The following is a 121,896-nucleotide window of genomic DNA, read 5'->3' as shown; positions in this document are numbered from 1 at the left end:
AGGTCTAGCAATTCATATGGCTTAGGGAAAGCCAGTCAATCAAGCATTCTCTACTTACTACTGAAGCCAGGAAACTTAGATGAATTAGTATGCCCTTATAAAGAGTGAATATTGCGCTCCTTATGTGAGTATTATCCAAGTTTAAAGCACCTTTCTGTTTCTCTAGCATTCAGAGGTTCTTTTTTTCCCATTGATGTATTAGAGGGAGGCACGATGCTCTACTGTTTGACAAAGTAACAGCTTGTGGGTTAATAAAATCATGCAGCTAGATATAGAGGGCTAGATACAAGAGGTATCAGTTTCCAGAGCAGAAATAAAATTTAAAAATTCAGCTGTAGTGCTCAAAAAAGGCAGCTGTTAAGTTCTAGATCAGAGAGTGAGAGGCAGAGAAGGTAAAAAAAAAATGAATAAATCTGAAATTCATTCTGAAAATGGGTGGGACTTAGTGGAAAACAGAATTAACTATGGTAGGGAATTAGCACTGTATCTCCAAGGTAATACCTATTTAAATCACATTGTCTACAACAGCTGGCTTTTTTAGGTTGTCTCCTCAGCGCTATTACTATAACAATAAGTTTTCCCCTGAAGCCTTTCCTGTCTGAAGAGAGGATTGTAGCAAGCAGATTGCCCACTGATCACATTTAAAGCAAATCTTTATTTAATGGCACTATTTACTTTGCATGAGCATTTAGAGTAAAAATCAATTAAGTTGTAATAAAAGTTCCTTCAATCAATCTTGCATTGTGAGCTAACTTCTTGGTTTACCTGCTAGTGATCAAGTAAATCTACTTCATCACTATGAAAAGAACAGTTACAGAATTATTGACAACTGACTGATATTGCAGAGTAAAATTTATCAGAATTTGCTCTGTTTAGGTAGAAAAAATTAGAATGTAAAACTCTTCACGCAGAAACACTGGAAAGATGTCCCCCTTGAAGACTATATATTAAACTGAAAGCACTGTCCTGTTTATTCAAAGTGACTCACAAATGTTCCCTGTTGCCACAGAACTAGTATATGATGTTACTCAGCAGAGGGGTACTTTGAAAACCTGAAAAGCTGCAATATGAAAGGAAGCTGTCCTGGTCTACATAACACTGCAAAATGAGAGAAAATGGGCAGGCTATTCACAGGTGACATTTCTTATTCCACTACAGGGTGTTTTTTTTAATGGTTGCACATAATATGAAAACTGCCTTAATTTCAAAAATTCATTAACTGTGTAAAAATGGGATTTTTATGCAAATGTACTTCAGTCTTAGGTTTCTTACAGGACAGCTTACTATCTGTATTGTTTTAAACTCCACTGAAAGTTCAGACCATTTTCATATTCTTACATCATACACTTTGCATTTCTGTACACGCTCACTTCCATGTGTGGGACATCGCTGTTCTTGACCATGCTGTATGTGCATGAGCAATTTTTTGAGAACTCAGAAACATGTTCAATTTCAAAAAAAAAGTTGAGTACAACCTCTCATTTGCTTACAAGTGAGTCTGAGTCTTAGTACATCATTTTCTTAATACTTAGCATGCTCCGGGGTGCTTTGATTGTCAGTGCAGGTAGATTCATTAGAGATCTAACCAAGAAAATGGTCTCTGTCTGGAGATATAAAGCCTAGAAGGAGGGGTTTTTCCCTATGTCTTAACACTCGAACAAATTTCACTGGAACAAAAAGCATGTCTGAAAAATAAATAAATACCCACACATGTATCCCAGCTGTGATTGCTAACCCTCAAATTCCTTCTTTCAAACATGAACAGTATAAACATTCTCAAAACAAAATTTCATAGGTAAAACATGAGATTTGTCCCCATCATCTCAGACTTAGATCAGCTATTTTAAGCAATTACTTATTATTGTGCACATGTATATTTATATATATAAAAGAGAGAGGGAATATATATAAAGTGCATAAATTAGAATCTTTCAATTGCGACTGATAAACGTACAAAAATACCATGTTGGGTGTATGTATACACATATGTGTGTGTGAGTAAGTATGTATGTATACGTATATATATTTAAAGAAGGCAGAGATGACCAGAGGTGACTCTCTGACCTAATAATTATCAGCTCAAATACACAATCCTGACGTATCTTTAGCCAATGGAAAGAGGGGCTTCATAGCTTTATACCATCTGTGTTACATGCAAATCCTGCTAGACCTTCACCTACTTTACTTGCAGTCAAGGCTGAAGTTATAGAGATACCACATTTTGCATAAGCAATGGTAACATTTTGTAAATTAATGAATTTATCTGGGCTAGAAACTCAATGCATAAGAGGAAAGCAACCCTGTTTGTTCCACCTGTGACCTTAGGTGAAGCTCTACTCTGAAAAGCAACAGCTCAAGTGCCAAGGAGGCCATCTGGCAGCATGTTTCTACTCAGACATGCAGTACATCAGATCAGGCTGACCAGAGGGTGTCTGGCAAAGCCAATGCTGATTGTTCTTTAAGATGTTTCCCATTACATAGCACCAACAAGATGACTGTAAATGAGGGAAAGAATCATCTTCCTCCCATGTGATGCAACATGTTAGCACTATCTGATATAACTAACAAGCTAATACTAGAAAAGTGGGACTTGTCATGCAGGATCATGTCTGATGCCTGTGTAGTCCCAAATCCTGTTTCAGTTAGAGGTCAGCACCAGATGCATCCAAGGTCAACGATAATACTGTATGCTCTGAAGTAACCTGCCACAAACCTATGTATCCGAGCTGGTGGAGGCACAACACATTAATTACCTGGCAGCATTCTCAGGAGATACACCAGGAAGGCAGCAGCTTTAATTAGACACTAATGTTAGGAGCCAGCAAACTGTTTAAACTGTTTAAACAAGCGTAAAACCCAGGCAGGACCATACTATATTCTATCCAACTGTCTTCTTTCTACAATTTTCAAGGGGAGGCAGACATCGCACAAAAGAAAAGTGTCAATTTTCAAACAGGTTGCAGTTTTGTCACCAGAGGTATTAATAGCCTAGAGGTGGGAAACATATAAGCAATCCAAGCACATGATTGCACCTTCACACAGAAATTCCTGTTTTTCATGTTGCTTCTGAAAACGTTTCCTTTATTGCTACAAGTCTTTCATCTGACACATTTAATAAACAAAAGCACGTTATGTAACTAATGTTCCCCAACAGCTGTTATGCAGAAAGGAGATTTTGTTATTGAATATTCCATCTCTGGAAAAAAAAAAAAAAAAAAAAGTATATACAAAGATATACAGAAAAAGTAGGTAAAGACTACATAGCTTGCTTTATTACGTTTTGCCTTATTAAGTCATAAGGAAAAGCTAAAGTCTTCTCTGGAAAAAGTAACACATTATTCCCTTCCCATTTCTTTGATTCCAACATGCAAGATTCCCAACCAGCTAGGTCCCTTAGATACATACTGTTTGCTAGGACAGGTACAATCACCAAAACCTCATTACATGGTCATGAATTGCCAGCACTTTTTGTAACATTAACTGTGAGTCCAATTCAATTCTCATTTATTCTGAAACTAATCCAGAGATTTCCTCAGAGAGAATCAAGAAGAGCAAGAATATGAAGGAAAATATCTGTATAAGAACTTGTATTCAATTTTCTCTGCCTCCATTTTTTTTTTTTTTAATGACATGGAATCAATTAGTGGGATCCTATCTCCATCCCACACTGTACCTTATGTCTATGTTTTTATTGCCACAAAACATTTAGGTACCTGTCTTGATTAAAAATCCTTATCTTTAAGGCAATACAAAGGGTATTAATATTTATCTATATGCAGCTCAGGGCACACAGTGGCTGCAGAGAGCAGTTTCACAGTTCTTCACAAGGGGATCTAGTCTTAAGCTTGAGCACTGGAGACAAATAATAATAATAATAAGAAGAAGAATATTTTTCCTCTTATTCATGCACAAAATAAATGCACCTGTAAATTAAATTTAATTTAAATTACCATTCCAGGAACAGCCTCAGGCTTAGATCTTGAAAAATATCTACATTAGCAACACTTAGTTTTTGTCAAAGTCAGAGTAGAAGCTGTATTTGCCAAGGCCTATCCTACAAGCTGTCAGACACTCAGATCATCTTAAGTGCTCCAACCCAGCAAGTTACAGCAATCATGTTCAGCCTCTGCTAGGATAAAAGTTTGTCAGACCAGACTGTAGGAGCACTTGCTTTCCAGATCATTTATACTATCGGTGACTGTAAGGTGACTCGCTGTCAGACAGAGAAATACTCAGAATTTAATGCTTGGGTGAGTGAGGTCAACCACCCAAAGCATCTAGACAAGGGTCCAGGTTTGCAAAATTTCTGCCTGTAACAGATGAAACTCAGCTTTCTCCAGAACCAGCACTACTCTTTTATTTGTCTAAATAGGCTTTTTCATTTCAACAGTTAAGTCTAGGAATTTTGACATAATTTCATAATCTCTCTGTGACACAAAGGCCAGAGTAATGAAACTGTAGGACAGCTATACTGCTTGGTTTTTACTATTGTTTTATCGTTTTTTTAAACCAAATTGTATACAACTTTCATCACTGTTAATGGTAATATCACTATTAAACATTAAATATTAGTAAGATTCAAATTCAGATGATACTGATTTGGCAGACACTAACCTCCCAAAAGTACTGTTTTTCATTTTAGCCACTAAAGATTAGGATTTGATTCAAATTTAAATTTAAATGTTCTTGTCTTAACTTGCTACCAAGACAAATATACACTTTCTTGGGGATTTTAGAAGGAAAAAGGAATTATAGTGAGAGAAATCAGACACTGCCTGGACTATGGAGTGTGAAAATAATGAACACAAAATCCAAATCAAGGCCCTCTAAAAGTCTGAAGTTGTTTCAGATCCCTAGATTTTGCTCAGGTTATCACAAACACAGAAGCTGTAAGAAATAAATTGTTCTCAATGACTCACTTTGCTCTGTCCTTAGGGTGCATTCAACACTCATTGTTGTGGCTCAGACTCATCAGTAGACACTCCCCTGCTTTGTGCTCTGTGTAAGAAATCCAGACAATCTTGCCTGAAACAGCTGGACCTCGCTTTTTAAAACAAGTAGTCAGTTCCTTAATATTTTCACTCTATTTAAAGAGTGGTCTGCTTTCATACTGGGCATCTGTATCTTTCCCTGGGCCAAAACACAGATTTCCTTTTGTGTTTTGAAAGATACAGGACTTTTACAGAATCAGTGTGTCTCAGGAGGTCATCTGCATCTTATGATACTTCTTTATTCAAAATATATAGAAAGACCAGAAACTATCTTTTTCTTTTTTTTTTTTTTTTTTTTTTCAAAAGAGCTTGTTTTGTGACAAGGTACAAAAAGGCAAATAAAGCATAGATGAAGGATGTGAGAAGGACAAGTGAGAGTGAAACAGGTGAACGATTCACAGCAACAAATAATCACAGATCACTGCCTGCCTAGGTACCAACTGCCCTGCAAAATGGAAGTTTAGTATCACTGTAGCTTTTATTTATTTATTTATTTATTTTTTCCCTTCCACAGTGAACTTAGATTAGAGAATGGGTTGTTTCTCTCCAGCTTCCACTGTAATTTTCTCTGCTATTTGCTGTCCAGGTTTGCATGTGTTCAACCCATGGCTAACACACCACAAGATGCTGCCTTTGTTGCTGTTAATTTCAAGCTTCTCTGATAGAGATTGATTTGATTTGCTACACAATTAAAAGATTCTTGCTTACGCAGTTGCTCAAAAATATCGATGTCAAGATGCATTGATCCTGATGCATCCTTTCATACACCACACACCCCCATTCAATATCTTCCTTTCCATGCTGTCAAGTACAGTGCTGCTTTGGTTTGGTTAGGAACAGCAGAGGCTAACAGCAGGGTTTATGGCCCTAATCAGGACCCTCTCATAAATAAGGCTGTTTTGTCTACAATCTATGCTAAGAATTTGTATGTAAACTGTTTATAAAAAGCTAATGTGTTTTCAATGTTTGAATCAATTGTTAATAATAATTATTTACTGTTAATGTCTAACCAAGCAGTAAATTGTTCACACCTGTGGCATAAACTCATCAGTACTGTCTTCTGCTGGTGTCCTTATAACCACATTTCTAGATACATCTGAAACTCCCTTCAAATATTAAACTCTTTCAGAAGTACTTGAAAAGGGCATAAATCATAACTGTAAATAATTTCCCTTGCTATTCACGAGCCAAATTCATCTTTCTTTGTTCTATGACTAGCTTGAATGCTCTGCTGAAGGAAAGCATTCCCCATCATGAGCAAACTTGTGTTTCAATTTGAAATGTATCTGCTGACATACTTTTCGGCTCATTTGGGAAGCTGACTACAATTTGACTGATGTTCTTCACTTAAAATCAGTGTGCTGAACACCTTAAAGAAATGATGGGTATTATATTTCCATTTAGCGATTTTAGAAGATTGCATTTCAGTCATTGCTACTCTTGTCTACTGTGGATAATAATTCAGTCTGTGGGGGTCATCTGTGCTGTGAGATACTAACACCATCAATAAGAAAATGAGACTTTGACGCCTCATTAAGCCATCTCAGCCTGAGAACAGCATTTCCAGTGTCTATACATATTTTTTTTTTTTCGCAAGTCAGTTATATTGCTCCCATCCAGAACCTTCTGAACAAACACAGTGTTATAATTTTGTAGTTTTGACACATTTTTGTCATCCCAAACCATCTTTGGCTGCTTTTAATTTCAGTGATCCCCATTTGACTGCACTTGTCTAATTGGGGCTACCAGTTAGTCCAGCAGAAGGAGGGAAGGAAGGAGGGAGGGAGGGAGGGGGGGAAGGAAGGAAGGAAGGGCAAACCAACCAACCAGATGTTATACCAAATATATACCAACCATATGTATAAAGGTATTCTAGGTTAACTCTAATTTGTCCCATGGACAGAATACCCATGAGTGCAATGAGCACATCTTTATGTTTACTTTCACCCAAGTGAAAAAGTTTGTGTACCCTGAGACAGGTCTGTGATGCAAGTCAGTAAGTCAGGCAGAGTGGGAGGTCTGCTCCAGGAGTGCTCTCCTGATCTGATTTAGAACAGTAATGTAGATTCACTGAGGCAAATCTCCCCTAATGCAATTGTGAATAAAAGAAAAAAAATGTATTGTCATATGGCCTAAACTAATTTGAATGCTGTTCTCCAGCAATGAAACAATGAATCCATCAATGTACTTTGTACAACTCACTTTCCTTTTCTTCTGAGTTGTACAAATGGGCACAGCTACAGAATGAGAAAAGGTTCATTTCTTATCACTTACAGAATGTCTCTATATGGTCTATTTTGTTGGTAAAAATGTGGGATTGGGATTGTAGAAGATAATGTCCTTGTGCTGCATGATAAATTCAGTACAGCTTTATTGTAGTATTTCCAATATTTGCAGAAAACATAACTATTGTATTATAATTCTGTGACAATAATACCTCTTCTTCCATGTCTGAGTTAATTTTACTACTACTAACAGAGGAAATAGGGGTTAGTTTTAAAGATAACTGGCATTGCTAGCTTCAAGTCTTGTGTAAAAGTCATATCAACTAATATGAAGAAAAGTTTTTCAGTGATGATAAAGGAATTCTGGTACTCCTAGTGTAGTATTTGTTGCTTTATTTCACAAAACAGGACACTGAGTATTTTTTCGTTTTTAGTCTTTTTTTTTTTTAAATCTAAGATGTTCAAAAACATTTTAAGAGTTCAAAAGTTTTGCTAAGTAAGCAGCAAACTGCATAGCTTAGCCTGAGCTACAAGTTGTTTTGTTTAGAGAAACTACTTCATAAAGAAGAAAAAGAAAAATCTTAAAAAGAAATTGAGAGTTACTAATTCTGCTTTGGTTACTGGTTGCTTCTCAAGGAAATTATTTTTGAAAAACACACCTGTCTTATGGAAAGCTTGTTGGAGAAAATGGAGAATTTCTCATTAATTTCATCCATTTTGTAATCTTGTCTTTGGTGTTACATTTCTTAAACAGGAAGTTTTCCCTTTTTGACCTTTTTTTTTTTTTCGGATAAATTAAAAAAAAAATCCTATTTGGCAGGCAAACTGCTCGTTATCTGACATTATCAATTTATGGGAAAACAGTCGCATACAAATTATGTCAATATTTGATATCTAGTATTATTCTTAATTGAATATTCAGAACAGAAATATATGTGGAACAGGGAGGCACTTCCAAAGGAAATTTTAGTTGTGAGGTATATGTACTGGTTGTTAAGGTAACAGAATAACGAACCAAGAGAAATTTTCATTTAAGTCTAATTCTCATTGAACTCGATGCATTTTGCTTGACTGAAGAGTTCATTATCTAAAAACTATAAAGAACATAGCAAGAGGTTGAACACTGAGAAGCATTAATCCATTGGAGAAAACAGTTTGATGAGTCTGCTGTTACTGAACCACTTCTTCTGCCACAACATAATGACATATTCTTCATGTCCCTCTCTGCAAATTTTGTACATTGAAAAGAGAGAGACAAGGTTGTAACTGACAGAGTATAATAGAGGATAGGAAACGTAAGGACACTGCACAGCATCTCAGAGCTTAGAACCTGGTAAACAAATGTGGAGTCAAGTTCCTAATATTAACTGCAGTTCACACATCTAGAAAGAAGGCCAGAAAGGTTGCAACTAGAGTGAAGGATGATTCGACAACTAAGTCAAAGCATGGAGACAGTAGCTTGGAGGAGGCAGGCAGGCTGTTGACCTACTCTGTAAATGAGACTCGCTAAGTGCCTCATCTAGGCTGCATCAACATAGACAAATGAAAGTCTTCCTTAGCTAGGCCTGTCAGTGTGGAATAGCCTTGTTTGGAGAGGGCCATTTTGTTTGCATGTACATTTATATCTGGAAGCTGTACATTACACGGAGCCTTTTAGCAGGGCTGAATTTTATATCTGTTCAGCTATGCAGACTCCCAGGCTGAGTTTCCTCACTCCAACACGTTCAAGTCTTTCTACGTGTACCTATGCAGGAATGTTGATAAAAACACATTTGATCTTCATCAGTTTCTCAGATGGAAAGAATTGCCTTTGTGGACTTATACCAACAGTTTTATTGCAAGAAATACCTTGTTCTCTCCTTACAATTACAAAAAAAAAAAAAAAATATATATATATATATATATATATATATACACACATATATAAAATACTGCAACTTGCTTAATCTTATTTTATTGTTTCTATCATGACTGCTAAATGCATTGCTCTCTCAAGTAGCCCTGGTCTCTCAAGCAGCTCTGGTTCTCCCAATTTTCTTTTTCTGCCATCAATAGGCTGTCTGTCTGAAATCTGTAATCACAACAGCAGATGAAGAAAGTCTCAAACCCTGCATTACAGGTTAGCCTGACTGCACCATTAGCACTCAGGTCAATGCTGCATACTAGAATATGTAATTTTCTTTGTGTACACTCAAGCCATCACCATCTTCAGTATGCAATTTCATTTCGATATCTAAGCTCTGTAATACCTCCAGATTTACAAGGGTGCACAAGACACAGCTGCTTCACCAGAATAAAGTTATTTCTGGGTAAACGGAAAAAGACATCAAAATATCAAACTGGGGGCCCCTACTCACCTCCCAGCCTTTCCACCAGTTTGCTGGTGGCCCTAGGAAGGAGATCCAGTGCTCAGGCTAATGGATCCATGCATATACTCTGCTACCTCACACCTGATCCAGACAGCAGCAGGACTGAATGCTGAGGCATGCTGCAGGCAGTGCACACAGAGCCTGTCATTCCCCTAAATGTATTATATGCCTTCTACTGTGGGTTATTCAACATCATGATGCACCATCAGTCAGGCGTTCCTGTATTTTTTTTATATAACCTGCAGTGATTCCCTGAATGACTTCACGAAGGCCGTACCCTACTGCTTTAGTAAGTATATTTTGTCGCACAGCAACAGCTACCATCCCAAATACCACTGTCTTTTCTACCCCTCTGTCTCACAAATTTATCAGCTAGGACTGACTGAAACTCAGCAAATGTGGCTGTGGCAAACCAACAGCGAAGCAGAACATGTAGAAATTGAAACGGGGCTCATAGGGAAAATTTTATTTTTGCAAGGGGTGAGCATGGCTCACACTCAGTCGTAAGCAAATGTCTTGGGGCCCCTCCTGCCACATGACAGTAAAATGTGCTGTTCAGTTCAAGCAGTTTGTAAAGCCAGTAATTAGCCATTGTCATTTCATTTTACTATGCCTTGTAAATTTGCCAAGCCTGCACTTCCCAGCAGACCTTGCAACCCATTCCATAAACCCAGAGAGCTTCCCAGGCAGCCAGGCACGGTGTCACCCGCTCTGTTCTGTTACATTTTCTTTGGGTTTTCATCCACAATTCATGTCATTAACAGAGCGTCCTTTTACAAGAAATGAGACTGCCCCTCCAGCAGTTGGAAACACCCCTGATTAACAGCCCTTCTTACTGGCAAGCCTTGTGCTGCACTGCAGCACATAGAGATTTTTTTTTTCTCCTGCTACTTTCAGTTTGCTACTAGCACTACAGACTCTGTTCCGCATGTTACCAGTGTGTTGCATCCAAATTAAAGACCAGATTACTCGAATTCTCCATCAGGTTGACATACTTCAAATCCTGTTATGAGCAGAAAGGGGAACACACACCTTATGTGTAAAACCAATAACTGACCAGAGCTGAGCTGTTCACAGTCCTGGGACCTCTGATATCCTGTGCCGATCCTTTAAATTTTTCACGCTAATCCCATGTCTGTGATCCTTTATGCTGCATTTTATCTGAGGGCCACAGATAATTCATTCTATACATAATATCTACTTGCTATTGCTGTGTGTTAATTACAGATAACAGTCAGTGTTGCATCACACAATTTTACAAAGCTAGCAAACACTAAAATCAGGTTGGCTATAGTTACCTGGTCATTAGGCAACTGTTGCAACCAAACAATCTAAAACAAAACTTCAGGGAAGCCAGAAGAAGTCCAGACATTTCAGAAAGGCTGTTTGGTACAAATAGGGAGAGGAGAAGAAGCACCTACACCACTCCCTGTCCTCTAAATAGAAAAGAGCTGGGGGAGATAAAAATAATCAGCCTCCAAAGGGCTCAGAGCTCTGGTATTCCCCAGGAGTGGAAAGTAACACGCACATGCAGTGGGATCAGCTGGAGAAAGAAGTTCTGCAGATGTTGAAAGAGCAGGATTTCTCTCTCCAGCAAAATTAGATTGGAAGAGCTCAAAATCATGCAGAAATTTTACAGAGCCTTTCTCACCAGTGATATTCACTGCAATACAATATATGAAGTCAAGGTCAGCTCCCTCCCAGGCCAAGAAGCAGCCAGTCAAATTAGTGGCTCCTTTGTTGTTTCTAGGTCTCTGAAGGATCCTGGCACTACGGCCCAACAATGTGACTTCCAGTGAAAAGCCTGGCATTTTCCATAATAGATGCTTCCTGTTCCCTTGAAAAATGGAAATGATGGATCAACCATTTAACTTCTTAAAGGGAAGGTGAAGCCTCGGTCACTCCTAATTCCTCTGGGTATTCATTCCCAAATGGGTTCACCTTGGGCACTAACAGGCCATGTTCCCAAAGCCCTTTTGATACACCTGCACCAGGTTTGAATAATCCAATTGCTCAATGCTTGGAAAACATCTTTTCCTTTTCTTTTTCAATGTCTGAATGTGATGTAGAGGGCTTGAGCAAATCTCAGTGCCTTCCTGCCAAGGATCAGGGAGGCTGCCTGATCTTTTCAGAAGGATTTAAAGCCACTCAGAATATAGATCAGACAGGCTCATATTGCTGTACCTCCTGTAGGAACACTGTGCTCAGTGTCACACTGAGATCTTATATTCCTCAGTTGCTAAAAGAGGTGGTAGCAGGCCTTACCTTTCAGCTACAAATGATAAAACGTATTGGGTTCAATTCATCTCCAATGTAGCTCTAAGCAGAGTTGATAGAAGAGAGAAAAAGGGTTTCATAAGAAGCTTTGAAATTTAAATTTCTTAGCCGATAAAGTGGAGCAATTTTACATTCACTTTTGTTTTATTTTGTGAGGGATTTTTATTTTGAAAGCCTTTTCTCAGTTACTCAATTTGTTTCTCTTCTTTTTGTTTCCCTTTCATCTTTTCACCACTGGTGACTGGTGTGGAAATGAAAAATACATAGTTATTAATTTGTGGGTTTTCTAACATAAGAAAAGGAAAAGCATTTTGATGAAATGGGACATTATTATTATTTCTATTTTTTAAAAATAAATAAACCTTTTCTGTATATTTACTGGCATGCTCCTGGTGATTCAATCTGAAAGTGTAAACAAAACCAAGAAGCCAGGTGTGAAATTAGAAATCATGCTTATTCACTTAGTACAAGGTTTTCCAGCTCTTTCATTTGAAATTAGTAGCGGGTGGCCATTACTACTTGCTCCTATCTCCTTTGACTCTCTCTTAACCTCCCATTTTCCTCTTATTGATGCAGCTAGGAAAGAGACCCTTGAAATCCAAGAGCTCGTGTACTTACTGTGTCATGGCTACTATACATGAGCATACATACATATATTTAGATATAACACTTACTCCCAAAGCTCATTATTTTCTAAATTAAGCTTCTTCAGGCTCCAATCCAAATCTAAACTCCCAGCTGCAGCAACCGTTGCACAGTACATTAGTCACCCCTCCTTTGCTTTTTGGTTCCAAGGAAAAAATTAGTCACTACGACAGATCGACAATTGTTCAAATTGGAGATTACACACAGAGTTTTCTCTTGCCCTCCTTCATTTTTTTCTCTCAGGGCATGTCAGGTCTGCTAGCTAATTTTCTAGGAATAGAGTTAATTGTACAGTCCTGGGAAAAGTCTCATGAATCTATTTTCCATATGATGGTGAAAGCTTCTCTGTAAATAAGAGAGGGCTTGTTCCTAGGTCTTGGAACAGTAACCTTCTCCTTGAAACAGCAGCATGCTTTGAAAAACCTTCAGCATACACAAGCTTCACACATAACTAAGGTTTCTGGAAAAACAAAGGACAGCCTTAAATAGTAGCAATGTACAGAGTGACAGAATGTAAGGTTTAAAATCTGGATACGAAAGACATTTTCAAAATCTTTCATCAAAGGCTACAATAAAGGGTAAGTTTCAGCTGGTTTGTCATGCCTTTTCTGACAAGATAAATCCAGGTTTTTAGGCTTTCCCCATGGCCATAAACCATTTTCTGACTGGAAACTTAAAATTTTATCTCACTGGACACATCCAGAGGTAATTGCCCTATCCTCAAATGCTCAATTTTAAGGAACATAGATCCCCAAGTATTTTTATAAGTAGAGAAAAATGGAGAAAAACATGATAAATTCGGTGAAAGAAACTGAGCAGCTTAAATCAAAATCAGTGTTGGAAACTGGCTCCAGCCAGTCATTGCAAATCATATTAATCTCTTGTGAAGGCATTCAGCATCTTCATCTCTTCTACCAAGCTTATTCATATAAAAACCTGCTTAAAGATCCAGCTACACAAAATACCCCTCTGCCACAGGACTACTCTGATCTGGAGATAGCTCCTTTTACAGATTCCTCTGTAACGTGCAGCTCAGGGATACCCAGCTTACCCCTGAGTCACAGGTGAGTGAAATTATGACACTACTATATCTTGACCTAATGTACTTCACAGGATCACAGAATTGTAGGGGTTAGAAGGGACTTCTGGAGATACTTCAAGTCACAGAGATGCCAGTTGGGAAACACCAGGCAAATCAGTTCTTTCCCTACTGAACTACAATGTGATTATCAAACCAAAGCTCATTTCAAAAAACAGAGACTGCCATGTTTATTCCTGTGCAGTTTGTACTTGCAGTTTTGCTATGAGCAGCAACAAACTTCAGCCATGTATCCAGCCAAAGCTGGATACATCAAGCACAACAGCAAAAATTAGGAGGCAGGATTATGGATAAACTTGGATTTAAATTTATGCAGACTGAAGGGTCAACAGCTGTATTCTCACCTTCCCTTTCAGAGGACTGTTCCACTAGCGCCCCAGGCAGTTTGGCACTGAGTCACATGCATGATGGAGAGCCTTCACATCTAGCTGCACTTCCATCTGCAAGACTGGGGCCTCAGTGCTGGAAAATGGAAACAGGTTGATTCTGTGCATAAAATACAGAGAAGAAAATTGACCCGTAGGTGAATCAAATAAGCAAAATGTAGAAAAATAAAACATAATGATCGGAATGCTTACGGTCTTAGGAAATCACATGCAGATTTTCATGGAGCATTTTTCATTGATTGCATTCATTAAGACTTGCTCTTTGTGTTGCACATGAATTATGCTTAAAAAAAGTAAAGGGCCTTTCACTGTCCCTTTAAGTATCTGAGACTCTCACTCCAGACTGAGGTGCTCAAGAGGGAGGAAAAAATCTATTTTTTCCTTGAAATACATATCTACAAGAGAAGTGATAAAAGAGTGTGCTTGTAGAAAGCCAAGACTGTATATTTGTCATGGAAACAGCAGTTAAAAGAAACAGTGATGGGAGGGATATCAACTATTGCTTCAATCTGATTATTCCAGCATGCAGGCATAGGCAACTGCGGGTTGCTCCTTGCACAGTCTGACAGATCCACCAATTACTTGGTAATTTTGGGTTGTTTCTGGCTGCAACTTTTGAAACACCCTAGGTATCCTTCATTATATTCAGAAAATACAATGAATTAAATGGAAAGGGGGAAACAAAGTTGGGAAGGCCCCTCACTGGACACTGGACACTCTGCTCATGTTTGTGAGGCTGGCAAAAGACGCGATGCACATTTCGTTTGCCAGGTTTCATATGCCTGTTTCTGGCAGTGGCATGCAGTATGTCCTGGCAGTGGCATGAAGTATAAGGAAAGAGAGGGACCTGTGGAGACAAAGCAGCATAGGTCTCATTCCAGTGTTCTACTTGTTGAAACTTCTTGTTTCATCCTTGTCAGGAAAAGCTTGGAATTAAAAGAAACTCTGAGGTCTAAGTCAGCCTAATCAAAGATGCAAATCCAAAATTTAGTAAAGAGTTCCCTTTCTAGGACTGCCACTGTCTCCTTAATTGTCAGCTCTTTGTTCTTTGCCTCTTTCAGTTTCCTTTCTGCTTTATGCCTTGTTCCTCTTCAGTCACCTGTCCCTTAGCTTTTCCCTTCTTTTTGCAACAAAAGGATTATGGAAGCATCCTGATCTCTCTTCTCATCTCCACCAATGTAAAGCAAAAATACAGCCAAACCAAGTGACCATTTTTTGCTAAAGGGAAGAGAAACACATGTTGAATGCAATTTGCAAAACAGAGATAATTCATGTCCTGGAGGAATTAGCACCATTTGATGAGCTGCCATTGTAAGAAAGGGGTTCAGTTACTTCTAGTTTTCAGGTGAATGTCATTCTTCCAAGCACCTGCAGCTCTTATGTTCACGAGGTTCCTCTTGATCTCTCTTTGTGGTGCCATCCTCCACTGTGAGAAAGCAGCCCACTGTAGATCTAAATGGATGGTACCAACAGAGGAATTTCTTACTGCTCTTTTTTATTTTATTTTATTTTTTGTCACAGCCCTGGTTTCCACAGAATATTATTGATCAATATAGTAGGAAATGAACTAGCATGGGAGCTTCTCAGTGCTTGTCTCTAGCAGCACGGTTTGTTTTTCACAGAGTGTTGCTAACGAAGCTTTCTCACTAGCAGATATGCGTGGGAATGTCACACCACCAGACGGATTAAAAGTGCATCCAGGAAATTTCTGTCCTTCAGAAATGATTACTTTTTCCACAGCTTGCCACAGTCTCCTGAATTAAATGCAAGTAAGGCAAAGCCTTGACTCTGGGGGTTAGCCAAGCTTTTCTTAGTGTTGGTTCTGAAATCTATAAAAGTAACTGTTGTTTTCCTTTATCTTTGCTGATTTCTAGGCCCATGCAAATGGTTTGGTCACCGGAATATTGCAGGCATTTCCTAAGCTAAACTGACTTTTATCTGAATCTGGTGGAGGCTGCTAAAAGAGGCCATGATGCTCACCAAAGATCACTGTCTCCATCATACTTGGGAAGTAATACAGAGAAGGAAATGTCAAAGATTAGAGCTCTGCAGCAAGTTATTTCTTTTGTTCTAGGAAATCCTAGTGCTTGTTTGCTTTATTTGCATATTAATATCAATTTTGGGAAGAAAACTCTAGAAGCCAGACCACATCAATTCCCACTTGCTTGATGTCACCTTTGTCTTAAGGATAGGCTGAAGTTAGAGACAGCAAAGCAGAGAGCAATCTCCCTCACCAGCTGCCACAGTTCCCATATAAAGATATTTTCAATACGAAAATATATATATTTATGCCTAAAAATGTGCCTTTCGGGCTAAAAACTTGCTCACAGTAAAAGAAGAAGACTATACTGGAATCAGTTTCAAATCACAGCTCTGACATGATACTATAGGAAAGGTTTGCTCAGATACTATGGGCTATTGTTTAGTTTGATCAAGGATGATGCTAAAGATGGAATATGACTCTTAGCACCTAGATTGTAGCTGAGTCATCAAAACCACTAAGAACTCATGCAGTAACCATGCAAACTGCACATACTGACCTTTAATTTGAAATTCCCTGTGCTGTTATCTCCTTGCACATAAGGTAATGATTTCTCCTTTTACGAATATTCTAAGTAAAGATTCAAAGGAGTTGTTTTTGAGAGGGATATAGTGGTGTTTCACAGTCAAAATAAACCTAAAGGAATCTTATTTATTCATTGAATCCTATTTTAGATTTACAATGTGAACAAACAATGTTGATTTTTCTAGAGAAATGTTCTACACAATGCTTATATCAGTTATATAGGAGCACCTCTCCTACAAAGATAGGCTGAGAGATGAGGGTGTTCAGCTTGGAGAAGAGAAGGCTCTGGGGACATCACATTGTGGCCTTTCAATACATAAAGGGGTCTTATAAAAAAAGATGGATAAGAATCTTTACTCAGGTAGATAATGATAGGACAAGGGAGAATGGTTTTAAACTAAAAGAGGGGAGATTTAGATTAGAGGTTAAAAGGAAATTTTTCACTCCGAGGGTGGCGAGGCACTGGAACATGTTGCCCAGAGAGGTCTTGGATGCCCCATTCCTGGAGGTGTTCAAGACCATGTTAGATAAGGTCCTGAGCAACTTGATCTAGTGGGTGGTGTCCCTGCCTAAGGCAGGGCAGTTGGAACTGGATGATCTTTGAAGTCCCTTCCAGCCCAAGCCATTCTATGATTTGTATGATACTGTATGTAGCCACTTTGAGCATGATGGCATCTCTTATATGGCATGTCCTATCAATTCATGCTAACCAGCCATACACATTGGATACATGCTGTTAACTTTTAAAACAATGAATATGGAAATTCAGAACTGCTCAGAAGCCTAGTGCTTACTTTGGGAGCTGATAGGGAAAATATTATGAGAAGAAAATCAGACTTTGCTTTCTCTTCTTATATAGAGTAGGTTTAGAGCTTATATAAGTTGATGAGAACTTTTTCCACCATGGCAGAGTTACATAAGTTATTTCTTCTTCCTGATTCAATATCTATTTTCATGATCTTAGTGCTGCCCTATCCCGTCTGTATATGAGAAGAAAACAAAGTGGTTGTTTCACTGGACCTGGTACTGAAAGTAATGTGAAATACTATCTCAACACAAATGTAATTTATCTGAGACACAGGAAAGCTAAATTCTCCCAGCAGCAGCCATGCTAGTGGAATAAAATGCTACCAAATGGCAGCTTTCTCAAATAAAAACTCATATTTTTTACCCATTTTGCTTTTGACACTGCATGCTAAGCAGACAAACAGCCCATGGGCTAAGCAGTGTTTTACAGATGCTGTAGCTGCCGGCACAGTTGGAGAAAATGATCTGGCTGTGCAATCCTTGACCTCACGTATTCTTGGCTGGCCAGCCCCTACGGATTCTGGCAGCTTCAGACTACTCTAAGGCTAAGGACAGCCTTACTACTAGTAAACCTCCAAGAGTGAGGATGATAAAAAGCAGTGAGACAAACCACAGCAGTGTAGCAGAGGTGAGCTTATAGAAGCTGTTTAATAATCTGAAGAATGAACACTAGCTCTGCCAAAGTGAATGTGCTGTCTAACTGCAGAACAGAGCAAACCTGATACTCCCTTCACTTTGCTTGGGGAGAGTTTGAAGTCCCCAGAGACGACTAAAATTATTCAATGGCATGAACAAGGATTTGTCTAAAGTCACAGAACTGAATGAGTGCCATAACCAGATGTTAAATACAAAAGTGTTTTTAAAATCCCAGCTTTGATCAGTTTACTCAGGCTTCTGCAAAGTGCTTGCCCCATCGCGAGAGCCACAGCTGAGACCCTGAAGATAAAGGCTCTTCTCTTTCTCCTAGAGAACTAGGAAGTGATAGCTCTTCTGTGAGGAGAAAGGTGCTGCTCTTCTAAAGTAATGTAGACTGTTGATTTGAATGCCCACCAGGAGGTCAGCTACATCTTCAGACCATATCTTCCACCTCCCAGCAGTGTTTTTTACCACCCTGTGTTCTCATAGGAGAAGAAGGAACTCTGCCATCCCTCCTGCTCAGTGTGCCAATATATATTAAATTTAAGATTCACTGAATGGAAGAATATGTGTGCAAGAGTAATGAATGTAGACTCCAGGAGGGGTCACTTAGTAATCCATGAACTCGGAACCTCAGGTTCGGTTTCTGCTCCAATACTAACATTTAAATTTTACAATAAAAATCCATGAGGCTAGCCCAATATTCAGGGATTTCAGTAGCACTTTAATACAACTACTGAAAAAACAGTGGCATCTGTGGATTTACACATAAGGGAGTAAGCAGTGTGTTGAGTAGGAGTTTTCAGGATAATTTTGAACCTACATGTATTTCTACCTAAGTTTTACCAAATGCGTCTAAGCGCTTATCTTTCCCTATCTTCAGTTTGCAGTGAGACAAGCAGCACTTGGATGTAAACTAATGCTGAAATACTATTTATGAGGAACTTGGGATTTAGATCCAGCATGCAGCAATCTGAAAACTGATAGCCAGTGTTTCTTACAGTCCAAGGTTATTCTGCTAAATAAAAACAACTTCAACTAATTTTAACTTGTGATCAACAGCCCAGACATTTATTAATAAAATTATATTAATAATAAATGTTAATTTAAGGGTATTCAAAGAGGGAAAAAGCACTGTTGTAATGAAATTTTCCAGCCACCAAAAGCCAGATTCTTCTACATTGCTTTTCTCTGCATTGGTGGAAATCTGCAGTTGCTGTGTTGACTGCAGAGGCATAATTAACACTTGCAGTGGGGTAATAGAAGGAAGAATACAAGCTTTTTTTTTGTTATTAGGCAAGTTGATTGTATAAATAAACACACTATATACCAGCTGCTACTATTTTTTTAAAGCCAGCTTGCATTTAATTTGCAAATATGGTCAAGAGTAATTTACCTCTCTTTTTATCTTGGGATTTCTAAAAATAGGGGATGACAGATGCTAATTCAGGTAATGGTATTAATTCAAAATCGCAAATGTAGAGCTCAGAAAGAGAAGCACTCACATGAAATAGTTTATGTTAGCCTTTCAATGAGATTGCTCATTAGACTGTGGTCTACATACAAAAGGTTTTACAGGCTTTTATTATGAATGAGAAGAAGAGGGAAATAAAGTCTCTGAAAGGGAGCACAGCTGCATTTCTTCTTTAACATGTTATATCACAAAATGGCAGGGGTTTCACTTGCACAGTAGAATCCTACACATTAAAGATACAATAAAACAAAATGATAACAAATGGAAAATCCAAACTTTTGGCATACCTAAAAGGCCAGACTATCAACTGGAAACTGAAAGCAAGACACTGTTAATCCAAACACCACAAAACATGAGCCGCTATTACAGAAATTTAATTGACTTCAATAAGAACTAGTTGAGTTTTGAATATATCGAGGCACAGAGATCCCACAACTTCTCTGGGTAATCTGATTCAGCATTTGTTTACTTTTCTGGTGTAAAAATAAATAAATAAATAAATATATTTCACTCTTTATATTGAACATCCACCATCTCCATCTGATCATTTATGTAAAGTTCCCAATATCTTGCTAAGGCTGTAATTAATGCTGGTTTAGAATAGCATCTTGTACTACTCAGACTCCATTGTGAAAATAATTTAATGCCTTGTGAGGTATTTAAACAACTTACAAGTAAAAGATGTAGGAAAAAAAATACACCAAAATAACCTTAATTTTAAGATCAACCTTGAAAGTTTTATGAAAGAGGTTACAGGAATTTAGAGTGTGCAATAAAAGGGAAGGAATTCCTTTGTACTCATTGATTCAGGATATTCATTTAAGTCTTGTCTGTATGTGGGATTGAGCTAGCAGAATTAGAAATATGGATTTAGATGTCCATAAATATGAGTCTGTATTTGAACTAGGGGTCTAAACTTTGGTTTATAAGCTTCTAAAATCATTTGAAATGCTCTCAAATATCCTGCCCCTGAAGGACACACATCTCCCACAGATTATACACCATCTCTGCCAGGACCATGTAGATGTCTCTTCCATCCAAGACGATCTTAAAAGACACCAAACACAGAATCACAGAATCACAGACTGGTTGAGATTGGAAGGGACATCTGAAGATCATCTAGTCCAACCCCTCTGCAGAGCAGGATCACCTAGAACACATTGTGCAAGATGACATCCAAGCTTATGCTTGTGTGTAAACAGCAAAACCATGCTCCTAATCAAGACAGTCAATAAGTCAATGAGTCTAAAGAGCTCTTTTGATCATCCTAAAATAGGAGCCTCCATTTAGTCAGATAGTACTATAAGGTCCACCTTCATTAATGACTGGGGTAATGAGACAGGGTGTGCCCTCAGCAAGTCTGCAGATGAAAAAAAACTTGGAAAAGTCCCTGATACACCAGAGGATCCTTCTGCTATGAGATGATAAGGAACGTCCACAAGGGCATGTGAAGTTCCACAAGGGGAACTGCAAAGCCCAGCATCTGGGGAGAATTCACCAGTACTCTGGTGAATGCCAATTTGACCATGAGCCAGCACTGTGTCCTTGATGCAAAGTAAGCTAACAATATCTTGGGCAGTCTTAGGAGAAGAGTTACCAGCAGGTTCAATGAGGTGATGTTTCCCCTCTATTCAGCACTGGTGAGGCCATGCCAGGAGTGCTGGCACCAGTTCTAGGCTTCCCAGTACAAGAGAGCTACGAAGATACTGGTGGGAGCGCAGTGAAGGCCCACAAATTTAATAGAGGGAAAATAATAGAGGGACTCAAACATCTCACCTGTGAGGAAAAGCTGAGAGAGCTGGGACTGATCAGGCAAGAGAAAAGATAGTTCAGGGGGAATCTCATCAATATGTATAAATACCTTTGGGTATTTATAGGGGAGGGTGTCAGGTTGTTTTGAGTGGTGGGAGCAATGCTATAGGACCAGGTTGTGGTATACATGTATATAGCCAATGACCTACGGGTAAGTGATTACATAAAAAAAGCTTGTACTACTACAATGAGTACAGCATGATCCTATTTTTCAACACCTCCCTATGTTTGGCAGCAGTGTGCTTAATTATTCAAAGCAGAAGAGAAGACACAGCAAACTTTGAGCTTTATGTAGCACACCAGTTTTCCAAGTCATTTTTCAATAACAAGGTCACACGTACAAATCATTCAAAGTGCATGTGACAAGTCACTTCTGCTCTCTGCACATGTACACGTGAAAGGAAAATTACCTACCAATTTCAGTTTTTATCTCTCAGGATTACTTCACAGTACATATTTTTCCACATTTCTATTGTGCCATTAATCTTTATCCTGTGCCTTCTGCAAAAACTTCTTTTTTTTCCTTCTACACAGGCTGCCAGGCTCCTGCTCTCTAAGGGGTCAGAGGTTGCAGAGGAATCCACAGAAACAGGAAACCAGGCTTCCTCTGTCAGTTTTGAAACACCAAAACCTGTTTCCTTTCTACAAAAAATAAACCCCAGCAGGACATTCTCTGGGTAGGCTCTTTGCTGTATGAGTAGCAGCTCAGGAGGAGAGAAAAGCCACAGGGTTCTTGCTTGGGAAATAAATGTGAGACATCCTTAGCATTTATAAACTAGCAGAATGAAGGAGGTTATCTTCTTGCTGTTCCTTTTGCACTTCCAGAGTGGCAGCCTTGGATTTAATACTCCAGGAAAGCTTTGGAACACAGAGGAGGGTGATGAAAGCCCAACAACTTATTCAGACATGACCCCATCTCCAACTGCAATGCCTGGCTCTGTGAATGCAGTGACAACTGCAGGGTCACCCTATTCTGAGATACAAGTTGCCAAGGAGAGTGCATCACAGGCACCCACTTCTGCATCTTCAGGCAAGACTCTGGGAATTAAAGCAGCGAAGAAAACTTCCAATTCTACAACCTCCATCCCTGCAAGCCAGTCAAATGGACACAGTGATGGGGACTCTGACAAAGATAAGATGAGAAGCTCATCTAGCAGCAAAATGACTTCTCTACAGAGCAATGCAAGAGAGGCCCCTCTCCAGCAAGAGGTCACTCCAAGCCAGGATAGAGCAGCAGGGAACAGAGCTCTCAAGCAGCCATCCTACAGCATTGATATCACCAACACCCAAAGTGATGCCAAATCTAAAACATCTGGCTCTCAAACTACCAGGGGAAAGTAAGGAAAACTAAACTTTTTCTTTTCTTTTTTTCTTTTTCTTGTCTTCTATGTACTGTTTAGCAATGCTATTCATTAATTTCCAGTGAAATAAATGGCAAGTGTCCTAGTAATTTCAAGTAAAACTGTTTTCTGAGCTTTAGGAAGATCATGAAAAAACAAGCAAGGGACCAAACCTACAGTATTTACTCAGTCAAAACCATTGTGACAGAGTAAAGACTGAAATATTTATTTCCTCATGGTGCTTATCTCAAAACCAGCAGGAAAGTCATTAACACATATGGATAAAAAAGGACTACAATAGATGCCTCCATTTTGTGCATACTAAAATTTTGTTGTTTTCTTTGTTGTGGGTAAAAGAAATTTTAAATGCAAGATTTCGTTCTATTAAAAATGATTCTGTTTCTAAACTTCCTCACTAATCTGAAATTACAAACAATTAAAGATACAACAGTGTATGACAATTGCAGCATTTTATTCTGTGACAAAAACTTATAGCAAATAGTGCTGCAGGTGAATGTGCATTCAGAATTGTATAGCTTAATACATAATAGCTATGCTTAATGGAGTATATCAACTTGTACTGGCTATCTTTATAGCTCTAAACACAATTATTTTCTTTGAGCTTCAATATCTTCAACTCAAATGGGGATGTTAATGCTGACTTGAGTTGTTGCAAGCTTCACGTGATTACTGATATATATTCAGATACTGGTGTAAATGGAAGACACAAAGGACTGGTGATTTTTTGTCACATTTAAGGATAGAGGGCTTTCAGAATATAGATTCCTTCTTTTGATTGTAGTTGACAAATGCTAACATCCAAAATGTGGAAAAACTCTTTCTCTTAAGTTCACAAAAAGGGAATAAAGCACTCTTTAGAAACACTCCTACAATTATGTTGCAATGTGAGACTGTGAGCTAATATTCCTCCAAGACAAAGAAAAGATTCCCATAGATCTGAGTGTCTTTTGGATCATGAATAGATGAAGTGATGCCAGAAAGATGCAAAGCAAAGGAGTTCTTCACCTCAGCGCAGAAGAAATACCCAGTAAGAAGCAATGCTTCCCAGGCTGCTTTCCTAGCATACTCCTTTAGAAGTGAATGTCATCTCTTACTACACCTTATCACAGTTTTTGGCAGTGTCTGAGATAACCTGGCTTATCTGGGCTCTCTTTATTTGTTAGAGCCTATACGCCATCTAAATAAGCCTTAGAATATACTAAGCTAGAGACTTTAACTTTCTCAGCTTCTCTCAAGAATAATATTCCAGTGAAATTAATCTTCAGAATAACTCTGTGAATTGGCAAGTATTGTTTCTACCCTTTACATAAGGTACAAAAGCAGAAAGTGAAAAATCAACCTCTAGTGAAGAAGAACTCACATTTTACTTATCACAATGGGATGTGGTTGCAACTGTGGAGAGGAAAAAAAGAAATTTTGTGTGGGCTACCACCTTATTTCATGAGTGGTTGAGGAGCAACCTGCATAAAGGTCCTATTTTGTTTGAGTGCTTTAAGCAAGTTAGACACAAAGCAAGGTTTACATATGATATTACAGAATTGAGTAACAGTGTGAAACCCCATCATAAAACTGAATGCTAAACCCCCACTCTCTTTTTTAAACTGTTAATGGGGTGGTTTATCCTTCACACATTAAGACGTTTGCCTTACAACTCTAGTCCTACTGCATACAAGTGCTTTTGCAGCCAGATAGGGTGATTTGAGCTTATCTTGCAGTTTTGTCACTGACCTTTGTCACTGTGAATTGAGTCACTTCACTGTTCTTTCTCCCTTTTCCTATGAATTAGACTTGGATAAATAAGAAAGTCTTTTGCCATTCGACTTTTTTCAGTAAAGTCATGAAAAAAAATGTCTGGTGTGCTCAACATTACCAATCACTGCTGTGAAGCATCTGGAAAATTACTGCTGAGAAACTATGCATAAGAAAACAACTATTTATATTTATTATGTGCAGGTGTTATTGACTACACATTACATTAATTTCTAGCTTATTTCCTTTTTTTTTTTTTGCCCTTTTGCATCTTTATTGCAAATAAAGTGAAAGAGATGCACTAAAGCTTCCAATAAACACATGCAGCTACCTTTGAGGTTTACTTCTCTAATTCCTGAGTGCATCTTGAATGAGTCAGTAACAGATTTCACAATTGTAAAGCATACTACCTCTGAGGAAATTTGGAAGCACAATTTGCTTTTTGGTTTTATTTTGAATTGAAGCAACTGTGTAGTGATCGTGCCTATCCCAGCCTGAATTTTGAGGTGACTTTGTAGAAACTGCATGATTCTGTTCTCCTTTATGGCAACCCATTGTGCTAACATATGTGCAGAAATGCTGATGTTAGAAGATTCCATGCAGAAGGGCCAAAACAAAGAAGTCAGAGAGACAAGAGTAAGAAAAATAAAGGAAAGCAATTTAAAATATATATATTTATAATTAAAAATAATAAAGTAATATACTTTATTAGAGAGTCTCCACGGCTGTCAGGTTACCCAAAAGATACAGTATGTGCTCATTGTACAAGATTAATTATCGAAATACCCTCTTTCTGAAGGAAAAAGATTGTGTACTCAATTGGCTTAATTATAAAGAGATTTCCCTCAGTTGTCTCTGCTCTATGTTATCTGAGGATAAGACTATGTACATATATCATGCACATGGTAGAACTAGATTTAAAAATAAAAGTTCTTCTGGTTCATTCTATTTTGGCAAAATTCCCACAAAAATGTCAAAATAGTATGATTTGGAAATATTTTATGGATTTTCAAAGTCTGCGCCTGAAGAATATTTCTGACAACCGACAAACAAATGCAGGCAGGGCAGACTCAGATATGGCAACTAGCATCAGCCCAGAGGCCAAATCACAAAGTGCTGCTGTGGTGAGGCTTCAAGGCAGACATCAAGCCAGGATGGCAAGTCAGTGAGTGCAGATCAGGCCTGGTGATGGTGACCTATTATTTCAGAATTTACAGAGGAAAGAAAAAAAAAAAGTATCTCAGAGGAATCTAAATATGCTAGCTCCTAAAAACTTCCCTACTCCTAATTGTTTACTACTTGGGCACCCTTCTAGGATGAGTAATGCTGGAAAACTAAAGCTGTGCTTCAGCAGCAGAGTTTTTTTCCAGAGTTGAATTAAATTAAATGTGAACACCAATTTAGTGTCAAAGAAGAGAATTGATGATACATTGTTTTCAACTGACTTCATGTGAGATACATCTTTTTCAGCCTGCAGAAAAGACTTAATTGAAGGATTTCGCTGTATGAAACAGACCAAGTAACTATGAGACTCTGGAGCGAGTTTGAGGCTGAGTCTTGGGATGAGCACAGTCTCCTTTCATTCTGAAGCCAATTTTATTAATTATTATTCAAGGCAGCTCCTGAATACTTGAAACATTCATTCAGGCTGTAAATTAACTACGCTACCTCCACACTGTTGGATGGCTCTGTATTACTCATTTCTCTTAGTACGCGTATATTCCACATTTTCCAATTATCATGAATCCACTGAGGGTCTTCACTGACTTCCCCTGCCATTACCATGGGTAGTGGTGAGGTGACAGTATTTTATTACTAAGCACAGAAGATTTAATAAAGTCAGCACCAGGGACAGATTTACTTAACTGTCATATGTGATAGGAGTGCTGAAATATTTCATTCTCAAGACCAGAGCTCTGGATTTCTCCCCAGAAATTGCTTTTACTTTTACTGGCTTGGTAGAATTTCTAGTGTACTGGTGAATTGAAATAAATGGTTAAGTTCAGCACATGTTTCAAATACAGAAGAAGCATAGAAACTGATTTTACTGCCTGGGTAATGTAAGGTCCACAGTCTCTTTTGATCATGTCACTTTTTAATGGAGCAGAGAGAACAATTCTTAAATGGATTCCTTATGATTTTGCATCACTGTGCATTTACAATAAATAAAACTCACATGACTTAAGTTTCTGCCTCACTAGGTGTATTCACTAGGACCTGGAAGAAAGAACCCCTTACACTATTACTTAGGCTGCCCTGGTGGCTAAATGTCAGAATATGTTTGACAGTGCTTTGCCCTCACAATGTTGCACTCCAGCCATGCAGAAGACAATGATACCTTATTCTCCAGCGGCATCTTGAACATATTTCTTAAGTATGGCTATGAGTCCACAATCTAATTTCCCTGCATATGCTGAACACAGCATTACTCCCATTGCACTCCTGGAAAAATAGTAATAGTAGTAGTAGTACTACTACTAATAATAAATGAAATCAGTAATCCAGGACCTGGTATTCAGTACAGGGGAGCAAAATACATAATTATGCACTTCCATAATGATGTATGAGGCATGGCACCAAGAAAATGTAACTCCAAAGAGAATTTTAACACAAGTATTTAGAGATCGTCGATTAACAGGTGGCTGAGGGCACTGGTGTGAAGTAGCCAAGTGCCTTACCACATCGTGCAGATCACATACTACTGCAAGCTGTACAGCAACACTGGTATAGGGCAGCAGGTGCAGAGGGTTCATGCAATTCACAGACATATTCTTTGTATCAGTTTATATCAAATATCCCATGCACTGAGGAAATCTTTCCCACTGCTGATGTCCCATGCACAGAAAGAATTAAAGAGTCTGTTTAAATGTGAAACTCTGCAATGTTCACATTTCAAGTAATTCCAGTACCTGAAAGGAATCATTGAGGGAGACCCAGCTTGTACTGTCTCCCAGAGTGACCCTATAGGATATTTTGTCTTTCAGGGAGAAAAGAAATGGTAAATATATGCTCATGCAATTCTGGAATATAGGTGATAAAACTGTCATTTCTGAAAACTAGACAAAAATTCCAAAGTAACAAAATCCATAGTTTTGGTTTTCTCAGACAGCCTTTCAGCAATGATGGCTTGGCACAATCATGACAGACTTTTCAGTAGCATGGGAAATATAACGCTGGTAAAGAAAAAACACATCTCCACCCACACTGCTTTTGAGACACTCACATGGTACTTAAAAGAGAGGGAAAGTCCCAGCCCCTTAGTCCCTTACCTCTTGGCTTCCTCAGAGTTTGGTTACTTAGTTTTTTTGTGATCAGATTTAGATAAAGCACTACTATGCATATGACTTCTGAAATACTTTAATGAAGTTAATAAAGGTTTCCATTAATTTTCATTAATTTCATTACACTGACTACTGCATCAATGCTCATGCTTATCCTTGCTGTTGCTCTTTGCTTCATCTGCCATGGAAACAGTGAGGATTAAGAAGAGAATGCTTTCCATCCCTATTTATATCTCTCCATCTCACTGAATAGATTAGAATTACTTTAACAAACTGGACAGGGTGTTAGGATTTAGCTCCTGGTAACTGCAAAAGGTATTTTTAAAAAAAAAATATAATTCCATCTAAGGTACACCAGAAACATCTGCTCAAATTTCCACAGAAAATTTGCATTATCACAAACCCAAATATTATTAACATTGTAGAAAACTGACACTCTAATTCCTGGAGTAGATGTGGCAAGGAAAAGAACAGTGGCAAGGTGTCCCTGTATGTTTTACAAAGGCATTCTTTGTGTTGCTAGTTAGAGAATGTAAGTGATTCAGAAGACACTTCTTGTGCCAAATCTCATAACATCTATGCTGTATTATACTCCTAGCAAGTAATACCATAGGTCATGAGGAATAACCTGGGGAAAAAAAAAATATATAATTTGATGGACTTGTGCTTGGATTCTTTTTGTGAAAAAGCTCCACAGAAATCAGTGAGTAGAGACACAGCTCTGCATGAGTAAGTGGCAAATCAGGTACAAAGTGAGACAATTTAGCCATTGAGTGAAGCTAAATAAGAAAAGAAAAGCTGCCCAAATACTCTAAACAGATTAAAAAAGAACAACATTTGTCCTGGGAACTGGGATGGGATCTTCTATTTTAACATTTTCATTTTGTGTCACTTTTCCTTTGCAGTATGTCAGTAATGACTTTACTCTGAGAAATGCTGACAATCTCCTTTTCTGTAGATTAGAAAAGGACTAACAAAATAGCAAAAACCAGTACCACTGAAGGTCATCTGAGAAGCAGTGTCAGTAAATTAGACCAGAATTAGATTAAATTAGACCATGAATTCTGTAGTCTGTGCCAGATAGATGATGGAAAAAAAATCTATATTCCAGAGGGGGGGGGAACAAGAAAAATTAAGACACCTCAAACAAACAAAAATCGGTTTGACTGGATTTTCAAATGTAAATCGGTTTAACTGTATTTTCAAAAGTGTTTTACTGGATGATTCTCAATCCAGATTAAAGGAAGTCTTCTTAAAATTTTAAATTTCATCTTTAGAAAAGTTTGATTATTTTGAGGGGCTTCAAACACAGTGAAATAAGTTCTAAAAGACCTAATGTGGTATGCAGCAAGACATCTTTTTTAATGCTAAAACTGATGGGTAAAATGCTAGCCAAGTGGAAAATGTGAATTAATTTTTGTAGCACAAGACAAAAAACACAACTGGTCACAACAGTAAATAAAAATTTGAGTGAGACAAAGAGGCTATTCACAGTCCAAGGTTTCAGCACAGTACACACAAAAAAAGGAAATGAATGATGACAGTAGAATTTGTATTTTGTAACAGGCAGGACAAAATGTCAAGACCCCAAATCCTACAAAAAACATGGAATAAATGGTACAACTCCCCCAGCTGACACTTCAGTGTCAACAAGTCAACTGTTTCTCAGGGTCAAGAACCATATCCTATAAAATATTTAAAATCACTTACTGTACTGTATTGCCTATCAAAAATGTAATTTTCAGAGGTCATCCAGGTTTGTCATTCCAATCAGGACATAAAACAGATTTCCCAATCTGATTTTTGTCTATGTTTTTTTTTTTTTTTCAGTTTCTAGTGAGTTTTCATTTCAGCTGAGATTAGTAAATTCATATATTTCAAAACTAAGAAAGCTGAGTAGAAAACAGAGAAAAATAACCAATTTTGACTCAGTTTTATAACTTCTGTTTGAAGTAGAGCTTATACTTCAGAAAGTTATCTGATGTTCATTTAAAGATACAGAATTTGCTATAGAATCATAGAATCACAGAATGGCTTGGGTTGGAAGGGATCATCTAATTCCAGCCCCTGCAGTGGGCAGGGACACCTCCCACTAGATCAGATTGCCCAAAGCCTCATCCAACCTGGCCTTGAACACTTGATGGGGCATCCACAGCTTCTCTGGGCAACCTATTCCACTGCCTCACCACCCTCACAGTAAATAATTTCTTCCTAATACATAGTCTATACCTACCCTCTTTCATCTTATAACCATTACTCCTTGTCCTGTCAGTGCACTCTCTGGTGGAGTCTCTTCCCATCTTTCCTGTAAGCGCCTTTTATGGACTGGAAGTCCACTAGAAGGTCTCCCACAGTCTTCTCTAAGCTAAACAACCCCAACTGTCTCAACCTCTTTTCACAGGAGAGGTGCTCCAGCCCTCCAAACATCTTTGTGGCCCTCCTCTGGCCTCGCTCCAGCAGGTCCATGTCTCACTTCTGCCGTGGGCCCTAGGGTTGAATGCAGCAGGTGAGGTCTCACTGAGAAGGGGAGAATCACCTCCTTCAACTTGTTAGCCACACTTCTTTTAATGTAGCCAAAAGGCTATGATTGACTAGTATCGGAAAGGTCAGAGGTCCCCTTTGTCACCTAGTAGAGTTCAAAAGAAGTTGCTGAAGCCAAAATCTGGTCTCCCATGCAATACCAACAAACCAACCAAACCAAAAGAAACATAAAGGGTTCAAGGATGCTTTCTCTCCTCTTAATCTGAGTGTTAACATTTTGTCAATCAACGTTATCTCTCTTCACCAAAACTTGGCAGAATAGTTAAAGAAAGCTGAAAATATATGACGGCAATGTACTTTACACAACCTAAATCCAGGGCCTCTGTTTAACGTTCTTTCATACTTGGAAATGTCCTATCTTAAGAAAAACTAGAAAAAGATTGGCTTCTTCCACACAACGTCAATACGTGTTCTTCCATATGAATACTTGTATGCTACCATATTCAGAAGAACAATCATAACACCTAAACTGTATTTGTGCATAAGCAAAGAGCATAGGTTCACAGAATCATAGATCAGTCAGGTTGGAAAGGACCTTGGGAGGTCTCTAGTCCAACCTCCTGCTCACACCTGGGTGAGTTATGAGATCAGACCAGGTTACTCAAAGCCCGATCTAGTCAGATCTCGTGTTTCAAGGCTCACCTGTTCAAGGCTGGTGACTGTACAACAATGCATGGTTGTCCTTGTGGGGAGCAAGCTTCTTATATTCAGTCTGACCATCTCTTGTTTGAATTTGTGCAGGCTTCCTCTCATTCTCCTGCCACACATTGCTCTAGGTCCAAACTCTCAATAAGGTCCCTGTAGGTCCTTGGGGTGGAGCTGGGGCAGAGCTGCTGTTGGGTGCCCCTGAAGACCTTCCTTCCTCCAACTGAACATGCCACAGTTCCTCAGCTTTTCCTTCTAAGGCACTGACTATAGCTGCTCATAGCATCTTTCTACATTCCCCTTGCCTAGGTATAAAGGAAGGCACTAAATGAAAACAGGTGTAGAATTGGGATTTGTATTTCATTAACTGTTCTATGAAATACCCATCAGCTGCATATAATCTGAATGAGGCATGGCCACCAAGCCATGCTCTGGCTTTAACAGTGTCTCCAGCTCTGTGTCCTGCTGTCTTCCTTCAGCAACACAATAATCTCATTTTCATGATTCAATGATGTTCAGCTGTGCTGGTTCAATAGCATTTCTATTAAAAGTCAGGTAATCTAATTTACTTATGGATAAAAATAACTCATTTTCAGATATCATATGAAAGGTACAGAACGAAAACTCTACCCCTCATGTCCCAACTACCACTGGTGTTCCTTCTGTGTGGCTTTAGGACTATTCACAAGGATTGTCTGAAAGTATGATCTGTGCTTAGAAGCAAAGGGAAGAAATTGTGTATAGCTACACTTGATCTCTAGCCAGCAGTGTGTTGTTGTTCAATTACCCAAGGAACAGCTGAAACCAGCAGTGTGCTATGGAAGGGGTCACTGAAGTCTCATAACTTCCACTCTCCCTTTCACTTTCAGGAAATTATCATTTTTCGATGATAGCATAAATTGTACTTCCCCTTTTACCAACACCAAGCCTGCTGCTGCGGAAATATTTCCACTGACTGCAAATGTATTAAGAGCAATCCTTGTACAGACTGGATAACTCTACCAGCAAGCCAGCGTATCCTCATCACCTAATTTCTCAAAACCAGAGAATTTATTTTCACCTAAAAAGTGAATGAAGAGCACATCCTCAAGGACAAAAAGAGAGAAAGGGACAGAAGTCAGAGCACTCTCATTCTTCAGGATTTGGAAGCGAACATAAATTTATTTCCTTCTTTGGCCACTATTCCTGTCAGCAGACCCTCTGCCCTCCCTCAGCAGCCTCGGGAGCTCGCAGAGAGGCGTTAACGGCCGCTACTTTCCCGCCTCTGCGGGCAACGGCCGCCACCTGCCGGCGCCTCACGGCAGCGCCGCCCGCCTCGCCTCGCCTCACGCAGCGCCTCCTGGCGGCAGCGGGCCGCTCGGGCAGGGCTGCCGGGCTGCTGTCGAAGCGGAGTAGAGGCTTTGCTAATTAAAAAATTAAAAAATTGAGAGGGTTTTAAGAGCGCTGGCAATGCGCCAGCGGAGAACTAATGAGTTTAGGGGCTCTTGTTTGCAGTCAGGCGTGACTGCCAGTCCCCTGATTCAGCGCCCAGAAATACGTGTGAGAGGACATGGAGATACAGTTGCTTCAGACCAGCTGGGGTGTTTTTCTTCATATACCCTCCAGTCAAGCTTTGGAAATCTGCGTAGTAAATTAAGAAACTGTGCACCAAAGGGCAGACCTCCCCAGGCTCCACGGTTTTATGACACAGACAAGGAAGTTGCTCTTTGCTGAGAATCGAGTCCCATTAAAGTTGCAAAATGTCCAGTAATTCAGGCTGTATAGCTTCGTAACTGGAGTCTGATGTAAATCACCAAGGATGAGTCAGCTAAACACAAGGAAACACTCCAGTAATTTGTCCCCCCACCCTCTTTTTTTTTTTTTTTTTTCTCCAGCTGACAGAAGGACATATACTAATACAAACTCATGTAGCCTGGGCATGGGGCTTCTTGCCATGGAGCAAACACAGTGTGGGCAGCCCTTCCGTACGACTGCTCTGAAAAATCTTCTATTTCACAGTTATCTCCAACCTATTTTCTGACCAATTGTGGAAAGGAAGGAATGCCTCACAGGAATGTTTTCTCTGTTGAAAAAAGAAATAGGAGTGGTGTAAGCAAAAGAGAAGAGAACTTATGCAGTAGGGTATTAATACAAGGTCCAAATGAGCCTTACAGAACATGCAAGATCCCAAAAGTCAAAGAGAGGCTTATAGGCACCATCTACGTTCCATTTGCACTGTCAATTGTAGGTATTTTACTCCAGCTATGTGTGCAGACTCCACAGGTTGTAAGCTACACAGACCTTGAATTTGCAATGGCCATAAAATCCCCAAGATTCAGGCCAGCTGGAGTTGTCGAGCTTGCATAATTATTGCTTGCACAAGAAAAAAATGTTGCTCTTCATATTATGCCCAACTTCTCAGATAGAGTCAAACAGCACTTGATGTATATTTGGTATAGCAATATTTGTATTTGAGCTGGAAGTACTACTGCAAATATCACAAGTGAAGAGGCTATTTCAAAAGTCTGAGGACTGAAAGGTATTCTTTGACACCTTGCTATGAGCGAGCTTTGCTGGTCAGCACATGACAGAAAAGGATAAAATCTGTCACATTGTCTTTATGCCAGTCAAGACTTGCACTACACTCTCCAGGCTGGATTTCTGTTGTACACCGTGAAAATGTTGTTTTGGTTTTAAGTACAGTTTTCCTGATTGAAATCAGACCCAATGCAAAACAAACAAGAGACTCCTGCAGCTTTCAATAAAATCTACATGTTAGAAGCTTGTGTTGCTGATCTGAAACATATTATTCCATGGAGTAAAGAAGATTTTCAGGTTTAAGTTCCTGTTATGCAAAAGAGTTGTTTTCCATTCTGCCTTTGCATTAACACAGCTTGTCATAGTTCTTCCGCCATGCTTCACCTTCTATTTTCAAATCTACATTTTTTCAGACAATTTGATTTCAAAATTATATTTACATTCTTAACATCTCTTAATGAGCTTATTTCATTGGTAGCATAAACCTAATTATAAGTCACACCAGGGGCTCTGTGGATATTTCCTCCAATTTAGCCTGATCAAAGATTGCTGGGTCATGTGAGAACAGCTACAGCCATTGTACTCACAGAGCTTAAGAATAAGTTAAATATTTTAAACAGAAACGATCTGTTCAAGTTGAGTTAAATTTTTGATGGAAATCAGAGACTGAGTTTAGGCTATTTTTAAAAACAAACAGCAATCCTTAACTGTTAAGTTTGGAAAGTATTGTACTGATCTTTCCTTGAGGGCATCTCCAAATGGGCATGTTCCAGTAGCTGTTAGAAGTTGGCTGCTTTCAATAGTAATGATAATTGTTGGATTTACATTATGAATTTTAAAAAGTAGATTTTTATTTTTTTTTAACTGACCTCTCTGTATTCCAGGACTTTCATATATTTTGCAGCTGCTTTTTGTGCCTGTTTTCATTGTTTTATTTTTTCATTAATCAGATTTACTTTGATGTGAAATGGAATCCAGTTACTAAAACCTGTACCTCCACATACACTGCATAAAAGACCAACACTGACAACATTGCTGTATTTCCTCTTACTAGTCCAGGTCTTGTGAGCTGTCAGGTCTGCATGTGAGGGTAGAATGCAGGAGAGGGAGCCAGGAGCTCAAGTCCTAACCATAGCACTGGCAGGTTGAGATGATCCACTTCTGCCCAGATTTTAAAACCTGACTCCTAGTTTTGGGTCTTGATTTGCAAATGTGGTAAGACACCTTTCTGCTGTTTACTCTTAGTCCCTCACTTTCTAGACAGATAACTTGCTACAGTAAAAGAGGTGTGGTACTGAACTGAGGTGTATCAGATGTCTGCTGATCAGACTTTATATGCTATCAGTTAACTGATGAAAGTTATTCAGAAACTGAGATGTTTATATTTTGTATATTAAGTTTAAACCATAAGCAAATCGTAAGCAAATCGCCATCTTTAGTCAGGGGTCCCCCCCCTTGCCCCAAAAAAGAACACTGCCAGTCTGGACCAGCATCACTTTATTCATCTATTAAGAATTGTTTACTGTGACATTCATGTGTTGATAGATTTCTGTGTTGTTTGCTTGTTTGTTTTTTAATTTAAATCTCAGTGCTGCAATTCAGAGAAAATTATGTTTTTTAATATCAGGTATGAATATGCAGAACCCTTACTACGGCTATGAAATAGAAGAGGCTTCATACCTGTACAGAATTACTGAACATCCTGAGTGAACTAGAAAGATCATCATATCCAACCCATTTGTGGTCAAAACAGAACCACCCAAAAATCAAACCATATGTCTGAGAGTGTTCTCCACATGCTTCTTGAAGTCTGACAGAGCAATTACTGATATTACCTGAAATTACTTTTAAAGGAAAGTGGCCTTACACTTTTCAGCTCCCATAATTCTGTACTGCAGTTAGCAGTTTGGTTGTTTCATATGTAGCTTCCCTCTAGGAAAGGGTGTGGAAAAAAAGGCACAGGCAAAGGCAGTGCTATGGCACAATATAGTTGTGCGTGTCTTTGACCTCAAAGTGCACTCAAAAACACAGTCTAATTGTACTGACAATATTTCCAGGGAAAGGGAGGAAGAGTTGAAATATCTATCTGCAAAATGGAACCTATAGGTGATTAGGAACCTTGTTAAACAATCCTTTGACTACTGGAGAGACAGATTCTATGGTCAGAAATATAGGTGTATTATAAGATCTGTTATTACTGCAGTCCAGAAAGGCTTCTTTGCCTTGGTGTTCTGCAAACATTTACAAATAAAAAATCCGTTATACCATATAAATAGATGTAGAGGTTTAAAAATGATTGCTTTCTTTGCTAATGAGTAGCTGAAGCACAAAAACTAAGTAATTTGCCTAAGATTACACTGTCAGTCTGAGAGAAAACAAATTTTATTTTCATAACTTAATCCTATCCCTAAATTATGAGTTTGACTTCCCCTCTAAGTATCATATCATATTGTGTGAAATGTTATTTGTACTTTAATTATATTTACATTTTCTTTCTTACAGAAACTGGTGTGCTTATGTCCATACCAGACTATTACCTACAGTGGTAGTGGACAACCTGGAAACCTTCTCATCAGGCAGAGCGAAGCCTTGCACTTGGCTTATTGGATCCTGTGCTCAGAGGTGTGTAGACAACAGAACAAAGAGTACTTGAGGTTAAGAGTGACACATATGCCTAATGAATACAACCACAACTTCAGAAATTTAAAAACAGAACACAACAACAACAACAAAGAAACACCCACACATTCACAAAACACACACAAAATAAATAAATAAAAAAATAAAGCAAACCAAACCAAACGAAACAACAACAACAACAACAACAAAACAATGAGCAAACAAAAAAAAAAAAAAAACAACCAACCAAGCAGAACAAAAACCACCAACCACAGGAGGGAGCAGAGAGTGTGTTTCGAGTTCTCATCATGACGTGTTGCTAGTAAAGCAAGTAAGCATAGCAAGTAAACAACATAGTGAAAAAGCTCATGACTGGAAGTATCCTTGAGCTCTGCCATATGGGCTTGGTACACCCTCACTCTGGCATCCTCTGATCTGTTCAAAGCCTTCAAGTAAGCCCAGTGCCTTCTCCTCTCTTCTGAAGTACTACAAGAGAAGGTACAAGGCTTTAAAGCATGTGTGGGAAAGAAAGTCTTTTCTGTGCTTATGCACAGAAAAACTCTTTTCCAGGCTTGTGCATTGTTGGAGCAAAAGGCTTTCTCTGAAAGGCATAAATATTTTTGTTACTATCTTTGCTGGGTGCTTATTTGTGGCACAGCTTTGTTGCTCAGGCAGTGAACCTAGAAAAGTAATTGGCCTGAATGCAATGTGTAAATAACAACTGCTAAACATATTCAGATTGTTCTTTGTGATTCGAGTGCCTCATTGGATTCTCACGCATTAGATTTCAATAGTAAATGAAGTTTGATTTTAGTGCGTGAGACTGGAAAATGGCATCCTGAAATAGCACCAGCAAAACAGAGGCTGTAATACATTTCTTCCCTTGAAAAACTTCAGAAGCTTCTTACAAACCAGCTTGTTCTGAAAATTGCCCTCTAGGTGGTAGGACTGAACATGCTTAAAGCTTTGAGGTGAAACCTGGAACAGAAGTGTCCTTAGGATTTGTGAACTCTGAAATATAATGAATTGCATCACAAAACTGTGAGATGAGCCCTGTGGTTGCAATGTTGCCAGCTTTTTTTTTTTTCTAATTCAATCTGGAAGATTCACAATATCTCTGATTCTTATTATTATTTTGTTTTTAAGGAAAATGAGTTCATGGGGCTGTTCCTGTAAATAAGTCTCTGCTATACACACTTCTTGGTCTTTTCTACATGGAAGTTATTTTTGTAGTATCTATTTCTGATTAACTTCTTTTAGGGACATTTGTTTTTAAGGTTGCTTTCAGGAATCAGTTATACTAATGCAGAACAAAGCAGTTGTACCATAAAATAAGAGCATCCATATGGTTAAAGAACTGAGAAGAAATCCCTTGATTTCAGTTCACCTTAATCTTTATTGAGTTCTTGTAGCTGAAAAGCCTTTTCTCAGAGGCAAAGCTGTTTGGGGACATATGCAAAGCTCCCAAAAGTTGATACAAATTTTAATATACAATACTGAATTCCTTGTGAAAGGCCAACAAGATTACCTACTATATAAAACAAGATGGCATGTTTTTTTAATTCAGTGGGAAGGCATTTTTTGGTCTGGCAGTCTTCAAATATGCCACCTTTCTGGCATGATTTAGACAGGGATTGTATGTCCAAGAGTTCTGTAGACATTATATTTTTGTATTTTCTGAGATTTGAAGTATTCTTCATGGTAGTGTTTAGCAACTACCAGAACCATTTGATACACTTTTTATTCAAACTTTATATTTAAAAAAGACAAGTGGAGTTGGTGTAGTTTGTTTCTTTCTGTTGCAGCATGCTTATTCTACACTAACTTCTCTGAACTTCAGAAAGCTAAAAGTGATGGTGTAGCCAGGACATACAGAATGTGATGGAACACAGAAACAAAATTGCCGCTGACTCTGCAGTTACCTACAGTAAAAACAGAGGCATCACAACTACATAGCTATACCCTCCTTTCAGCAAGTTACAGAGTGAAAATTTTCATATTTTATCAGAATAATGTGTCTGTAAACCTACAAAAAATAATCAGAATGGAAGGTTTCTGGTATGTACTTAATATGAACTGGCATGGCATAGATTCATCATAAGTGCTTTTTGTCACTGATTTCAAAGTAAACAGGATTTCACAATTTTATTTTTGACTCAATCTGTCCAGTATAGTATGTATTAATTATAATAACATAACAGTTATTAAGATTTGACTTCTGAATAAGATATTCAGGGAAGAAATCTGACAGCCCTAAGTAGACATGATCTGAAGGATGCAATTCTAACACTGATTGCTATTGAAACACCAAATCCTAGTTAGGCTTCACTTTCAGTTTCAATGGGTTAATGAAACAATACATAAGAAAACATATTGTTGATGTACAGGTATCCTACAACTCCTGCTTGGTCACCTAAAACAGATTTTAAAAGTTTTTTGTTTTGCAGGTCCCAGACAACAACGCACGTGGCCTACAGAACTAAGCATAAAATAGTAACATCACTGGAGTGGAAGTGCTGTCCTGGGTACAGTGGGCAAAACTGCCAATCCATGGGTAGGTGAGAGTTGTACTAATTTCCAGATCAGCTTAACCAGAACATCGCTTCCTTTCTTCCCATCTAAAACTCACAAAATCTTCAGCCTGATTCCATTTTGCTGAAATATGGAGTTTGCATTCAGTGCTTCTCTTCTTTCAACCTTTCAATTATTGAGTATTACAGTGCTAGGATATTAAGCCCAGGTCCTGTATTGAATGCTTACTGCATTCATCTGCAGCACTGTGACCCTTTGGCTTTCAGTTTCAGTATCTAAGAATATGTTTCACACATATGATAAAATAATGTACCAACATTGTTTCTCTCTGAATCAAGCAGGAATTTTGCTCAGTTCAATGGTGACTGAATTTTACTCAGTATTACATGTTATCCATATATAACTGTGTCCTTTTTCAATAAAATAGAACATTTTTCCTCTGCCCTGGTGATCAAACATATGGCAATAGACTGTAGTTTAACATCTGTGTAATAGCTATTTCTTTGCTGCTGGCCTTAAACAAGCTGCCCTTGAAAAATAAGATATGGCATCAGCATACATATTTTAAATGAATGAATATTACAAGAAAGACCATTAGATGTGGTAGGGAATTCAATCAGCAGTGGTAAAGTAGGGGTTGTGATTAAAAATTAACGTACAGGAATGAAGAGAAATCACTGTTATTCACATCCAGGAGGGAAATTTTAATGCTGAAGAGCCAGAACCTCAGCAGGCACAGAACTCTCTTCTGTGTAGCTGAGTATGGAGTCAGATATTAACAGGGGACACAGTCAGTCAGCAAGGCTGTCCAATGAGCATGGATCAGATGTTTTAAAGATTTGCATTTAAAAAACTCAAACATTAGCAAAAATAAATTTCAAAAATGCTTATAAAAGGGTCAGAATACAGTTGATAAAATGGAAACGACATCAAAACAACATGGAAGCACTGACCAGGAAAAAAAGCTATTAATTCAATTTGTAGTGGTAGCTATGTAAAAACAAGAATAAAGGAATGCATTGTCAAGTGTTACAGGACTGGGTTTGAAATTACATCTCCCGGGTACTGTTTTCAAGCCTCTTCTGACTTGCTGAATAACTTGGGGAAGCCACTTATAATCTGCATACCCAAGTTTACCCATCTAGAAAATTGAGATGACATTTATCTCACAGGGGCACTGGGATATTTAATTAATTAATGCTTGTAGAAGTGTTTAAAGAGACTGGGATGAAAGGTGTTATGTCAGAAATGCTCCTCTTCCCTGCTACTGGAATCCTCCCTCCCATGAGGGGCAGACCACCAGCACAAGCCCTGCCTGTATTATTCAATTCCCATGAAGGGACATCAGCTAATGAACTTGAACAACTGGGAGTCCAAGAGCCCTGTCTTCAGGCACTCTATCTCTACAGTGGTAGGGAGAGAGATGTTGTAAGCTCTGACAGTGGCTCTCCAGAGTCCCTGAGGCCTCCACGTGGCCTGTCTGTGCTTGATCTGCTTAACAACAGAACCATGTATTGAAGGATTTCTGTGCTAAGGGAATCGGGGTATTCTGATGATTTGTTTTGGATCTTGGGAAGGCACCATTAGTGTGATGTGGATTGGTTGTAGCAAACGCTAATTCAAAACTCGTGCTTTAGCTTCCCTCTCAAACCAAGTTAACCCATACATAATGATTTCAGTACAACATTCTAGGCAGCAGAAAAACTTGTTTCCATCTGACAGCTATTTCTAGACATTTGTAAACTGTACTTGGTATCCTCATTATAACTGGCTACAGATACTTCTGTAGGTAACAGTACTGAGTGACACAGAAGAGCCTCTGGAAAGAAAGTGGTGTTCATATCACTATTTCCAGCTCTACTTCCCAGGTGGCTACACATTCCTAAATTGGGTAATACATGTATCCTAGCGTAGCATGGACAGCGCAACTTTACAAGAAAGGTTGTTGTTGTTGTTTAAAGAAAAACTATAGACATGAATTCTTTATTATAAATCTCATGGAACAGCAGAATACGAACAATTCAACAAACAAAATGACAGTATTTTAATTCAGAAATATCAAATGTTTAACTGTGAGCAAAACTGCTGAAATTAAAGAGCTTGTCAGTTCTGAGTTACAGTTTGTGACGTATCATTATTGCTAAGCACAGTTTTATTTTAACTATTTATCCTTAAGTTAGAGAAAACAATTTGTCTGTGGTAATGTTTTGGGGTGGGAGGGAAATCTCATTTCATTTTTGGACATAAGGTTAGTGGATACTACATGATGTGTCACAAATAACTTCAAGAACTGGAGAATGCATCTTCAAATATAGGTCATGCTGCATTCAGCTTTGCTTTGGAGTGAGGTAACTTAATGTGTGGTAATTTGTTTCCATCTATCCTGGCTGTGGTTTAGAGCAAAGGGCTTGTTATCGAAATTGCTGACAATACAGTAGCCATTGTTAGCACTGAATTCTCTTGCCTGGTAGCGATGTCATTTCTCCAGCAGATGGCTGTAAAATGTTCTGCACAGGAGTGAGTGCCGTCCTCAGCGTGGGGTGAGATTCAGACACAAAAGGTAGCAATTCACCTTTAAACACAGGAGTGCTCTGAGAGGGAGTGGGAGGAAACTACCTAATTCCCCACAGGGATTTCTCTTGAAACACTCCTGCTCCATCAAAAGTATATTGAGAGAAAAAGAAACAATTTTCATATTTTTAATATTCCCTGAAATCATTTTGCACATAATTTTGTCCCATGTATTTAAAAATTATACATCCAGGCCAATATATTCAACAACAGGAACCTAGTGTTGGATTCCTATGTGCGTTACCTGATATTTGGAAGTGCTAGGAACCTTCAAGCTCCTTGAGCTTCTTATTGTAAATGGCATCTGTAGGGTGGACTGGAAGTCTAATTTTGAATTTATATTTTCTATTTTAGCTTAAACTGAGCATAGCATATCCCATTTCAAGTTATTTGATGGCTATTTTGAACCTACAGAATGTGTGTGTTGGTATTTCAGTTTGGTGCTCCTGTCCCATCTGCTGCTGTTTGGGATCTAGGATGGGGATCTCAGCTGTGGGACCAATCAGCACCTAAGACCTAATTACTTTGTGATCCTTTGTGATTCCAAAGTGGTTTCTTCGGAAAAGGGCTGAGCTAGCCTAGAGGAATAATAAAGGGGAAGTTATATTGCCACTGACTGTTCTGAATTTGTTTCACCAATAAAATTCCTGAATTTCTAGGGCTGTATGAGAAGTGCCTTTCCTATACAGTGATGAAATTCCATAAATGTACAATCCAGGGAATTCTTTTTTTCTCTCTATATATATTATTTATTTATTTATTTATTTATTCAGTTGGTAGCTGGGTTGGTTTTCTGTGTGTGTATGTGTGTGAATTGCTGGCTACGGTCCTTGCTGCTGTTAGAAGCAGTACAATGCATTAGTGGTTTGCTCCATTACTGGTTTACTCCAACAGGGTGATATCTATGTCCTGGGTTTTACAGGGATTAAGCTATCTGAGCAGTTCAAAGCATTAGTAAAACAATCATGCAGCAATACATATATGTCCTTGAAACTCTAAAAGCAAATAAAACTGACTGTAAGCATTTGGGTGTTCTTCAATGTAAGGCACTTGATTTAATAGGGAGAATGAAAGATAAGATGGATAGTATAAAAAATCTGATATCTGTAACAGTGGTGCTGAATACATTTAGAGCAACAGAAGGATCAGTAAAATGAAAGAATAAAAGGACATCGATCAGCTGGTCTTTATCATGCGCAAGTAACTGACTCCTTTGTCATAGATTATATCATCACATCAGCAACTGGTAAATGCTGTGTAATGAATTGGGGTGAATGCAAGTATTTAACTCCTGTCAATAATCATGCCATGGAAAAATAACAGAACCTATTGAAATTGTTACTAAGGATTTTGTATTTTTTATCAGACCATTTCAGCAAATTCTATGAAAATTTCAGTCCATTTAATAATTTCCTTTGATGTTTTCCCATTCTAATTGTTACTTCCCCCATTAATTTACAACCTCAAACACTTCATACTTAAATGAAATCTATTGATCCTCATATACACTGCAAAAAGGCTGGTGGAAAATAGAGAATTTCTTGATTCAGCATTTTGTTCTGTTTCCCTGGAAACTCACATTATGGTCGTACTCTGTTTTAATATTTGAACTGGAGAATAATGTTGCCGTATCCAAGTTCTTCTTTTACTGTACTAAAAGGCTGGAAATCACATCAGCTAAAGTGTCATTCCTCAGATGTGCTCAAGATGGAACAACAGCCAATACAAAATGCTTCATGAATTTAACAAACATGTAAAAATTGGTCTGAATTTACACTAACAAGTTTACAACCTGCTTTGTACATATTTCATTTTTTCCCCACTACCATGAAATGAAAGTGAATTGAAAGAGAATTAAGTCCTGAAGGTGAAAATCTCATTTAATTTCCCAGAACCATCAGCTGTTTCCTATGTTTTGTGGGTGACAGTATCCCCAACAGTAGTACTGAAATAGTAATGTTAGTCCAGCTTTTTACAAAGTGCTTTTGTATCTTGGGATTGAGAGGTAAAACAAGCACAGAAAAACCTCATCTACCATGACCTGAGAAAGTATTTACAAACTTACCACCTTCCTAAGTTTAATTATTAATGTAGGTACCAGTTGAAAATCTCAGATAATAGTTGTTGGAATCTGGAATCTGATTACGCTTTATAATTTCTTTTCTCATTTTTTTTTAGGTTCTGCAAGCATCACATTAATGAGAAGTTTATTATAATTTGAAGATTTATATAATCTGCCAAAAATAAAAAATAATTAAAAAATAATTTCAACAAACTTTACTTTTATCCCTTTCACCTAGGAAAAAAATAATCTTATAGCTGCAAGTAAATAATTTTATAGCTAGCAATCTTTGTATTGTATTTGTATTGCTGTTTTATATTGATCTAAAATGTTCATTTAGAATTTTTAGCCCTGTATATTTCCATGTTCTGTTCATTCTAGGGCAAGTTCTGACCTTATAGTATTAACACCAACCCTCACTAATGTCAGGAAGACATTTATAAAGCTGTTCACTATGTTAATAAATATGTGGTTCTGTACTCTGTTACATATGTACTAAACAGAAGAGTAAACTGCAGTGTTTTTTTGTTTTGTATTGTTTTGTTTTGTTTTTGAAAGCAATTGATTCAGAATCCTCATTTAGGTACATTCAGTATTTCACTTGCATCCTTTCCTTTTTGTCTGTCTTTTAGCTCAAGAACAACAATTGTTTCTACACAGCAATCAGGCTGAAAGCAGCAGAACTCTCAGTGAGAGGACACCAGGAGTTCCACAGGACCCCAGTGGTCCAGGTCAGTTCTTATAGCTAATTTCACGGTGGGGCAGTGTGAGAAGCTGAAAAGTCTTTGACTTAGTGTAAGCACTGCAACAACTAAAACATCAGTGTGTTATCAACATTATTCTCATCCTAAGTCCAAAACACAGCACCATACCACCTCCTAGGAAGAAAATTAACTCTATCCCAGCTGAAATCAGGACAGAACTATAGAGTGTCCATGACAAAGCCAAAACCAGAAAAAAAAGAAAAAAAAAGAAAAAAAATATTTAACCCACTGCATTACTGAGTTAGATGAATTAACAGAAGAACAAACAAACAAAAAATGTAGTAGTGTAGACTACCTTTGCAATTTCAAAGAAAATGTAGTGATGTTAATTATATTACCTGAATACACAATTCTGTTATGTATTTGCTTATAAAAATTGTTGCTCAAAAAATTGTTGTTATTCAAAATCAGTACAGTGACTCTTTGAACTTTGGCAAAGGCAGTTTAGATGTTTTTTAAACTACTCCATCTATGATGATCAAATAACTAAGCAACACAGGGACGATATACCACTCCAAACCACAAATGTTTGAGACCATGTCTTATTGCGCTACTCATTTGCTCACTATGTTCATATTTTGCCCACATTTGTTAATTTTAAGCCATAAGGTTTTGGAACATATTGATTTGTGTTTTCCTCTATGGGCGAGTACAGAGAGGGCCCATATGAAAAAGTGAGCCTGATCACTAGCGTTAAATAGAGACACTTCTCTTAGTAGCAATTCTGGCCTGAAAAATAACTCTAAAACTGAAATCTCAGCACTCCATGTTAATTGATAGGATTAGTTTAGAGTATAAAGAGATACCTGTTCTAGCTGCCAACTCTGCAAACACAACCTGGGGTCAGGAGTATTTGACTACCCTGGTCTGCCACTCCGTAAGCTGCTGTCAGAACTCAACAAGCCAGCTTCTATTTCCATCTGCTATAGCATTTATAAACCACAGTTTCAAGTTAATTTTTGAAGCTTGTCTACTCCCTTTAGTAAGACTGACAGAAATGTAACTGAAGAAAGTGTTGCACTCTGCAAATTAATTATCATTCAGTTATTAGATCTGATGACTATACATGAGCCAGTACTGAAAACAACTCAGTTTATTATGGTAGTAATTCAAATAAGAGAGATACTCCTTCAAAGAGCAGAAATATCCAGACTTGTCTTTTTGTCTTTGTCAGAGAGTAGTATTATGCCATGGAGCATTCAAAAAGAACCACCAATGGCTTGTCTCCACAATGATGCTGAGAAAAGCTGAGGAGAATTGCCAGACTCTAAACTACTTAGTTGAGATATAATCACAGTTTTCTGTCTAAGTGGACACCAAGTGGGAAAGTAAACAGCTGGAGATGCTAACACTCTAACCTCAAACAGGTTATTCATCAAGCTATACCTATTAAGAGTTTTACAGTCAAAGTGTCTCTACAGGAAAGCATTCTTGTGGGTTTTGGCACAATTCATCTGTACCGACTTGATGCATTTGGTGAATTCTCTGTATTTTCCCACATGCTATTGAGTTAGATATGATACATTTTTTTTATTTTTTTATTTTTTTACATATTAGAATATTTAAGAATCAAATTCTAGTCAGAACATTCAGGTTTTTAACTTGCTTTTTCTTGTTGTAGTCTTTAGGACCCTGTGCCTACAGCCTGTATTTTACACTAAGCCTGTGCCTACATGATTTCTGATTATAAGTGTACTGCCATGAGAAAAGACACTAATCCCATAATGAAAGTGACTAAAGATCAATAGCAATACTGTAAATTTGCAGTAATAAATATTTATCTGTATTGCTTAAGAATCTTATGCATAGCAATTTGTTAAGTCATGGTATAGTTTGGATAATGTGGTGTAGTATATTATGTGTATAATGTATGTGTATAGGCCATTTGAACTCGATTGTTGAAGGACCTGAAGAGATTTTATAGCTTTGCATACAGGAATTAAATCATTTAATTTTCTCAATATCTCCTGAAAATCTCAGACTAAGTCTCGTTCCTGTCAGCTGTGAAACTCTGGTGGATAGCTGATGTTTCATGAAGTCTCAGTTTGCAAAATCAAGGCCTTCTTTACCAGTATCTTACAAGCATTCAGATAGGCCTTTTTGCACCTGAAGAGACTACAAATGCCAGGAAAAATTTGGGCACGTTTTGAAAAAAATTGACTGAACAGGTTGGACATCTTTTCTTAGTGACAGACTAATTATTCTGAAGTCATTTATCTATTAGCTGTTTTTCTGACTTTTTCCCTTGCTGCTCTGTTGAACAAGTCTTTATTTTGACCCCAACACTGAAAATATGATGTGTTTCTTCAGCAACAAGCCTTGGAAATTCATGAAGTTATGCTATAAATGGAAAGTAAAAATCAATGCTTTTGTGATTATGTTAAAGGAGGTAGGGTAAATGAGAGTTAACTGAATACCCTTAGGGTGCTAGGTGGAGAATGGCATTATGCTGATTAAAATATGCTAACCATTCAAAGTACTCTTCTGGAATTATAAATGCTTTATAATGGATACAGATGCTTCAGTAATTATTTACTGCTGTGCTGCTGAATGTCACTAATACATGATACATGACAAAAATCAAGATGATTCACTCCAGGCTAATAATTCAGAAACTTTTCACTGCACTCTCAGCTAATGTCTCTCAAGTCAATTACATTTTATTTTTACCCTCACAATTTTGTAATGTTACTTTTTTTTTTTTTTCTTCTTCTCATTTTGTTTTGTGAACAAGCACTTACACAAAAAATGAACGAGAAGATTAGCAGCCAGGAGATGAAACTGACTTTTCTACAGAAGAAGGTTGACAACATTACTGCTGCCATGAATGATGCAAGCAAGACTCTTTCTTCTCTGGAAGGCAAAATCAATGAAGATAAGGGCAGAGACCTCCAGTCTTTTCTAAAAGGTAAGAAAAATAAATTAATGTAATCACTCACCCAGTTAAAGGTGCCAGGAAAAAAAAAGAAAAAAAGAAAAAAGGAAAAAAACAATTATCGGCTGTCTTATTCTATTGTTCAACATTTGGAGGGAGAACTCTTGTTTCATAACAGAAAGATTTTTATTTTTTTTTTTAATTTTTAATTTAAGCATTTTTTATGGTATCTTTTATAGTAACAAAAAGGACTTACATTCTTATGTACTACATCATCTATATGGTAACTTAAGCTACTATCAACGCATTTTCTCTTACTTAGAGCTTCTGCAGATTTTCTTATCTCTGCTTTTAATTTACCTGACAGCTGCTAAAGGAGGTAGCATTTGCTTTTATACTAAGTTCAAGCAATATTCTTTAACACATAATTCACATATGCAGAGGAAACATAGAAGGATTTCTGTAGTTGCATTTATAACATGTCAAACATCCCCCTGAATAATTTGCCTGTGATAACATTAGGCTAACTTTGATAAAGATCTGTGCTCATGAGCTAAAAATCAAGTAAGAAATTATCCTTCTTCTATTGGATGAATGAGAAAGACGTAGACAGGGATCAGAAGGTTGGGCAGATTTTTATCAGCAAAATTATGCATCCATTCTTTGTAAATCCCACAGCAAGATCTGTTCGATACTTATATAGAAACAGTGCTTAAGAAACAGACTGGGACAGAAGCTTTCATTTCCTTGATATGCAATACTTTCCTATTTTTTCAGGATTTTTCCCAAACTGATTGTATAATATGTTACAGAATCCAGAGAACTTTCTATTGATTAAAAATAACATGGGGGAATTGGAACTTTTTCACAGAGGTAAAACTAAATGAAGCAATAAGTGCTTTCGTATTTCCCTTACAATTATCTGGTGTTGTCCCATTTCATGTATTTTCAGTTCTCTTTTGTTTCCCAAGTTGCTCATGCCAAATGCTAGATGGCTCTCTTGTACCCTGGATCACATTTATCCCATCTCTCACTTTGTGACCTGCTTTCACCTCTACACATATTGCTAGATGGCATTCTTGACCCTTGGGCATACATTTAATTTGTCTTTGAATATTTCCCATTTCCCTTTCGCTTTCTCTTCATTCTTTTTTATATTCCACTCATTCTAGCTGTCATTTTGATGCTATTCCAAGAGGTCATTTGCTGTGCTCCTGCTTCTCCATTCCCTATCTATATTTAGGGGCCCAAGTCCTAATTAAAATGCACAGTTAAAAAACAACAAAACAAAACAAACAAACAAACAAACAAAAAAAACCACATTATTTCCTACTTGTCTGTAAATGTGGTTTAAGTTTTTATTGTTTTTATCTACCACGTTCTATTTTATACCTGCTTCAATGAAATCCCCTCTTGCTGGCCTTTTTTTGATTTATGTCCTTGATCTACCTCCTAATCAGGTAGCTGTAATGAAAATGCTGCCATCAGCTACTTTCCTTAACTCTCATTATGGGCACTCCAATACAGGTTATTCTTGGCTTGTACATAGGTAAACAGCAGGAATGAATGGAACAGGGGAGAGAGGACAAGCTTCATGTTTCTGTTGGCTCATGTAATAACATTAAAGGGCAACTGTAGTTTCTGCCCAGGGAGTATCATTCTGTCATATCCCAAGTGGGCAAAGAATATTCTAAAGAAACTGAAACTGTCAAGAGTTCCATGCTGTCCTCTAGCTCAGTACAGACGCAGAGCATACATCAGAGTTGCTAAAATTACTGTTAGAAGCTCACCTGAAGCAAAACACTTCACAAGCTTCCCCACTACCACTGCCTGCTGAAGCAATATGCTTTCAAAGAATAGCTAAGACTGTACTTCCTTCATGTTATTCAGGTTTCTTCCTCCTGCCTTTGCATTTTCTTTGCATGATGCCCACCTCCTTTCTCACAAACATTATTCACCTTTTTTTCATATCAGAAATTCTAATGGCTGCCCAGATTTTTATCAAGGTTTGTTTGGAGTGAAGTCTTTTTCTTTGAACAAACAATTCAATACAGTTTACAAAGTCTTTATTTCTTGTTTTTATCTGTAAATAGACTTTGGTCCCACAAATCTGACATCTGTTGATACAAGGTGACACTGTAGTAACTGATATGCTCCTCTAATTTGATTATTGAAGTCTTCCATGCACTTAAAAAGACTGCTTTCAATACTCAGGAGACTCATTGTACTTTTTACTTGTCTTGAGAAAATGATTTGGCGTTCTCCCTTTCATTTAATAAACTCTGCTTATTTTTTGCTATTCTTTCTTCCTTCTTTCATCCACATCAAGCCCTTTTATATACTCCTTTCCTCTTCATTATTAAAATGCACACTCCTTTAAAAATGAACTCAGCAATGGAGAGTTAATCACTTCGAAGTCAGAAATGTCATTTACAGCTGGATGTATAACCTCAGCTCAGTCTCCTGTGTACATACATTTATTTTGCACACTATTCTTCAAATAGTAATTGAAACTGCAGAGGGAGTATATGTTGACACAGAGTAATTACGCACTGTGGATTTCAGCCAGGGAGTTAAAATTAAAATTCATAATCTCATAAAAAGTTCAAGAGATCCTTAGTGATCACAGGTAGTTTGGAACTTTCCATTTCAAAATGAGCAACAGAAAGATTGAGTTGCATCCATGAATGTACTCACATGTATTCTTAGCTCAAGCTTAAGATTGTCACCAACAGCAGGAATTTGGTTCAGGTTTTCCTGTGAAGTATGCTCCCACAGCCTCAGGTAGCAATAAATTCATAACAGTACTTGCTTACCAAGTACCTAGTTGTCCTAGCCAGGAAACAATGGAAAGAAACCCCAAGTTGTTTGTTTTGTCAGGTTTCATCATCTTGGTAATAACAAGAACACCTGAAAACCAGAGCTGAGCTCCACAAAACACCCATGATTCAGCTAAATAGAGTAGGAATGGGAGAGGAGAGGCTGGCAGTTTTCATCCAAATATGTTGCTGACATGAAGAAATGGAATGAATTCCTCATAGAAGGCATAGACTAACTTTGTTTTTTTTCCACAGCCATTAAACTTCTCTTCACTCCTTGTGACTCTTAAAACTACAAAATATTTTCTAGCACCTTCAAGTATCCTGACCAAATCATCAGTGATAATGGTTTCCTCTACATGTCAATTATTTTATTCTTCATTCATATCTTGGGTCCTCCCCTCAGCTGCCAGTATATCCTCATTTTTGAATATCTTGCTGTTTTTCTTTTAGTGAAGTTCATCGACAAAACTCTGCATATATGTGTGCACATTCATGTATACATATTTGTCTAGTCATTTACTTGCTGTTTGGGTAGTCAAAAGTGAAAAAATAGAGGCAATCTCAATATTATCACTTTGTTGTTTTGCATATTGTATGTAAAAAAAAATGCTGTAACATCTGTGACCACAGTTGACAGTAACTGAATGTATTGCTTGGGAAACTTCATTTTGTTTTTCTGAAGTGGCTTTCTTCTATGCTATCAAATTTACTGCACCTGCCTATTATATCCTACCTTGAAAAAAACACTTGAACAAGTGACAGATTTCTCCCCTAAGCATCAGAGATGTTTACTGTCCATTTTACCAGACATAATGAAGACTGAAACTCATTTATAGTTCATAGAAAGCAGCCATTATCAGTTACATTAGCCTGTTTACAGCTGGAAGGACACACATAATTCAAATGGATTTCCTGAATAGAAAAAGTACTATGTTTCTAGCTTTCTGAACAAAACCATTTTTATTGAGACTTTCTTTTGCACCCTTGGGGCCCAGAGCTGTATTGGCATTTATTGTCCTTATGTTTTATGGGTCTGATTTCCTGCCACTTATATTGCTCTTGCTGAGAATGTATTTTCAAATAAGGTTTCAGAGTTTGCCTTGCTGTTTTAGAGGTGAAGGCTCCAGCCCTCAGACTGGATATAGCATTCCAGGCTATAGAAGTAATTTAGAGGAAAACAGAGAAAGGCAAAGGAAGTGTTTCTATCTTTATCAATAATTTTTAATCTGAAAACTGATAGTCATCAAGGTATTGTAGAGCTTGAAGAGTATAATCATTATATGGCAAGCTGGCTACAGGGTCATTGGTGTTTGTGCAAAGAATGTTTCAGTGCTTTAACTGGACACAGGGGCTACCTTTGGAGAAAAAAAGAAAAAGAAAAAAAAAAAAAGAAAAAAGAAAAAGTCCTTCTAATCTCATAATGGAGCAGAATTATTGCTCTAATTAATTCAATATTTTTATGCAGCAGTCTTGATGGACAGTATTTTATGACTGCTTTTACCCACTTAAGGCTATACAGGATTCATATTTTGATATTTTACACAGGAGCATAATTCCCACATAATTACCTTTAACCATTGCTTTTCAGGATCAGTATTCCTAGGAGCTATTAAAGAAGTTATAGTATTCAAGACTAACTTAAAATGTGTACCTTAAAAGTCTGTCTTTTGCAACATTTTTATCATACCTTAATTTTAGATATGTAATAAGGCTATTACTTTTATTTTCTTCTTTCTCACTATAGTGTGCCATATGATCACATGTCATACATGATAGAATAGGAAGGTAATAATAATCTCTGCTATTACTTCTTCTTGACCGTAATGTTGTTAAAGCCATTTTTTTTCTTACATTCCAAATGGAGAAAGGACACCTTGTTTTCTTCTGAGCAAGCCACAAAAGCATACAACTCTCCTAATTTCAGTGCTCAGAGACAGCTTATCTAGGCAATCAAAACTGAAACTATATATGCAGCAGATGAGTTTGCATTTTCAAAATAATAGCAAATTTCCCTCTGATTTCATTAAAAGCAGGGATGAGACTTCATACAAGTAGCCATCTTCTGTGTTCCTCAGCTGCACATTTTCCTCTGTGGGTGGGTAACCAAAGTGGGCATTTCACTTCCTTATAGCACTGTGCTCACATTGTGGAGAGAAAAAAAATATAAATAAATATTTCTGACTATTGATTTGATTGTTTGCATATTTATCCTTTCTCCCAAAGGTCTCAAATCCAAGAGTATTAATATGTTAGTCAAAGACGTTGTCAGAGAACAGTTAGAAGGATTTCGAAGAGAAATGCAAGAGAGCATTGCTCAAATTTTCAAGACTGTGTCTAGTTTATCAGAAGATCTTGAAAATACAAAAGAATTAGTCAAACATCTGAATGAAACCCAACAAAAATTTGCTCAAGAGAAAGAGAGCGGGCCAACAAAGCTTGACATTCTGGAGCTAAAAAGTCATATGGTGCAGATGAAAGAGGAAATGACCCTAACTTGTGACAAGCCTGTGAAAGCTTTACAGAAAAAGCAGAAATCCTTGGAAGAGAACTTGGAACATCAACAGTCAAGAAGTGTCATTTATTTTGAATCTTTAAATAGGACCCTTACTGAAATGAAAGACGCTCATGAACAACTTTTATCAGCTGAACAGTCTTCAAATCAAAACATCCCTTCAACAGATCAAGTCACAGAGTACAACATTACAGAGTACATGTTCACACTGAATGAGAAAGTAAAGAAACAGGGCCTGATGGTGCTGCAGATTTACGATGACTTAAGAATCCAGGACAGCAAAATCAGCAATCTCAGTGTTGAACTGGAAATTCAGAGAGATTCTGTTCTGGGAGTCTGTGATGACATGTTGTCAGAGAGCAGAAAGGATTTCCAAATGCAGCTGGCAGCAACCCAAGAGAACGTGCTTATCCTAAACAGAAGTCTCTCTGATATGGTCCTTCCATTGGACAGTAAGATTGATAAAATGAATGAGCAAATTAATGATTTGTGCTATGACATGGAGATCCTGCAACCCTTGATTGAACAAGGGGCACCTTTTAGTCTGACTTCAGAGTATGAACACCAAATTCAAGCTGAAGCAATCAATGAAAAGCTTGAAAACCTCACAACTGTCATTAACAGAATGAGTTCTACAATCAAGGGACTTTCTAAAACTCAGGAAGGACTTAAAAATGAATCTCAGGCTTATCAGGAACTCTTTGACAGTCGTATTAATGAATGCTCTATGGAAATAGAGGATGGATTAAACAAGACCATGACAGTAATAAACAGTGCTATTGATTCTATTCAAGATAACTATGTACTTAAACATACGCTACATGCCCTGAAAAATGAGACTGAGGTCTGCTGTAGCAAAGCGGAGAAGCTGGACAGCCTGCTGGCTCTAATTTCCCAGTTCCAACAGTTGAATGAAACCCTCTGGACATTGCTTACTGGCAAGAAACAGGAATTCACTTCACAAGTAGTTACACCCATTTCTGATCTTCCTTATGTAGAGTCTGACAAAATTATGCTCCACAATTTCAGAAGACTTTACTATATTTTAAATGAAACATCATCAAAAGTGGACAGTCAACAAAAAGAAATCACCCGACTGGAAGAAAAAATATTTGACTCTGTGGAGGAATCTAGGGACCATGAGGTTCGCCTCCTGGGTGTGGAGTCAAAAATTTCTAAGTTTTTGGCAAATAACTGTGTCTCACTGAAGAAAAACAAGGCTGCCTCAACAGAGAAAGAACAAATGATCTCACTTCAGCTCCAGTCACTGAATTCCAGGATTAAAGCTCTGGAAGCCAAGTCTATCCGATTCTCAAACAACATTCCACTTCTGAACAGGACTGCTCATGAAGCCTGGGGGCTGTGTCAGGATGCCAACAGCAGCATCCAAAAAGTGAATGCAAGTATACCTGTGCTAATTAAACTTGCACAGCCAGATATTCCCTTACTGCAAAGAGGCCTCAAAGAGCTCATTGAATCTGTGCTTGAAATAAAAGCAGGGAGTATCCTGATGAATTTAACTGAGCATGTTGACATACTAGTGGCAAGTGCAATGAACAACATCACCAAGCTTCAGAAGCAAGTGAAACCAACAATAAAGAAACCAGCTCCAGTGAAAAAAGGGACAACAAACTTCACCATGAGCCTGCCAAGCCGAAGTCAGAGGAACACAGATAATACTATAGATTCAGGTAATGTGTTTTAGTTTAGGAAAAATTTTTGTAATAACGGGTGTTATGTAATTGGTGAGATGAACTGAGTCAGAGAGTAGTCTTAACAGGTGTCATAATAACTTAAGGAGAAGGAGAATAAAAACTCAGAGAATGCCATAGTGTTTTGGAGGAACTTGAGGTTACTCTTCCAAGAAGGTTTATTTTTCTTATGAGGAGACTTTGCAATAAGACATCCCAGAAGCTCCATGTAATTTTCCTTAATAAATTCACATCTAATCAGTTTAAGATATATGTGTATGCACACACTCAGCTGAGGACCTGACCTTTCAAACCTAACCATCAATTTAGAGAAAATCTAAACTACAATAATTTTGTGCCTGCATCTCAATTAGCAATTTCAGTAGAAATGTGAAACTTGGGAGAGATATCTATCTATTGCATCAGTCCTTTGCAGCATCAATGGGGATGAAAGGTATTAAATACCTAAGCAAATGAATACACCAAATGATTGCAAAGAAGCTTTTGCCATCTCCTACTTGAATTCATTAAGATAAGTTACAATAATAACAGTGTTCTTGCAGAATCAGTAGTCCAGCTAATAAAGTGTGTTTGACTCTTGAATTCATCTAGAGAATGGCTCAACTGAGTAGAAGCTGCCATTCTTAAAAAGGACATTTTGAATATGATTGGCTTCCTTACTTAAATTCAAACATCATCACATGAAATTAATTTATATGGATGAATTCATAGAAATACAAAAGTTATGCCTTTTGGCATCATATCTGAGTGAAAATCGATAGCACAAGCTGATGTTTTATGGAAATATAGTTTCTGGAAAAAAAAATCCTAGAGGAGACTAATTCACATTAAAACAAGCGAGACAGACTCCTAAATGACATGTGAATGTCCAGATACTTTTGAATGTCAAGACTTAAATCTTTTCTATACAGCATTCATAAATGTATGAACATTTCTGAAAGCATATTTCGTCCCTGTTGTAAGCAGATGTAGTGGTAGAAAGGGCTATGGCTATTGCTATGGTGCAGTCTTGCCTTCCATCCCTCCTTTTTTCCTCCTGTCCTATATACAGCACTTTTCAGTAATCAATGGAAAGGATGCGCATTAAAGCTCTAATCCCACAAGTATCTGACTCATGATGAACTCCATTCCCACTGAAGGACTTAACACACTTCAATTAGAGGGAACACACAGCTATTCCAACAAGCAGTCACACTTAAAAATGCACTTGCTACAAAGAAAATAATTTATTTTAACATATTGAAACAGCAATTCTTTCTCGGTCATTTCTGTTTTCTGCCTGTTCTCACCACTGCACGGGATGGAAATTCAAAACCCTTGATCACAATTAAAACTAGGTGAAAATGAGATCTGATGTCTTTGATCCCTCCTGAGTCTTCTACTGTTTTGGAAACTGTCACCAGTGCCACCTGCCTGGAGCACGCAAAGTTGCCACCTGCGTTAGTGAATTAATGTCTTTCCTATTTATTATTTATCTCATGCCATATTTATTAAATAGCTTACTTGATAACATTAACTATGTGCTCGCACTTACAAAAAGTGCAGATCATTGCAGACATAACAAAGCCGTATTTTTAAGCAAGGTCTTTAAGTAGCAGTGTTTATGCAGTTTTCCAGCAGTAATGAAATTTTGCACTCAATGAAGTTTGTTGCCTAGCAAAGTCATACATTACATTTCCATAAGTTAAAGAAGTCAGACCATTGTCTTAATTAACAAATATCCATCTTCTACATCAGTAGATTTTACTTCTCCAGGAAAGCTTTTTCTCTCTAAGTTCCATGAGACCATCCAGAGATATGTGCTGGCCCTACTAAAGTTTCTAGAAGAAATCCTAAGGTACAATCAGCTAATTATAAAATGCATTAGCTCTTAGACCATCATTTTAATCCACAAATCATATTCTATAAACAGTAATAAGGTGAATATCAATTCTCATTGATTCTAACATGTTCAATATTCTATTCTACTCTAACAGACTGAAATTTTTCATTGGCTTTAATGTGTTCAGGATTTGGCCCTGAGGTAACACTTTCCACAACAATCATTTGATGTCAAGGAGAAACATTGTGAGTTTCCACTATGTATGCAGGTACATGCAAGTTTGAGGACTTCTCAAGTTGTGGATTGAACAAAAGAAAATCTTTTTTTTTTTTTTTCAGCTAGAAGGTGGAATATGTGTGAGGAATACAGAATATCTCTCTCACCTGATAATAACTTAATAGCTATGTGGAGTGGATAAAAAAGCAATTAGGATCTTAAGATACTTTCAAGTATCTAACAAAGGGGCAAAGACATCCTTTAAAGAAAAAAAAGTAATAAACTCTTCATTAGCCTTGGTTATGGATTATGTCTGGTCCTACCCTCCAGTACACTGTTCTACTGCAAAAATGCACGATGCAGAGCAAGGGCAGCTTAGCTAAGTTCCAATTTTCCCATTGCCATTTAGTGTTGGTTTTGTTCTCTAGAGAACCTAGAGGCTGTTACAGTTTTCAAAGTTGAATGCACTCTTGGGGCATGTCTTGTGTTAGTTGTGGCTATGCCTTATTCAGATTATTCTGCCCTCCCATCACCATGAATAACTGAGAGTTCAACTGTGTTATATTTATGTATTTAAAACAGTGCATCATTGTAAGATAAAGGTCATTTAATTCTTCATCTTCTTTTGATCTCACTCCAGATCTTAGTACACTCTTAGTACATCTTAATACGCTCATCTTAGTACACTCATCTTACGTATCTTAGTATACTCACATGGGAATGACAAAAATCAGTGTTCTCAGTACACTGGAGAATGAAGTACCAAAGGAGTTAAAGTGTATTTAAGATTTCAATAATAGTTACATTTTATCTCCTATCTTCTTGCTTCTGTCAAAAACTCAGCAAAGCAAGACAATTCCCTGTACTGAAACGATGGTCAGTGCTCCTAACTTTCAATAGGCTACATTCTACCTTTTAGTTTTAATCCAAGCTCCCATTTGTTTGTTTCAGCAGGAACTACACACTGAAACTGAGGGCTAAGTCAGAGTGTTTGCAGTTGTATATGTGGAAATCATTTTTTTTTTTTTCTGTCAGGTTTTAGTTTCTCATGATTTCTGACTCCTGACATAAATGCAAGCCTCCATTGCCACTCTTTCATTAAATCCTGCAGTGAATTTAAACAAATTAAATATTTTGATCCTGTGTTCCTGTGATCCACTAGTTTGATGATTATTCTAGTTGAGTTTGATGGCACACACCTCCATTTTGCATAATTACACTTCAGACTAACAGGTGGATGAAATTTCTTTGTTGTATTTAATTTAGTAAACCTGAAAAACATCATGGTTGAAGTGTTAGATATCTCTGTTTAACAAAGAAGCACCTCAACAGAGTTGCCAGAGTCTAAGTAGTTCAGGTCAAGTTTGACAAACTGCCTCCACCTAAAGCTGGGGAGAACAGCTGCAGTGATGAAAAGGCCTCCTGTCGTCCTCACTTTTTGTCCAAGATCACTGTGTGGTGAGTGTGCCTTTTTGTAACTTGGATAACTTGTAACTTCACAGAGCACTTGCACCCGAATTCCCTACCAAGGCCCTGAGGGCACCAATAGCCTGCATTGCCCCAGGCAGCCTGACCCCTGCCCGTATGACTGAGAGCCCCAGTCCAGCTCAGGCCAGGATTCATGATCTGGTCTTTTGTGAGTCATGCTGGGCTGTGGCTGATCCCTGCTGATGTGATGGACCTGCCTCACTCTGCTCGTCACCTCTCCAGGTAATGCTCTAGCTCAGCTGTCACCTTCTTCTCGTGCCTGTCTGCCCTGGTGGGCAGCCCCTCACCTGCAGCCCCATGTCACTCCTTGCATCCTGGCTACTGAGGATGCTCACTGCTTTTTCCGCTCTCAGATTTCCAATCTCTTAAGGCTTCCACAGAGATAGCTACAGATAACCAAATATTGAGAAAACACTGGAAAGTCATTTCTTGTTCAGACACTTCCAAACTGAACCACTGGAGTCACTTCTTTCCATAGGGAGACTATTAGATTGCTAAATATTTCATTTACTTCTAAATAATGCTGCAGTAGATACTGACAAATCTTCATTATTTGTTTGAAGAGTTGTTTGTACAGCATTGGCAGCCTATTTCCCAAAAGAGTTTCTGGATGCTTGCCCTCCCAAAGAGTAGAAAAACTTGGCATTAATACGCTATCTCCACTCTTACTGTTCTAAGCGTAAATAACAACTGCATTTCATTTGTTCTCCACTATTCATAGCTGCAATTAAAGTTTTTCATCCATTTTCTAAAGTGTTTCTTCTTCCTCATCTACACTACTAAACTGTGAAAGATTAATTAAAAATAGGATGTGTACAATAGTAAGAAATCTTTTCCTAATCTGAAACTTTTGGCATCTTTACCCCAACTAGAGTATCTGTCACATGGACACAGTGTTCCAGAATGCCCTTCAGCAAGGAACAAAAAGAAAATGCAGGGGAGAAGAGCAGCATCAGCCAGAAGTGACAGCAAAAATATGCTGTTGTAAAACACACAGATGTTACACATAGATTGCTTATTCCTTGGAGGTCTAGGGCATTGGCCTCTTACTCTAAAACTCCTTATTTGACTCTAGTCTTCACAGATTCTCCTAGCTTGTAGAAAGTAAAGCAAACCCCAGCAATGCTGCTCCATGAGGGTTAATTTACAAAAGTAAAGCTATGTCTGAATTTGGTTTAACTCCAAGGTTAAATTCAGGCAAAATCATCCCTCTGCAGACTGCTAAAACACTGGTCTCAATCTCATTATCATTTCCTTTCGTGTGATCTTTTTCCTGTTTCTTGGGTATACTTGCTTATGATAAGCAGAGGACAATTAGCAGAGAATGTGCTGTGTTTCTACACAAAACATTCTATGGTATTTTGGGAATATGATACAGTCGACACAATCAGCTGTTTTCCTTCCTTTTTCTGCTTTCCTTTAACACAACTTCTAAACCGTTGTGGACACTTGGCAAATATGAGTGAAAAATAACTTCAATTAAATCTGCAGCAAAACTATAATCAAGGAAGAAAAGCATAATTTCCTCGTGTCCAGTTGCCTGTGCTGTGACCTCCATCATGAATTACTGAGTTCCTTTATTTTAGGCATTATAGGGTGAACACCATTTTCTGTGAAAAAAATTACTGTTGTGTTTTTAGGTCTATATGGTGCATCAGTGCAAGTTCAAGTGGCACAGTACAGTATGCTTTAGCATTCTACTCTCTGAACTAAAATTTCCTGTGGAATTTAGTTGCCTTAATGCAGCAGTCTGTGAAATAGTCCGATAGGAATCTTAGCTAACTGTGGGAATTACTGGAATACCTATGTGAAGATCCAGTTTAATACTTCCTTGGCAATAAGTAAACTCTTTCACGAAAGGCTTTTTCAGTTCCTACATACCAATCTAGATTTATCACAGGACTATATGGAGTTCTCTTTCCACAGCTCTACTGGTAGTTACTGGCAAAGAAAAGTTTCGTTTTCTAAAACATCCAACTTTTATTTGACCAAAGCAAAAGAAAAAAAATATGTATAGTTTGGGAATACTTTGTGTTTCAAATTTTTCATAGTGATGTTTAATTTTTAACATAGCTTGAATGTTGTTCCTCCAAACGGCTATGACAAAACATTATATAATTGCACTCAGTAATTATGCCTCTGAGCTCAGAAGCACTGGAATTACAGATTTCTCCATATCGGTTGAGCATGATTTGGCCAGGACATCCTCAGTGAAGATGCTCTGCAAAATCATCAATAATTTTTATTGCTTGAAATATAATTTTTTTTTTACAGCAATTTTGGTGGATATTCTGGAACTGAGTTTATTTATGGACAAAGAACCAGTACTGGAAGTGGTTTAGATAGCTTTTAAGATCTTTCATCTCTAGTAGCTGGCTCACCCCCAGTGGTTGTGACACATTTGGATGAATAATGTCATAGACAGGACAGCCTATCCTCAACACCAGAAGTACAAAATCTGTGTTTTGCTACACCCAACAATGAATTGAATATGCCCTTTGAGAACAACTTTCTGTGCTTGCATTAGTTAAACCAAATCAAGACACAGATTTGCTTGAAGCAACAGAAAAAAAAATCATTTAATTTGTCTTACCAAAAGAAGGAAATAAAATTGGATATGTCAGCATTGCCTCTCCAAGTTTTGCTGTTTGTTTCTGAGGGGCTCCTGCAGTCAGCTCCAAACCTCTCAGCACATTCCCATTAATAAGCTTATCCATCCTACTTCTTTAATCACATGATCACAGACTGCCTGATTTTCACTGTGTCTTGTTTTGTTGCAGTGTCTAAGAGCTACAATACAGTAAGAGAGGATGAGGACTGAGCCAGCTGTGTGATAGTCAGCAGAGAAAGTCAACTGCCAGTTGATGCTGGACAGACTGCAGGTCTCTGTGCCAGAAGGGGTGGATTCTCAGCACCTTCACCTCATTATGGGAATGAGTATCTTCCAGATTGAACCTGTCCCAAGGACCATCTGTAGGTCCACCCCGCCTTAAATTGTTATAGAAGGACTCGTGTCAGGAACAGCAGAAGGAACATTTCCTAATGCTTGGCTGTAACCAGGCTTTGCTGGCTTTAAACTTTTATTACGAGGAGGGAGGTCATTAAATTTAAGGAGGAAGGAATGGGGAGAAATGAGCAAGGAAAGGTTGCTATTTCTTGACAGGACTCTCTTGGACTATGCAATCACAGCTGTTCAGATATCTCAGTCTTTTAATACTTCTCATGTGTGGCAAGCAAGATGCTCCAAAAAAGGTAGATTTATAATATCTTTCATCTTATTACATGTATCTGACCCCCAGAGACAAGCAGAACTAAGCTTTTATAGGTATTTCTGAATAATTTGGAGACCAGCTCAGGATATGCTATGTTCAGGGAAAGAGGCCGGCTGAATTAGCAGAGATGCTGAACAACCTGGACAGGATCTGAAGTTAGCCTTCACACAGAACCTCAGCAGAAATGACACCAGCTTTATGAATTGATGAAAAGACCATCCAAAATCCAAAATATTGAAAATTTGGGCAATGTCACTGTAATGACTGTTTGGGTGTGTACATGCCATTGAAACTTAAGGTTGTTGGTTTTTATCCCTCTCTATCACAGGGCAGTATTCAGCTTGTGTCAGCTCCCCATGCCAGAATGGAGGAACCTGTATCAATGACAGAGAGAATTTTATTTGTGCTTGTCGCCACCCCTTTGGAGGAGTCAACTGCAGTACGAAGCTGGTGGACGACAATTCTCTGAGTGTTGGCAAGTAAAAAATTTAGTAGTGCAATATGCTAGCAGCACGGGCATTTGCCCCAAGGTCTAATTAGAGAGCATTTGCTGGTCAAAGGTCTCACATTTCACTTTAATGAGTACCAACTGAAGAAGTAATGTCCTGTGTTTTGGTGCTGAAGACATCAATTCCTGTGGGTGACTCTCGATCTCTTTCTTTAATATGACCAGACAATAGGATTAAATTGGGTTGGGACCAGCCATAATAGCTGGAAAGCTCCCTGCTGACTTGTGCAGAAGGCTGCTGAAGGAGGGAATGCAATAGATGTAGCTGAACATGACATCATGGAATTCAAGGGGGGAGGTGAAATCACATCACTTGGGAATACTAGCTTCAACACTGCATGAAATGCCCTATAAATACCACTAGCTATCATAATATATGGGACTATAGCCTGGAGGAGTCATTTTAGGCATACCTCTGATTTTCAGTAGCAAACCATACATCCCTTGAAAGATATTTCAAAGAAGAAAAGTGCAAACTGTGCTTATTCAGCCCAGAAAACAAATAAATAATTTACATCCAGGCTGCATGGAATGAGAATTTAATGCAGCTTTCAGCAGCTGTTTGGCTGATTCTCATTCATGACAGCATATGAATAGTGAATAAAATCATTTTTACAGTGGCAGGGAATCACAGTGTGCATGCTCAGCTGGAAGAGAAACACATATACTTTTACTCCCTCATTTAACGTCAGGAGGACTAAACCTCTCCACTATTTGTCTAAGATTTGTGGAGAAAATTCTTGGCTTCAGCACACGCAGATGAACAATGAAAGATATCATGGGGTGGGGGTAGAGAGGGGAAAAGAAGAAAGAAAAGAAAAATAGCACCTCTCTTCATGTTAACTTAGCATAGTCCATCACAGTTACCTTGCTTTTTTCTAAATTCCTTCTTTTGTGGATACACCTAGCACTAATTCTGAAGAAAAATGCTTTTTTATACAATATGGAAAAACTGTGTGCTCATGTAGAAATACTGTTTTAGTTGTTCAAATTACTCAATTATGTGACTTCAGAAAAGCTTTTTCTGATCTTCTTACTAATCCAAGTCTACAATATAACAGGAAGAATGAGAGGGAAATGCCATGGATATTACTTGAAATTGTTCTTTATTCCTTTCCAGATTTTTCAAAGGGATCATACAGATATGCACCTATGGTGGCTTTTTTTGCCTCTCATACATATGGGATGACGACTCCAGGACCCATCAGATTTAATAATCTGGATGTCAACTATGGAGCTTCATTTGCCCCCACAAGTGGGAAGTTCCATGTTCCATATCTTGGGGTGTATGTTTTTGAATATACCATTGAATCATTTAGTCCCCGTGCCTCTGGCTATCTGGTCATTGATGGAATAGACAAACTTAGTTTTCAGGCTGAAAATATTAACAGCAACAAGTACACTGACAGAGTAATTACTGGAAATGCCTTATTAGAATTAAATTATGGTCAAGAAGTCTGGCTCAGACTGGCAGCTGGCTCTATACCAGCCAAGTATCCACCAGTCACTACCTTTAGTGGTTACTTGTTGTATCGTACATAAGTCACTCATAAATGTATAAAGTAATCATCAAATGAAACAACTGGCATATAAATTTATCTTTGCCTTTAAAATACTTAATTTCTTTCACTTCAATAAGTTTCTGAAAGTAACCAAAGCAATTGCACTGGCATTTGTGTCTGATCCTACTAGTTGCTTGTGTGTAGCATGTACACACCTACAAAGAGTCCAGAGGCTGGGGACAGGGGAAAAGTAAGCATCCTTCTTCTATGAGTGAGAAACACAAATATAATTATTTTCTACATTTTCATCTCATAAATATACTTACATAAGGAAGCTGAGAATCAGTTCTCAAGAAAAATCAAAGCTGGTTTTGATGATCACTTTACAAACTGAGTGCACACCTAAGTGATGGATAGATTTGTTGATTCAGATGTTGGGTTACTGTGTAGCTCATTGTATCAAGTGATAGTCATGTATATATTGTTTGGAAAAAAAATATATATATATTTTTCATTTTGCCTGACATCATTGACCACATACCTAGAGAATTCTGCATTTAATTGTTTCAAAATTTTGTATGTAATCAGTATGATAACAAACTGTATTTTTTTTTTTTTCTAGCAGAAATAAAACAGGGAATACTTAGAAGTTGCATATTTATATACTCAAATCAGAAATAAGGTGGTCATTTTTCCCAGTGAATATAATTAGTCATGGCAAAAACATTACAATGGATTTAATGTACTCTTTCTATTGCTTGAAGCATTTAAACCACAGAGAGATTTTCCTTAGGTGACATTTGTTTGAGTAAGCATTATTATATGGGCTTCATATACATTTTGCTGTACAAACTTTGGCCTATGTATAAAATGTTAAATGAGATAATCATAATAGTCCTTTCCAAGTTTGAATTCTATAAATCTATTATTTTATTTTTTTCTGCATCATATTCACTAACTGTTAAGGCAAGATAAAATGAACTTTGATCTGAATAATCCAAAATGTGATTTCCAAGCATCAATACAATAAAAAACAACATATTTTCACATATGACTGCCTGTATGCAATAGCGGATCACATTGCCTCATAAAGTAACAGCTTGAACATACATGTGGATAAAAATAAGATAACTGAATTGTACATACTTATTCTAGAAAAATGCTACTACTGATGTATATGAATTGGGAATTATGTCCTAGTAAAATTTTACAGTAAAGTCAAACAAAAGAACACATACTGTAGTGCTCCCTCTGTCCCATCCTGTGTCCGTTCCCCCTCCCACACCCTGCCCCTCTTGAGTTTATTAAATATTTTCACTGCTAGATGGTAGACTAATTCTTCATTCTTAAGGGATACTAAGAGCAGTCACCTTGACCAGCAGTCCTAGCCCAGGACTCCTCCTGCTCGAGCCCAGGCCAGTGTCCAGGATTCAACTTCTGCTGAGCTGTGAAGTTGCTTATCTTGTTGGGAAGGGAAGTTATTCAAAGTGTCCTGTAACAGCAAACACCAGCAGCGTGTCATGCATAACATGACCTCAAATTTAACGCTGCTCTTAAATGCTAGAAAACCCAAGGGAGGGCAAAAAGTGATTTTACCATCTGCTCTAATCTTGGTTTAATCCTGCTGTGGAATATGAAGTCTATTTGACCTAGGGAAACGGATACAGCCTACTGCAGGCCAAGTTTTCCTATTGCATTTCTTTTTAATCTGAACACTGTTATCTGAAAGAAAGCCTCTTATCATTTCTTTGCCTACATTAGCTAGTTGGTTACATGTCAGAGGCTTATTTTCCGAGATTTCAAGGGAGATGAAAACTTTAGATAAAAGCCTATTTTCTGAAGCCTTAAATCCACTAATTAATTGTTAATGGATCCTGCAGCACATCATTAATCATACAAAATATCCTATGTTTCTTTAAAGGATCTGAAATAAATAGAGCCACTGTAATAAAGGTCAACTGCAAATCTCATTAACAGGTTGGAATGTTTTGCTGTTGCTTGTATTTTTTTTTTATTTTTATTTTTTTCTGAGGCCAGAAATCCTTTCACTTTCATGCCCAATGGATTCTCAATATACCATGAACGCTGAATGAGCATGCTACAGACCTTTCTCCTGTTGCATACTACATTTTTCTGTAAATACTCAAAGTCCTTGGTATGGCACTAACTCAGCCTTCCATATCATTGAATTTTATCAAACATAATGACCATGTGCCGCAATCCCCCCTTGTATGATTTTGTCATTTTAATGTGTTTAGTCTTCTTTACTCCTGCTATGGCTATGGCTAAATGGCATGAAAATTACTCTGCAGATGAAATTCAAATGACCCACCAGAGACTGCATCTCTGTTTTAATGTAACTTTCTTTGCCCTTGCTTCTCTTGCCACTAAATCGTTCAATCTGGCTCCTCATCTTCATAGGCACTATTTTTCCCCCCAGAGCCAGAAACTTTCCAGATCATGGTATTGGTTTTCTTTCCTCTTTCCTTCTCTCCCTCTCTTCCTCTCTGCCTCCCATCCTCCCTCCCTTCCTCCATCTCTCCCTCTCCCTCTCCCCCTCTCACTTTCACCACCCCCCCCCCATTTTTTTTTCTCTCTCTCAACTCCAGATTCATTAGTAGTAGTGTAAGGATTCTGATTAAAGCCATGTCTGTAGCTGTAACACACAGAAAAATCATTTCCTTAATTCAAAATAACACTGAAGCTTATTATTTAAAATATGGAAGAAAAAAAAATTTAAAAAAAGAAAAAAACAAACATAATAAATGTACCCTATACAATTTTACTCTGTGCAATAATCCATCAAAATCTTTCCACAGATGTATTAAAACTGAGTACACTGGACATTGTCTGTTGTTAATAAACAAAGTACAGATTCTTCACCATGCATATAGGTTTGCATTGGCCCTTGAGGCTTATTTATGGGCCTGTGGCTCTGTACATTGGCTGCGTAGACTAATGAAGCACATAATATTGAAAAATAACTGAAGATCAATAAAATCTGAAGCCATTATGCAGAATAGACAATGATAAATTAATCAGTCTGAAATCCCAGGAGAACTTTTTAGGAAACAACCAAGAAAGGTCATTCCTAAGGTACTTTGTCACCCCTCTACTTTCATTTTTGCTGTCTGATTTGCATTCCCTAATAATAGCAGGCAGCAAATCTGAATGTTCATCTCTACCCACAGCTCCTGTGAGGGACCACAAAGACATCCTGAGCCTTTGTACTTTAGAGTGAACAGTGTTCTCTTTATTTGGGTGATTCAATAACCATGGCAACATTTGGTCTGGTTTGGCTTTGACAAGCCCATCCAATTTACTTTGAAGCTCGCATTATCATTTCCTCACCTATACCAACCAAGTTACCACTAAATGCATTCCCCAGCCCTTCATATACTTTGCATTCATGTTGAGATTAGCAGTTTATTTTCCTCACATACCTTTTCTAGTTGAATAGGCAGCACAACTCTGCTTCCTTCCAGCTCATGCCAAATCCCTCTGTTAACACATGCCTGTCTGATGCTGACTTACATGTATGGGTATTGCCTTCTGTCCATGGATCTGGGATATTTTTGTTCAATTGTTTTTTTCTTTCTGGGGAAAAAAATAATTACCGACATTTACAGGAAGTGTAAAGAGAGGTGTTATTTCTGAATTTATGCATTGATGTGAATGTACCTATTAGAAGGAACAATGCAGCTAAACCCCACCAAATGGTTTGGTGCCTCATGATTAAGTACCTTTGCAGTGTGATTGCAAGTGTTTTAAGACAGTTGTGAAAGTGAATCTTCCTAGCAGCTGTATCTGGACACACGAGAAGAAAAGCTCAAAACTATTAAAAAGAAACAAAAATATACTTGTGGCATTTACAAAGAAACTGCATGCAAAAATGTCCCCAGAAAGACCATAGATTTACACATTTTCCTTATCAAGTTGTAGTGACTGGCCTAACATTTTATATGACCCAAAACTCTGCACACACATTGCAAAGATCAGTTAATAAAATATTAACAGACTGCTACTACGTGACTGCAGGAAGCCTAGAAGCTTCATGGATTTCATTAACCCTTTTAGGCCATCACATGTGTCACAGAGTTAACACGGTCTACATTTTTTCATCCTGTTTTAACTTGCTTAATTCTTCTTTGTACACTCAACTGACTTCTAGAAAGCAAGAGCCACATACATAACACTGTCCCCATGCTACAGTGTTATCAAAAGGAGAAGGCTTCTTGATTTACAGTAGAGGAAGTCTTTGTATTGACTAAGCCTTCCCAATGTAATTATGTTTTCAGCAGAGTTCTATAAGAAATACAAGTATTTATTACCACTTTGTATTTAAAATATTCAGTAAAAGTCTAGTTCTAGTCATTTGTTATTTGCAAAGCTGTCATTCTCCTTTTTGTATGAGAGCAGAAATGGCAGGAGAGTTGACAAGAATTAGATATAATAAAACACAATCTTTAAATGGAATTCCAGTCAAGGGAGCTTAGAAATAAAACTTTATTATCAAGCTGCTTCCTAGCTGAAGTTGCTATAGACATGTTAACACTGAACATACTGACTTGTAATGAACTTCATTGCCCTGCTTAAATCTGTGGTGGTGGCTGCTAAATGAAAACAGTCTTCTGCATTCACATATTCCATGTAAACACACTGAAGTGTTTCTGAAAATATTTATTTTGGAGGTTACTGTTGAAGATTCTTATTTTACAGAAAGCAACTTGCAAACAGAATAGATCATGGCTTTTTAAAAACAGTGGACAAGTGCTTCCAGGAAGCTTGCTGTGTGGATCTGCAAGAGTTGGGATGTACCATACAAATGATATGAAGTGCCCAGAAGTTCTTTACAAATACCAAAAACCTTCTGAATGATCTGTGAAGCCATTATTGAAAAACAGTATATCTCATCCATGTAGATTTAGCATCATGAAGGCTTGGTCGTCTCAGACGAAGTCATACATTTGACACTAAATGTCTACTTCCATCTTATCTAGTGGCAAAGTCAAGAATGATCATGATTTAAAAAAAGAAAAACAAACAAACAAACAAACAAACAAAACAGACTAAAATTGTGTATCTGTTTAGACAGAGAATTATCCTCAGCTGTGTTTGACTACTCTGAATCTTCCAGAAATTACCTTGGAAGGGAACAAAAAAGAAAAAAAGAAAATCACTTAGGCTTCTTATAGGTTTCAGTGAAGTGAAAAAATGCACTTATGAAATGAAAAAACACATGGGAGGAAGTTGTATAAGGTCACTTCCTGACAAAGGAAGTGTCATTACCAGCTTATACAAGCAGGAGGCAATTTTCAGATAGTGTTTAGACACAGTCAAGAGGAACGTAGTAGGCCTCAAGTATGTTTTTCCACAATAATTTTTAGTGTCTAAGCTCATCATCCTGTTGACTTGGCCCCAACACCTGAGCATTGCTATAGCTTTTTAACAGATACACACTACCATAATATATTTTATTCTGAAAAAAAAATAAAAAAAGGAGCTACGCTTACATGAAATGGAGAGAGAGCCTACTGAAAGCTAAAGGGAACCAAAGAAAACCATGGAATGCATTACATACAGATAATATTGGTGTGTTGGGATTATGTGGCAAAATTTTGGTAGCAGGAACCTACAGGAGTGGCCAGTCTGAGGAGTCCAGAAGCTGCTCCATAAGGGCCAGATTCATTTGGCTTCAAAGAGACCTGCTGCTGTCCAGGGCCGAGCCAATAAGCCCGCTGAGAGAGCAACTTTAAGAAAAGGAAAAAAGAGCTGTGCAACAGCAGATGGGAGAGAGAGGAGTAAGAAACAGCAGACACCAAGGTCATTGAAGAAGGAGGGCAAGAGGTGCTCCAAGCACCGGAACTAAAGTTCCCCTGCGGCCTGTGGAGAGGAACCTGGTGGAGCAGGCTGTCCCCCTGCAGCCCATGGGTCCCACATGGAGCAGATCAATCATATTTTCTCTTCCTTTCTCTATGAGGAGTGGGAGTGAGAGAGAGTTAGTGGTGGAGAATAGCTGCGCAGCAAGGTGAAACCACCAGACTTAACCAAAAGTTGTTAATGGCTATCTCTTTAAATGTTGAATTATTTGCATGAGCTAAACAGAAATATGAAGGTAGCAATGAGGAACTGTTAGTTTCTAGAGCAGAAGATACTAGGTAAATTTTTCAATATGTCTATGGGTTTGTCTTGTTTGCATAGGTTTGGACTTGTACGTATGGCCATTTTCCCCAAAGAAAGTTCAAATGCTTAAATAATCATGAAGTAAAGACACAGATTTGTAATTTAGGGAAATAACACAGGCCCTGTTTGTAGGGAGTAAAGAATAAAATAAACTTTTACCCTTTTTCTTGTTTGATGTCCTGTACAACCAACCGCGTAGTAAACAGTCTACAAGTTGTTTTTTATATAGCAAACATCTGGAAAATAAAACAAATGATGGCTTTAAAGAAAATGTATGAACAACAATACATAAACCTATCTAAATAATGATGAAGAGAAAAATAAGATGAAATTAATATATTTTAATATACTTGACCAATAAATGAGAGTGCTCATCACCTAACCCATAGAAAGGCTTAATTCTGAATGATTTCAGAATAGAAAATATCTTTCCCCGTGATTATTTTCTTGGAAAATCATTTCCGTGTTTCACTGTATGAAGTAGATTTTCTTGTGGGACTTCACCTCTGTGGTTTGAAAGAAAGCTTATTTGCCGAGTGCATAATGTTACTACACAAGTAAAAAACTTCACTAAAAATTTTGTAGAAGGTGGACAGCTTGAACTACTGCTCCTTTGAAGCCATGTGCCAGGTGTACTCAGTACACGCATTTCCCAGGTATGTGTTTTAGACTTTCCTCATACAGCAGATATCAATAAAACACACATAATCAAAACAACTTCTTTTGAGAATGTGCTTTTTATTTTGAAGGACACTTTGTTAGAGTAGCCTGACCCGGTGTGCTCCACGCTATTCATTTTCTTGCAGTATGAGTGTACATTTCCTATGATTTTAAACTGAATCAGTCATGACTTTTCTAAGGCTTTCCTGTCTTATACAATGCATTTCTTTCTACTTCCCTGCTAGTTTTGAGAACAACTGGACTACAGTGAATTTGGATTTTTTTTTTTTTTTTTTATGATGCAGTATCTTTGTGTCAGATTTCTTCTGAGCCATAAACCCAAATCTTTCTTTCTTTCTTTCTTTCTTTCTTTTTTTTTTAAATTTTGCTAATTCCTATAGTCAACCGTATTACTGTTATTTTAGTTCTGCTATACTACACTGAAAAATCCCAAAAGTTTGTGTAGAATAATGGGTAGAGTATTTTTTTCAATCAATTTGTACACAGAGACAATAGTTTGTTGTTATTGTTTGTGTCTGTGTTTTGTTTTGCTTTGTTTTGTTTTTCCAGGTAGAAACAGAAAAAAAGCTGGTGGGGAAAAAATCACTTTTCAATCCAGTGATGTACACTTTTGTTACAGGAGAAAGTGCATATCTGAGAAACTGTCAGGTAGTTTCCTGTTCAAAACTTCATGCCATTCTTTTCTCTTTTACCGATACATATACATTTTGACTATTTATTTGTTGGCTTGTTTCATATCTCTGTCTGCAGATGATACTCTCTGTGGTTATTTTCCCAGTAACTGATAGTAAGATAACATGTGTATGTGAAAGGCTCTTCAATGGCAGGGAAAAATATAGATATGTTATAAAAATTCAAGGATATCCTTTCAGACTTTGTTTTGTTACTGGGAATAATGTGATTAAACTGGGAGCTGCTCTTATTGTGGCATCTCCAACTATTTGATCAAACGTACAGTATAACTTACAACAGGTGTGTAACAAGCCTAATTCCACCTTGTACACTGTTGCATACATGCAGAGCTTCCCTTGGCTTATGAACACTGATAAAAATAAACTCATTAAATGAAGTGTCTATCTCATTTCAAATTACCTGGTTTATACAATTCTGAGTAGAGTTTTGACCTAACTTACCTTGGGAAAAAAAATTGAATCCTTATCTAAATGAGAACTGCTTGTTCAAATTTAAGCCAAGTAATAACTGTTGCATAAATATTTATTTAAGACGGTAATGACATTATGTTTTGCAGTTAAACTCCCAAGACAGGCTTTAAAAATTGTAGCAAAAAAGGTTGGACAGTTTTTCCCTGCATACTGAAGGAAGTTAAAAGGGGGAGTTGGTTTTGTAGCCTTCAGTTCTGCTAGCCTCATTGAACTTGTTGGAGGGAGGAAAGAAATTCTTCCTGCACATGGAGCAGTATTAGTGGCAGTATTAGTGTGAGAAAAAAAAAAAAAAAAAAAGTTAAAAAAGTTAAAATCTTGAGCTTAGGTGGTTACAGTAATGGGTGAGGACAGGTATGTATGAATAAATACTGGACTATATATGTGTAGTTGTTCTTTGTCTAATGGGTTAGAGCTATGTAGAGTAACATGTACATAGTAGGTACTCCAGTGCAATGATGTATAAAAGAGTGATATGTCTGACAGAATAAAAATAACATTTATAGGAGGCATGAAAATGCTCAAGTTCCAGAGAAGTAGGGCAAGTGCCTGATAGCACTGAAAGACTGAAAGCCAGGCTCCTGCTCAAGTAAAGTTTTCTTGCTCATCATCTGTTTGTACCTTTCCACCTTCATGCTACTGTAAGATATGATCATGTGCCTCATAGCCTGCAACCAGTGTGTTCATTATAAACAGCAATATCTGTTTTCTGTTTATCAAGAGCATGACCAGAACCAGTGAATTCTGGTAACTTGTTTCAAAACCACCTAGTGCTAGTGTGGACCACTGCCTTCATGTTGGTGTGTTGCCTATAACTAGTTATGCTGCTGTCTTTGTAAATTGGAAAGCTCTTGCTTCTCAACTATGATGTTCAGTGGTAAAGGGACTGTCCTGGAGTAATCTTTCATCACCATCCAATTTGCTACTTTTCTTCTCACCATGATTTTCAAAAATGCTGACAAAGACAACTTGGTTATGAAGCTGCTTCCCAGCTAACACCTTTAATGAGAAATTCTTGTTTGGGTTTTGATCTTTTCCCAGCATGATGACTATCCATTGCAAAGTTACAGTGCCAGTTATGTGCTTATGTATGCTCATAACAGCATGCTGCAAGTGCTGATGTTGTTGGACCTGTCTCCTGAACCTGACAGAATTGATCACAGGAGTTCACATCTGCAGTGTTCAATACTTCTGCAGTATTTCAGCCTTTCTGTAGAGAATCTCATACAATTTTGTACTTTTAACTTGCTTTTATTTCTTGCCACTTCACTCCATATACACTGTGAAATCTCATGAGGACTCAATTTTTACATCCATGCTTTTCTGAGCTTCTGTATTTCTTTCAAGAACAAGCACTCTACAGTATAATTTCCACTCTCATTGTTATGCTGATGATTCATTGGTTTATTAATCAACTGCCCAGGGGTGTGACTTCAAATCCTATTACTTCTGTAATCTAGGAAGCATAAAAGGAATTACCTTGTGAATAGCTTCTTTTTGTACCACCTCAGTATAAGTCCGCATTTGTTTTTACGCATGTGTTGTGTGATCTCCGAACCACTTTGGTTTACAAAATTTAAAAACATCAGTGTGTTCTTGTGCACCTGCTTAAAGCATGGTCTGTGAGAATGCTGCTTCAGTCAGCCCCAGTAAGTTGATTCACACGTGCCTTAAGCAATTAACTATCTCTTCAGGGTAAATTCCCTTCAAGGTTGCACTTGAATAGTTTTCCTTTCCCCACTTCTTTCACAGATGTGCCTCTTTATATAACATAGTGTTTGTACTTAATTTTCATCTGACCAGTCTGGGCTTGCCTACCCTTTCCAGGGACACCAGGCTTGGGAGCTGTATGAATAAGAGTAATTTCTATACAATGGGTTTCACGTGGAACTGAAAATGTTGTCAGGATCCTGCTGCCAATACCCAGAGGCAAAGACTTCTAAGTCTCTGAGGATAAAAACTAACTTCAGTAGAGCTACACATTGGAGGCTGTAGAGAACTAGTTCCTAATCTGGTATCATGTCTAGTTTTATACATTTTGTTTGTGAAAAGCAATTTAAAATACACTGAATACTTCTATTTTTCTCTCCTCCTGGGATCACTTTGATGTCTGGTACTTTTCTTGTTGGAGAGGAACTATTTGCCACAGCATTTCAAAAAGTTCACTTGAAACTATATATTCCTCTGGAGTCCCCAAAACATTTGAAGCTAAACACTTTACAAATCAAAGGGGCTTTGCTCAAATACATAGATAAAAAATGCTTTCATAGGAGCAGTTGAAGCCCTTTTAAACATTCCCTCATTTTCCACCCTGAATTCGTGTTGCAGCTTGCAGATCTTAACTGCACATTTTGAAGTCACGAAGTTTTCTTGTACTAGGAGCTGTGAACACAATCCCTGTGTGAAAATATGCAGATTGTTGAAGTGTCATAATCTTTCAGAAAATAGTGAATTTTTTACTTTAGATACTCACTCTCATTTACTCATAGGTTGCCAGTTTTACATGAATTGTCAGATACTCCTGCAAATCTAAAATCCTCCAAATAAAATGTCTTTAGCATGTGTGTGCCTTCATGGTCCTTTCATCCCACCATATAGGATGAGTTTGGGATTTATAACTGCTAATTTGATAATTATTACATCGTGCAATAATAAAGAATGGTAACAATTCAAGACTTATAGAAAGAAAACAAACAAACAAACAAAAAACACTGAAGACAAAAGGAAATCATCTTGCTTTGTTCTTTGTTTCATTCCTTTATACTAACTAAAACAGTTTTTTCCAATTAAGATTGAAACAAGAAGCCTGATTCTTAAGGATAGCAATTCTCTTCTCTTCTCTTCTCTTCTCTTCTCTTCTCTTCTCTTCTCTTCTCTTCTCTTCTCTTCTCTTCTCTTCTCTTCTCTTCTCTTCTCTTCTCTTCTCTTCTCTTCTCTTCTCTTCTCTTCTCTTCCTCTTCTGAGTATAATTACACTGTCAGAGTATAATTACACTGTCAAGTGTTCATTTATGTTCCTCTGGTAGCCATGTTGTTCTATTTCAGCTTTCCAATTTCCATCTCTTATGGGATCCACAGCCCTTAAATGGTTGTAACATTGCTACCCATCTAAAACATTTGTGTTCGTGCACTGATGAATTGCATACCACCTGCCCACCACCCTAACTTAGTGCCAAACAGATAAATATGACAGACCCATTCCCAAGAGGCTCCTGGCCTCTGCTTTGTAACAGGTGGCTGTACAGCAGGATCCGAGCCAAGGAATGTCACTAGGAAATGAAAAGTGGAAGTGGGAAATAAAAAAAAAAAACAAAGTTCAGGAAGGAAGGAACCATATTTACCAGATTAATGCTATGAGAAGAACTGTTTAATTTATTATTATTTAGTGGTGAGCAGAATATGCTTTCCTATATTCCTGATTTTTTCAAGCTAGACCAATTTGTCCTCATGCTATGTAAACCTACTACAACTCGCTGCTACTTGTTTTTGTTGTTGTTTTTTTTTTTTTTTCCTCGCAGAGGTATGCTGTAATAGCATGTGCTACACAAAGCAGGAGAGGGAAAGACAAGGTGAATACTGGGGGGGGTAGAACAGAACAAGATAGTATCCTATGGATGTATTAGTTTTAATTATGAAAGATATGCTATAGAAACAGGGGACAGACATGAACTCAAAGAATGAGGTTTGGATTATTTTTTTATTATTATTAATATTTTGATTTTTTATTGCTCTTACTCATTATAGCTGTTTTTAATGCAACTTGCAATTTGCAGGTGATTTCCTTGTGTACCTTTCTGTCCTCATGCTCTTAATTTTGTAATGTCTTTCTGGCAATGCTGTGAACTATATAATGGTTTTTGTGAACTATGTATATATATTTTTTCTGCTATTCTTTCTAAAGCTCAAAAAAACATCTAAAGCGTGATATGGTCTGAGTTGGCACTGTTCAATTGATTCGCAAACAGCTGAATGTGGTATGGTGGGAGGGTGGGGAGAGGGGGAACTTTACCCTAGTATTTCAACACAAAATTAATAGTGATAGAAATGATACTGTTCTTAATTTTTCACCAAGACTGTTGAATCTGAACAGATATTATTAGTAAAGCTTTCCATTTTCTATTCTCATTTGATATGATGCTCTGTTGACAGAAAGATGATTTATTTGCTTTTCCACCATCTCTGCAGAATTCATGCTTGTCACATAGTGAAGTCTTCCTGATTCAGTGGGTTTCTGTAGAAAAAATGCATCTCTTTTTCTTTCTTTTTCATAAGATACATACTTTCTTCCCCAACTGTATTGCAAGTGGACAAACATGGGATTAAAAATTAAAGATGCAAAATTTTGTGCTCATTGGTTGCTTGGTTGTGGTGACAAAAGTCTACTCAGACATTCGGAAGCACAGAGGTTGCCACAAGTTGTGTCCTAAGTAGATTTGGCTTGCCACAGGCAGCATGAGAGAGGAGTGAAGGTTGACTGATTATATCAGATGAAGCAAGAAACAGGAAGAAGCAAGAATCAATGTGAAGTTAAGGTGAGTCTGTGTATGCTTTCCTTTGAAAACAGTCTATTAAAGCTGAAAAAGCAGTCCTTCCTTGTGATTTGACTTGTTTCTGGAAACTGCTTTCATATTTGGCTAGGAATACTCAGGGCTCAAAAATTCACTGTACTGTCATAAAAACCAGGAACAAAAGCAAATTTTTTTTTTTTTTTTGGGGGGGGGGGCAGATTTTATTTGCCTACGTTTCCAACACTGAGATCTATTAGCTGAAAATTAGCTGAAAGGGGTAGAAAGGAGGGCTGAAGGTGGAGGTATCAATTTTGAGTAAACGCTAAGGTTCTCATGTAAACCCTGGCTTTATGATCTGGACATTCAAGGAGGAGTACTGGGAGAGTCAAGGAAACTTATGATTACATTTGTTTGTACTGAATGTCAGGCATACCACAGCTGCAGCCTGAGAAGTTGTGGTTTATATAAACCAGCCTTGAATAGGTTTCTCCATCCTTCTTTTTATTCTGATACAACATTCATGACTATCCTGTTACCATTCAATAAGACTGCAACAATTATCTATTACAAAATTCAGGGCTGTGGCACTAATAAAATGACAGAAGGATTAGTACGTGTGCATGTGCAAATAATCATGCGATGCTTTTTTTTACTGGATCTTATGTATTCAAAACCCAACATTGTATCCAGTCCCACCAACACTTTACATTTAAATGTAACTCACTGTTAGTGACAGATGCTGAAATAAATATACAAGTGTGTCTGTGTGTTTGGGGAAGGGGGGAGCATTAAGGTATTCATTTATATATAGTCATTTATCTTCTGATAACACGAGCAAAGCTTAAGTCTGACACAGTTAAATGAACTGAAGCTTTAACAGTACCTTTTGAACTGCTTGAATTAACAAAATCAATCCTCATAAATTAAACTATCATTGATCTATGATACAATTAAGTTCTATAATCAAAATACGCTGTCAGTGCATGCAGTGTAACCATACTTGTTCCAACACTGAATTTTAACCACTGCTGGCTAACTGCTCCTGTCATCTTGTGTGAGACTCCCATCTGGCATGTGAGACACTAACATTATGATACAGTATTTCTTTTCCATTTTTCAATTTAGGCTGACATCTGCTGGTCTACGCAAATGGTAGGCAACCCTGCTGAATGCAAAACAATTTGAGGCAGCAGTGATTCCAGTTTTCCTTTTGTCAGTTTACAAAGCTCAGAACTGCAACCATGTCACTTAATTACAAAGGAAATTCACGCAGAATAATAAGTCTCTGGAAGAAGAAAGGCAGCAGCAACACTGTGTAAAAGAAAATGAGTTTGACATGATAAATTACATGCATGCACGCCCAGTGTGCAGTGTAAGCATTCAAAAGGAGCCAATAGAAACTACTATATATTGGCCAATTAGACCTACACAGAAAAAAGGTGTTATTTAAGGGCACCACACTGTGGGCCTTAACAAGGAGGCGGTAGATAGGGGTTCACTCTTTTTACCCTATCAATAAGGCTAAAGAGAGGGGGAGTGGCACCATGTTGGGCAATCAGCTCTAGACATTTGAGCAGGCATAAGGCAATTATCACATAGTGCTTGGCTTTCAAGGGTGTGAGAGGTTCCTCAGTAGCTACTGGAACTCCAGATGGAGAAGTGTTTTGCAGCTTGTCAGAAGCAGTAGCAGAAAGGGGAGGCTGCTCTCCACCATGGAGACCTGGACAGGCTTGAGTTGTGGGCCTGTGGAAACCTCATCAAGTTCAACAAGACCAAGTATAAGATCCTGCACCTGGCTCAGGGCAATCCCAAACACAAATACAGGCTGGGTGGAGAATGGATTTGAGAGCAGCCCTAATGGGAAGGACCTGGGGGTGTTGGTTGATGCAGCCCAGGATGTGTTTGGCTTTCTGCATGTATTTGGCCTGTATTTGTACTTGGGAGTGCCCCATCCCCAGTGCAGGACCTTGCACGTGGCCTGGTTGAACAGAGGCCTACCTCTCAGGCCTGTTCAGGTCCCTCTGGATGCCGGCCCTTCCCCACAGTGGGCCAACCACACTACACAGCTTAGTGTCATCAGCATGCTTGCTACAGGTGCACTCAATTTCAGTGTCCAAGTCACTGGCAAAGATGTTAAATAGTGCTGGTCCCAATACCGCCTCCTCGTTACTGACCTCCACCTGGTTTTCGAGCTGTTGACCACAATTCTTTGAATGCAACCATCCAACCAACGCCTTCTCCCTGGGAGGTTCATCAGTCAAATCCACATCTCTCCAATTTAGAGACAAGGTATCACGCAGGGAAAGAGCAGTCATCTCTGATTCAGCTGTAAATATGGGTAAGTACTGAAAGTTACAACGTTCAAGTTGTAAACAACATTTTTGCTTTTGCCACCTTGTTTTCCTCCCCCGCCCTGTTCCTTCATACTGGTAATGTCATTGTTTACTTCACCTTCTATTTCCCAAGCTACTTCCTAAACATAAAAAAAATAAGGGAATTTAATTACACGATAGCAACTACTCCTTTAATTTATGGGTGTTTTGATCACAAAACTGACTGGCTGTTGCTTGTACCAGCCACAAGCTTCCTGGCCTTCAGCAGCAGATATGTGGTGGTTGGAGTATGACCCTGTTTTTTCTATGGTAATTAGCCCTGCTTTTCAGCAGCACAATTACATTGTCAGCTCTCTCAGATAAATCCCTGAGACATTTCAATGTTGTAGTGAGTTTACGTGGCAAGATTTTGGTAGCAGGGGACCGTAGGGGTGGCTTTTGTGAGAAGAATCTAGAAGCTGCCCCATGGTAGGTAAGGGCCCTGCTGCTGACCAGAGTTGAGCCAATAAGGGATGTTGTTTGCACCTCTGTGAGAGCAGACTTAAGAAAGGGGAGGAAAAAAAAAAAAACACACTGCCATGCAGCAGCTGGGAGAGTGAGAGGAGTGAGAAACAGCCTTGCAGACACCAAGGTCAGTGCAGAAGGAGGGGGAGAGGTGCTTCAGGTGCTGGAGCCAAAGTTCCTTTACGGGCTGTGGAGAGGCCCCTGGTGGAGCAGGCTGTCCCCCTGCAGCCCATGGGTCCCACATGGAGCAGATCTCCACGCTGCAGCCCCCCCATGTGTGGAGGAGCCCCCGGTGGAGCAGGTGGATGTGGCCTGGAGGAGGCTGCGGCCCATGGAGAGCCCCCACAGGAGCAGGCCCCGGGCCGGAGCTGCAGCCTGTGGAGAGGAGCCCACGCAGGAGCAGGGGGTCTGGGGGGAGCTGCCACCCACCCGTGGGGTACCTGTGCTGGAGCAGTTTGCTCCTGGGGGATGGACCCTGTGGTACGGAGCCATGTGGGAGCAGTTCTTACAGAGCTGCTGCCTGTGGGAAGCCCACACAAGATCAGTTCAGGAAGGATAGCATCCCATGGGAGGAACCTCATGTGGAGCAGGGGCAGAGAGTGACCAAGGAGGATCGGTGGAGGCAAAGTGCTATAGACTGACCTCAGCCCCTGTGCTGTTTGGGCGGAGGAGGTAGATGGGGGGAAGACATATTTGTTTTTGTTTTTTTTTTCCTTCATTTCTCACTTCTCTAGCTTGTTAGTAATAGGCAATAAACCTTACTGTCTCCCTACTCTGAGTCTGTTTTGCCCATCATGATAATTGTTGAGCGATCTCTATCCTTATCTCAACCGTTTTCATCATATTTTCTCCCTGCTCTTCTTTGAGGAGGGGGAGTGAGAGAGTGGCCATGGTGGAACTTGGCTGCCCACCTGAGTAAAACCAAATTGTACATGCTGATAGTGCCTTTTTTTTTTTTTTGGCACAGGTATAGTGGTGGTTACTAATTACAATTAACAATTATTGTGTGTTAAGTGCTGACAGACATGGAAGGAGACCATGCCCAAGTATAATAACAATCAAATAAATCAGCAGTTGTTGCCAGTAATCCTGATCGCAGGTGCTAAGGTGCAGCTGAAGTACAGAGCTGGGCTTGATGAAGATTCTGCAGTGTCTGGCACAATGTCAGAGCCAGGACAGTCCCTTGTGCTTCTCTTGCTAACTCTGCAGAATTTACAAGAATAAAATAGAATTTCAAAAAATATGTCCTCTGAGTCCTAACTCTGAGAATGCATTTATGGAGACAAACAAGCTAGCCAACAGGTTGACTTTTTGTCTTCGTACTCCAGGTCGTATCAATTACCCAATTAGCCATACCAGTACATGCAATACAAAACTATAGGACTGAAGCTTGTGCAAAAGTTTGCATCAATCCATATAAAGTATGTTTTTTTTGTTGTTGTGTGTTTTTTTGGTTGTTTGTTTGTTTTTACCTTTTTCTGTTAAGGTTAGAGCTTTGAATCATCTTTATAAAAATGATGTGAAAAGCAGTGGTGAACAATAAAGCAGGTGCCATGGCAATAGCAGTGTAAGCCTCAAGAAAATCCTTAAATTACCTTAAGCCTTTGAATAACCTCTTTTCTGTTTGAACTGCTATTTAAGTAACCGTATACTCTCTGGTGCTTCTTCAGGCTAAAGCACTCTGGATGTTCCCAACATCTCCGAATTGCAGTTCAGACTGTTTTGTGTAGTTGCTTCCAAATGGAAGTGAATGCATTTACCATTGAATTGCTGTCTTATCACTGGCATTCATTTCTCTCACTCTCAAATTCTGCAGATGCCTTGTTTCTGTCTATGACAATATAGTGACATACACCCAAGTATGGTGTAATTTACTAGAGCTGATGGGGAAATGTTCTCAGACCTGCGCTTGCAAAATGTAGCTGTTTTATAACTTTCAAGATTGATGTTCTTGAGAACTTCACCCCTCTGGAAGTGCTGATAGACAATTTTCCTTTCCATTCATTCCTGTGCTTATCATAATAGATACTTTCAGCACAGATCAGTGACCTGTAAATCTGAACAGACTCCTCAGTATTTCGAACAGTAGAAGAGAAGTATCATAGAAATCAAATTTGTAACAAAGCTAAAATAAATTATAGCACAAAGAAAGCTTGCTAAGCTAGCTTTTAAGCACCAGATCTTCAATGTCAGAATGAGAAAACCCCTTCAGGTCAAGGTTTTATATCTGCCTACTGTAGTGCTGCAGGTGGTAGACATATTAAACTGAGTGATATAATGGATTGCTGGATGAACCTCTGAAGTTCTCATTTGAACGGAGGCTGATGTTTACTGTGCTGGACACCCTGTATTCAGTCAATGGTATGGTGTAGAATCACTTTGTACACAAACAAGAAGCCAGGCCAAAAGTCAAACTGTTCCCCCATTGTGTTGAATCTTAAATCATTAGTGGAAAGCTTTATTGTGTATTTGACTTTGTTACAATTAGAAACCACAGAGCATGACACACAGGAAAAAAAAAAAAGACTAAAGTGTGTGGTCTTTTACTATTTGTTCACTGCTTTTTAGTACTAAAAACTTTTGCCACTTGATTATATGATAGGTAGAGCTTTCCTAGTGAAAGTTGAGGTAGTTAATTTCACATTTATGAATATAGCAATACCTGAACGTTTAGCATGTGCTATTGTAACACCTAATTTTGTGTCATTGTAGATATTCAATTTGCATAAATGCTCTCCCACTTAAAGAATCTCTTTAATAATGGCATTACTGCTAATGAACAAGACCTGTAGATACTAATTTTTCTGAATTTAAAGTATAATCAAGTGAGAAAGTCTAGAGGATTTCAGTTGGTTAGGATCCCACTTGAACTGATAATGCAGTTTTATTCTCTGGGCTCCTATGGAAATGAACATAATAGGGATGCAGAACAGCATCGGTTCAGCTATACAGGGCCCTCTTCAGATATTCAGTTGACAACAAGAATCATCTTTTGTCCTTTTAGTATTTCTGACTCGTTTCTGTTGAAGCTCATTAGGTAAAAAACAAAACAAAACAAAAAAAACCTGCTTGATACGAATTGAACTCTATCAATATGACCTCTCAAAGCTTTACAGAGAGCTGAGGTGAGTATGGAGTTGGCAGCCCCTGAACTTGAAAGAGAAGAGGAAGATGGAAATTAGTGAGTCCGGTCACTGGGATGACCTGTTACTGAAGTCAAATTATAGAAAACTCTAACAACAATATGGAGAGGGGGAGTGAAAGCTTTTATTTCACTGCAACATCACAAATAGAAGAGGTCCCAATGCTATCATGTTATTTCTTGCCTGAGAGTCTTTTTTACAGTCTTTTTTGCCTGAGAGTATTTTTACAGACAATATAGCCTTCCAGACTAGCTTCTAACTACTTTAAAATTTCTGGTCTGCTTTCCCACAGTCTTCTGGGTCTGTGCCTTTTATGCTAGTAGAAGTTATGAGCCATTTTAGAACAGCTCAGATGCTAAAACTATACACAAATTGCCTCTCATTATTAAGCTTAAGACGCTAGTGAATTGTAATGCACAGATAACAGGCCTGCAAACCAGCAACGATTCAAATGGTGACCTGATATAGCAAGGCTGGGGCACTTCTAAGAAAGGTGAAGAGCAAGATGAAGACCTCTTTGCACAGTGGAGCTCAGGGCAGCATACGCTGAGTGAAGCTGTTCCAATGGCATGTGAGACAGAAGTAGGGTGGAAGCTGGTGGGGCTGGACAAGGTCATGCTGGGAGAACTGGTGTCACAGCCTGAGTAACTGTGAGGATTTAGGGGGCTGCAGTGTGGATGCAAATCCTCCATAAGCCTCAGCAATGAAGAGCTCAGGCCCAAAAGCTTCAGTGTTGCTATAAAGTCGTCTTCTGCCCCCATTCAGCTCGCTCAAGTGTGCTTAAGCAGCAAAGTTTACACTTAATCGAGTTGTGGGAGCAAGTAAATTTTGCTGCATTTCCTGTTGCCCTACCACAATGATGTGCTTTGATTTTTGTTTATTTGTTGCTTAAAATCAAGGTAAGGATCTTTAATTCTTTCAGTATAGTCTATCTTCCTGATTCTTCACTTCTTTGTGGAGCTGCTGCTCCTAGGCTCATGTGTACTTCAGGCTGCATGCAGTGTGTATCTGCAGGGAATATTGTGATCTGCAGAGCTTTCACCTGACCTCAGGCCTGAGACAGAATGTCAAGGCTGGACCCTGAATACCTGAATTAAAGGCTTAACTTTGAAAAGCAAGCCATTGAAGAAGTGGCCAGGAGGCCTGTGTGGCACACAAAGCAGGTTATTGTGCATTTGGGCCCTGCACTAGCTTTCCATCTGCTGCCAGCAACCAGGGCTGAAAGAAAGAGCTTGTATTCCACAGCACCAGGTAACAGTAGGAACAATAATCTGATGAGGGAAAAGAAGCAAAACTCCTTCTGAAATGCTCAGTTTGGCAGGGGTTGCCCTTCCTACCTCAGTTCTGCGCCTTTGAAGCAGCTGACTTTCTCTCCCCTGGTGACTGAGCTCACTCAGTTCCCTTGCTATTGCAGTCTGCAAAGCCTTGCTGTCTTTATAATTGACACTTGTAACAGCTGTATAATGTCTTTATAGAGGCACAGCTTCAATTTTGTAAATAACAGCACTCATGAAGGCACACCTTTCTCCCAGCCTTGTCCAACCCATGCTTCTCACCTCATCCTGAGTGCAGGAGGAGCTGCTGGTGTCCCAGGGTGATGTGGCTCCTAGGCATCTTTCTTCATGAGTCACACAGAAACATTTAATTTACAGAGCTGACATATTAACTCCACTGGCCTAAAAGAATAAATGAGTAATACCGTAGGGTTGCCCGCTCAACAATGGGAATGTTTTCCCAAAGATCTCTCTTTAATTGAAGCCATTTGTCATTTTGAATGTAGAATGTATTCATTAGAAAGCAGCACCTCAGAGGAGGCTGGAAAGCTCAGGAGATTAGTAACAGGGTACAAAGCCTTTTGCCTCTAGGTTGCCAGTTTCAAACCTGGCCATGTCATTATTGATCAGAAGAAGTCATTACAGGCTGACAGATGTTGGAATGCTTATATCGAAGTGACCTTGTCAGACTAGTAAAATTCTTTGTTAGGAGATATCTGCACTCACAAAAAATAAGTCCTCATTAGCACTTTTTTGGTAGTCCTTACAACTTCAGTATGGACAGGGTGAGCTTGTTTATGCAAAATCAGAATGGAGGGAGTTTTCAGCTGTAGGAAGGTTGAGTGAAACATTTTCAAAGCATCTCATGATGTGCTTTGAAATTTTCAAGCTGATTCCACTGCATAATTTAAAATGAACCCTTCTTGCAATACTTGCCACACTTGGATCAATATGAACTTTTTTAAAGAATCTAAGGATTCAGATGTTTTTAGAATCCTCAAGATGTGTATTAACAGTAAAACATTTTACTAGCAAAATATACATTTGAAATAGTTTCAAAAATGAACAGATGTACCACATAATTTCTTTTCTTAACTTTCAGAGTAAGGCCCGAAGTGTTTTCAGTCCTCATGCTGAATGTCTTTTACCAATGCTGAAAGCAGAGATTTCTCCTTAGAAGGCTCTTTTACTTCAGCATCATCCTTATCTTTTACAACTATACAAGTCAACCACTTGAGAGAGTGTACATGTGGGCTTTCAAACACAGGCTCTTAGAGAGACCCCTTTTCCTTGTCCATTTGAGGATCCTCCAAGGAAGATAATTCGCCTTGGAACAGAACTTCCTCTACTCAAGGAGACTTAACAGAAGTGCAGGGCAGAGCTGGAGCTCTGGATGAAAAACTTGAATGGGAGATGCACCCCATTAACTTCTCTGGAGAGGAGGAAAGAAAATGCAAGAAATCCAGTGGGAATTCAATTTGCTATAAGGAAGAAATGATGTTTTTGTGAGCTTTGCAGCCTGTGCTGCAAATTAAGTTTGAGATAGTATGAACACCCCACAGCAATTTTTCTTTATACATCAGCAGCAATAAATATCAAAGCCGGTTTGATAACTTTGTTGGAAGAAAAAAGAAGTACATGTGACATTGGTTTGGTATTGCAAATGACAAGTAAAATGTCTTGGTTGGTAAGGCAGGTAGAGGAGAATTTGTTCTTTTTTTTTTTTTGATTCCAGGCCAAATTGTACTTCTAGGATGTTGAATCAGATGTTTTCTTAAGTTAAAGGTGCCTCCATACATGGGCTTTGTACAGGACTCTGTTTAATGCGTTCTAACATCTCCACAATGGGGATCAATATCTTCTGCAGTGCTATATGCATTCAATGATACCTTTGGGCTGGTCTAAGAAACTTAAATTTTTGGCACCCCTTGTTGTGTGTCAAACACAAACACCTCTAGGTAATTATAGCATGTGACTGGCCTTTCCTGTGTCAAGAATATTTGTTGTAAAATGTGCAAGGATATGGGAAGGTGTGCCAAGACTTCTGTGCACCTTCAGCCACTCTCAAGGTGGTGTGAATACACAGGTGCTTACATCACTGTAAAAACTGGGGATTTATCCTTTTCAGAACAGAGAACATCATGTAGTATTCAAGTGCTGGGCAAAAAGCTATGAAAATATACTATGTTTGAGAGTTAAGAATTGTGAATTAAATAGTGTTTTTGTATTATTTTTATTAAAGTATACATATATGGACAAACTTATAATGTCAAAACACTTCAGCCTTCAAACTCAGATGACTTTTTAAATTGTTTGTTGTTTGTTTTTTTTTATTACAGAAGGGATCTAACCTGCTGGAGATCTGTCTCCCCATAACCAAGCTCTGGGAAGGACAGTTTAACACAATGCGGAAGACTAGCTTGTTCTTAAAGCAGTGACAAGTAAATGGTGACATCGCCAAATCATATCAATAGGGTCTGGATCTTCACCACAGGTAAGGGTCTAGTCCTCTAATGATTTAATAATTATCTGCAACTACTATCTTTTTTTTTTTTTTTCTTTTGATTTTATGCAAGTTCACAAGCTAAGTTTTAAATAACATAGTTAATGGTGCAACTGGAAATATAACCCTGTAATTTTATAGGTGTCTAAAAGAGAAAATAAGACATAATTTTTCAGTGTATTTTCATGGGGAAAAATACAGAATCAACAGGCATCTCTAATTAATCTCTAATTAAGTAAAATGGGGATGAATGTTGTGTTATGGACTGGTATATGTGCCACAGGCTTTTATGGATTGTAATTAATGTTAGGGGATGTTGCTTTGACCAGGATGTACCTGGTTATGTATTATTTTCCTTTGACTTGAGATAAATAATACCCAATGAAAACTCTTTCAAATGCTACATATCAAACATGTATCTGTTAACATAAAGAACAGAGTCCCTGATGACAAATAAAACAAAAACGTCAGTAGAAATGTATTTCAGAGTGGATGTATGCATGGGAACACTGATGGCTTTGTGAAGGCAATTTGACTTGCCTCTCTGTGATGGTGTAGCTAAACAGATGCTTGTTCTATGAGTCTGTGCAGCCAGCCTTCCCAGACGTGGTGTTTCTCGATGGACTCAGGGAATTTTTTTAGCCTGTTTCAAGGCAGTCAGCCAAATTAATTTAAATTACCACTGAAGGTGTTTCAGAATAATCTGGCTAACTTCTCTGAGTGCGCTCAAAGCCTTCACACAGCCAGCAAAAGCTGCTTAGCTGGGGTGTTCCAATGGAGTGATTGGGCAGCAACTCTCTAAACCACTCCAGTTTTCCTCAACATAATCATGTTTATAAAGCAGAAGAAAGACTACAAATAATACTGCAGAACTGTGTAAGAAGGCTAAAATAGCAAGGCACATGATTTATTTAAGGCTTTTCCTCTATTTTCAATAATTATGGTTCTTCCGTGCATAAAAATTAGAGCAAAAACTTAAAAGACTAAGGATTTTTCAAGGTCAAACAAAGTTAAGAATTTTAAATGTCTGTGCAAAAAAAAAAAAAGTTATGAAAGGGGTTTGGAAAAAGAGTTTTTAAGTGTAAAACATTCGAGCACAGCTTTTTCAGTATTGTTTCAGCTAGACCTTTGCCTTTGGTCAGGTAAAGGTAGCCATGCAGTAAATTAAAACAAACAGTGTATTATACAGAGGACTACATTTTCAAGAGAAAAAAAAAGAAAAGCAGAACAGCTTAAAATGCACAGCTACTAAAGAAAAGATCATTTCTGAAGCTATTACAAGTAAATATATCACTCCAGGAGATTCTGCAACACAGAAAGGAAAACTAAGCTTTAGTGACCATATAGCCTTTCACCAAAAGAAATCACTGTATTGTTGGTAGCCTCGCTTCCATTTTTCGTTTGCTTTTCATCACATTTCCTGTTGAGATTAATAAATACAATACACATCCAAAGTGGAAGTGCATAATTTTATTTTCTTGGTGATTTCTTTGCATTGCTACAAAGCTTCCAAAGGATGAGTAAGTGAACGGTGTGAAGTCTGCATAGCTTGAGCTACACTTTCTTAATCTGCTGAAATAGTTATCAGCATGACCAACCTGGTCTTTGCAAGGCAAACAAAGGGAGAAGCAGAAGAAAGTAATTTTGAACCGCTTGCTCTTTTGGATCGTTTTGTGTTTGCCTGTTTCTACCATTCCCAAGTGCCTGCACTGTCCCTGGGGAAGCTACCTAGTTGGGTAGGTACTTCCCTTTTCTCCTTCCTCCTTCTCAGAGGAATGCTACTAGAAAAGCTTCAGCTGGGTGTCCCCAGAACATACGCAATGTGCTCTTTGCACGCACAAATGCTTTTCTCAAACCACGGCTGTGAGCAGCTAATCACTTTTTAATCTTACTAGCCTATTTGCCTCAGCCGTATGTTGGGGTCAAAATTCCTGCTGATAAGATTAAAGGCTGTCTTTGACTGGGGCCTACATAAATAATAGTGTTATTTCCACAGTGGCATTCATTAGAATAAAATGTAAAAAAAAATAAATAAATAAATAAAAAATGCCAGTCTTCATGCTGTGGGACACCAGCCAGCTGCTAATTGTTTGTGATCAAAAAGAAGTTCTTTATTTGTCATCCTTTAGGGGTCTTATGTCTGTTGATACAATTACCTTTTACTCCTCACACTGAGCTCACCTGTATTTATATAGTATTTGAGCTAGATCTTTACTTTTTGAATACTGGACATCTGAAGTGTGGCTGTATTAGGACTGTTTGTCTTTAACTTTCTTATCAGGTTATAATTTTTGATTTGCTTTGCACCTGCTGTCAAATCTTCCTCACTGGCAAAGAGCATCACCTCAGATTTAATCCTCTCATAAGCTGACGTGTTTTCCCTATTGTCACACCATTTGTGACTCATTACTCCCTTCTGCTGACAAGTCATCCATTATATTATTATGAGTCTGGGAAGTACAAAGACATCATTCTAGCAATCTTTATTTAAAAATTAATCAACATATGTTGGAGAAACAAAGTGGATAAGTCTCTTGTTTTACTGAATAATCTAAGAAGCAACATCTGCCAGAGAATGTACATCGAAATTGTGGCTTGACTCTTTGAAGATGCTTTGTGCTCTGTCACCAGCTTAAGCATAAAAACCAGTAGAAGATTAATTTTAGTCACACCTGTCTGTCCTGTAGTGACTAAATGCTTTGGTTGCTTTAGCCTTATGTTGGCAGGCTGATGAGGCTCTTGGATGCAACCAGTGACATATAGAAAATATTCTGAACCAAATAATGTACCAAGACAAAAAATTGTTTCAAGCAGTGTTCTAAATCAAATACACGGTTTAACTTGAAAAATGAAAGATATGAAAAATAGAACCAAACACTAGCTTTCCAATCAACAAATGTCTCATGTTGAGTAATATAGGCATGCCTGAAACCCCTTTTGATGTCAAAGATGTGCACAATAACATGTATTGTACAGATATGTTAACATTTCCAATATTGTCTGTTTGTTTAATTTTTAAAAAATGTGTTTGCATGTTAATCCCTCTGGGGGTGGGAGTAAGATGGCAAAAATCAGCGTATTTCATGCCTTTTTGCTAAAGGTATGCAGAGATTGCTTTGAAATCCCTAGCTGAATGGCTAAAATCATATGAGAAATATGACTGATCTGGGAGCAGTGCTTTTGCCAAAAGAGCTTTGTAAGTCATGCCTGCATGTATGTCAAATAAGACTTGCTTGTGATGCCATTCCCAGTTGCGTGTGTCATGAATTATCTTCGTTGTTCCTGTGTTGTGCACTCTTAAGATAGAAATGCAAATTTCCTGATGTCATCTGGATGGCCATGGAGGGAAGAAAGTGAGGAATGGAATCAAAGAGAATATATTATTGGTGACAGCAGCTATACTAAGTGAGAGATGCAAGCATGAACTGAAGATCTTGTTAATGAGAGCATGGGAGGGAAAGCAGACCACCGTACAAGCTAAACCAGAGGCTGGGGGAAGGGGGTGGGAGTAGAGAAAGACACTTGCTGAGAAAAACAAAATAGACCTCATCTGGTGATATTTCTGATTCTGCAACCCTGGCCTTCTCAGCAAACAGAACTCACTTCAGCTGATATGGCCAAAAGCCCTCTAATCTTCCTCTTCCTATTGGTATGCTTCTCCTCAAGAGCACAGGTGTTTTCCTGAACTCTCATGTTCTCAATAGTGATGCTAAAAATATTCAAGGGAATGCCGTTTTGTAATGAATTAGTTATGACTTACACAATTATTCTTTCATTTTCTAGTTTGCTGTTATTCTATCTTCTAGTATTTTAAGTACAAAATGTTTTCTTTATTCAAAAAATAAGTTTCCAAGCAAAATAATATCCTTCCCAGAATATTTCTTCCCTAGGGATTTCAAAATTAGCATGTTTTATTGTAACTTACATTGAAGCCAAGACAGCTTTTGAATTAACTGAAGCCTTTGCCAAATAATATATTCATCCTTTTGCCAAGTCTAGTTCAGGCTTGTAACAAAACAGCAACAGAAGAGATCCTGTGTTACACGCATCCCTACCGCTGTTATGTAAGACATGTAAACAAGTGTGTGTCCTCATCTTGGCCTGTAACTTCATTTCACTGCTTCTTTAGTTAATTTTTATTACATTACTATTACAATCCTTATTTCTGTCTTTCCCTAAAGGCTCAAAAACCACGCTGAAAAATTTTATCACAGTACCATTGTTCTTAAGTTATGTACTTCTGGAAATGTTTGGTACTGCTTTTGTGTAGTTATTATCTTTGTAAAATTTCCAGACCCTTGGTTTATACTTTTATGTAATATGTAAGCATCATTCCACTTTCTACTAATCATTCTTTATGTTTAACTACTATTGGCATTCTTTCATATATGATTAAGGTGATCTTCTCTGATCAATACAGTTTCTAGGTGTAAGTTTTACACATACTGTCTTATTAGCATCTCTCTGCAGAGGGCTTGCCTTTATATTCTCTGCTCTGTCACATTTAGAACTCCTTCAAAATATTCTGAAATCATAAAATCCCTAACCAAGATCATCAAAATTAGCTGCATAAAAATTATCATCTAGAGTGAGATGGAAAAACTGGGATGTATACTGCCTTTTTCTGTTAGAGAAATATTACTTAAACTGTTGGTTTATCTGTTTTCAAGTAGAAATAAAAAATAGTATTTGAAATTACCAAGTGTGTTACAAAGCATGAGGACTCAAATCTTTTAGAATCAGGCCTGCAGATAATGTCCAGATGTGGGTAATTTCAAAAATGCAAATGGGGGTTCTAGTAGATGCATCCATAATACCTCAGAAAAGCTTTACCTAGAAATTAAACATGAGGAACTTGCTTTAGCACTGCTTAAGCTTCAACACTCAGTCTTCATGGTGTGTTGAAATAAACTGTGCCCTGTATTGTGGGGAGAAAGACACCAACATTTTAATGAATGGCTTTTATGAATGCATGCAATGTGTCTCTCCTACTCATATTACCATGTTATCTGAACTATCTCCCCAGACTCATGTATGTGTTGATGTTTAAAAGCACACGACTGTCAAACAAGGTCTACAACAGAAATTACAAATGTCATCGGGGGAATACCAAAATAAGAGTTCAAATAGAAAGTTAAGATGAATTTGGATAAGCAATATATATCAGTTATTTTAGAAATTTAGATCAGTGAATTCAGTGTAAATAATACACATAAAAAAGTAATATGTAAGTCAAATTTTATTCCAAAAATTTATAGTGTCGCTTTGCTTTCAGATCAGGTAACAATGATAGTGCATGTTGGTGAAAGCTCTTTCTGCCACTCTAGAAAGAAAAGTAATTTCTGAGATTCTCTTTGAGAGCACTTCTAACAAAAAAAAAAAAAAGTGGAAATGAATTAATATTTCTCACAGAGAAACTATACAATCATTTCATGAGAAGGTTGCTTGAAAAATAAAAGTCATGTTGGGCAGGAAGGAATAGCTCCTTCGATGGTCAGATATTCGAAATAGTAGGGAGTTAAATCAGCCCATTTCTCTTAGACTGTTAAGAATCAACCTTGTGTTCTACAGCACTCTTAATACATGCAAGCAGACAAATCATTAGATGACTTCTAAAAAAGACTCATGGTATAAAACTCAGTGTAATTTATATCCATTTGTCCACTCCCAGAAAACTCACATTTCACATGAAGCTAATATTGAGACTAAACTTGAGACTTCTTGTAGGAGGAAATCTGTTTCCACGAGTCCCACTGCTCAGAAAAACTGCATACGTTTCTGGCCTTTGCTAAAGCTGCTCAAGTTTTTCTGCTTTTCAGCAGGACTACCTTTTAGTACATGTTCTTAGCGAACTTAATTACTACTTAGATTTCCTGTAAAATAATAGGAAACAGGAAGCAAGAAAGGTTGTTCTGTCTTGGAGATGAGTTACTGGAAATGAAAGTAAGGGGAAGAGGGTGAAAACAGTCTTGCAGGACTGAGGCCTTCTTTTAGTGTATGAGATACGTGGTCCTTCATCACTAAACAGATGTCAGAGGTCTGGTAACACAGCAGATCTACAACACAGTGACAAAGCCAGAGACATCTAGGCATTAACACAGGTCCTTCCTCATAGGCCTGTGGAGTTTAAAAAAAATAAAATAAAAATAATAATAATAATAAAAGAGCATATAGCACAACCACTACAGCTGGAGAGAAGTGGGTTTGTCTCCAATTTCCATTCTGGCCAGGAGGATGGTAGCAGAGGGAAGGGATTTGCTGACTGTCAGCCACCAGTGCCAGAAGCCACAGAGCACCCACTATGTTCACAACTTCAGTTCCATGGGAAACTTTCAACATTCTTCCTACCAAGAACAGCTCTAATGCATTGCTGGAAAGCCCACATTTTAGGAAGAGCCAAGATCCATAGACAAAACACCCTCCAGTTCTAGCAGCCTTAACCTGCTGGGGACACAAGGTGCCTATGTATCCCTTCTCCTCCATAAGCAGACAACTGGATGAGAAGGACTGTAGTGATTTGAATTACCTCTTGCCAACAGCTGAAAGTCTGGCTGTCTTATTTCTAAGACAATTTATAAAAGAAAAACTGTTTATACAAATCATTTTCCAGGCAGTGCATAAATATCTTCTGAATTTGTATGTTGAGGTGCTAGGAAATATGATTGCTAACTGGAGTATGGAAAGGTTAATAATTTTAATTCTTTTTGAATGTGGGAATGCATTAATTTGAATAGAAATGTCCTCCTAGCTAAGGAATTGTCCCCTTCCTAATTAGCAATCATGATTCTGTTAGTTCTATGTATAAAATAAGTATCATGCTATAAAGCATTCTTGTAGTTCTTACTCTTGTCTGTTTTGTGCATTTGTGATTTGAATGCAGAAACCTTTTTGTGTGACAATGAGTAAAAAAACATCAGCAATTTTCTTATCTTAAGGCAGGTATAAACCTATGCCCCCAGAAACAGTGGTTTCAGTGTTCACTTATAATGTATGTCGAGAACTGCAGCTATTCTACAGAGTATTAGTACGAGAACTAATTACTTTTTTTTTTTTTTTTTTTCCTGCATTTTTCCTTGATCAGAATCTGATGGTTTCCTTCTTTGGACACATGGAATTTATTTATTTATTTATTATTATTTTTAAAGAAAAAAAAAAAAAGGATGAATCCTCTGCAAAATGAACAAGCTTCATTTGAATTCTTCTCTTGTAACAATGTATTTATGGATCTAGTTCATTCCTTCCCTGTTGGGAAAGGCTTATTGCAAAACACTTCAGCTCCCGTGCACTGGATACCAACAATTTCATTCTAATTTCATTCTATAAAGCTCAGAAGGTGGGAATATTGAGTTCAGATGGGGCCAGTCTTGAAAACTGCACGGCAGTGAGGCCCAAGTTCAACAAAGCACTTGTTTAACTACAAGCAAATTCAGAGTCACATGGCAGATAAGAAAGTAACTTTTATACTTAAAATTTATCACACGTTTAAGTGCTTTTTTGGACAGAGTCCAGAGTTCTCATCACTTTGCAGGACTGAGAACACACGTAACCTGCTCACCTGCCCAGGTCTGAGTCCAAACTCATTGAAGTCAGGGACTCTCTCACTGTTAATGGACATTGTTATCTTCATCAGCCTTTGAACAAGGCTCTTTCACTGCAGCACTTTTTCTTAGCTTTCCCAAACACTTAGTTTCTTAAATTTGAAGGATGGGAGAGATGGAGATTTCAACACGACTTTGTTTTTCCTGTCTCTTAAATCTCCTCCTAAAAATTTTACAATATTATTCTATTACTTCTATAACTATTTCTATTATCTAAGTCCTTAATAATGCATATTGCTCATACTTCTTTGCTTTTTTCTTCAGGGTGACTGGTAAAAGATAACAGTTCATTAACCCCGCCATTATAAAATTCTTGTTAATTTGATCATCTCCCTCATTTATCAGTGGACCTGTTTTTCCCTGGTTCTTCTTTTATGCCTCTTCCATTAAACAGGTTTTTGCAATCAATGCTCCCTCAAGCATTGCTAATTCTTTGCTATTTACCTGAGTGACTGTAGTTCAAAAGAAACTCAGCCAACATCACCCACAAGAAACCTCCTTTATGCTCCCCTGATTTCCTACATTTGGAAGATTCATGACCAGGGTGTTGCCAGTCTGTGCTCACAAGGGGAAGGAAAGTCTGTAGCTTAACTTCTTTTGTACTCTTACACATAATCTCTATTTATGTTACTAAAGCACTAGGATTAGAGTAAAAACACTGAAGTAGTCCCAGCAGGAATGGCAAAAACAACTCTATTACTTATTTCCTTAGAGCCCTCATCATGTTTAAACCTCCTACTTTCTCAGATTGGTAGCTGGAGAAGAACATATCACAAAAGAACAAAGATAAACCCCACCAACTTGAATGGAAGAAAACCCACAGCTGTATCAGCTGGATCCATGTCAGCATCTCCTATTTAAATATTTATCTCTGGAAAAGATTTCTAAATGTTCTACTTGTACAGAGTTCTACTCAGCCACATTGCTGGCTAAAAACCAAGTAGGCAAATGCTGGTTCCTAGTCTTGAAAAAAAGGAAAACTTACCCATTCCAAAGCATTTACTTTCTTCTATAATGTCTTAGTGAATACTTTTTTTTATGACAAGACCTCAAAGATTCAAAATATGTGTAGGGTTCTATACAATTTAATAAGAAGGCAGAGCTTGTAGTCGTTAAATCTGGTCCATCCCTCTATATAAATCAAGGCTCTTCAGGCACAAGAGTTCACCTTCACAAACGTGTTAGACTGTAGGTTAAGCTGAGAGAAGACTGCAAGAGGTTTTGACCTTTGATGAGGTAAAAATTCAACATGGAGGATGAGATTAATGACAAATGTATGAAGATTGGACACACAAACTGATGGGATGATGCTACACTGATTTCTATCAGGCATCTGATTGCAGGAGCCCATTCTCAGCAAGGCATTACCATGCACAGGTTTACCTGATCTGTGGGTATATGTATCACGGAAAACAAGGAGTCATCCAGCATTTTCTTTATAGAGAATAGTCCTTGAAGAAGACATAGGAAACATGATAACCTTCTCCCTGACATACTCTATCTCTTTTAAATGTTTCCATGTTGCCGCTTGGAAATAAGGACCAGAGACAAAAGCTCATCAAACCTGGAGTTTTCTCCTTTTCACTGGAACAAATTCTCGCTCACCTCCTCTAATGTGGGGATCCTGCAGAGAAAAGATGCTCAAAATAAATAAAAGCCCCCTCCCCAAATTTGAAAACACTGTGAAGTTGATGCTTAATACTTGTATTTATTGTTCACAGAGCATCATGATTAGCAGGACAATCTAGAATACAGACAGGTTATGCATGATGCATGCTTACTGCATGAACTCGCGAGTTGTTCTGAGGAGTATACTTCCAGCTCCCATTCCTAAGCAAATTAAATGTTTTAATGACATATGCTATTCAACATGTGTTGAATATGTTCATCATATTCAACTAGCCAGCCATCAGGAACAAACAATAATTTTGTTTTGCATTGTTTGTAGATCTCAGCCACATATGGAATAGCTCATAGTATCTACTCCATATAAAAACAGTTTTGGAGAAATTATCCATATGAATGACAGAAGACCCTAACTCAGAACTCCCACACTCTTTTGACTCTTATCAGAAATGTGTTTTTCTCTATTAATTTTTTTCCACAGAGTACTGTAAAATGTGACATAGCTGCATGCCACTTGTAACAAGATCAATATTTGCTTAATATTCTGAATACACTGTGAATTGTTTCCCTTGCATTCTCTTTTCTAAAGCCCCACTTGCATGCCAGCTGGGACACTGCAGCGACAAGGGGATTGGAACTCGGGATGGTACCAGGGTGTGTAAGAAGGGAAATGGAGAGGCACAGGAGGCCTCTGTTTGTGGATACAAGATTTCCTCTTGGAGTTATCATTAACAGCTCCCACATCTCTCCTTTACTTTCTGTCTCCAGCATGGATCTTAGTCTTATATAAGTTAGTATATCTTGACAGGGTGGCTAATAAGTTAACATGACCTAGATTTTTTTAGTTATATATTGCCCCTAAACAGATGTGACAAGATAATATTTAATCACTGTAACATTCTTGACATCCACTGGGCTGAATGCCTAAAATCCACCTCTCATATCAGAAGTGTATGACTGGAAAAGAAAAAAAAAAAGTATATTTGCCTATTTCCTCAATTGTTGAGGAACTATAGACACACAGCTGCTCTTTTTCATTACTCCATAGCACGCAGAGCATAGTATTCACTGCTAAGCAGAATAATTGCAGGGGAAAAAATTAAAAAGGGAGAAATGAAGAGAGAAGAATGACTTGTCTAATTAAGATAATTTGTTTAGAACTGGGAAATTTGTGATTCTTCCATCCATACCTATTGTTCACTTGTATTGTATTTGCTTCTCCATCGCTGAAAATAAGCTTAGAGATTTTTTGTTTTGTTTTTCATCAGAGAAAACCACCAGTTTTATTCATTTGTCATTTATGGTGTGCATTCTTCTGTGCTCTTTGTCAGACTGCAGTGGCATATTATTTGGCTACTAAGAAGCATTATCTGACACCAGAGTGAAGTGGGGGTAGAAAGGCAAATTGACTTTTTCAACCCATGACCACGGAGCCACATCTGGAATTGTAGGATGTCTACAATAAATCCCATCTTATTATCCCGCGTATGAAATATAACTCAGTTAATGACCATATGGAGCAGATTAATGTGAGCAGAGTCTAATTTAGTAAAGACAGGAAAAAAATGAAATTTCTTACTTAATTATCTAAGGCAGAAATAAAGCAACAGACAGCATGAAAAAAGGATCATATTTAAGGGGCTGCCCATCAAATGTTTTAATGACATATAGAAACCAAGGCTAATCTGAAAATTCCTGGCATTGTCAAAATACTTGTAATATGGCTTTGCATTTAAAAACATTTGGCTAACATTTTTGAAAAATATTTAATTATTGGGGTATCTTGATTTTTCTGTCTGTCCATCTTGCAGTACATGCAAAGGGGATGATTTTTTGGTGACTATATTCAGTAATTAATTATTTCAAGGTGGAGTAAGTTAGACTTTCCAAAAATCAAGGCACCCCTGACTTGCTCAGAGGAGGATATACATGAGGCAAAAGACAAGATAAATCCAGATGCTGCTTGTTCCCAAGTGGTACTCCAGAAATTTATCTCATCTGGGATAGCAGTCTTCCATCATCTTAATACATGTAAAAACAACTTTCAAGTATCGTGTTCTGTCTGTATGGGCAGTGGGCCATCACTTTATATACATCACTGCTTTTGATTCCTTATCCAACCCAGGCAATTCCTTTGATTACTACTGCAGCCCTTAGAGACCATTTGTTTTCTCATGTATTCAGATTAGCCCTGGTGTATGACTGCTATAGTAATACCTATGAAGAGTGTTTTTTCTTTCACAACACTAGTTTTAAACTGATTTTTTTCTGTGCCACTGAAAGGCCCCAGCAGCTGTCGACCTGGTTGTGAAGTATGTTGTGCAGACTCAAAGAAAAAGATATTACTGTCTGAGAATTAAAGAATGAGATAAGTGATTTGTAAAAATCTACAGAGAAAGTGAACATAATTTTATAGCAGGTCTCACAGTTGTGCAGTAATTGTGAAGTCTATTTTGCTTTTTGCTGCTCTCTTTCATTATCAAGTTAGCAGTCACGTAAGTAAAAGATAAAACAATGTAATTATTTTTTTTTTTACCTACAACCCTTAAATCTTGTAAAATACAGGAAAAAACACAGTTGTTTTTTTTTTTTTTTTAATTATTATTATGTATTTATTTATTTATTTTTATTCCTGACAGCCTTCCTTTGGCTTTACCACCATCCTAGCTACAAAACTGATTTCTATCTATGTTGTCACATATATGATGCTGGATGGCTTGGATTATGTATAGCAAAATGTAATTAAAGTTACATATTCCATGAGAGAGGTTGATTCACCAAGGAAAAGAAGATTTGCCAATCCAGAAATGAGGATTAAGAGAGAAGGATGTTTGCAGAGACTTGAATACATTAATTTTTGTAACAGCTTACATAGCAATTCCAAGACTTCTATTGTGTACAGTGTAGCTACTGCTTTCCTTGACCTGAAATTAAGAAGAAGGAGTGTACCTGTGTGGAATTAGATGCAAGAATATTTTATTTTGGAGTCAAAGAACAAATATCCTAGACTGATAAGAGTAGCTGATAGATTGCAGCCAAGTGGCCATGTCACAGATGAAAAAAAAAATATGTTCAATCTTGTCTTTTGGGACTGCAGTTGACTGAAAATTAAATGGTTGACAATGATATTTTCCCATATCTCATTGTCTCACAGTGCTTGTTGGGCTTTTGTTGCCTTGGGCTCATGATGAACCAGATCTGAGAATGAGATAGAAATGTCACTCCAATGCTCTCTATGAGCTGTTGAGTCTCAACCAAAGGGTCTTAAGCCAGCCTCAGCAGTTAACAAAGAGAAAAAACCTCTGTGTAAATGTAGGTGTGTAATAGAATGAAAAATATTCTTTAGAAAAAAAATCTTTAGGAAAAAATATTATTTAGAAAAATATTCATTATTGTCACATCTGGTGTGTCTGGACTGTGGTAACAGAAAAATACCCAGGACAAATTATGTTATCTTGATATCTGCAATGGGAAACTCTGTATTTCCTTCTGAGTCTTGAAAGACACTGCTCCTGTCAAACAAATACATCTTCATTAATAAATGCATGTATTTAATAATTACTGTAAAAAGGAGCCCAAAACACATCAAATTTGTGGTAAGACTTCAGGAACGTGAATCGTTGTTTTTGTTCTTTGGAATCAGATTCTTTAGGTTTAACCTTAATCCTAAAGGATTCTTTCTTCACACACTTGTTTCTCCACACAGGCACAGACCTGCTCATGGCTCTGGCTGGGGTCTGCAGCCCATGGAGCACAAATTCTTCCTAAAGCCATTCACGTGCTGGCTGGCTGCATTTCCACTAGCTGCCCAGCCCTTTACCCATCTGCTCGCTTCAATTGTGGTAGCAGTCCCAGTGCACTGGATGCATAATTTCCTGCCTGTCACCCAGAACAATCCACAGTGATTGGTCATGTGTTAAATATGGGTCCTTGCAAGCATTGCAATATTTCATTTTATGCTGCTGAAAGATCTCAGTCACGTGCCAGGTGTGTTTTCTACACGCTGAAAATCCTTGACTTGATTTTATATGAACCCGTATGATACATTATTTTTCCTGTAGATGTTGAAGTTTTTTTGTAGAGCCTGAAGTATGAAAAGAAAAATGTGCAGCTGGCCTGAGTTAAACGCAACTTTGCATTTTGTCCTGTCAATGGAGTGTGCATAAGTGATTTCTTTGTGAATACAGATTAAGGCTTTTTTAAATTCAGGGATTATTATGAGAGCTGAGCTTTCTTTCAAATCATGGTTTGTTGGGAAAGTGAGAGCAACTCCCTCTAAACCTTATGCCCCACAATAACCCCACATGGGCTCATTTCATCTGGTTCTGCAAATGTGTGTCCATTGCACAGAGCAAGTGGCTCCTATCCAATGCTTTCATTTCAGCTATATTTTGTGATAGAGTGTGTGGGACATGATACTGAAAATGCACTGAAGGGGATTGTTTTAGTGGGAGTTTTGAGGTGTCTTTCCCTCAGCTTCAGCCCTTCCTGAGAAGCAGCATAACAGATGGATCTCGGGCTTGCTGCTGGCTCCTCTGGGGAGCTTGACAGTGCTTCCCAGACCTTGTACGCTACCACTGTCTTAGCCACAAGTGTGTTCATCATCTCAGGCGAAAATTGTCTGTGAACCTTCAGGTGTCTTTTTCTTCACTATTAAGTTATTTCCATACTTTTTTTTTTTTTTTTTTTTTTTTTTTTTTTAAGTTCTTTGATACTTTTGGAGCTTAGAGCTCTCTTCAGGAAACTACTAGAGAATAAAAAGAAACAAATCAGAACAACAACAATGACAAAACACAGGAAAACGTCTCAGCCCACGACATATGCAGGTTAAGAGCAGATTGGCCAACTCCCATTCACAATATGTTGGATATTGCTCCTGTAGTGAAAAATACATCCCCTACACCACTGGTGATTTGTACTGAGTTGGAAGAAGATGTTGAAGTGACATGCAAACTGCTAACATCTGTTAATACTAAAGGTTACAGGAATTTTGTGAAATTCTTCATTATACAGAAACTGCAACCTCTATATGTGATTGATCTGCAGCTGCATAGGAGCCTGCCCGAATTTCTGCCAAAGCTGTTCTCTTACTGTCTGTGCTCAGTTAATTCATCTGCTCTTGAGACACTGAGTGTGCTGAATCCCTAAAATGTTTACTAATGTATCTGAGCAAATGCTTTCACATAGTGTGGAGGTATGCAAAATAACAGTAGATTTAATTAAAAGCCACTGGATTTAGAAAATTAAAACATGAAAGTTAATGAAAAGGAAAGGTAGACAAAGCTGAAGAGCAGAGTTTAGATCACTTTTTTAACCTCTATCCAAATTTCCTTTAAGTTGCAAAAAAGGATTTGTTGTGAAAGATTTAATGATTATTGACTGATCAATCAATGGAATTTCCTGCCAGTTCCTTTTAGAATGGCATACGCCAAATGCCAGTTAATCACACTGGTCTCTTTTTAGACATCTTTTCAGGAATCAGACAAGACCAACTGCATGCTGTCTAGTACACACTTGACTATTCAGTAATTAGCTCCTGTTATATCATTAATATTAAATCTAGATTTGGGGAAATGGAGGCTAGAGGATGGTGAAAACAAATCACTCAGCATAAATTCACATACAGACTATTTGATTTGCAAAAGTTTGTGTCTGCTCTTATAATGATTTGTCCTGGAAGTGCTTCATAATCTCAGATGTTACAGAAACTGTGGAAGGATTTGTACAATCTTATTTTATTTTGAGAATGAGGCAAATCCATTTATTAACCACTAATTCATACCCTTGCATGAAAATGCTCTGAAAAGAACTATTTACAGGAGCTAATTATACTGTTTTGTTTTAAACCAAAACTAGTGTTTAAAGGTTGTGCATTAGCTATACTAAGTGCTATATGAAGCTGTGTGCTCTGAAAAATCATGTGCTATGTCTATCAAATAACATCCCTACAGTGATAGTGTCTTCTTTTTTCCTCTTGCCTGTGCTTCAGTTCCTTTTCTGTATGACAGAGATAATATCATCCACTCATCTCACAATGAGTGCAATGAAAATTAATTAATTTTTGCAATACACCCAGGTATTAGGGTAATGAGATTCTAATCCTCACCCCCCCAACTTTCTGTAATATCTGATTCCTTTCTCTTTTACTGATTCCTATTTTGATTTTAGTATGCACCCCTTAGAAAAAATGACATATGTTCAAAAGTCCAGAAAAAAATAAGAATAAAAACATTGACCAATATCAAACATTTCTTTTACTTGGGATAAAGACTTTCACTTTCAGCCTTTTTAACCATCTTTGTTAATAAAACAAATGTGTTATCTCCAAGTTAAGTGGTCTGAAAACTTTAATCCTTTCCAAAAATCTTCTCCTCTTCCTCTTCTATTTTGAAACAAACATGTTTGTTAAATCCAATTTGAGGGCACAAAACCATTTTGTTCTTGGAACATTTTCTCCTATCTCCTTAAGCTGAAATTGTCCCTGAATTGCTAGCCCTGCTCTCTAATAAAATAAACCCCAGATGCTTTGAATCAGTGTAGCTGAGAGATTTGCACAGGTTTCTGATTCAGGTGAGAAGTCTTTGGGGTTGGATCCAGGGCTTACTTGTACCCTCCCTCCCTCCCTCCCTCTTCTCTCCCTCTTTCAGAATGTATACCTGTCCTATTCCTTCCTTTCATTTGTTTTGTGGTGAAAAATGACTGAGGCAGCAGTGCAGAGGTAAATTCAAAAATGCTATGAAAAGAAAAGTGCTTCTTTTGATGAGCAGAAAAGGAGCAAGTAAGAGAGTGAATTTCATCAGTTTGCATGGACTGGATTTTAACTGCTCAGCTTGGTGCAAAATGACTACAGAAGATAGCAAAGAGTAAAGCTTTCTTAAGGAGACCTTGCATTCATTTCATTTTTTACATAAAACTGTTTTCAGTGTGAAATGTTTGTGCAATTGCCATGCAGTCTTGTGCTAACATTCTGCCTCATTTTCAAATTGGTACACAAGGGAGATATGAAATTTCACACTATAATCACAACTTGGTCCATAATATTCTAGATATTGTGATAATAGCTAAGAGAATGTGAAATTAAAATGCATACTTATCTAGAGGGGTGAAAATCAGTACACAAAAGAATCACATGGTGAACAGTATTGTAACTTAGCATTCTTTCTTTAAACTGTTTTTGAACTGCAGCAGTTAGATCTAGATATTGGAAAGCTAGCTTAGGGAATAGCCATTCATTAAAAGCTGCTTAAGCTCATGTTCCCGTAGAAGTAATTATGTGGTCTTTACTGTGAACTTAATACTATTAATATAAATATCATAGCTTCAAAAGGCTGGTTCTAGGAAAAGAAATGTTTTCCGTCTATGCAACTAAACTACTCAAAACACTTGTTGATGAAGCAAACATTCACAAGACAAAGTAGTTGTGAATTATGTGTCTGACTACAGGTATTTTGGTCATTCTTGTATCCCGTAAACCAAAAGAATTAAAAGATATCTGGTTTTTAATCCAATCATGTATGTGTACAAAATGTTTACTATTTACTATGTACAACGCATACACGTACAGGTCCTTATACATATTTGTGGGCATCACTCTATAGCCTATTCAACCAAAGCTTGTGTCCCAGGTTCTTCCTACCCAACCAGTGATAGCTTCATGCAGAGGTGTTATCCTAGCATTCAGGGACTTAGTGAATTTCCTTTCCCTTGCACACTTGGTTTGTCCTCCACCCCCGTGGTGTACACAGCAGATGATTAGGTTTAAAATGATGGATGTATGTTGCTTTTTGCAGACACATTTGCAGAAAACTGATGATAAGAGATTCGATAGCTTTTCCTAAAACTTTCCACTTAGGTTTCTTTATTTCCTATGTGCCATGATTACCACCATTACAATTTTTTTTGAAGGTAGATGGTTTTAGGTAAAGAAACTTGATATTCCTAGGAATTAAGAGAATGAAATATGTGTATTTCCACCAAGGGAGAAAGGGGGGTATTTTCTGCTATGTTTTGTAAGATAGTGATGGAAATTCTTATTTAGCAGATTCCATTTCTAGTAATGAAATATTACTATTACCTGTTATAGCATGTTTTTTTTGAAATTATGTCTCTTTTTCAAGATTATTTCTGCATAGTTACTGTAGAAATGTAACTCACTGTTAAGTCAAAAAAAAAAAAGTTCCTCTGTGTTACCATTTATAGGAAGGTACAATTTTTTTTGTTTGTTTTTGTTCCAGGGATTTGTGACATCCAAGAAGTCAGCAAACAAAGGATGGCAGTGCGAGTCTTCCTGTATTCTGTCAAGGACTTCTCAGTCTTCATGCTTGCTGTGGTGCTGTGGTGTAGCAGTTGTCATGTTGCTGATGTCCAAAGCTAGGGGTGCATACTATCATCTACTGAACCATACAAGGTAGGAATTATTTTTCTAGTGATTTCAACTTTAGCTTCTAAACTCATTAAGAAAACACTACCTATTCTATAGCTTCTGGGAAAAATATTTCACACGGTATCATCCATTCTTGCTTGTAGTATTAGTCTACTTTCCACAGAAGTATTTCTATTTCTTCAGCCTAACACAAATACATACATGTTGGTATGATAAGTTGCCGCCAAAAAGGCTGTTTCCACAGTTTGGAGGTGAATTACACAAAATAACTGTTTCACTGGGGAAAAAAAGCTGATTTATTGCTTTATTGTTTTCATTTGAAGCCTGAGGCTCTGCAGTCAGAAACAAAAAAGGAACCGATGCATCATGAGAGATGTATCCAGGGAATGAGTGCCTCTTTTGACAAGTGTTTCTGACAATTGACAAACTGTTGCCTGCCATGTGGATCCAAGGGTTGACTGATGTTAGCAAACTCACCTCTCAACCCCCTCAGATAGCACTGGAAACCTGAAGGAAGGTAGAGACAAGTATTGTCACTGCTGCCAGGTTGCCCTTCCAGAGACTGTGAGAGACCTTGGATAGGAGCTGAGCAGCAAACATGAGGCTTTCCCAGCAGGTGGCTGGGCACTCTGAAGATGTTGGCTCTAATTATCAAATCCTCTATTTTAGGTGACAAACAGGCCATAAATCTGAGCATCAAGCATCTGTCTTTGCTTGTGAGCTCTAAAGGTAATGTGGGTAAAAGATAGTCTCTCCTATAACCACCAAAAAAATATAGGTGAAAAAGTGTTAGAAACTGCCTGTAAAAATCTGGATTTAAGCCTGAACTATGTTGATTGGCATTAATTATATCACTTTTTTTTGCAATGTCATGTCACCCTGAGATGCACAACATGAATATACCACCAGCTCAGTGAGACCAAACTTTCCATTTTCTGCCCATTTGTGCCCTGCAAAGACAGGCCACATCAGTAACAACAGATATCTTGGTATCTTGGATATATCAGATATCTTGGTATATTGCTTATGTTCCTGCTAGAATTTTATTCCTATTTTGAAAATGTGATGCTACTGTCTGTATTCTAACGCATAGTAAAACATTCCTCTGATGTTAAGTGCGTATGCAGACATATATTAAATAAAAGCATGATTTTTTTAATTTTTTTTTTTAAATACTGCTCTGTGGAAGACTGCTCAAGCTCGAGAATATACAACCACTAATTATCACAGATACCTCTGTTTCAGTAAGTGACAAAGCTGCTCATCCCTTCCCCACTACTCCATTGGCTTCCTGCTGTAGAGAGGTAAATATTATTTTCAGCCTTCCCACAGCCTTCAGGTTCTACGGTGGTACGCGACTTAATTATATAGCTTTGTTTGAGAGAGTGAATTACTGTTTGATAGCATAAGATTTAAAACCTATGAAGTCACATCCCTCAAGTTCTAATCTGTGTTTTCAGAGTTCTGTAAGCAGACTTTAAGTATGGTTATGAATGTATCTTGTGTGTGCATCTGTATTCTGTATGCTAGAACTAGAGTCCTTCACAGATCTAAATGTAAAATTTCTACCTGTAGAGAACGTAAATGATTCCTGGGAGAGTATTTCTGCAAGTCACAAAATTATTGTCAGAAAAGCTGTAAGCTTTATTTTTTAGACTCTGCTCAGATATTTAGTCTATTGATAGGAAATTGCAGAAACCTGAATAAGTTAACATGAAATATTTAAGCATTAAAAAGAAAATCTGGTTATCAACTAATCTTAATTGGTACAATTAGTGAGCTCAATGGAACTCTCTAGATTTTCATATTGTGAAAATTTTGCCATTCAGTGGTGGATATGTGTTTCCCCGGGTTTTTCTCATTTCCATTCCTCACCCCTGCAGAAAAAGTAGATTGCTTCCTCTCCACAGCCCCCTGCCTATTGCTTATTAAAAGCAACATGAAAAATGAATAGCTGGAGTGTCAAATTATTCTGAGTAATCAAGAAAGCTAATTATGAGTTTTAATATTTACTTTTAAGAGCAATTAGCCATTGAAATAAAAATGCCTGGGGAAAAACTGGGTTTTCTTTCTTTTGCTGTCCTAAGATCTGGCTATCTTTTTAAAAGATAAGCTATAGCTCAAACCAAATTTAGTTTTAATGTAGATGTTTCTAGATTAGATTTTAACACCTAGTTTAGTAAAGTATACAATATAACAGTTTCTTTTACCTGGTGTGCTTACAAATATCAGAGGGAACATTTGTTCTTTGGCACATGAAAAGGACCACCAGATTGCACGCTTAGAGCAGGATTAAATGCTGTTTCTTATTCTTACAACAGCCGTCAGAGAGGTGGAATCATCTGCTGAGGTCAATAAAAAAAAAGTGTTGTAAGAACCAATTATGTGATTCAAATCTTGGCAACACTTAGGAAAATGCATTGTGTGAGATGGCTTCAGTTAAAGCAGGACCCTTTCCTGAACTTGGAAACTAGAGGCATCGTAACAAACTCTGAAATACATTCTGCAGTTCAAAAAGGACGATTGAACTATGTTACCTGGTTGAAACATCTCACTGACTCTGGGCTTTCTCTGGTGAATACATTTTTATTATGGTTATATGACCCTGTTCATCACTGACTATTTGACAGATCAGACATGGAGATGGGTCTTTTTAAGATATTTGGTGCTTGTCCCCATAGAACAAGATACAGATTCTCCTTTGTGGTGTGCAGGTGCTGCCATAAGTTACGTTGTCATGCTGGCACAGTATTTCTTGTGCCATTGACCTCTCTGAGAGCAGGCAGAAGTGAAGAGCATTGAAATTCCCTGAATCCTTTAGTCTGAATCAATGCTGTGACAGCTATGTGAGGGCCATAAACTTGAGGAGTCTCCCTAGTAGTTACAAGATGTGGAAATTTTTTAAAACTTTTTCTGTATAGACCTACACTTGCCCTGCATACTTCTATTCAGCAATGTAGTCAGGCTCAGGATAATTATTTTTATGCTTCTTTTCAACACTGAATACTGCCTGTTACTTGAAATAACTTTATTAAGGAAATTTTTGCATTATCAGATGCTCGCGTGTTAACATCTATGGTTAGGGCTGATGTAGCCCTCTGTTGACTGGTAGACTAGAGTAATTTCTGAATGCATCAGGAAAGAGTGAAATAAATCTCAGCCATCTACATGCATATTCAGTGAGGCCTACACAAATGTTTCTACTCATATATTATAGGCTGAAACAGCCTCAGGAGGAGCTAACTGTACTTTGGCAGAAGGGATGTAGGAAGTGCAGAGCCTTTTTCCTTTTAGTGCCATTACCCATAGCAGAGAACTGTCTCAAGTGTAATGCAGAGCCCCACTTACAAAGCTGTTTGCAGCTGGACCCAAACATTTAACAAATCTCCCCCTGCTTCTGTCTTTAATGCAAACCTCATTTGTGCAAAGCAAATAAAAACTGTTGTACTTTGCTGTTGCTGACTGTTCACTGCAGATTTTCAAGGCTCTGAGAACTGATAGAATAGTTTAAACATTAGCTTTATAATATAGGCTATGCAAAATCTCTGCTACATCACAGAAGACAGTAAAACAGGAGTCTGCTGAGAAGATAAAGGGCTCAGTTTTCTTTGTGATGTGTCACTGTAGAGTAACAGCTACTAATGTGAGCTGTAGTTAATCCTGTACTGCTCATGGAAAGGAGGGTAGAGCTCAATGGAAAGATGACAAGATTGGTAAAACCCAGCCCCCCTCCTTCTCTGTGTTGCTGACCCTCAGGTTCATTATTGCTAATGCTTCTGCAAACACATGTGCTTCTGATAGCACTCATCACCAAAGTATCTGAATGGTGATCACAGGAAAAAGCAAGAATGGCCATAGACATGTGTGCTCTATTGCCAACCTCCTCCCACGCTCAAGGTTTCCTTAGAGCCTGCCTCCTGGCACCCTGATGCTGACAGTCAGTCTGCAAATGTCTGCCTGTGTCTGTTTTAAGTTGCCTCTTGTTGCAGGAGACAATTGTCTGTAATTTGACAGGTGGCCTCTTGTTATGCTTGGGGTCCTGCTTGAGGCAGGGCTGTTGTACAGCCTCCAAGTTTGATCTATGAGAGAGCCCTGGGGAAGCCTAATGTGGTGATATGGATGCAGTTTTTAAATCTTTTTGCCCCTCCTTGGAGAGTGCTGGGAGTTGGCTTGCTATGGGAAGTCTAGGAGCAAATGACATTGCTCAGCAAGATGCTTCTGTTTGAAAGGTGAAGGCTCCTAAGCTGTCCTGCATTGTTCTCATAACAGAAGCAGAGTGGGCACATCCGGATTTATCAATTACAGGCTTGTTAACAGGCACAGACATTCCATATATCCTGACAGCTTCTTTTAGTAGGTAGAAATTAAACTACTTGGTATTTGGCAATAGAAAATTCTCTTGGAGGTGGGTGAAATGAGGAGGAAGAGTAAATTTCTTATTTTACAATTCCTGGTAAAACTTTCAAATGAAAACTTACCCTTTGGTACCATTACTTCCACTTATTTGTTCTGTATGGTGGTATATTTCCAGTGCCTTGGCACGTGGGACTACCTAAAATGTGATGATCTGATCCTTGGCTGACTTTCTTTTATGTTGTATTGTAGCCAAGTAGTAGATAAAGAAGAGTAAAATCATAGCAATTTTACTTTCTGTTGCTACTCAGGACTGCCCTAAAATGAGGTATTTTTTTCCTTGACTGTTTGTATTGTTGTGTTGTTTTCCACGGGAAAGAAAAACAATGTAAGGATGCAAGGTATATGCTAAACATGTCACACATCTAATACACCAGTCAGTGAAGACATGCCAAGACTAAATTCCAATCAATGAAAAACTGCAAGTTCAAGTACTATTTTAAACATATTGCCTTTGTTCTTAATTAACACGGAAAGTTTTGCCGAGATGGGGCAGTTTCTCTGTTCAATTTTAAACAGAGAGCCAGGCAGGAGCACCCTGAGTGCATGAAGCTCACTGATGGTCCCAGTGGAAGATCCACATGACCCAAGCTCCTGGCCCTTGCTTGTGCTTGATACCACAAATCGCCCTGCAGCCATCCACACCCAGAAGTTCAATTTCATAAACATAAATGGAGTGTAAACAGGTTAAGTGACATACAGGTCTGTCTTCTCACAGGTTCGAAACAACAATAGAAGGGGTTGACCACATTTTCTAAGGATACACTTTCTATCATTTATGCACATTCTTGTATTGACCTACCAATCTTTGCCAGTTGACATTCTGTTTCACTAAAAAAATGAAATAAAAAAAAATGTTCATTCAGGGTCATCCGATTTATACTGGGATACTTAGGAATGAAGAGAAGCTGTGGGCTTTATGAAAAGCTGAGTATTGAGCAGAGTAAATTCCAACAATAAGTATTCAGTTATTTTGTGACTTCTATAACTAAAACAAAAATAAGGCAAAGTAATTTAAGTCTCCCTTTTGAATTAATCTGATGTGGCTCTAAAGCAGTACTGATGGTTATGATATTTTTTTTTTCCCCAGTTACATGGACACCAGCTATACTGCCATTTGTCCTGTACAATTATCTAGTGGTATTTATCACTGCACTTTTAAAATTGTTTAGTATGAATTCACACGTAATGCGAACTGCTTAGATGGTAAAACCATATGCAGCAAAAAATAACTGATGTTGTTTGTGAGTGTTTAAATGCACACGACTACTGATAGTGCATTTTAATGCACATATTACTATCAGTGTTTTTTTCTGTTCCATTATAATTAAGTTCCACAATTAGTTTTAATTATTACCATTCTCGTGGTAGCTTTCTGCGTACCACAGACATTCATAAAAAATACATACATGTATAGATGTGTAGTTCTTGGAAAAAAAAAAATAAGACCTGAGCTTTCAGTAAAATAAGTGGCTAAAAGTGAATAATAGAAACACTTTTTGTTGTTGTTGTTAATAATCTACAGAGATGCAGGCAATGCTTAACTGTTTAGCATACACACAGCTTAAAAGGAAACACCTGGAGCATGGCCCAATCCTGCTCATATGATGTTAAATGCAGTTCTTTTGTGAGCCAGAATCTGCAAGAGTCATTTTAATGTGGATGAAACAATACATAGCACCTTTGCAAAGCTGAGCAATGAAGCTTTCTAGAAAAGGTAGGATTTTTAATAACTGCTAAAGGAAACATGGCTGGTACACAGCTTTTGTTACTGAGTTAACTTTTAAGGGCAAGGACAAACACTGAAGAAACATCAAATTGCAAAAGAAGGTGGAAGACAGAAAGCAATTAAATGTATGGCTTCAGGTCAGAATACAAAAGCAACTCCTGCTTTCTCCAGGAATGGGATGGGATACCAGGGCTGTTTTTCCAGTCCAGCTCCATATGTTTGGAAACCATGCTGGGAAGGCAGAAGAAATACAACTCCCATGGCCAGAGCACAACTGAAAAGGAAAACTTGGTGCACCAGCCACACACCACTGGATGGGGGCCTCTGTTCTCTCCATCTGTTCTGTCTCCATGGGATTAGGCCATGCTTTAATAATCTCATTCAAATCAGAACAGATGTCTGGCCATGGATTGGAAATGGAATTGGAAGAGCACACTTTCATGTATGTCAAGGAGTGTTAGAGGGTGTGGAAGCACTTGTAGTGGTGAGACTTCAGCAAGCAGGAACAGGAAGAGTGACCAACATTAACATCACGACAGCCAGCCACACAAACCATTTCTGTAGTAGAGGTTCCTGTTGCCTCCAGAATGAGGCAGATTGTTTGGGACCGGTGGCCTTCACTCTCATGATGTTGTGCAGCTGGGATAAGCAGATTCACCAGATAACCTCTAATTTCCCAGCTCTTCCCCTCTTCATCTCCCCTCTACAACTGGGGTCTGACACTGTGCAGAGACAAAATACAAGTTCTCTTTAACATGATGAAATCTCCAGCATCTGCTCCTTCCAGGCAGTCACAAAGGATGCTTCAGTGACTGCAGGGGCATTATTACGGGTGCAAGTCGTGCAAACTTTGAAACCATCATCACCTCCCACAACCTGCAGCAGGAGCCAGGGACAGGTTTGACTCTGACAGCTTCAAACCCCAGGGAAAACTGAAGGAAGGTGTATCACCTCGCTAGCTCCTTTTAAGCACCCACTGACTCAGACTCACTGGTGCAGTGTTGGAGGCACTGAGACGAAATAGTTATTCTTGTGTAGACTGAGGAAGTGCACGTACAATTTAATCATGCTGGTGATTTAAAAAAAAAAAAAAAAAAAAAAAGAAGAAGAAGATGAAACACATTCCAAGATTCTTTTTGCATCTGCCTAGGTATTCTTTAAAAAAATAAATAAATTATAGTATCTTTCTTCTTAATTTTATGCTTCTTAATTTGCATGTCAAATAAAACCTCAGCAATTAATTTTGATGACATTGCAAATGTTTAGCTCTGCAGACAATCCCTGCAAGATGTCATTCATTATCAGATAACCATTGACTAACTAGCTAACTGCTTGCTTCATAGTCTAATGTGTAACATTTTTCTCAAGAAATTAAGAAAACTCAAGATTCCTACAGAATTGTGGCTTTTATTTGGAATGAATTACGTGCAATGCAGGAAAATAAGAATCAGGTCAAGAAGTCTGACTGAGAATCCTTCTCCCTCTACACCAAAAGCCTCCCCTACAGCCTATACACCCTTGAGACATGGGCTATATTCCAGTCTGTTTTAACTAAAAATATTCCGTACCTTTATGGATGTGAAACTCCCAATGTGGTTTCAAGATTATCATTCTGGACCAGTCTAACAATAATGCTGGTGTTGCAGATACGTCCTGAGTGCTATTGATCTTAGTGTTATTTTTCCTTTTTATTTTCCCAGTGTGGTTGTTTATTATTATCATTATATTTAATAATGCATCTATTTCATATTTCAGTTGCATCTGATTGGATTTTAAGTATCTGTGAACAGCCATTTGTTAGGTTGCAGAGCAAACTTGAGGCAGAGACAGCGGAGCATGTATATGGGTATTTTGCCTGGCAGGGGGTATGTCCTTCGCTAAGTTATGGAGAATGTGGATATTGAATTTTCATATCAGGCACAGTGACGAGCCTCAGGTTTTAGAGCTTAGTTTCCAGTCAGTTCCCTTAGTCAGTGAGGTGAAGTGATCCATACTAAAGAGATTTTTCAACAATATCCTAGCAAATGTCAAAGAAACCACCTCTTTATTGTTGGCAATTATTGTCCCCCATGGAATGACATCCTGTTTTGATATGACAAAACAACAGGAAAGTGCAAAGTTGGCCTTGTCAACTATGATAGAAGATTTGATTGTATGCACAATGGCAAAGAATAATTAAATACATAAGCTTTTCCTAGGAAATGCTAGCTTAAGTGATATTTTGGGGTTGTATCACAGAACAATATTTCATTTATCTCTGCATTATGGTTAGCAGACAAAATAAAACATCTTACATGTGCAACGTTATTACTAGATATTACTTATAAACATGGTTTTGCATTAGTTCAATGAGCTGATGTAATGTATAGCAGAAATATTTATTTTCTCCTAAAAAAAGACATGATGATCAGCAAAGGATTTTTTTTTTTTTTTCATGAATGGAATATGAATGGAATTCAAGTGTAGGTGTCATAAGTCATTTAAGAAGAAATAAAAGATCCTATGGAAAGGTCATGTAGAAGGTTTACCTCATTTGAAAGGTAAACTTGAGCTGTTTCTTAAAGTCCCCTCCTCAGGGTTTAGTAAAAAACAAACAAACAAACAAACAAAAAAAAAAAAACAGAGTGAAATCTTTGAAATCTTTCTTTTCCTCTTTCCCATTCTCAGGATTTCCTGAAGGCTTTCCTTGTCTTTGCACCTTGCTCCTCTCATGATGGGGTTACTTTCCCTTACTCTGTTGCTGAGCACACATAGGGGAGGCTGCTGCGTGGGGCTGGAGCATTTCTGCAGGTGTTCAGTGCTGGCAAACAAAGGGCTTTGCTGTCTTTATTCCTCAGCTGCAGAGAGGCGAGGGAACAAATTAAAACTGATGTTAAAGTTTCCCATGTTAATAACATGCTGCTGTCATATTGTGGTTAGAGGCTTGTGTTACCTGTGCACCTCTTCTTCCTGCCTGTACAAAACTATTCAGGTGCTTGCTGGCTTACTATTTTGAGAACATTGCTTGACAGCTCTTACCCATGGATGTATGCATTCTCCATTTGTTCAGGTGCAAATAGACCAGAAATGCTGCAAAAGACTCGTGAAATTTTGGCCCCTGTTCTGAGGGTCTGCCCCAGGTGCTGGCTTCATCTTGTGCTTACCGAGAGCAGGAGCAGACCAGGGAGAAGGAAGAAACAGGAAAGTGAGAAGCCATACCCAGGCTTTCTTCCATCACAGCGGTGCTTGGAGGAGGTTGTAGCAGTGAGAGCACAGCCAGGGCCAAAGAGCTTTTCGGGGCTGGCCAGGACCCTCCTCTCCTCTCTCCTTGAGCACCTGTCTGTGCACCTAGCCTGGCCTCTCCTGCAAAGAGAGGAGGTGGGGGTGGTCAAAGAGAAGGTATTCAGTTTCTCAGGAGGTGGATAGACTCGAATGTCTGGTTCCATCATGGTTCACGAGGTCTGCTCACTGAAGAGATCAAAGCCTATTTATTTCTAGCACAATACTGACACAGCTCCCTCCAGCTGTGTCAGCAGAGCGTGGATGAGCTCCCTGACCGCTGTGTTCACTGTTGCCACACCAAAACTTCACCATCCCTCTTTGTCCCTTTTGGAAAAAATATGTTTTAGCTACAGACCAAGTTTCCCTATTAATTAGTTTGTAATACTCTGTAACACCAAATTGTCTTGGTTGTTTTTTTTTCTGTTTTTGATAGTTGCGTCACGTATCAAATTGACTGAAATTTCCAGGCATCCAAGCAGAATAATTGTGAAACAAGACAATCGACTGATTCATCTAAGGTCATGCTATAAAATATGGTTTGATTCAGCTCAGAATTTAGGCTCTGCTGAGCTACCCAGGTGAATCATTACCTCTTTGTCACTGACCAGTGTTGCCTGGGCTCTGTGACTGAAAAAAAATACAATGTTTATGTGGAAGTTAGAAACTATCTAACCCTTGGTCCTAACCTATTGCAATTGATTAACGGCATAGCTACTATTCTGATGTTCATAGGGTTTTATTTGTTCATTTTCTCATGCTTTCCTTAGAATTTTTCTCACCTTGTGAAGAGACAGGTTAGTCCAGAGCCTTTCTCCCCACAGTTCTACCACATCAAAAGCTGTACCTTGTGTTAGGGGGACCGGTATTGCAACATGATTTCTTCTACTGTAACCATAGTATTTCTATCACAGTCATCTTAATCCATATTCATTTTCTTTATTCAAATAATAATTCACACACTAATGGGATTTTGTTTGAGTCCATTTCCAAAAGAGTAGCTCTTAGCCTTTTTATTATTATTATTTTATATAGCTGATATTGGGGCATCTCTACTATTTTCAGCAGTATACCAGAGGTAAAAGGAATTTTAGTGCTCTGGTGGCAGAGCCACTGTGGATTCTGATCTCTTCTTTGCCTCGTGACTTTCTGTGGCAATGCCCCTTTTACAGAGGTTGATTTGACGTCTTGTAGGGTCAGCAGAAAAATGGCATCATGGTAAAGGTGCTACAGAGCACTGCAGTGCTTCCAGAAGAGGCAGGGTGCTCAGCATGCCAATGCCACCTTCTGAGGGCTTCCCCACGTCTCTCAATATTCAATGTATATTTAGCATTTAAGCCTAAATTGGGCATGCAGACTCTCTGTACAATGCACAAAGAAGTGAAACAAAAGTCTGAGGAAGTGATCCTCTGAAATCAAAAAATCCCCTGTTGCCCGAACCAGCTGGGAAGTGAAAATCAGAAGAAAGAGCTGGAGCTTATGTGCCCCTCACTGCCTCTTCACATAGGATCTAGAAGGTCAGCCTTTGCCTCGATTTCACTCCAAGCTGTGATGGCAGTTGGATACATCTTTGAAGCTGGCCCTGCTTTGAGCAGGCATTGGAGCAGATGACCTCCTTAGATCCCATCCAACCTAAATTATTCCTGCCCCATGGGGACTGGGCGGAGGGAAATAGCACAATGTTGCTACATTTCCAATGGCTTGTGACTAAAGCAGCCACATGTGAGAGGCCAAGTTCATGTTCTCACTCAGCCTGTTTCACAAAAATGTTCATCCCTGTGATTTACTTCTCAAAGGGACTGTCCTGCACACACACCCAGTTAATAAATACGTAGTTATTTATGCTGTGTAGATTGGGAAGAATAGAAAACAGCTTCCAGGTTCCTGTGCTCACCTTCAGTGTTGGCCAGCTGGGTGGAGAGTGTGTTTGAACATGATTCTGACCTCCTGGCTCAGCCCATTCACAGCACCAGTAACTGCTTTGGCTTCCAGCAGGTTTTTATCTCTTTAGACAGCATTTCTATTTATGCAGTTAAATGCACACCAGTGCCAAAAACATGTTTACAAACAGGGCTTGGCAGCAACCATCCTAACATTGAGGAGATACCAGCAGTTCCTGAATGAAGCTAGAAGGTGCCCTTGTGTCTTTACAAATCCGGCCCCTGGTGCGGCAACAGAAAGGTCCTGGAGGCCTTATCTGTTTTTTTTTTGTTTTTTTTTCTTCACGAAAATCTTATTCTACAATGTGTCAGGAGGCTTTCTTCTATAAATAATGCACAAACGAGTTTCCCAACCAGTGCTGAACATCACATTTCCTTGAAGTATTGAGTAAATACCAGAATCTAGGTTTCTAGATATTTACCCTACTGTAGGGTCTGATCATATTCCTACAACACTGTAATTAAGATCCAGATAGTTTATAAAGAACACTTAATTTCTACAGGCATGCACACATAAAATTATGTTGGTGTAATGGAATTTCTGTTGCAAAAGATAAAAAAGTACATATTTTTTTGCCTCTGGTTTGTAGAAGTTAAACAAGTCAGTGTGCATTTCAAATTAGGCACTTTACATAAATCATGAATCACTGAACAAGTTTAGGTACAACACCGAGAAATAGCATTTTTAGGCCTTTTATTGTAGTAAAAGGGACTGTTCTGCAAAACCAGCTTCAGCTTCAGATGAACTTCTGCACATAGATTAATGTTAGTGGAATTAATATGTGAACTTGGATCAAGTCCAAGGAAAAATAAATTGCAGTGAACCCAATGTTGAAGTTAAAGGTAATTCTGTCATTGATTTTGGTACAGACAGCTGTTGGAGCCTAGCAGGATGCTGTAAAAACTGACATTATTTCTATTATTAGCTCTGTGCTGGGGATCTGTCTGCTTCAGATACCTCACCCATTTGATAGTACTCAGTCCTGATTCTCTTAATGGGTTTAATCAAATCTTGCTCGGAGTGTTTGAAGCTGCACAGGCATGTGGGGAAGGAGCAGGCAGTGGGCACGGCAGCTTGGCAGAGCTGCTGGCCCCAGGTGTTGCCTGTTGAGCAGAGCCAGAGCTCCAGTGTGGGGCATCTTGGGCTTCTCAGTCAGGGTCCAGGGTCCACATGCAAAGTACTGCAAAGAAATATCCAAATGCTGGCAGCTCCTTTTCATCACCCAAGTAGTTCAATATTATTGTTTTGTTGTTTTCCAGAGAAAATGGTTGATTTAAGTGTTCAAGCACTAATATAGCAGGCTCCTAGTAGTCCAGTCATGAAACTCAAGGCTTGATAGCCGAATCTGTTATCTCACCAGTCTTCTGATAAAACAGCCTAGGTGTTCCTGAACTAGAGGACATCTGTGGCATCGTTTTCTTCACTGTGATGAGAATCCACACAGTTCTTTTAGATAATTGGGTTGCTCTATCTTTTTTTTCACACTAATTAAAGGGAAAACATTTTGAAGTGAAGTCAGTCAGTCTCTATTGGCAAAATGCCACACTGAATCGTGCAGGGGTGGGCTCATTCACAGCACTCCTAGCTGCATAGAGCATACTGTGAGGGACACAGAAAAAACATCAGTGAAAAATGGACAGTTCAGTGGAGACGTAAGCCATAGCATTATTAGATCAATAAAATAAACATTATGGTTTTTATGTACAGCTATAATTATTTTCCACTAAAAAGGTTGCATGAAAGGGAGAAACATAAAGAACAATGTAGTTCAGTGCTGGCAGCCTGAGTGGCAGAATGTCTGCCTCCTCCTCTTTGCCTCTCTCATGCACACATCAAACAATTGCATTAGCACTTCTACTGCCTTTCTTCTCCCACCCTCTTTTTTCACACTATTTAAAAGCTAAAGCAGAGTGGTGTTGATAGTTGAACCTAGCAGCAAGTTTTGTTTGAACACAACATATACTATCAATGATAATTCAGAAATGTCTGCATACATTTTGAATGCCAGTTTAAGTAAATCTTAAAGACACATTTCAGCATTTACAAATAATAAATCAGTTTTTCAGTTTACTGCTTCCAAGATCGTGTATTTGTAGAAAAACAAGGTGGTAGATGTTGGAACAGCATAAAATCCTCTCTCTGCTCACAGGGATGCACTCCATGTACCTGTAGATTAAGACTATAGTATTTTAAAAAACTTTTTTTACCTTATTATCCCTTTTTATTAAAAATATGTTATTGTAGAAGAACAAATTTAAATATTCAGTCTTTATTGCTGCCTCTAGTACTGTGGGAGCAGCTGTTAAGGAATGGCATCTCAGTAACAGTGTGCTTGCTGCAGAGAACTGCTTTTTTCTTGACATGTTTTTAACAGTATTTAGATCAGACCCCAAATATTTGTAAATACCTTTCTCTGTAAAAAGCCATTATAGTGTAGTCATCCTCCCACCTGCATTTCATGTTCTGGCTATTAACGCTATATAGATGCTTTAAAATACATAGCTGTATTCTTCCTTCCTTCCTTCCTTCCTTAGCTGTTCCGTTCCTATTAGTTAATGCCCCACATTCTTCTTTCTGGCAAAGAGGCAGAGAGAAACTTGGAACTTTACATAGAAGCACCCCCTTACATGGGGCATGTGTTTAGCATTGTGCTTATAGTCAGTTCACCCACTGAAACGACTCCGGTGCTGGTCCTGTTAAAATTACTGGGACATTTGCTATCAGGTTCAGCAGATAGAAGTTTGTGTTCTTCATTTAAGTATTAGCAAAATATACACATATCTACTTATGAGCTTCCATAGTAAGCTTGCTCTTTCACTGAGTTAATATATCTTCTACAGGGCTGAAATTTCATGTTCATCAGTGGTCTGGTGTAATGCAAGGTAGTTACAAGTCTTAATTTCTAAATAAAATCTGTGGACATCATTTGGAAGGTCTTATTTTTTTATATAAAATAAAATAGACTTACAAATCTTATAGGCTCAATTTAGCATGGAACCCATTTAGTATGGAATATTTGAGGAAGCCTGTGGGAGCCAGCATCTAATTTCTAATATTTAGTAGGACTTAAATCCCTAACTCCTATATACCCTCTAGAATATCTCAGATACTCCCCAAAATCTTATTCCCCAAAATCTCAAAGGATGACCAGAATCCAGCTAAAAAACAGCACACAAACACATAAGAAATGTCAATTTCTTAAAAAAAATAAAAAAGGAAATAAGAGCCCATAGGTTTGGGTAGAAATGTCTCATTCCAACAATACAGAAAAAAATATTAGCACATGTTGGGGTTATTTTGGCTTGACCCAATGTTTTTTTGAATCATCATTTAATGAATATAATTATCTAATACATTTTTTCTCAAAGATTAATTCAGTATCTTGGAATTAATTAAAGTACATATGATTCCTAAGGTTTCATGGCAAGTATACAAATGTTTATTGAAGACAGAATCATTTAGGGACATAAATCCATGCTGCTTGTTGAGGCATAACTTACTGTTGCCCTTGGGAGGGAAAAACGCACTGTATTTGTGTGTGTGTTAATGAACACACATTTAATATACCAGAGCATTTTATTTGCTGTGAAACTCGGGTTTTCATTTTATATTTTTATGTAACATCCATTTCAATAGCATTTAATTGTCTGGGGTGTAGGAACAGATGAATTAAAGAAATCTCAAAAACTCTGAAAACTAAATAGAGCTGGTAGCAAATATCTATGTTTATTTCATAACTGCTCTATACATGTATCTCAGAAGGAGCTTATTTATTATCTGTATATGATTCACAGATTGTCATGGTAAAAATAAAATGATACTCAGGGGGAGAGTAAATAGGGATATAAAAGTCAGCAAACCTGACACATGAATTATTATCACTGTATATTAGCGAAATAAGTTCTGCTCTCTGAACAGTTTTTGTTATTGATTTGGTTTTGAAGTGTGTATATTAGGCAATGTTTGGGCACCACTGAACTCAAATTTCTGGTACATTTTTGCATGCATCCATTATGCTACTCTGTTTGCTACTGCTTTTGAAATCCACGCTACTCAAGATTTGGCTGTTTAATGCCAGTTATCACATTTACAGGACTATGAATAGCATAATTAGTTAAATTATGGAGGACAAGTTAACAGACCTTTCTAGTGTCGTTCTTCAGGTCATTGAAACTGAATGCCACCTGAGAGAGGAAGGTGCCTGGCAGAATGGCAGCTGTCAGTTCTGTGGCAGTGGTGTCCTTCTCTGAAAGCCTTCAGGCTTTCTGACTCAGGGTGGGGAAACTGCCTTGGACTTGTCCCCTTATCATAGATCCTCTTCTCCTGATGCATGTTCTCTAGGAAGGGATGTATGCTTCAGGGACCTGAGCCAAGACGTGAGCCTGTTCAAATACTCAGAGCATGAGACAACACTGAGCATTTCTATATTTGGGGAAGTGTGCTGATTTTTTTTCTCATATTGACTGTGATAGAGATATATATCATGGGTGTTTGTGAAGCTCATAACAATAATATTGTGTAATAATAGAGTATGTAATGGAGTGGTAAGTATCCTTTAGGATCTAAGCCAAAGCCCAGTAAATTCATTAAGCATACTAGATTTCCAGCCACAAGCAGCAGACCTTGCACTTACATCAGAATTACAATATGGATTTTAGCCACAGTTAGTCTCTAACAGTGTCTAGAAAATTTCAGGATCTGACTTTAAAATGAGATTTTTGAATAAAGCTTTTGAATGGCTCTTTCTTCCATAAATACTAAATATGAGGGCAGGCACAATGGGCATGAATGTGAAAATGGATACATCTTAGCACATCTTTGCCTCTCAGTTTGATTGCACATTATGAGAGCTTGAGGTGTGCTACTTTCTCTCCTGAAGCCTCATGATCATACAAGCCAGTGCAACATCTGGTAAAAAGAATCTGTCCCTGCCACAGCAGCACTCTGAAGTGAAATGCAAGGCACCAATCTCTTGCAGATTTTGTTAAAAATTCTGCAAATTTTCATCACAAGTAGTACTCTACAAAAGTGCTATCTCACATTTGCACGCATCTGCCTGAAATTGTATTACTTGTGGTAGCAAATATAAAGTAAGGGTGCTTCTGTGGAAAAGGCAACAGGCCTTCTTCTAACTCCAGCTCAGCAAGGGGTTTCCAACACGGCACTGCCAATTCATTTAATCCTGTATGTCCACTCTCCAAACGCCAACTCAGACAGGGCACAGGAACATGCTTGCTAAGTACTCAGGCACACCATAGTAGCTCATAGTAGCTCATAAATAGTCTGCCTCTAAGAGTAAAAAATAAATAAAGAAATAGATGTGTAGTTAATACCTTAGTTTTTACTTGAGTACATTTTTACTGTTTTATCGGCATTTAAGGTTAGCTACATTTATTTATTTATTTATTTATTTATTTTAACCTGATGTGACTGCTAAAGGTCTAGAAAACTAATGTGCTTTTTTCTGTCCTTGAGGAAATATGGAGCTGATATTTATTTCTTTATTTGTTTGTTTATGAAGACCAAAAGCTTTGCCTTACTGGAAAAGCACTAGGGAGCACTAGTGATCATCCCTGTACAACTCTGAGTTCTTGCCACTGTGGCTGCTAAATAGCCAACAGACAGAGATACCACACTGAGAGGACTCAAAAGGTTTTGTGTATTTAACTGCAGGATGTTTTTCCAGGTAGATTCCTCCAACTGAAGATCTGACTGAAAGGCTGCTTGGAAGAACATCAGTAAGTGAATAATTTTATATTTTTTCTGGGTGTTGCCAGGATGCTAGCTATAAGTAATACAAGTGGGTAATAGTTGAATAAAATAAAATTCATTACATATATTAGTTCTAGTTCTTTGACCATTATCTAAAGTTTTTTTTTTGTTTGTTTTTGTTTTACAATTATTATTATTTAATTTACCAAGCTAAAGAAGTAGAGAAACCAATGTTTTCTCCTCAGTGATTGTCAGTATAGATTGAGTGAAGCATGAAGAACAGGTATTTCAGGAGACAAATGTGGTCTATAGCAGCATAAGTGAAAGAGAAAATTTGGAAAGGAAGTGCTGAAAATCTGGCATTGCTCTACCTCGTTAAATATTACCAAGCAAAACCTCTGATAAAGAGTTCCTGAAATAGCTGTAAACATGGACTGCAGGGCCCTTAGTCTATCTGTGCTGGAAGCTTTTTCATTAATTTGTCTTTTAGGTGTTACGCTGCATAATATGTGCATAATATTGCACCGTGTATGTTTTATGTATTAATACATATGCCTGGACATCCTGCATTCCTCTGCATTATCTCAGGTGATTTCTACCTCTTACATGCCTCATGTATGGTCTTTTGTCTGCAAGGCACAGAACTTGCTGCTCACTAAACATATGATGAAAACTTTCATAATTCCACACTAACTGAACAACCTTAGGCATTGCTTAGGCCTAAGGCAAACCTAATTAATTAAACTTAAAGGCAGAATTTTTTCAGACCCCCAGGATCAGTGGTACTGTGGAAAGCTCCTGCTGTGATGATACATTAGAGTCACAGATATGATAAAATGAGGCATACATTACTTTTTTAACAATCCTTTATTCCTGGTACAGAATACCACCCTCAGACTATGTTTTCACTGTTAACAATCAATCTGTTTCAAATAGAAATGCAGTTTTCCCTTCCAGCAGGTTTCCTTCCTATTCCCATTTTGTACAATGGATAAATAACAACACCGAAAGGAATGCTTGTCAGCTTTAATTTTGCCAAACATGTAAATGTTATAAAAATAAACTTAAAAAAATTCCCTAGACAAACCAAAATATTTCCACAATTTAAATACAAAGAATGCAAGTCTGAACAGACAAATTACAAAGGAAAAAAGCCTATTAGCCTGGAGAACCAAAATATTCTGACATGGGGATCCTCAAAGGGAAAAAGCTCAGAATGAAAAGTAAAACTGACTTTATACGGGCTTTTGTTGTCCAAATAAAAAGCAATGCAAACACACAAAGCACGAATTACATGCTTTCATTAAGCTGTTGTCTGTAAAAACAGTGCCCAAGTCCTTTGGAGTCCTTCAGATTTCTATAACCACGTGGAGCTTTGGGGATTGCTTCAGGAGCAAACCAGGAGTTTGTTCACCTACTGCAGGATCAGCCCCCCAGCCAGCTGGTGTGAACAGATTTTACTGCAAAAATACTCTGAGTTAGGAGTGACAATTTTTTCACCAGGACATTTTTGCCAGTGGAACACTGAAAGAAATCCCTTTATGCTTCTACAGAACTACGTTCTCCAGTTATGGCATTTTTCTATATGGAAATGTAAACAAACTGTACCACTAAGGTCATTTATATGAATAATAGAGCTGATTAGAACTGATAACTGTGGTCCAGTTACACATTCATTGTCATCCCAATTGGATGATGCCAATATCTGCATTAACAGTTTGAAGGCTAGATTCTGCACTTGGGTAGGAATAATGCTGGGCATAACTACAGATTGGTTAATGAGTGATTGGAGAGCACCCCTGTAGAAAGGGACCTGGGGTTGCTGGCCGACAGTAGGCTCAACATGAGTCAGTGAGTGGTGTGCCTTGGCAGCCAAAAGGGCAAACCACATTTTGGGATGTATTAAAAACTGCATATCCAGACGCTCAAAAGAGATGATTCTCCCTCTGTATTTAGTGTTGGTGTGGCCTCACTTTGACTGTTGTGTGCAGTTAGGGGCTTCATAATATAAAGAAGATGTTAAGGTACTTGAATGTGCCCTGAGGAGGTCAACAAAGCTGGTAAAAGGGCTGGAAGGCATGTCCTATGAGGAGAGGCTGAGAACACTGAGTTTGTCAAACTTGGAGAAACGGAGGCTGAGAGGTGACCTCATTGCTCTCTGCAGCTTCCTGAGGAGGGGAAGTGGAGAGGGAGGTGCTCGTCCTTTCCCCTGCTATCTAGTGACCGGACACATGGCAATGGCTCAAAGCTGTGTCAGCAGAGGTTCAGACTAGACATCAGGAAAAACTTT

General features: G+C 38.1%; 2 protein-coding genes and 1 long non-coding RNA gene across 4 annotated transcripts in view; 2 read left to right on the top strand and 1 right to left on the bottom strand.

Moving 5' to 3' along the window:
• Positions 1-13,748: 13,748 nt before the first annotated feature.
• On the bottom strand, positions 13,749-31,154 carry LOC140002412 (uncharacterized). Its single transcript, XR_011808874.1, has 2 exons — positions 30,862-31,154; positions 13,749-14,092 (listed from the first exon to the last, which is right to left on the bottom strand). It is a non-coding gene; the product is annotated as an uncharacterized lncRNA (long non-coding RNA).
• On the top strand, positions 21,934-64,628 carry MMRN1 (multimerin 1). The gene is made up of 8 exons (XM_005019564.6): positions 21,934-22,624; positions 35,884-36,003; positions 38,448-38,554; positions 43,798-43,896; positions 46,664-46,837; positions 51,850-53,829; positions 60,977-61,123; positions 62,277-64,628. The coding sequence occupies exons 1-8, from the start codon at positions 22,071-22,073 to the stop codon at positions 62,696-62,698; spliced, it is 3,603 nt and encodes a 1,200-aa protein (XP_005019621.4). The 5' UTR covers positions 21,934-22,070; the 3' UTR covers positions 62,699-64,628.
• A 12,711-nt stretch (positions 64,629-77,339) lies between these two features.
• CCSER1 (coiled-coil serine rich protein 1) overlaps positions 77,340-121,896 on the top strand; it is a 682,619-nt gene continuing 638,062 nt past the window's right edge. Inside the window, exons 1-4 of one of the 2 annotated variants that reach the window (XM_072037036.1) lie at positions 77,340-77,527; positions 84,783-84,937; positions 102,405-102,577; positions 119,581-119,632. The gene's annotated coding sequence lies outside the window, so the exon portion shown is untranslated. The remainder of the gene's footprint in view (positions 77,528-84,782; positions 84,938-102,404; positions 102,578-119,580; positions 119,633-121,896) is intronic. The other variant, XM_072037037.1, reaches the window with a different exon arrangement.

This window comes from Anas platyrhynchos, chromosome 4 (assembly GCF_047663525.1).
Source record: "Anas platyrhynchos isolate ZD024472 breed Pekin duck chromosome 4, IASCAAS_PekinDuck_T2T, whole genome shotgun sequence".
In the NCBI taxonomy this organism is placed as follows: Eukaryota; Metazoa; Chordata; class Aves; order Anseriformes; family Anatidae; genus Anas; species Anas platyrhynchos.
The sequence above is the reverse complement of the archived record's forward strand: the minus strand, read 5'-3'. Positions and strand labels throughout refer to the sequence as shown.

Bases quoted from the DNA above. Each gene is read 5' to 3' on its own strand.
- MMRN1 (XM_005019564.6), top strand. From the start codon at position 22,071: ATGAAGGAGGTTATCTTCTTGCTGTTCCTTTTGCACTTCCAGAGTGGC. The intron at 22,625-35,883 runs GTAAGGAAAACT...TCTTTCTTACAG, and splicing joins TCTCAAACTACCAGGGGAAA to AAACTGGTGTGCTTATGTCC. The intron at 53,830-60,976 runs GTAATGTGTTTT...TCTCTATCACAG, and splicing joins AGATAATACTATAGATTCAG to GGCAGTATTCAGCTTGTGTC.